Source organism: Urocitellus parryii, chromosome 2 (genome assembly GCF_045843805.1).
Source record: "Urocitellus parryii isolate mUroPar1 chromosome 2, mUroPar1.hap1, whole genome shotgun sequence".
NCBI classification, from domain to species: domain Eukaryota; kingdom Metazoa; phylum Chordata; class Mammalia; order Rodentia; family Sciuridae; genus Urocitellus; species Urocitellus parryii.
Genome location: NC_135532.1, coordinates 223,025,550 through 223,164,683, shown reverse-complemented (window position 1 = coordinate 223,164,683; position 139,134 = coordinate 223,025,550). Strand labels below are relative to the sequence as shown.

Here is a 139,134-nt window from a genome sequence, read left to right as displayed (position 1 = left end):
GAAGATTCTCAGCTGAACGTGGTGGCGAGCTGCCTGACTGCAGGAGCATTCAAACAGGCCTGAAGCCGCTGCAGCAACAGCTGGGTTTGGAGCATCAGGAAGGCTGGCGCCTCATCAACTGAGGTTTTGGAGGGCAGCAGAATGGACCCTGAAAATGGGAGAAATCCCAGAAAGGAAGAGGAAATTGACCACAGGGGACAAGGAAGCCTCAGGCACGGGGACAGCAGCAGACACTCTGCACCTGCGTCCTTCAGAACACAACACCCAAGCTGTGCTCACGCGGCACTCCCCCTGAAGGAGAGGCCAGGGGACATCACACACCCTACTTCTGCTAGGATGGGTGCCCCCAGCCCATTGATCTGGAAGCCTTTGGTCCAGGGCCATAAAGAAGGTGAGAGGGGCCCAGGAGCCAGCCCCCGGCACAAGTTCTCTGTGTGCACTCCGGGGGTTGCTGCCTGGCTGCCGTGGCGCCATTCCAACTGTGGACATGGCTTAGAGGCTGCTTGAGACAGAGGCCAGAAGTGTTCCTTGAAGTTAGCCTGGGGCTGACTTCCAGTGGGCCCCAGGGGCTCACAGGAGCCGTCTCCGAATCCTGGGGGCTCACACCTGGGCTACAGAGAGGATCAACTCTGTGACCTCAGGCAACAAAAGCTCTTTGGCCTCAGGTTTTTTGTTTTTTTTTTTTAATCTGTTGATAGAAAATTGGTGAACTAGGGAGTGATGTTGGCCAAATCATATTGTTAAATTGTGAGCAGGTACTAATATGTACAACAAATCCCACCACCTTAGGTACAGCTAAGATGCACCAATAAAAAACATGGAGGAAAATCAGTGAACTAGAGAAAGTGAGGAAATTGACAGGGCAAAGCACATTAGTTCTTGTTCACATTTTCCCAGGGCAAGAGTTCCCCCTAAGAGAAGCGAGCCCGCCCCAAGCTCCTTCGTGGCAACACGTGAACAGCTGACCCCTGAGAGGCAAACAGGTCTGGAGGCCAAGGGCAGCAGGACCAGCAGTGGCCAAGATTGATCTAGAAGCAGCACAAGCTTTGGAGCACTGGCTCCTGATGTGGAACAAGCCTTAACAAGGCCCCTAAGGATGATGGAAACGTCCACCTTTGGTTTCCTGAAGGTGTTGAGCTGCGTCCAGGAGGGCTACACCTAAAGCACAACACTAGGCTGACCCAGAGCAGCTGCAGCCCACAGACAGCTCTGGTGGCAATGAATGACGGTACTGCCATTAGTGGTAGAATCACGGTGACCCCTGTGCTGGGGACCTCTGAAGTGACAGCCTCCAGCTATGACCTCAGGGCAACCTCTGGACAGCCTAGCTCTGCTGTGTCACTGACACCACTGTGCACTAAAGCCTCCTCTTCTGCAGGTGAAGGCAAGTGTCCCCGATTGTCATTACACCATCACTATCAGTGCATTCAGGCAGGCAACACCTCCCCCAGTGTCCCATGGAAAATCACATGAGTGACCCAGGCCACGTGTAGTTCCTTAAGGGTGTCCTACCTACCTGTAAAGCATGCTGAACATTTTGCTCTTGGTAAAAGATGTAATGCACTTAGTAAGCTTTTTGAAACGACTCCTTTTTCTCTTGCTTCTTTTTTTGTTTGTTTGTTTGTTTTTTAACACAAAAGGCAGGCTAAAACGACCTTACCTTTGCTAGTAGTCCCCAGCTCACGGCCGAGGTGGGCTGCAGGAGATTGCCTGAGAGCTAGGTCTGCGGCCTAGACCTGCACCTGGCTCAGAGCCTGCAGAGTGTGGCCAGGAGCCAGCACATTCTCACCTCTCATCCTATCTGCACCACACAGGCCTTCAGAGAGCCAAAGGCACGTCACCAAAGGATGTTAAGGGAGTGACCAACACCACTCTGGGACAAAGAATTACTATTCAGTATGCAAGGACAGAAAAATCAAGTCAAAACCTGGGAATTCACAGCTTTAACCTAGCTGGCAAGTTTTCATTTCTTCAGAGTTAGAACAAAATTTGTAATTACACCTCTGACATCTGCCCTTCAACCCAGAAGCAGCGCTAAAGGCAGGCTCAAGAGCAGAGAGCCAGGGGCCGCCTTCTTGTAATCCAAACGCGGAACAGGCTGTGCAGGATGCCGTGGCCCCGTGGCCCCGTGGCCTACACCCCAAAAGCAGGTCACTGCGGCCACTTGCCCTAGAGGCAGACGTGTGAGGAGGTCAGCCAGGGAGGTGCCTTGTCTCACAGATTCTGCCTGCTGATGAAGGGGAAGGATTTGTGGATTCTTAGCCTCTGAATAAAAGTCACCTTTATGCCATTGGCTCTGGTTTTACACTTTACTAAAAAAAAATTTTTTTAAAAAAAGGTAAAAATGATCCTTCCCCTTGATATCATCGTGTGAAGACAGCCAAATGCACTGGTGTGTCCAGGGGAAGGTCCTGGCAGGATAAAAGGTGTCATAAAGGGCATTGTATTGGATACAGCAGTGGATTGGCCTGGGATGTGGCCATGCTAGTGAATATCAGCGTTCTTGGATATATATATGTGCCAAAAGTATGGAGGGGGGTGGTGGTCTGGATCTCAAATGTCTCCCAAAGGCTTGTGTTTTGAAGGCTGGTTCCCAGGGTGGCAGTATTCAGAGGTAGGTTTAGGAAGTGAGTGGACCATGAGGGCTCTGATCTCACTGGTGGATTAATCCACTAATGGGTTCATAGATGATGGCAGTATTGAGAGGGGCTAGACACTTCAGGAGGTGGGGCCTAGTTCAGAGAATAAGGTCACCAGGATATGCCCTTGAAAGACATCTGGTCCTTGGTCTCCCTCTGTCTCTGCGCTCGCTCTCGCTCTCTCTCTCTCTCTCTCTCTCTCTCTCTCTCTCTCTCTCTCTCTTGGTCACCATGAGTTGGGCAGCTTTGCTCCACCAAGATGATCTGCCTCACCTCCAGAGCAATGGAGCCAACTGACCGTGCACTCAGAGCTCTGGGGCCAGGAGCCAGGCCCATCCTCCCTCCCTGAGTCTATTTCCCCCAGAGCTCTGTCATAGCAACAGAAAGCCAACAGCAGATAAGAGCCAGATGTCTGCAACCTCTTCCCAAATTGTTCTTTCCCCAAAATTCAGGCACAGACACACATACTGTTTGGGTCAGCTTTCCGCTGCTGTGACCAAAAGACCTGTCAAGAACAATTACAGGAGGAAGATTTTATTTGGGAGCTCATGGTGTTAGAGGTCTCAGTCCCTAGATGGCTGACTCCATTCTGTGGGACTGAAATGAAGTAGAACTTCATGGTAACAGAGTGTGGCAGAAAAAAGTGGCCCAGGACATGGCCACCAAGAAGCAGAGAGAAAGCGCCCCACTCTCCAGGGACAAAATATACTCCCCAAAGGCACACCTCATGGGCCCGCCTCCTCCAGCCACACCCTACTGTTACCACCAGCTAATCCCCATCAGGGATTACTGCACTGATGAGGTTAAAAGTATCACAACCTTGGGTTTTTTTTTTCCCCTTTCCCCTCACCATCTCTTATATGTAATTTTGTGTAACAATGAGGGTCTCCTTCCATTTCCATACAGTTTCCCTTCTCTCTCCCTTTCCCTCCCACCACTCGTCTCTGTATAATGTTAATCTTCTTCTCATGCTCTTCCTCCCTGCTCTGTTCTTAGTTACTCTCCTTATATCAAAGAAGATGGGAGTTCATAACGCACTTGAATCAAATGTATGAAAGATGATATGCCATGAGCTATGTAATGTTTTGAACAACCAATAAAAAAAAGAAATGAAAGATAAATAAATAAATAAAATGAATTTTAAACTACATTTAATATTAAAAAGAAAAAGTATCACAACCTGATCATTTCACCTCTAAACTTTCTTGCATTGTCTCACACATGAGTTTTGGGGGAACGCCTCTTATCTAAACACCACACATACCCATACATGGGCGCACACACACGTGTGAAGAGATGTGAACATGGACAGAGGTGGTACTACATATGTAAGAAGAAATATGCTTAGAGATTATATTAGAGAGAAGATGTGAGCAAATGGAGCGAAATGCTAGCACCTGGTAAATCTGCTGAAGGTAAAGGAATTTCTTTGTATTATTCTTGCAACAATTTTCTAAGACACAATTTTATGCCACAATAAAAAATCTGCAGCATTTCAATGGTAACACCATGTACCTGGTCTCATCGGAGCTGGCCCAAGGGGACTGTCATGCGGCAGGAAGGAATGTGCTCAGGGCCAGGTGCATGGACTTGTGTACCCAGACTGGTGGTCACCTGGTTCTGGGCCGGGTGCAGCCTGGCCCCTCAATCCCAGGACCATTCCCCTGAGTCGTGCAGTGGTAGCCAGAGCCAGCACCAAGCCCCACGACACCCAGACTCAGAGGGTGTCTTCCCCCTCATTGTCCCCACCAGAAGGCCCACAGCTACCCCACTCGGAAGCAGGACCAGAGATGAGGAAGCAGACACCAGCCACTGTCACCACAGGTACTTCCCCTGATATGGTGGCTCACCTGGCGTCACGCACCTGCAGGCCCCACAGTGCTTGATTCCACCAGATTTCCACCCCCTTCACTCCAGGTGGGTTGAGCTGCACACCAGTGCCGTCCTGGACCCACAGTAGAGTGGCCGCCATTCATTCAGGGCTCCTTGGGCTCCAGGAAGCAGGTGGGCAGGGTGAACAGTCCACTCACAGGGACACATGAGGGCCCTGCCCCAACCTTGGCTGTTCTCTTTTGAATCAGACCCTGGTACCCTGACAGCCCCGCTCTGCACCCCACTCTCTGTGCCCTCTCTGCAGCCTGACGGCCTCCTAGCCACCCCTTCCTAGATGATGGGTAAGCCGGTCTTAGCCTCTCACAGATGTCTTCCCCTGTACCCTCACTCCTGGCCCTTGCCAGACCAGACAGGTTGTGGCTCCATGCTGATCCGTAATGACTGTGTCCAGAGCCCTGTGGGTACAGCTCGAGGCAGAGCCGAGAAGCTACTCCTGGAGTCAAGGAGAATGAGGGCCAGGCTCCTCCAGGAGTGTACCAGGTCACAACTTGAGCATCCCCCGGAGCTTGTGCACCGTGCTGCTGAGTCAGAATCCATAGTGTCACAGGCCTCTAGGGGACTCCCATGTCCACTGATGTTTAAGAAATATTGGTTTAGCATAATGTTTGCTATGGGGGAAAAGAGGAGGGGGAAGAAAGGGGCAAAAGTTTTTATCAACGTGTTAAGCCCAGGGAGCAATTACTAAAAGCTCAGACACAGGTTCTCAACACACACCCATAGCACGTCCCACGCCATCTGTCCCTGGGCTGTGGCATAGAAAGGTGATCGCCCTCAGGCAATCGTGGAAGGGAGCAAGCACTGCACCGAGTGATCCCGGAGCCCGCACAGGAAGCAGCAGCCCTGTCTCCTGAGCATGCCTCCTGTCACCCTGCCTGTGTCCCCCAGACAGTCCAGCACTGGCAGGCCACACGGAATCAGCACGGAGCAGTCCAAGAGCAATTGCCCCGCCAGGGGTGGGGACCTGCCACTGAGTGGTCCTTTGCCTGGTTGTAAATCTGCCCTGGCAGAGCCAGCCAGTGACCTCACACCTGGCCTGCATCTGGGCTTTGTGGTAAAGACCTAAATAAAGTGAGGTGAGGCATTTCCTCCCGAGCATCACTGAGACAGCGCAGTACTCAGGAAATGCAGCGCAGCGGTGATGACTTCAGAATCTTAAAATGAAATCCAGTCAGCCAAACCGAACTCCCCAGGTCTCTTCTCAGAGCTCAACTCTGCTTCACTGAGCCCGACAGTCTGTGGACAGGTCTGTCCGCAGGTGAGGGACGGCAAGAGCCCTCGGAGCGCCAGCCGGCCTGCAGTGCGCTCATCTGGAGTGAGCCCCGGAAGCCCCACAGTGCCCCAGCAGATGTGGGAGCCAGCGGCTCCTCTGCTGTTTGGACTGGAGGCATTTAGCCCCAATTCTGGTTTCCCAGAATTCTTCCTCCCAGCACGGCCTCTGGGAAACCAAACATTGTCCCCACTGACACAGGCTCTGAGTAAACAGTGCCATTCAAGGTCCCCACGGACTTCAAGTAAACACGGATGAGCAGTTGCCAGTTTCCAACTCCTGACCTTTGCTTTAAGGACAAATTTTGAGACCATGACCCCCACCCAGCCTTGACCCAAATCTGCCGAAATGGCTGGTCTTTTGCATCTGCATTTAGGAACGACGAAGGACGACAGTCAGGTGGAGGCTGAGCAGAGACGCTGTGTGAATACCTGGGCTGCTGCACTTGGGGCTGGGGGATGCTCAGCCAAAGGCACCTGCCGTGCCACCTCAGGCTTACAGGGAGGGGACATCGTGTGGCTTAAGCAAAGGTGGGCTTGAAGATTGCCACGGTGTATCTGTAAAAAGGCTCCCAACGCTATCTCAAGTCACACGCAGTGGTGAATCTGGGTCCTTTGGGAAGTCAGGACAAGGATGAGGGATATTTCCTAACAAGATGAAGCGCTGTGTAGAAGGCAAATGCTTCTAATTCTACTTGGTCTTCTTTAGCTTACATATCAATTAATGTGCCAGTCAGCTTTTCATGACTGTAAAACAATACCTGAGACAAATATACTTAAAAAGGAGAAAGGTTGATTTTGGCTGGCAGTTCTGGAGGCTTCAGTTCACAATTAACAGGCCCTATTACTTTGGGAACTGAGGTGGCAGAGTATACCACCAATGGGAGCAGAGGAGCCCTGTTCATCTCACAGCCAGGTGCAAAAGGAAGGAAGTAGAAGAGGCCAGGGCCCCCCAATCCCTTGCAGAGGACACCCCATGACCTATTGACTATGCCCCTGCTCCCGAAGCTCCCAGCACCACCCACAGCACCACACTGGGCACTAAGCATTTAACACTTGGGCCTTGGGGGGCATTCTAGATCCAAGCCACAGCAATCAGCTTCCACTCCACAGTGGTCTCTGAGGACATCAAGGGCCATGGAGCTGTTTGAGGTGACTGTCCTCTACTTCCTAATGAGCTCAAGCTGCCTTGTCCCTCTTTGCTGCTGGCTGAGCAGCAAGCCTCCTGCCTCCTGCATGCTCCCATGGGACGTGTCCTGGGGAGGACAACAGGGGTCATGCGAGGCTGAGTCAGACCTGACCACATGCAGAGCTCGTAGGGGTACAGGCACGCACACGTCCCCACTTCAGCCGCTCTGTGCTCTGCACCCCCATCCCGGCCTAGCTGTCCGGGTCCTGGAGCACAGTGGTGGTCAGCCCTGAGGGTCTGCTCTGGGACATTTCCTTTACTCTGTCCTGCCACCTCCCACTGCCCCACCCCAGCCAGTCTCTAAGAGGCCTCTGCACCCACAAATCCTCCCACAGGCAGGGCCAGGCCCTCAGAGGCCCAGGGCAGCGTGGAGAGGAGAGGGGTCCATGTGGCTGGGTTCCCTCTCCCTAATGGGAGGAACTATATTTTATGTGTGTGTGTGTGTGTGTGTGTGTGTGTGTGTGTGTGTGTGTGGAGCTGGGGATTGAACCCAGGACCTTGTGCTCGTGAGGCAAGCACTCTACCAACTGAGCTATGTTCCCAGCCCCCTGATGGCAGGCACTAAACAGAACCAGAGGAGGACGTGGAGCAGGACTGGGCAGAAAGACAGCCGAGCCTGAGACAGGTTGAGCCTGGACCTCCTAGTGAACATCCCAGGGTTCTAAAGTCTAGAGGGGCACAAGGAAACAGCACCTCGTCATGCACTGGGTTATCAACACCTGAAACCAACTTCTTCCTCCTCCCTCCTGCCAAGCTCAGGCAGCAGCTGCCAGGCTGGAGTGCGACCAGGTGGTAGAACCCAGGGTGACAGCAGGAATGGGCACATCCAGTGCTGTCGCCTCTGGCTCCCAGGGAGGCCTGTTCTGGGGACTGGAGCAGGGACTTCAGAAGACACCCCAGCTGAGCAGGCAGGTGGTGAGAATGGGACCACACAGGCCCAGGGTCCTCAAAGGGTGCCACGTGTGGGGTGTAAGGTAGAGACCTAGGGGTGGGTCCGAGGTCACACATGGAGCTTGGTTGGTCATCTGACAAGGGCTTAGGACCTCAGGGACCAGGAATAACCTGGGTGGGAGCGGCTGCAGCCTGGCTGCCTCCTGAGCTCCCAAGATGCAGAGAAGCCCCACCCTCGGCAGCGGCCACAGGCCTCCAGGCTCCCCAGTCCCAGGCCTGGTTCTTCACTAGCTGGCTGACCGCGCCCAGCGCTCTGCGCCTCAGCTTCCTGTGGCTGCAGGGAGGCTGAAGAACAAAATGTCGTCACCAGCTACGGCCAGGACCAAGGGAAGCCACGACGTAAAAGTACTTTGTAAAAAGCCTTCTTTGCTGTCATGATTGTCAATCTTGTCGGAAGCACCCATCAACGGCACTGAGGTAGGGGCATGGAGAAACCCGGCGAGAGCGATGTCCACGGGCCTCACCCTCAATGTGGTGGGCGTCCTTCTCTCCCCAGCTGCAGTTGTCAAGGGGTGTCATGAGCACCCTGGTGGTCTGGCCTTAGGCCAAAATGAGAGAGGGGTCTGTCTTCGAGGGGACATGGTCAGGAAGGTCAGTCGATCACAGAAGGTAAACAGAGGCTCAAATACAATGGCCCTGTTGAGAATCTGGAGTCCTCTGGCCTCCCCTGCACCTACCTCAACACAGCCTGTCTCCCTCCTAGGGTGAGGGTTCCGGCCTTGTTACCAGGGACCAGTAGGGACTGACCTGCGGCCCACCTGAGCCTGCTGGACAGCCCCCACCAACGAGTGGCCATGACAGGCAGAGTGAACGTGGTTACACCATGTTGAGCAATTCAGGCCCCATTCTGCTGTGGGCTACAGTTACGTGGCAAGCCGGGAGCTTTAGATGAAGGTTGACTGAGCAGAGTCCCCTCCTGCCCCTGGCTCTGGACTGAGTCATGGCACAGTGTCTGCCTTCATGACTCAGCCCTGCCGTCAGTGAAGCAATCTGAGGCCATCACACAGGCATTCCCTGTCACAGGCCCAAGAGCACAGGACCCCTGAAGGCACCTGCTTCCCCCCTCCAGCTCAATGTACCTCTGTCTATTTCAGATCTCACCCTGCGGGGAGACCCGACGGGTGTCATGGAGAGGTCTTCTCAGGACACAGCTGGGGATCGACCTCAGGTGCAGGCATAGCCCGTGGGCCTCCACAGCGTGCTCCAAGGTGCATGAGAAGGCCACCCCATCCAACGTCCATCCCGACTGGCCTGCCTCTCCTCCTCTCAGGCTGAGGGCCATGGCAAGGTGAACTTCCAGCTGATTTTGTAGGGCAAATTAATTTAGACACAAGTTTTAACATGTCAGAAAAATGCAGCTCCAAAGGTTTTGTCATTACCCAAAGACAACAATAAATTCATTGGTCTATTTACCCAAAAGGGACTTACCACAGGGCGTTACAGCCGGGATAAAGCGTTTTCACTTATAAAATGGAGGCACGTACCCATGTTTTCATCTAAATGAGCCCATGGACCACAGCACACAAGGACAACTCTCATCCATGCCTCTGCTTCATTTCCCTCCCTCTCAAACCCCAAGACAAGGATTCGGGTAGAAAAGTGGATTAGGGTGACGCAGGTAGCACAGGCGAGGCAGGAGAAGCACCTCACTATGGGCAACCGCAGCTCATGCACGGGGCTGGCTGAGAGGTCCAGCAGAGGGCATCCAGGGCTCTGACTAGTGCCACTGTGTGGGAGGAGGGGCTGCAGCGTCACCTTCAGCTCCTGACACTGCAGGTCTCACCTGCGCTCCCTCAGCTCACCCACCAGCAGAACCAGAGGACGTTCTCCAGACCCAGGCAGAACCCCAGGGGTGCCCTGCAGTTCCCACTGAGCGGCAAGGATCTCCAGGGAGGGCTGAGGCTGGCACTCACAGCTCCACGGGGTGGGCGCTATTTGGTGTCATCCCTGCAAACCGTGAGCTTTCATTGAGCTCTCATTGTGCGTGGGTTTGAAGTACCTGCCGCATTCAGGTTCCCAGGAAAGGCTCTCTCCCCTCTGCTGAGCTCCATCTCCGCCCCCCTTCCTCACAAGCCCAGATGCAGGGGGCACCTGCAGGAGGAACTGACAGTCCCTCCCCCCCACGCTCTCTTCCCCACTCCTACCCGTCTCCTTAGGGGACTGTGCAATTCTCTGGTGGTTCATGCTGGACACAGGGCACCTTCAATGTCCCCATGTTCCATCAGTCTGCATCCTAGGGATTCGGCCTCTGAGCCCTTCTCCATCCAGCCCTCGCTCTGGCCCAGGCTACTCCCTTACCTCTGCCCTGACGTGAGCAGCCACCTCCTCATCGTGTTTACGTCTCCACCCAGACCACACTGTGCACACTGCCCCACGCACCAGGCAGTCTGTGCCAAGCCTGGCCTGAGCCGGGGAGGCCCTGCTCTGAGCCCTGGTCCTCCTCACACACCCATCGCTGCAGCATTGAGCAGGTTTGGAATTTTGCATTTGGTCATTGCCTGTCTTCCCCACGAGGTCGCACACTCTTTAAAGGCCAGAATGACCCCAGAACCCCCGACCCTGGCGCCAAGCTGACACTCAGCACTCACCTGGTGAGTGCCTGGAGGAGTCCCATGGAACTGAGGAGGTGGATGAGCCGGGCCTCAGAAGGAAGGGCTGCACAGGGCACCATCAGAGCTGGGCCTCCAGGTGAGCCAGAGCTCAAAGCAGCTGCCAAGCAGGAAGCAAGGCCTTGCCTGCTGGCTTTGAAGTGTGAAGGGGCAGACGCCTGCTGGGCCTGAATGGAGGAAGGCACGGCTGGGCCCAGGGAGGTTCCGGCTCTGCCCCATTGCCGAGCAGCAACTCAGCCAAAACATCAGCCCAGAGCCCAGATGGCAAAGCCGTGCCTCAGTGAGGCGATGGCCAGCTCCTTATCCACTGGAGGACCAAGGCGAACCCCACAGACAGAGGGGCTCCCTCAGGGGTCAGAGCCACAGGAAGCAGCAAATGCCCACCTTCTGCCCCGCCTCTGACCTCCGCTTCTGTGTCTCCTTCCCTGCTCCTCCTGGCTCTCTCTCTCCCTCATCGGGACCCTGCAGTGGCCCTTCACTTGGTCACATCTGCAAAGTCCCTTTTGCCACATAAGGTCTCCTACTCCTGGGTCTGGGGAGGGGTGTCCACATCCCTGGGAGGGGGTCATTCTCTGCCACAGCATTGGTGAATGAAAAGCATTTGTGTCCTTGTGCTCCAGACAGCAGGGGACAGAGCACAGCAGGGCGCTCGCTGGGCCCCAAGGCTGGGGCTGCAGGAGTGTAGGGAAGCAAGTCCTCAGGAAGGGGAGCCCAGACAGTGGGCGTGGGAACGTGGGAACGCCAGGCGGGGACTGCAGGCAATGGGAGGTGTCCAACCCTCCCCAGCAAGGACAGGGCTTTGCAGCTCAGCAGAGGCAGGATTCCTGGCACGCTCTGGAGGGGCATCTCCACCTGCAGGGCCATCTTCCTCACCGTGGACGACTCCCCTCTGCCCTGGCGTGAGCAGCCACCAGCCTCATCACCTCATCACCGTGAACCTGGCAGGACTCCAGGACCTGAGGGCAGCAGGAGCTGTTAGGCTTTTCCACCCTCCAGGATCCCAAGACGGGGGCTCCAAGCAGAAGGACCGAGAGCCAGGGCGGACTGGGCTGGATGTCAGGTCGGGAGCACGAAGCTCATTGGCAAGTGGAGTCCTCTCCCATGCCACCAGCTGTGATGTGGTGTGTTGCACATCTACGCTTCTGTCACATGTGTTCTCCCATGCACTGCACGGCTCACGGCCCTGAGATCTGCTGCGGGGCTCGGGCCTCTCTTTCTACTTGTCCAGGGAGAACCAGCAATGGGCCTTGGGCTGAGCCCTGGGGCCAAGGGACGGCCCGGGAGTTTACAGGCAGATCCATGAGGCGGGTATGGGGGCCCTGGTGACCCTGTCACCCCCAGCCGCCTTCTGGGCAGGGCACCTGCACCGACCTCCCCCTGTTTGCCCTTGGCTTCGAGTTGTCCCGGCTCTGCCAGGGTGTAGCTCACCCCAGGCGACTGCTCTATGCAGAGGGTAAGTTTGGCCCCCTCTTGGCACAGGTGTGGAACTCCCCGTTTTAAAACGAACTTTCAGCCAAAAGCCAAGTCTAAGCAGAGCAGTAAAACCCAGGTCCAGGAAGGGGCCGGGATGAGGAGGCTCCCCTAGACCCCCTCCTTTGAGATGGAAGGGGGTTCTGGCAGGTCGACTCCGAGGGAGGCCTGGCAACACCTAGCAGGATACAGAGAGTCAGAGAGTGTCCCAGCAGAGCTCCTCCATGGAGCAGCCCTGGGACAAGCCACAGGTCCTAGTGTGTCATGGGCTGGCTAGGAGAGGAGCTCTGGGCAGCCAGAGATGGGGTCGAGCCCCACTGTGGACCTCACCTGGGGGGGACCCCGAGAGAAGAGGCTGCAAGCCTGCAACCACATCTCTTTTGTGGACCCGACCAGAGGAGCTTCTGGAAGCCACTAGATTACCTCATCAAGTGGCTTGATCCCTAAGACTGGAGACAGGAGACCATCTTAGAATGAAAAGCCCAGGCACACAGCATCAGGCGGCTGCTTTGAGATGGGTCTTCCAGCTTGGCCACAGACTCTCGGGTCCCCCAACCTCATCACCTCAGCCTGCCCACTGGGCCCCAGTGCTGACCGCACCACCCTTCCTGTGTCCCAGGATCCTGCTGCAGCCTCTGCCTTGTGGCCAAGGGAGCTGGGCTGCTGCTGCCTCTCCAGGGTGCCTTCAGACCCCCTGGCCCACGGCCCAGCCTGCGCCTTGGACCACTGCCCCACCTGGTCTCGCAGTACCCAGCTCTCCTTCACCCCTCTTACTGTTCCAACTCGTAAAGCTCCAACGGACGTCCTAAGTCACTTGCTTCAAAGACAAAACCCCCGTAGATGCTCACATAGATTGAGATCCGGTTAAGCCCAAAACAAAACCACAGAGAAGAGGAGAAAGCTACTCACCGCGTCCCCTCTTTCCTGTTCCTGAGGTCTGAGGCTGTCTGGCTGAAGAAGCGCTTCCTCTGCCTGGCTGGGGGCTGCGGAGCAGCCAGAAGAGCAGTGCTCAGGGCTCTCATCTCCATCGTGGGCTGAGGAAGGACAGCCACAAATTTGGGAACAGAAAGGACACTTCACTTATCTGAGTTCACCAGACCCATAAACCCAACTGTTCTCACACCCTGCAAGGCCAGAAAGGAGGGAGGCGTTTCTAGGTGTCAAAACAGGCGCACACGCTGTTATCATGATCTCTTAGGATGGAGAAGCCTTCCTTGCTGAAACCACAGAAAATGTTGTAATTTGGTTCAGTTGAGTACAACTGGCAGCGCAGACACAGGAGGGTCCGCTCTCACAGCACGCCAGGTCTGAAGCAGGCCTGGCGGGCCAGTGTGGCAGCTGAGTGGAATCACCACACACCACTGCTCCTGCTGCTCCTGCTTTTCTGTTCTGTCACGTGGGCTCCTCTTCTCAAAGTCAACCCACAGAACAAGAGAGCTGCTGAGGCTCCAGCCTGGCATTCACAGTCCAGGAAATGGAAAGAAAGAAGCAGCTGCCTGCAAGAGAAGTGTGCCATCCATTTGAAGACCTCAGAATTCCCCAAGTACATTTCCGTGAACATTTGTTTGACAGAGTATCAACCGGGGGACAAGCAGGCCAGGAGGCTGGGAAATGTGGTCTTTTAGCCAGGCATATTACCACTCCAAATAAAACTGAGTTCTGTTACTAAGAAGGAAGTGGGAGCGGAGGTGGATGCTGGGGTGGGCACAAGTAATCTGACACAGGAACTTATCCTGTTCAAAGGAAAGTCTTCATCATCGATGTTCCCTTTCTTTGTTTCCATAGTTACTGTGTGATGAGTCCGAGCTGTAGCTGGTGCTGAGAGCGCTGTTTCCCAGGGTGTGAGCTGTGGACAGAGCACTTACCAGCATACCTGAGGCCTGGGCTCTGTCCCCAGCCCCCCGACACACACACACAGACCCAGGGCAGTTCCCACATCCACACCCAGCTCCTGAGCTGCCCACGGTGGCCAGGGATTGATGAGCACTTGCTGAACAACAGCCCACCTTGACCTGCCTCGGAGCTCGCCGTGGACTGAAGGTGGGGGTGCTTCTGACCACTCCACCGTGTTTATCTCTAGGGTTTCCATAACCAGAAGCGACCGCTGAGGCTTAAAACCCGACGTGTCTCACGTTCTGTAGGTTGAAGGTCCCAGCTCAAGGTGCCGCAGGGCTGCTTCCTCCCGAGGCCTCCCTCCTGGGCTCTCGGGCAGCGTCATCTCTCTGTGTCCCCAGGTCACCTTCTGTTCCTGTCTGTCCTAGTCATCTTTTCCTGTAAGGACATGAGTCAGATGGGACTAGGGCTACCTTAGTGACCTCGTTTAACACTAATCACCTTTTGAAAGACCCTATCTCCCCAGAGTGAGGACTTCGACGTGTGACCTGGGGGCACCACTCAGCCTGAGGTGCCCCTTGAAGCCGGCAATGGCCACGTGCTGTTGGAACAGGTGCTCCTGACTTGCGGGGCCACGAGTCAGGGTCTTGGCAGCGTCTCCTCCCCTCGGCGGCTGCTCTGAAGAGGGGCCTCTAGAGGCCGTCTTAAATGGAGTGTTCCCCCACCAAGCTCTGGTGTTTCCTAAAAGGCTGATTTTAGGGAATCTGTCTTCCTGAGAGCAGCGCAGAGCTCCACTGGGACCACCTCTTCTAGAACACTCTGGTAGTCCGCCTCCTGGCTGGGGAAGGAGCTGCCGGCTGTGCAGTTTCACTCCTTTCTGGGTTTCCCTGAGCCGAGGCCACCAGGATGTAGCCTCCCATTGACACAAACGGGATGACAACCGACGGGGGCAGTCCCAGAGACTGCCACCTAAGGCTGGCAGCATGGGGTCTCAGACCCCTGTGTGAATACCACCAGGACAGGAAACAGACGGGACATCGTAGGACAGTGGAGGGTGCTGGGAACCCCCCGTGACCTCGGCGACAGGTGGCCCCAGGACCAGTGGCTGCAGAGAGGTAGAGATTGGGGAAAACTCAAGGCCACAGTCCTTACGCTGGTGGGCCCTGGCTGAGCACTGTCCTGCAGGACAGAGAGGAACCGACACCTGGACCGGCTCTGGCCCTGCTCCCCTCTAGCCGCTGGCTTTTCAAAACTCACCAGCTTTGGAAGTCACATGGTGAGGCAACCTGTCACCAGTGTCCCACAGGCTTTGCTGCAGAGGACCCTTCTGTCCTGTGGGTCATGATGGTAACGGTCACCAGGGCTACTCTCCAGGGAATCCAGGGCCGATTTTGATAAAACCATGACTCTCTGCTGGGGCCTGTTCAGTGTCTGATAGGCGACTCTTTGACACTCAGGTCACGCTGATGCCGCCATTTTGACAGTGGGTGCAGGCCACCGGCCACTCCACCTTTCCCCGCCTCAGGCTCCTGCCTCCTTACCCCACAAACATCCCGAACCCTCACCCCCACTCCAGGGAGGCTAATCCGACACTGGGGTCCTGCTTTAGTCAGCTTTTTTGCTGCTGAGACCCAAAGGCCTGACAAGTACAATTTGAAGGAGGAAAGGCTTACTTGGGGGCTCATGGTTCAAAAGTCTCGGTCCATAAACAGCTGGCTCCCCTCTCGGGACTCGAGGTGGCAGAGGGAAGCGCTGGAAACACGGCACCAGGAAGCAGAGAGAGTCCCCTCACCACTGACAAAATACAGACCCCAAAACACACCTCAAGGACCCATGTTCTCCTGCCGCACCCCACCTACCTACAGGTGCCACCCAGTGAGCCCCTCTCAGGGGTTTATGCACTGAGTAGGTCAACATGCTCACACCCCAGTCATTTCACGCCACACCTTCTCCTGCTGTCTCATCCATGAGCTTCTGGGGACACCTCCCATCCAGACACTAACAGGAGGGGCAGAGCCACACAGGAGCCAGGCTTGTGGCAGCCAGCACCGTCGAGATACAGGCTGCTCCCCCACCCGGGCCCTTTGGCCTCTGCTGCCCACAGCTCCCTCCCTCGGCAGCCCTGGTGCACGTCCCTGAGGCGTGCCTTTCCAGAATGCCCTCGGGTCCGAGGTGCGTGCCATCTGCCCAGGCCGCTTGCAGCTCTGAAGGTGGCCACATCCTGTGTTGGCAATTCTTCACCAGGCAGTAGTCCACCACATGGAGAGGGCCTGTCTCCTTACCCAAGAGAGCTGGAAAGGACCTCTGGGCTGTTTCCAATTTGGAAGTTAAAGCTGTTCCTGGATTAACACCTGGAAGTGACCTGCTGGGTCCCGGCAGCTTTTATGCAGAACGTCCAGCTGGCCAGAATCCGCCCAGTTGTTTTCCAAAACACTTGCCCCACTGGACCTTCCCACTAGCACCACATGAGAGCCCAGCCGCTCCACATCCTGCCAACGTTTGGCCCTGGGTTGCCAAACCTGGATCCGCCAGTCTTACAGGTGTGCAGGGGGTCTCCTTGTTGCTTTAGTGTGCGTTTCCCCAGTGATGTCAGCCTCTTCTGTGCTCACTGCCATCGTGTCTCGAATTGGCAGCTGTGACTGTGCAGCCTGTTCTCACAGGTATTCCCCCCGCGCCAGCTGCTCACAGGAGATGTCCTCTCTACTGCTGCCCTGGAGGAGCTGAGCTCGGTAGAACACGTTGGATGACAGCCACCCTATGGAGGCCTCTTGGGGACAGTTCACAGCACTCTTGGGGATCACACTCGGGTTTGCTGTGAAGGGTGTAAAAGCCCCCGTTGATGTGGCAGGCAGGACTGTGTAAGTCACCTGCATTCCGCAGGCGGTCCCTAGTAGGGGACACGTAAGTCACCTGCGTTCTGCACCACAGGCTGTCCTGAGTGGAGGAGAGCCTGGTGCCACACAATTGCACGTTAGAGTCCTCAGAGCCTGCAGCTGGGCTAGGTGTGGCCTCATTTAGCTGACTTTACCAAGTCTGATGGCAGCAGACGCCACCCACGGGACTGGGCGAAGAGCAGGGCTGGACCCCAGCAGATGGCAGCAGCCTCACTCAGGCCCACCACGGAGGCCTTGCTGCCCTGGGCTCATGCCTTGCCCCCCAACGCCCTCTGATGCCCCCTGACGCCCTCTGATGCCCCCTGACGCCCCCTGACACCCTCTGACGCCCTCTGCCAAGCTCTCTGTGCAGCTGGTGTAGCCACCTAGCTTGAGCCTGGTGTGACCTCCACCCGGGCTACTTCACAGCCTCTCCGGCTGCCCTTCCAGATGCTCCAGGCCAGTGCTTCTCAGCTGGGGGGATACTGCACCCCGTGGGGTCGCTGGACTATGTCTAGAGGTAGGTAGCTCTGGTTGTTGTGACTGGGAGGGGCGCTATTAGTATCTTGTGGCCAAGACCCTCTCACATGCACCCGCTGGGCACACAGCTCAGGGCACAGCAGGGCACAGTCAAGTGTCACCGAGAAAAGGACTTGTGAGGAGCAGGGGGAGCTCGGGCACTGGCTCCATGCCCCACGTGCCTAGGGGCCAGTCATTACTATTGTGGCCTGGTGTTACCGTCACCTCCTTCTCCTCCTTATCTTCATCAGGGAGAAAGCAAAGGAAAGAGCCAAAGTGAGGAGGCAGGGGCACACTAGTGGCCACTGGGTGTGGGCACATGGCACGGACCATCAGGGGCCCAATCAGTACCTGTGCCAGATTAACTGTATGCGATGGTTAGTTTTATGTGTTGACTTGATGGGACCACGGTACCTAGATATTTGGTCAATCATGATTCTGGATGTTTGTGGAGAGGTGGGTTTTAAAGAGATCTGTGTAGCATCAGCAGACTTTTGAGTAAAAGAGATGACCTGCCACTGTGTGGGTGGGCCTCATCAAATCAGTTGAGGGCTTTAACAGAAAGATCGGGGTTCTCTGAGAAAGAAGAATTCATACCAAACTTCAACACTTGCCTGGGTCTCCAGCTGCCAGGCCTCCTGTAGACTTTCCAAGTTCCATATCTCATAAGCAAATTCCTTAAAATAAATCAGTCTCTCTCTCCATGCACACATATAAAGATACACCATGTGTATTATTTTTCTTATAAAATGGCTTGGCAATTTTAAGTGACTGATGCTTCATTATTCACATGACACTGGCTACTTCCCCCTGGTGATGTTTTTTTAATTTCTTTGAAACAGAATTGCCTTGTGGGCATGGGTAACTGGAGCAACTGCCATAAGGGACTACAGTTGTTAGCTTTTTTGCTGCTGTGACCAAAAGACCTGACAAGATCAATTACAGGAGAAAAAGTTTATTTGAAGAGGGCTCATGGCTTCAGAACTCAGTCCATAGATGGCCACTCCATTCCCTGGGGCTGCGGTGAGGCAGAACATCATGGCAGAAGTGTGGGGAGGAGGAAAGCAGCTCAGGACATGGCACCAGGAAGCAGAGAGAGCTCTGCTGACCAGGGACAAAATAGACACTCCTGGAATCTCAGCAGCTTGGGAGGCTGAGGCAGGAGGATTGCAAGTTCAAAGGCAGCCTCAGCAACTCAGTGAGGCCCTAAGCAATTCGGTCTCTAAATAAAATACAAAAAAAGGGCTGGGGATGTGGCTCAGTGGTAAGTGCCCCTGAGTTCTATCCCTGGTACCAACAACAGCAACAAAACAAAAACCATACACACACACACACACACACCCCAAAGGCATGCCCCAATGTGCCCCCTTCTCCAGCCAGATACCACCTGCCTACAGTTAACACCCAAACTTCAACACTTGCCTGGGTCTCCGCTGATTAACCCTATCAGGGGATTTATGCACTAACAGGTGAATTGAATTGTCTCACATGTAAGCTTTTGGGGGACACCTTACATCTAAACCATAACAACAATCATCCCTCAATCTCTATGTGGGACGGGTTCCAGGACCCTCTTGGATACCAAATTCCACAGAGCTCAGGATGCTTGAGTAAAATGCATGAGGTTTGCATGTAACTTATACTCATCCTCCCGTGTGCTTCAGACCACCTCTGGGGTTCTTATAACACCTAATACAATGTGAATACTATGTCACTAGTTGCCACACCGTATCATTTAGGGAATAATGATCAAAGAATCTGTTCAGTACAGATTTTTCTTCAAATATTTTCAATGTGCAGTTGATTGAATGTGAGGATATGGAACCCACGGACAGAGGGCCACCTGCATGTCTAAAGAAGAACCCCACTGAGAATGGCTGTCCCATATGCCCAGAGTTGGGGTGTGTAGCTACAGGGTGGGGAGCCAGAACACAAGTGAAAGCTCATGTGTGCATGCACCTGCCTCCTGGGAGGAGGACCACACTGGCAGGGTCGGGGGAAAGGGTACAGGAAGCCCCTTGGTTTGGAGCAGAGCATGGGAGAAGTAGGGAGAAGGCAGCTGGGCAGGGCTTCAGGTCAGAGCTAAAACTGGAAGACAGAGTCCCAGAGGAGAACCAGCACCCAGGCAGGAGATGACAGCAAGACCAGGACATGTTCTCGTCCCTGTCCAGCTTCCATAGATCCTGGAATTCAAATGACTGAGATGAATATTTGTCAAATGAACAAATGAATGAAAGAACCCTGAACCATCAGACCATAAAGAAGTGTCCAAGTGCTCACAACTTACTTCCTCTGCTCTGGTCACTAGCTCAAGCTCTTGCAGTGGATCCCTAGAGAGACCACGATGACTTGGTTTGGTGCACAACCTCTCCATTAAACACCAAGAGATGTTGCTTGTATTCGTTTCCTGAGAGAAAAGGGTTTCCAGACAGGGTAAAACAACAGGGCAGGAGATGTGCCAGTCACCTGAACTGCAGTTATCCCTGCCCTGTGAGCCATGGCGGTCAAAGAGCCTGAAGTGAGTTGGATCAGCCCCATCCTGCATCCCTTGGCTAATGCAAGAGAGACAGGAGGACACTCCTGCTTCACTGTTGAAATTCCACCTGCCCTCCAGGTTTTATTCTGAGTCTCCTGCTTCCTGATTCTCCAGCCATTTCCCCACCTCCTCCAAACCCAGAGCCAAAAGCTTGGTGCTTCCTGCTGGGGATCAACTCCCAAGTTCTGGAGTCTCTGTGAGTTGGACTGGTGATACAGGCCCCCACCTTGAAGCCCAATGTGGTTGTACGAGTAAACATGGGCCAGTGTGGGAGAACACCAGCGTGGGTGCGGGGACAGAAAGCTGTCGTAACTTAAGTGTATGCACAAGCTCATAACAAACCTCTACATAGTGAGCCTGTGAGAGGCCTGTCCTGGACCCAGGAGCTGCTGGGTGCTGCTCTGGTTGGAGGGTTGAAGAAGAAACTGCAAAGCAGCACACATGCTGACCAGAGGCCTCTGAAGGTGGACCAGAGGTTTTTCAATCACCTGCCCTGCAGACAGGACAATGCTACACTCAGGGATCATGTGCCCAAACAAAGAACAACCGTAAGGTCTATTAGCAACTCGAAATTCTTCTACAGAGTTCCAGTTTTCCTGTGGAAGGTTGTCTGAGTAGTTAGTGCCAAGCTCTGAAAGGTAATTTAGTCCTGATGATCAATGATTCTACATTTGCCCCATTATTACACTCTGTGGTCAATTTGGGGGTCCTTCTGTCAAAGGATAAAATCACTAGTGTAATGATCCTGGAATTGGGCAACACTTTATTCCATATGAGAGAAGTAGTGGTCGGCGGGACCAGGCGAGGAGGCTGGTTTTACAGACAGGGAGGGCTTGAGGAGAAGCAAAGAGCAAAAGCAGATTGGTCATTGCAAAGTCACTTTCCCTGAAGGCGGGGGCAGGGAGCAGGTCATCTCAGGTCACCTTTTTTTGAGTAATGATCAAGGCAGAGGGATCTTCATCATCACACCAGTTGAAACTGGCCTGTTTGGGAAACTTGGTGGTTTTCCCTCTGACCCTTATTCCCAGTTTCAGCTGGTGATTTGGAACTTTAGCATAAATGCCCCCATTTTCATTTTTAGTCTGGCCTGTAGGGCCTAGTGCAGGAGCCCAATCCAAAACAATGGCCTTCTGTAATTTTTATTTAAGATTTCCAACCTGCCCAAATTTAAAACCACTTCAGCAAGCAGCCTCTACAAACATCTTACCTTTGGATAGAATTCTTTGAATCTTTCTATAAGTACTAATTTTCACTTTCCTTAGCTTTTATAAATGTGAAAATATGATATTTTGAGCAAATTCTATCAGTTGGTCATCATACAAGTCAAGCAGGTTGTCTTCGTCTCACAGCCTCTTTGTGGGTCTGGATGTGGTTTTCTGTCTCCCCAGACTTGGAGCACGGCTAACTCAGCTCCACTTTGCCCCTGGCTCCTCACTCTTCATGCCCAGACACGTCCACTTTGTGGTGTGCTCTCCACATCAGGTGGCTTTCCTTTGACATGGTTTCAGTCCCGAGGCCGTTGTCTAGCCATTAGAAGAAACACTAGTCTCTCTAACTCTTGTTCAGAGCCTCCTTGTGCCAGGGACTGTGTTAGCTCCTTAGCTTTATCATCTCAGTCCTCACACACAGCCCCCAGAGGTGGACTGCAGTGTCCACACTTCACCAATGAGGACCAGCAGGTACAGAGACCTGCAGAGACCTCCGGGAGCTGGCCTTTCCCGAGGACTCACCACCCCACATCATGCTCTGAATATGGCACATCTGCCTCTAGGTGCCCCCTTTATGGCTGTGTCCCACACACACTAGCTGTGCCTAGAAAAGTCCCTATGCTACAGCTCACGTTCTCCATTGACTCTAACCAAGGACACTTTCTTGGTTCCTCCTTCTTCATTTCAGAAGTAAATGGTGCTTCTCAGGCTCCGGGTGCACCTTCTTTACTGCACAAGTTCCAGGCCTGGGGTTAGAAGGCTCTTCCACAGAAGGCAGTGTGTCCCCGCGGTGCAGCCAGACCTGCACCAGTCTGCTGTTCACGCTTACTCTTGCTGACAAATCACTGGCATAATGTCTGCTTCTGTGTGTTCTCTGTATTTTAGTGTGTCTTTGGTCCCATTTGAAGGTCAGTGGCATGCTGATACAATGCCTGCTGGGCCGGGCATAGCCCAGTGGCAGAGCATGTGCCTAGCTGGTATGAAGTCCTGGGTTTAATCCCCACAGCCCAAAACAAAAACAACTAATGTCTCTACTGTGGCTGAGTTGTCTTGTGGCCACTTGATTTTTCTTGGCACCTCAACCCCTAGTGGGCCACCACTGTGCTGGCCGGTATGAGACCGTGAAAGTGGCGAGGCCTCTCCCTTGCAGCACTGGGAGGAGGGTCTGCTCTAGCATCCAATTCTGATGACTGACCTCAAACACCTGGGAGAGAACACAGGGCCTAATTTTAGATTATTATGCTGCTGATAAGACAGTACAATAGTATCTCGATATCCATACCATGGTATTGTGAAGTGACCTTCCTCCCCATTTGTTGGTGCATAGCTCCTAAAATGCTTGGAATCTGAAAAGTGGTAAGTGAAATCTTTTTTTTTTTTTAAGAGAGAGAGAGAGAGAGAGAGAGAGAGAGAGAGAGAATTTTAATATTTATTTTTAATTATCGGCGGACACAACATCTTTGTTTGTATGTGGTGCTGAGGATCGAACCCGGGCTGCATGCATGCCAGGCAAGCGCGCTACCGCTTGAGCCACATCCCCAGCCTGGTAAGTGAAATCTTTCTGTGTACTAGTGAGCTAACTGCTGGCTGGCAGCCCCCAAGGGCTTCAGGATGGGGGTGGGCATGGGGAAGATGAAGGTAGGATTGCAGAAACTTTCAGCCCCAACACTAGGGAGGGGTTGGGCAGAAGGTTAAATTGATCACCAATAGCCAATGATTTATCAGTCATGCCTGTGTAATGAAGCCTCCATGAAAACCCAAAGGACAGGGTTTGGAGAGCTGTTGGAGATGAACACAGGCAGGCTCCTGGGGGCAGCACCTCAGGAGTGATGGAAGTGCTACACCCCTCCCTGCACCTCGTCCTCCACAGTTATTCATCTGGTCCTTCAGAATATCCTTTCCAATAAACTGAAAGTAACTTCCTTGAGTTCTGTGAGCCTGTCTACCAGATCAGTCCAACGCAAGCAGAGGTTGTGAGAACCCCGGGATTTGCATCTAGAACCCTCAACCTGTGGGACTACCGCCACTTCCAGGTAGCTGGTGTCAGAACTGAATTAGAGGACATGCAGCTGTGCCCACTGCTGCAGCTCTGATTGCTTGGTGTGTGGAAAACCCCCGCACATCTGGCACCAAGAGCATTCACTACCATAGAGTGGGAAGAGAGCAAAATCTGACTTTCCTGCAGACACGCCATCATGATGGCACCAAATAATCACTCCAGTGCACTGATCACAAGGGAGCGCTAGATCTGAGAGGGAAGTCAGGCGTCACAGGGCTGCCTAGCGGGGCCACCCCACTGTCCTGGCACATGCTGCTATTACCTCATTTCTAAAATGTAGTTGATTTTTACGAGGTAAAGTATTGGGCATACTTCCAAGTGTTATTTGGAAACTCTAGACTTGCTACAACCAACCGCATGTAAAATGAATTCCACAGGAGACTAAAACCACAGGGGACGACTGGGTGGTTCTCCATCACTGGCCATTCTCACCCAAGAACTTTCCAAGTGCTGGAATTTAACCATCATTAGCTACCTTGAGAAGAAAGCACAGTGGGGGCAGAGCACCTATCTTTAGAAGTGGTGACTGCACAGGTATGGGAGACAGCACACCAAATCCACTGAGTCACCTCCCCCCCCCCCGGGAGTGGGGCACAAGGGCGGCTGCTCTGAGAAAGCCAATGAGATCTCTGGGCCCAGTTTTTAGGAAAGTGCTCGTTAGCACTCTTCAGGTGGAAGTTCTGCAATATCTTATAAAGTCTTGTTCCAAAACGGATGTTTTAAGAAAAATTTGAGGGTAAACACGGATTGAATTTATAAGTACAGTAAACTAAAAACAGTTCTGGCGATGGTGAAGCGCAGTAGACACCTCAGAAGTGTGCGCCACATTTCTCTTCTCAGTGAGGGACGGACACGGAACCAGAGCCACGCTGACTCTCACCAGCGCAGGGGTAAACTCTAAAGTCTCCATGACCCAAGAGCAAAAACAGAAAACCAAACCAAAGGCCACTTCCATCTCTGGTGGTTTCAGAAAAGCCTGGGGTCAGTCACTCAGTCAGCATTTTGGCCAGCCACTGGTTATGTGTGCAGCACCACATGAAGCTCGGGGTCCAAACCCAACAGACACACTCGGCTGCTCTGAAATGCCACAGTGGAGGAACAGTGACATTTCCCCTGTAGACATGTAGCAAGAGCTGCCTGGATGAACGTTCTCTGGTGAGTTCATTGTCTTCTCCACAGCCTAGGATCTCAGCCTCAAATCCGGAGCAGCGACTGCCGGCTCCCCACCTGCCCAGGAGTCAGCGGGTCCTTTGTCAGGGAGAAAGCTGGACCCTGGGAGCTGTTGCCATTGCACAGAAAGGGGTGGCTGATGACCCCATCTCCATCAGGCCCTGGCCAGGGCACTCCATGCACTGCAAGGACAAGTCCTGGTATTGCCATTGTTGGCCACAGTCCTGCCCTGGGAGAGGCGGGCATCCCCCGCCCCCCGCCCCTGAACCCTCAGTACAAGAGGCTCACGGTACTCACCACTTGTATCAACAGTTCCCATTTGTTTCCCTGGAGAGGATGCCCATTCCTTGAGGGGAGAGATCATCTCTCCCAAAACCTGCTGGGGGTGTTGGAGGGACAAAGGAGGCAAGGCACCGAAGACGGCAGGAAACAAGTTTTATTTGGCTGCATCCAGGTTCAGAGGGCACAGCTTTTGCTGTAATCAATTAATCCCCTGAACCCCGAGTTCAGGGAGTTTCAGAGTTTTATACCCGGCATGTAAGGGGAGTGGCTCAGAAGTTCACAGTCTGCAGAAGTTCACATAAAAGCAGCTTTTTCTCTCACTGTTCTGGGCAAGTTAACCCTTCAAGGACCACACCTGAGAAGGGGAGAGCTTCTTCTCCCCTCTTTCCTCCCCCTGCCAGCTATTACCATGGAGCCCAATTGTAACTTATCTTACAAATGTTGACATCTCTGTGAAGCCCAGCTCAAGGCCAGAGGCCTTGTTTGCACATTTCTACAAACTACTATATTGGATACATGTTTGTAAAAAGCTAGTAAGGGGTGTCCAGCACCTGGAGTGCTGGTATCTCCCAGGCCAGTGGCCAAGTAAACAGGGCAACATGAAAATAGGAAGTTTATCTACATTGGACTCTTTTGCTGACAGTCCTAAAATCAGCCATGGTGAAGAGGGCTTTTCTGTGGAGAAAGGGGGTGCCACTTCAGGGGAACAACCACAGCAAAGGCACAAGAGAGAACCTGTTCCCTCTCTCCACACTGTCCTCTTTGCAGAATAACTAGTTCATCAATGGCTTCCCTGATCACACACAGGCCTTGCAGCGGGAGCCCTTTGCTTCCCAATTGCTCCAGGTTATACACACATTTCTCCATTTCCAACTCATGTCATCAAAGTGCTGTGCTCTGGATTCCCCCCTTCCCATTAAGAAGAAAATAAGATCAAGTTAATGAACTCAACCAACTATATCTTAAGTATTTCAGAGCAGCTTGACATATTGACGGTCACAGGCATTGCTGTTGGAAGGTTCCGACTTCAATTCTTCCTCTTTCTGGTCTTTATGAACCTCACTTTCTCAGCATGTAAAGTGGGAATCATTATTCCTAAGGAACAAAGTGGTTGGGAGGATGGGTTCACAGTTAGGGGCACACAGCAGACACTTGTTAAACAGTAGCTGTCATTCTTCACCCCAGTCCAAACACTGGAGACAAGAGCACCCATCTTTCTTTACCAAAGAAATCCCGTGGTGCAAATTTTAAAGGAATTATATTCCTCACTTCCTTTCATGATAGAAACTTATAGAACAGCACAGAAGAAAGAACATCTAAATCCATGTTCTTACTGTGCACAAAGTTTGTAATCAAATAGAATCACTATTGCCATTACACACACTCACACACACCCAAGTCCTCTCACCATCTTCCTGCTGTGGAGTTGTTGGTGCTATTTGGTTATCATCAGCTAGGTGCTGAGCTGGGGACTCCAAGGTCCACATGTAAGGCTATGAGGACTGGTGGTGAGAGGTGGGAAGCGAGGCTCTTTAGAGAACACCAGCTGGGGGCGGTCCTCAGCTTAATAGTCTCCCCTACCTTTTTTTTTTTTTTTCTGGGTGTTTTGTTTTGTGTTGTTTCAAGCGTGTTCAGAAGTGCTTTTTTGAAACATTCCTATTATGTATGTTTTAATATTAGATAATTCCAACATTTGTATCCCCTACCTTTTTTATGGTAATCTTTAAAGACAGGGCTTCCCGGTTGTGAGATCAACACTTGACCCAACCCAACTTCACACATGCTGAGAGTACCATGGCCAGAGCCTTCCATTCGGGGCCTACTTATGTCTGAAGTGGTGGCCACACGGAAGAGGCCATTTTCACAGCATTTTATCACTTACCACCTTCCTTAATTTCCCCACTTTCCATTCCCTTTTCTGTCATTTACTTTGCATAAGTCACCCCCAGTTATTTACATATTCGAACAGTGTTTTCATCTGCAGCAGTCTGAAGAATGACCCTGTGAATACCAGGTCCTGGTCCCTGAAACCCGGGGATCTTTGCAGATGTGGTTAAATTCAAAATCTGGAGCTGAGGAGAGTATCTGCATGGGCTCAGAATGCCTTCTCAGCTTTCCATGAGAGGCCGACAGAAGGAGGCAACAGTCCCCATGGACATGGGAACGCAGTGACACCACCACAGCCCAGGAATGCCAGCTGCTCCGAGAGCTGGAAGAGATGGCAATGGACTCTCCCCACCAGGTCCCCCGACACCTTGACCTCAGCCTGGTGATACGACTTCAACGCCCATCTCCAGAAGAACAGACTTGTGTTGCTCTAAGTCACCACATTTGGGGTAATTTGTTGCAGCAGTCATAGGAAACTGATCCCTACCCTCTACTCCAGCCTAGATTTTTTAAGGGACAACTACCCAAACCACAGGTTGGGCAAATTTGGATCTCCATATTTGAAAGCTCTGCATTTGAAATGAAATGATAATCACAGCTGAGTAAAACTTCCCACTTCCAAATATGGAGAGGCTTGTTTTAAATCCCATGCAGACTTCCCTCCCACAACTTATGAAAGGCTGTGTTTGTTTGGCACAAGAAATGCAGACAAACTGAATTTTATAGTATTACTAACACCACAGTGTTGGACACCACTGTAAACCAGTTTCTAAGGAAAAACACCAACCAGCCAGATCAGCTGGCTCGAAAGCAACAGCCCTAGCAACGGCCCAAAGCTCTGGGACACCACACCACAGGAGCACACAGACCTTTGAGCTGCCAAGAAGAGATGGGTAAATGCTGTGGTGATGTCAAGCCCGACAGGAGATGGCTTTGGTCTAACGCTTATAAGAGAAATCAGATGTCTCATTCACATTGAATCCAGGGAGCTCGGAGAGGAGGAGGGAGTGAAGTGGCCTGGGTCAGGCAGAGAGAAAGCCACCTGGCAGCACTGGACAGGCCGTGGCCAGTGCTGAAGCTTCAGATCACTGAAAGCCATGGAAGGGTGGTAGCAACTAGAAAGCAGGTTGATCATCTTGGTGCTTAGGAAGAGGAATCTAACTGAAAATGGGTTAAGTGAGTGGGAAGAGAAGGAAGCAAAATCGAAGCTGGAACTGGGTGGAGCAGCTAGATTGGCCAGAGGGGCTGGGAGCCTGGAACAGCCTAAGCAGCACTGTTGAAGATGGATCCAAGGGACGTTTAAGAGGTAGACTGTTAAGACTAGTGCCAGTCAAATGCAGAAATTGAGAGAAATAACTATGTTTCTAGATTGGTTAACAGGGCTGACAGTCCCTTTAAGTAAGGTAGAGAAGGAAAGAATAAGCAGATTATCAAGTGCGGCTCTGAGCCTGCCGGTACATGGCTATGGGCCATCCAGATGGCAATGTCTACCAAGATGGCTAAATGATGTGTGTTCTTTATAACTGAATATGCGTATGGGGCTAGAGATTCTGCTCGGGGTGCTTCAGGGCATGGCTGTCACTCCATATAAATACAAAAACTTCTACCACAAGCTAAGCCCATGCTGGCCATGCAGCAGACAGAGGAGGACACACAGTCCAGGGGAATGAGAGGTCCTGGCAGGCAGATCCAACAGCAGCTGCACAAGTGGCACTAGCGAAACCTATACAAGGTGCTTTCACAAGTGTTAAAAGGAGGCTAAAAAGGAACTGCAGGGGTGGGGTAAAGAGGTGACAGAATCCTGGAGCAAAATGAAACTGTCCTGGATGGTGAGAGGGGAGAGATTACTCAGGTGGAGGGCATCACACTTGAGCCAGAAGCAGGAGGCACAGCAAGATGGGTTGGGGGTGGGAGCAAGCTGTGAGGCTGGTGTAGGTTGGAGTCTGAACTTTATGCCAAGAACAATGCAGAACCCTGAACACTTGAGTGAGGAGTGCCACCATGCCTCTCGCTTCTTAAAAAGACACTTTGGCTATAAAGTGAGTGAAGAAAAGGGAAAACTGGAGGCTCGGAGAGCAATTAGGACACCAGGTAAGCTGGAATGAATGGCTGCATTGCTAGAGAAACATTTAGGAGGCAGGATGGACAGGACTCAGTGACAGGCCCAATCCGGAGGTGAAGGGTGAGCCCAAGGGTGGTGTCCAAGTTCCAGCTCAGGTAACCAGTGATTGTCCTGGGATGGATGAGACCCCCCAAGAGCAAGCATAAAAGAAGAACCAAGGTCATAGTCCTTAGGAAACTGGAGGCGAGCATGGGAAAGGGCCGAAGAGCCAACACAGGAGGGTGAGGAGCAGAAGAGAGGCAGGAAATACAGGACACTGAGCTGTTAACTGCAGCCCTGGAGTTTGAGGAAGGAATTGGTAAAATATCACAAGTCAGAGGTCAACTGGAAGGTCAAAGGTTCAGCCAACTGGTGATCTGTGGCTTCAAGCAGATACACCAGTGTGCATCATGTTGAGGTCGCTTAGAAACCAGCAGGCGAACAGGTAGCCAGCTAGGGAAACACCATGGGGCAGCCACTTTTGGCACCAGGTATAACAGAAAACCTGGTTTCCAGCTCAGGCTCAGGTCCTGCAGCTCCATATTGGTTTTCCTGCCTATAAAACAGGGATAACATAAGGCTCACTCAGCCTTGTTACAGGGGACCCTTAACCTCAAGGCCCTTCGTAGCACATAATCACTGCTGCCTTCTAAATACAAGGCCACAGTTTGCTTTACCACCCCACAGTTCAATATAGAAAAACATTCTTTAAAGTTCTTAAGTAGGTGTAGGAGAAAACTTAGGCTGCCAGATTCTTAATACTAACAGTCGTCTCAACATTAGTGAAACTAAACAAACAAAAGATCTATTAATTTGGAGATAAGGTTCACCTGTACAAACCCAATGCAAAATTATTTCTCCCATATACTCCTCACTTAATACATTATTTTAATCTAGGATCATGTGCACAAACTCAAACTTCAAAAATTAGTTAAGGGGGCTGAGATTGTAGCTCAGTTGTATAACACTTGCCTCACATGTGTGAGGCACTGGGTTCAATTCCCAGCACCACATAAAAATAAATGAATAAAATAAAGGTCCATCAACAATTTTAAAAATATTTACAATAAATATTTTAAAAAGTTAATTTTGAAAATTAACATATACCGGAAAAGTATTAATTAAAGCTGACTTAAAATCCAGAAAATTGAAGGGTTCTAGAATCTCCTCTTCATAACAAGGACTCCTGGTCGGTTCTAAGCTTTGGAGAAAACGTCAAGCTGTTCTATGTAGCTTGTCTAAACTAAAGAAGCTTTCTTTAAAGCTGGCATTTACAGTCTGGCATTGCTATCTAGTTTGGTTGCAATTGAAAGTGAAGTGAGTCTTCTAACAAATGGAGCTGTGATGTTCACCAGAAAACCCATGCTACATGAGAACTGGGGTTGCAGAGAGTAAGCTGTTTCCTCCTGATCACTTAATTCAATACTTGCTTTTAAAAAAGAGGCTCCTGTCTGTAAAAGCGTGTTGGACACGCCTGACATGCGGGAGCGGACACTGCTGCGGGGTCAATCTGAAGCCCTAACTAGTTTCCTCCAGTTCTCTCCCCAGCCGTCCTCTGGCATCTGGTCATTTCAGGAGGAGAAAATGGATGGAAACAGGGAGTGCAGTTCTCCACCAGCTCCGCGTCCTGGGGCTTCCCACGCAGGCCTCGAGGCGTCCGCTACAGCCAGAGGGCCACCTGGGCACGGCCTCCGCCGGCGCGTCGCAACCGCCCGCAAGCTGAGCGACACTCGCGGCGCCCGACGTCAAGGTCCCCGTGCTCGGAGGGCTGCTGGACCCCGACAGGCTCAGCGCTGCAGGTCCGAGGGCTGCCCGGACTCCTAGGGGTCCCGCGGGTGCGCCGCTCCCGGAAGCCAAGACTCCGAGGCGGCCCCGCCGGCACAAGTACGGCAAAATGTCCGCAGCGACCACGCCGGCAGCCTCCGTCCCCCACCGGGGACCCGTGCGCCTCCTCGCCGCGGCCCCTCACCCCTGCCCAGCCGCCTGCCCTCGGGGACCGAGAAAGTAGGGTCCGGGCCGCGGCGGCAGGCGCTGGCCCACGCGGGGAGCAGGGTCGCCACAGCTCAGGGCGCGGGGCACCCGCACGGCTCCCCAGCCCCGCCCTCCGGCCCCGCGCCGCGCACCTCCCTCGCCCCGCCCCCCGGCGCCCGGTGGCCAATCCCAGCGCCGCGCACGTGACGAGCGCTGCCTGCGATGACCTCATCCCTGGTGTGGGATGACGTCAAATTCAAGATGGATGGAATCACAGCGGCAGCGGCGGCTGCGGCGCGCGCGAGCCGAGTGTGAGCGGAAGGGGGCCTGGCGTCTGCCTCGGGGTTGAAGAGCGGTGAGTAACGGTCACGCCCCTCGCCCCGGAGAATCGCGGGGCCCCGTGGGGGGCTACTGCCTCCCCGCAAAGCGCGGCCTTTCCTGACGTAACTCTGAGGTGATTTCTCTCCCCTTTTTCCTCCGCCAGCGGGTTGCGGGCTTCGGGCGCTTCTGCGCGTGCGCTGGGCCGCGGCGCTCACTGAGCATGCCCGGGCTCCCACGTAGCCGATTGTGTCTTCACACCGCGCATGCTCCATGCCCGCACCTGGCCTCGCCCTCGCCACCGCGCATGCGCGGCCCCTCGCCGGCCGCCCCCTTGGTCCCGGCTGGGCTGTCTGTGGCCGCGGGGCCGCGGTGGCGGAGCGCGCGCCCCTTACGCGGAGCCGTTGGGACACCCTAGGGGCTGGGCGTGCGCCCCGGTTCTGAGCAGCTCAGGCTTGGCGGGGCGGTGGGAGTGGGGGCAGTGGTGGGACCCGGCACCTGCCACGCCGGGAGCGTGACAGCCCCGGGGCCAGGTCGACCCTTTAGCCCTGCGCCCCCAGCGGACCCCGGCGCCTCGCGACGCCGTCCTGCTGGTCCAGAGACCCCAGGACCTGGTCCGGGGCTTTCCGCGGCTCCCGGGACCCCCGCCTGGCCTTGCTCGGCACCCAGGCAGCGTCCTCCGGAGACGTTCCGTGCCGGTCTCAGGGTCCGCCCTGGGGCCGCGCACTGCCAGTCCCCAGGTCCCTGGCTGCCGAGCGGCGCTGGAGCGGGCAGACTGGTTGGCGGCTGGCTTGCCGCTGGCAGAGACCTCGTGCTCGAGCTCCCCAGCTCTGCACCTCTGCATCCGAGGGCATCTGTTAAAGCATAGTCCAGTGATTGTTCACCAGCATGACCCTGAGTCACGAGTTACCGAGTTTGTGTCATGTTCCTGGCACCTTGAGGGTTAATCCATTTTAGGAAGATTTATCATTGAAAATTATTTTTAAAAAACGATTCCCCCGGAAGGAGTAAATCCCACCTCCACCTTTGATGACTAGTAGTCATTAAGTTTGACTTTGCCCCTAAATATTGCTGTTAAAGAGAAAGTTGAAATTTGAGGCATTGGTTTACTTAAAAGTAAGTTTGTGTTTAATTAATTATTCCTTTTGACACCATTTATTGAAAGTATAGAGTACTTTATTCTGTGGAAATAAAAGCTGAAGAAAGTATAAGCCTTCCCCTGAGAAATTTACAGGATTAGATAGCAGGGACTATTACACAGATACACTGCTAAGGGAAAACTAAAAATAAGGAATGAGGGACTAAGTTGTTACAGAAGCCCCTGGACTAGAAGGAAGTAACTGAGGGGTTGAAGGGCTAGGTTCACAGGTGTCAAGTGATTGGCCAAAGGGTAAAGGAAGGAGAAGAGGACCCTGGCAGAGGACAGCTCCTGGCCAGCAACGACCAAGCTCAGCAGGGAATGTGTGGGGGACAAGCAGGTGTGAGGGTTACAGGTGCTGAGCTGGATCTGTTGGGTTGGTACCAACAGGCTGGAGTGCAAAAAGTCTGAGCAGACATAAAGATGTGGGAGTCACTGTCCACACGATCTCAGAGAAAGCACAGAAAATGTCTGGTACTGGGCTCTGTAACAAAGGTTGGAGAAGTAGAGGACAGCAAGTCTGGGTCTCGAGCCTTGAGTCCAGTGAGTTCTGTTTCTGTACAGTACACAGATGAAAACAAGAGCTCTTCCTTTCAGAAGTTTCCTGAGGAAATAGATACAAGCAGATCCTCTGAAATAGTTGGGAATTATTGCAGAGGGATCTAATATTGTGGTAGTTGAAATGACTGATCTGCTGGCTGGGGCAAATTGTGGAAGCTTTATAGAGATAGTAACATTTCAGCTGAATCTTTCTGTAGACAGTAGCCAGGTACAAGAGAGGCAGGAAAGCTCTTTTTAGGAGCCAGAAACTGGGTATGCAGGTTTGTAGGGTAGATGGTGTGGAGAGTCCAGTAAGGATGCAGATGTGAGTTGAGAGTGTGAAGAATTTGCATGCCAGTCTATAGTTTTGATTTTTCTGCAGAAAGTAACAGAAAATAATATTCCAAAGCAGCTTTACTTAAGAAAAATAAAAAGTATTATTACCTCTCCTGTATTTCATTGGAGTAGAGTTCACAAGAATCAATATATAGTTATTGCTGAGCAGGATAGCATGTCTGGCATTATCAGTTCTATGTTGGAAATTGGCAAGGCAAGTCCATGAGTAAGCACTACACAAATGATCTCCACCATGTAAATGATGAAGGCATTGAAAGGAGGAGTTTGCTTATTGTAAGCCAGAGTTGTCGATGAAAGTGTATTAGTTTGCTTGAGCTGCTGTAATAAAGACTGCAGACCATGCAGCTTAAACACAGTTAAAATTTTCTCAAAATTACAGAGGTTGGATGACTGAGATCAAGGTGTGTATAGGGCTGGTTTCTCTCTGGGCTTGCAGACAGCCTCTAATGCCTGAATCCTTACAGGTTCATTCCTCCATGTGTGTCTGTGTCCTGATCTCTTTAAAGGACACCAATTATAGTGGATTAGGGCATATTGTAACTTATTTACTTCTGTAAAGACCTCATCTTCAAATATGATTGCTTTCTGAGGTGCTAGGGGTTAGGATTTTAACGTGTGAGGGCCTGGCCACAATTCAGTTCTAACCGAAGGCTTCCTAGAGGACTTGGAACTTGACCTGAGTTGGGGAGGGGCTAAACACCACCTGGGAAGCTTCAGATTGGGTAAAAGAAGCAATACAATGTACAGGTTGTGTCTTGAGAGTATTGGAAGCAGAAAGTTATGATGAGATAGCTAAGGGGAAGAATTTTAAAAATAGTTTGAAAGCAGATTTTTATAGTGCCTTGGGATCCATGTTTTATAAAATCTTCATTTTTTTTTTTTAAAGAGAGAGGTAGAGAGAGAATTTTTTTTTAATATTTATTATTTAGTTATTGGCGGGTACAACATCTTTGTTTGTATGTGGTGCTGAGGATCGAACCCGGGCCGCACGCTTGCCAGGTGATCGCGCTACCGCTTGAGCCACATCCCCAGCCCAAAATCTTCATTTTAATCTAATGAGGAAACATTGCTTTTATTATTTGTTTCTAACCAGGACAGAGGCTACCTGTGTTCACAGTGGTCCTAGGTCTCAACTAAATTGTTGTGTGGCACTTCCTGAGGGTCTGCTGCGCCCCTAGGCATTGCACTCATATCACACTGTGTTTTTTCATCAGGGCACTTAGCACATCAGAAGTTTGTCTTATTTGTTTGTTTCCTTATTTATCATCTAATTTACCTCCCTGGATCGAGGGGGCTCTTGTTTATTTTGAGAACCCCTGTATTTCAGATACATGCAACCATGCCTTGCACATAAAAGAAGTTTAGTAATAATCTCAGTTAATAATAGTGATACCTAGTGTATATGTTGTGTGACAGATCAATGCTTGTTTTAAGAAGCTCCGTCTAGCAGCAGCATTATAAAGCATGGGTTTGGAAGGCATGACAGGAAAAGTGAGTACCACGTGGAAATACATTAGTTAGGGTTCTTTAATAACCAGAACAGAAACTAACTGGCTGACTTGAATTGAAAAAGGAATTTATTGTAAAGATACAAAGTTGCTCTTGGGGTTGAAGGAAAAGCTAAAAAAAAAAAAAAAAAAAAAAACCCAAAAAACAAAACAAAAAAAAACCCAAAACCTTGGGCCAGGAAGGTCAAAGCAAACTAATTCCAGGAATTCTGAATCAGGCACTAGTGGGTTGCATTTTCAGGCTCCTGCTGAGATAAATCAGCTTCATTCATCTGTAGGCTTGTCATTCTTCTCAGGACCCATGTTCTAGGGAGAAAGTTTCTAATTGGCCTTGGCTTTGGGGTGTGTGTCTGCAACCATCAGACTGTGCTCATGGGACAAGTGTTCTTCCAAAGCAGAAATTAAGGGACTGTTCACAGGAGGAGGAGGAATGGCTGCTGGATGGTCAGAACAGACCAACTAACTGCCTGTGACCAGAGGCCACCCTGGTGTGGTGCAGTTAAGACCTGAACTGCACTGGGAAATCATTCTGCTGGTGGTGACGGAGAGTATGTATCTTGAATCAGATTCAAACCCGAGAGAAGAGACAGACATTCTGAAAATGTGATGGAGTGGAGTACAAGGTAGTAACCTGACCCTCTGGAAGGATCGGGTAAGCTAGTCTAGCATTGAAATCTGAGGAGCTTTAGGTGTTTTCTGGATGTTTGCATTGTCAACAAGTGAGTGATAATGAGAATGAACTTCAGTGCCAGCTTCCTGTTACCATAGAATAGTAAAATCAAATGAAGAGAGTTAGGCTAAATCCAGCAGTGAGGGTTTGCACGTGAACTGTGTGTTTTATTCCAAAGTCAGTAGGTGCACTGAGTGTTTGCCTGAGCTACATGCATTTCCTCTCTCTCTAGTATCATAATTAGGATTATTTAAGCAATCTCCAACATTCCAAAGGATCATGGTTCCCAGAATTCCATTTTAAGTCAATGTTTGTGGTGTTAAAAGACATTTTCCTTTAGAACCGTTAGTAAGAGTTCTGGGCCGCCAGGATAATTTATAATGCTCCTTAGCTGTGATACCAGCCTGAATTTTAGTCTCTGAAACTTGAAAAAAGGTGGGATTATTTTGATTCTTTTTGATTTCCCTCGCTCGCCCCTCACTTAACCTCCTAGTTTTGTACTTGGTGCCTGGCTGTGCTTCACTTTCTTCTGCTTTGTCCCCAGAATGCTCTGCCTACCTTACCTTTGTCCCCTCAAAACTCTTCATTCCTTGCAGCTGTTCTGACATTGGTATAAGGAAGAAAATGATTGCATTAAATTAATTTACTTTGGGGCCGGGGATGTGGCTCAAGCGGCAGCGCGCTGGCCTGGCATGCGTGCGGCCCGGGTTCGATCCTCAGCACCACATACCAACAAAGATGTTGTGTCTGCCGAGAACTAAAAAATAAATATTAAAAATTCTCTCTCTCTCTCTCTCTCTCTCTCTCTCTCTCTCTCCCTTTAAAAAAAAAATTAATTTACTTTAAGATATGGGTCCCCAGACTTCCTTAGCATTTAGTATACTGAAGGACTTGGGGATCCAGCAATGAAGGGCTTTGTGGCCATTCTAGGGAACCGGAACTTGAGGCCAGGCAAGCTTTTGAGATCCCTATGTTTTTGGTGTTTGTGGTAGAAATGTGGAGAATAGAACCTTTGGTGTTACTGTAACTGGCAAGGGACTATGGGTCCTAGTCCTTCCCTGATGTTTCTGCTAATGACTCATCCACTGTCTTGCCCCCTAGCCACAATAATAGCTTCCTGAAATCCCATTGCTATTATACTCTTGGAATTCTTTATCACACTGTTGTCTGTTTAATCACAGGAATGTGAGCACCTGGAGAGCCAGAAGCTGGCCAGTTTGCTCACCTCCCATTACCAGCACCTCTGTGAAATGCAGTGTGGAGCAGACCCTCAAAACATAGGGGGGAGAGGGGAGAAAGATGTGTACTTGTAGATGGGACATGTTCTACAGACCAGGGCTTCATACATGTGTTGCTTTGTTTGTACCTTGCAGAAGTTCCATGTGGTGAAGGTAGTGCTCACCCTGTTTAATAGGAAACTAGATCTCAAAGAGATCCAAATGGTCTTTAGAAGGTCATCCACCTAATAAGTGGTGAGTAACTATGGGAAAGGCTTTTCCATAGAACTGTCATGCCTCCCATGAACTGTTGACCATAAAGATGCTCTCATCTTGGACTTTCTAGAAAAAAACATAAAATAGAAGTGGTTTAGGGGCTGGGGATATAGCTCAGTTGGTAGAGTGCTTGCCTTGCATGCACAAGGCCCTGGGTTCAATCCCCAGTATCCCCCCCCACCCACCCAAAATAGAAGTGGTTCAGGCAGAGTTTGGGAAAATATTTGTGGGTGAGGATCCCAAATGGTCAGTGAATCTGGTTTTCTGGGAGGGTTCCTTGCAGCTTTTTTGCTGCTTACAAGCAGGCCTTTTCTTCCACCTATCACCCCCTTTTAAGAGCTCCCAGGCTTTCTAGCATGGCTGAAGTGATGGAGCCTACATGTTGAGTTAGTAGAGATGAGCAGTGGAGAGGGAGTGGGCTGTGGACACCAGAGGCATCCTGCATTTTTATGTGAGATACATGGTCTTTGGTAGGTCAGATTTCCTGTTCATTCATAATTAAAACATTCAGGAGAACTGGAGTCTGGTGTGCCAGCATATTTACTGTTTCTGGATCAGAAAAGTGCATCAAGGAAGAAGTATCCTCAACAACAAAGCTGGCCTCTTCTGAGGGCCAAATAGGAGAGAAATGAGTTTTGAGAATTCAGTCTGCACTTCCACCAGCCACAGAGAAGTTTGTTAGATCATCTCATGATGCTCAACGATTATAGTTTCCCTTTTTGCCTACGTTCTCAATGAAGCTTTTTATATTTCACTTAAGTTGTTAAACTCAATAAATAGATAACACCTACTGTGGTTAAAACACAAAAATCCAGAATGTTAATTGTCTAAAAGCAAGGGCCTTAAATTAAGGCGAGGAAGCACCATAAGCTCCCCTGCCCCCCCCTCCGACCCCCCCCCCCCGAAGCTTCGGTCTTCTTTTCCAGCCTCATAATCTCCTGCCCCACATGTATCCTTCACTCTAGCCAAAAGAATCCATTGCAGCTCCAGGGCTCTGTCTTGTCTCTTGATGTTGCACATGTCTCTTAAAATGCCCTTCACCTTTCCTGCTGTCTCCTCACCATGTTCCCTGATTCCTTTCCTGACGGTCCTCTCACCTGTTTCCGGTGGCCACAGCCTGTACTGGGTCCCTTCCTCTGCCACCTGCATACTGGACTGCGTTGATCAGTTGCCTTGTCCTATTGCTATGCAAGACTTAAAGTTCCAGAAGGCAAGCTGTGTATGATAGGTTGACAACCTCCATGTTTAATAGGATTCTAGCATATTCTGGGTGGATGCCCAGCCACCAGAAACATATACTGTAATGATTAGAACCCATACTCTGGAACCAGACTCCCAGCTCCACTACTGGTAACCATAGGCAAATTTTTGACTTCCAGTGTCTCAGTTTCCCCACTTGCAAATAGGGCCGTGACCATCTAGCTCAGAAGATGATGAGAGAATTAAAAGGAAACTATAGAGACAGTATGGTAGAGTGTTAAGAACTCAGCCTCTGAAGCCTGCTCTGCTGCTGCTTATTTGTGTGGTATTGAGTAAGTTACTTGACCTTATATGCCTCAGTTTCCTTATCTGTAAAATGGGAATATTAGTAGTACTTATCTCCTAGAGTTACATAAACAGTGAATTATTGTATGAAAGATGTTTACTTTCATGTATGTGGAAGAGTAAGCATACACAAGTATTAGCTATTTTTAAGCATGTAGTGAGGGTTTGAGTGAGTATAATGGAAAATAAATATTGTGATGTTACTCAGTGTGTCAAGAACTTGGACATCCGTAGCTCCTTCGTTAGCAGACAGTCTCATTGATGACTCTAAATGGAGGTTACAGTCAAGTGAATACTTTCACACCCCAAATAATTTTCAGGACAGAGAATATTTATTTTATAGCTTAATTCTTACTTTATTATTGTTCCCTAATTCCAAGATGTTTTTGTTCAAAGAAGATAGAAGCCTTTGGTTCAAGAGATTGGAAGTAGTTACTTAGAGCAAAAACAGGGACTATGAAGAAAGGATAAAGAAAGAAATCTTTCTAAACTGAACAGCAAGAAGAATATTGCTGTCTGGCAGTAGAGTGCATGTGATACATGGAATAGCATCGTTTGACTTCCAAGACACAACAGTTTCTGCTGAGTTTACATACCTCCTTAACCTGTGCCTGTGGATGCAAGTTCTCTTGGCGTCTTGGTTTGGATTCACCCAAAAGCAAACCTTGATATAAAGGTTTAACATAGAAGTTTATATGGGAAATTATTCCAGAAAGCATAAGAAAGGGTTAGAGCCAGCTGTGGTGGCATACACCTGTAATCCCAGCTGCTCAGGAGGCTGAGGCAGAAGGATCATGAGTTCAAAGCCAGCCTAGCCTCAGTGATTTAGTGAGGCCCTGTCTCAAAAAGGGGCTGGGAATGTGTCTCAGTGACTCAGTGGTTAAGCACCCCTGGGTTAAACCTTTGTCCCAAAAATGAGGTTGGGGGTTAGAGAAGGATCTTCAGAAGAGATGTATGGGGGCTGGGTTATAGTTCAGCGGTAGAATGCTTGCCTCACACTTGTGAGGTACTGGGTTTGATCCTCAGCACCACATAAAAAGATAAATAAAGATATTGTATCCATCTTTTACCTTGTCAACTAAGGACATCCTGCCGGCTGTTGTGGCAGAATTCTTAGACACATCCTAACTCCTTCCCTTCTGCATTCCTACAGTCATTCTGTTAGCAATCCTAATGGCTTTGCCTTAACCTCCACTGCCAATACCTGGTCCAGGCCACCTGGATCATGGCAGCAGACTCCTCATCAGCTCCAGTTTCCACTAGTGTCCTGTGCTCTGTGGTTTATTCTCCATGCCATAGCCAGGGCTATTATTTTTTGGTTTTTTGGTAGAGAATAAAAAGTTTGAGAGCTCACTATTTCAGAGGTCTTAGTCCATAGAAAGCCAGCTTCATTCCTCTGGGTTTCATGTAAGGCAGAATATCATGGCGGAAGAGTGTAGTGGAGGGAAGCAGCTCACATGAAGATCAAGAAGCAGAGGGAAAGACTTTACTCACCATATACAAAATATATACACCAAAGCCATGCCCCAAATGCCCACCTGCTGCAGCCACACCCTACCACCTTCAGCTACCACTCAGTTGATTTCTGTCAGGGGATTAATTCACTGATTGGGTTAAGACTCTCCACCCAATCATTTCTCCTCTGAACCTTCTTGCATTGTCTCACATATCAGCTTTTGGAGACACCTCACATCCAAACCATAACATGGCCCCCAAAAGCTCACAATCATCTCACAATGCAAAATACATTTTGTCCATTTCCAAGAGTCACCACAGTCTCTCAGACTCAGGGCAAGCTTGCCCCATGAGCTCCTGTAAAAATCAAAAGCAATTTACAAGTATCCAATATATAAAGGTACAGAGTAAACATTTCCATTCACAAAATTTGGGGCCAAGAAAGGGATAGGACCAAAGCCAGACTGAAATGCAGCTGGGCAAACAAGTCCTATAGCGCCACATCCAGCATCTGGGGCATATGGCATTGTGATGTTCTCTCCAAAGGGCTTGTGTAGCTCTGCCAGTGTGACCATGTTGGTTGCAGCCCAAGTGGCCTTTCTGTTGGCTTGTCTCTTCAATACCTGCAGCTTTCCTACAACGATGTCCCTCATTACTGGTATTCTTAATCTAGGGGGTCTCCACTGCAACTTTGGCTTCCTCCTCAAATCTCCACACATCACTCTCAGAGGCTGCCTGCAGGGACTCAAACCCTGCTGCACTTTTCCAGGCCTCAAAGCCTAACTGAAATTTTGGTGGAAGCTTCCATGACCCCCTAATTCCAGCACCCTGCAATCCTGCAAATCCAGTACCACGTGGTTGATGCCATGGTCTTCTGCCATCTTGAGCAGTAGCCAAGCCTCCAGGGACTCTGGCTGCAGCAGTCTTCTTGTACAAGAATAGAGTAAGTAAGCTACCCAGGCCCTCTTACAGTAAGAGGGCCTGGGTAGCTGAGCATGTTGAAAAATCTTCCTAGGCCCCCTTGTACAAGAAAGATATTCCACTGGTCTCAAGAGAATTTTTGCTTTTGCTTCCTTGAGTCTGAGATGGATATATCTTGCCAATTCTTGAGCCATCTTTCTTATCGTTTCTGGGCAAAGCCTTTAGCATTTTAGTGGTGGTAATGTCCTTAACAACTGCAGCTTTCTTGGCACCAGTTTTACTCCCACCTTTCAAGTCCAGGTTTTTCAAGTCTTTCTGCTCCACTTTCTGCTATTGATTATCACAGTAAATTTGGCTAAAAGCCACCAGCAATATCCATGCCACCACCTAAATGTTATGCAGCCTAGAAATTTCTTTTGCCAGATTAAGAAGTCTGTGGCTTTTAAAATCAGCCTCACAGAAAGTCTCAGGACACAGGTAAAATGCAGACAACTTCTCAGCCAGAACATAATATGAAGGGCCTCTAGTCCATTTACCAACAGTGTCCTCCTTTTCCTCTTAAACCCTCTTGAGCCCTGTCTTCACTGTCCATGGTCCTATTAGCATTCTGGTCTTCTGAGCTCCCACCAGAATCAGCCAGTAAGCTTAAACAACCTAAAGCATTTCCAGCTTGCACTACTAAACATCTCAAATTCCTCCTACCAATTCCAAAAAAGCTTAAAAAAATTCTGAACTACATGTTCAGGTTAGACACAGCAACAACCCCATTCCGGGTACCAATTTGTGTTGTTGTTTTTTTTTTTTTTTTTTTTTTGCTGCTATGACTAAAATTGTAGAGGGTAAAAGTTTATTTGAGGCCTCATAGTTTCAGAGGTCTCAGTCCATAGAAGGCCGTCTTCATTTCTCAGGGCTTGAGGTGTGATAGAACATCATGGCAGAAGAGTATGGTGGAGGGAAGTGACTCGAAGGATGATCAGAAAGCAGAGAGCAGCTATTACATTTCTGATTAAAACAATTCAAGCTTTGTCATTTATTTGCTTAGTCTTCCAATGGGTGTGTGTTTCTCATTGTGAAGTTTCCCCAGCAGCCCACTCAGTCCTATGCAGTCGGTCTGTCTCCTTCTTGCTTCTGGGATGTCCCCATCCTTGGCTCTCTGGCTCTTTTGCTCCAGCCCTCCCTTATGTTGCTTCCCTCTGCTGTGATGGCTTCCTTCCATGTATATTCAGGCTTATCCCTCATTCCTCAAGTTTTCTCAGGTGCCATTTTGTTGAATGAGTGAGTGGCATGAGAGGTTTCTGGTACCATTTGTAGTGTGTTGTAGGTGCTAAATAAGTGATAGCAATTCCTTGACTCTCAAAATAGCATTGTGCAAGCCGGGCACTGTATCCCTGCGGCTCAGGAGACTGAGACAGGAGGATCGCGAGTTCAAAGCCAGCCTCCGCAATGGCAAGGGTCTTAGGAACTCAGTGAGACCCTGTCTCTAAATAAAATACAAAATAGGGCTGGGGATGTGGCTCAGTGGTTGAGTGCCCCAGAGTTCAATCCCTGGTACAAAAAAAAACCAAAAAAAAACATTGTGCAGAAGTAGCTAATTATTGTCCCTATTTTATAGTGGCAAAAACTGAGAAGTTAGCTAGCTCAAAACAGTGTCGAGCTTTCTTGATTGTCATCCAAGGGAAGGAATGTATTTCACATTTCAGCCTAACACAGGGTTACTACAAATTGCCAGTATAAAGCTGAGTCGATACCTGTGACATTATAAGCTTCTTTTTCTTCTGACCTTTGTAAAAGATGAGGTTTCTTTATACAAATAGTTGTGTGGTTCTTAAAGTGAGGCAGAAAATTAAAATGTCTGAAAAGGAAGGGAAGGTACCTGTCAAACAGTCACAAGTAGAAGAATGAAGTTTTACCATTGACTACGAAATGACAGCAGCATGGAGGGAAGGGAAATCTGGTACTCTGCCCCAGGACTGGTTTGTGGCCCAGCTGAAGTCATCCATCCTGGAAGCACAGCCTTACCTCTGAGTCAGCATTGTGCCAAGGAGTGAAAGTAGGAGTGAGAGGTTGTGTGTGGCAACTCGCAGACTGCTCTCTGCTGGCACTGCAGAACCTGGGCCTGGGTTGACCAGCCAAGGCTGGCCCCCTGGAGCCAGGAGAGAACCTGTAGAGGTGCTGGGGCTGAGTGCGGTTCATCTGCAGAGTGCTCTCTCCAGAATGATGAGACTGTCACAAAGTTCTTAATTACTTTGGATCCATTCTGATAGTAAAAGTAAATGTCATGAGTGTGTGTGTGTGTGTGTGTGTGTGTGTGTGTGTGTGTGTTTATACTTATTTTATTTTTGGTGGTGCTGGGGATCAAGCCCAAAGCCTTGTGCATGCTGAACAGACACTCTGCCACTGAGCTATATCTCAGTCTCATAACAATATCTCAAAGAGAAAATGACATTATAAAACCAAAGAGATGAAGTGTTATGAAATTCACATGAAGACTCGTGGGGAGCCCAGCATTGCTTCTGTAAGAATGCCTCTGTCTGCGTTGAGAGCACGAGAGAGTTAATCTGGACCCTTTTCTTTTATACTGCATTAAGTACCTATTTATCCTGCAATTCTTGAAAGTGAAGTGCGTTAGTTGAGTACTTATTATGTTTTAGATGCTGGCTCCTGTCGTCTTTGCCACATCCTTCAAGAGGAGGCAGCTTGACTCCTACTTCACCCAAGGCATCCAGCAGATATGCCTGAGGACATTGGCTCACAGGGAGGAGCTGGCACCCAGAGCTCACACTCACCCACCACACTCATCCACTTTTAGATTTGAAGAGAAATCCAGTGTGAAACCTCAGTTCAAATCCCTTAATTAAGTTTAGAGTCAGACTAAAGTTTTCTTTTTTCCTTTTAAGATATTTTTTTTTTAGTTTAGATGGACACAATAAATCTTAAATCTTAAATCTTATTTATTTATTTATTTTTATGTGGTGCTGAGGATTGAACCCAGTGCCTCATAAATGTGAGGCAAGCGCTCAATCACTGAGCCACAATCCCAGCCCCAGGCTGAAGTTTTCTTGGTGGTACTGTTGAAAATGCCATTTGGTTAGAATAGTATTCAAGAGATTTCAAGGTAATTTGTGTTTAAAAAAAAAAAAAAAAAGTTCCTAATCTTTAATGCTTCTAACCTTTGTTAAACACTTTGGTTTACTGCTAATTAGCCAAGATTTTTCTCTTTCCAAATCCTTACCCTTTTAAAAGTCTGACAACACCTGTACTTTGCAACCCATTGGTACTATTCCCATTACATACAATATACAATAATAAAATTGATTTAAAATTATAGACTTCAGAGGTTTTAGTCATTCATCCTTATTCTCCAAATTAATGAATAAAACCAAGCATCAGCTGAATGAGGATCCTGAGTAATAAACTTTAATTTTCAAGTATCACTTCCATATATACCTACCAAGTTTTAGCAGTCTTTGTCTAAAGTATAGTCTTGAGTTCCTAAAATTCTCCAGTTGTAATGACTGATGATCTTTCTCGACCAGGAAACAGTGTTTTATATTTTTACTGTTATTTAAGTAAAGTTATTCAGAAAGCTTCTGTCAGCCCACTCTGCTGAACACTGGTGCCTGCGGAAAGACAGCTGGCTCTACCTGCCCTGGTGAGTCTTTAACCCCAGTTTTGGAGATAATTCTACTTTCTGTTTTTCAGAGAAGCCCGAGCGATGGAGGGGTTGCTGCACTACATTAACCCAGCGCATGCCATCTCTCTGCTCAGCGCTCTCAACGAAGAGCGCCTCAAGGGGCAGCTGTGTGATGTGCTCCTGATTGTCGGAGACCAGAAGTTCCGAGCTCATAAGAATGTCTTGGCTGCCAGCAGTGAGTACTTTCAGAGTTTATTCACAAATAAGGAAAATGAGTCGCAGACTGTCTTTCAGCTGGACTTCTGCGAACCAGACGCCTTTGACAATGTGCTGAACTACATCTATTCCTCGTCCCTGTTTGTGGAAAAGAGCAGCCTTGCCGCTGTGCAGGAGCTGGGCTACAGCCTGGGGATCTCCTTCCTGACCAACATTGTCTCCAAAGCCCCACAGGCCCCCTTCCCAGCCTGTCCCACTAGAAAAAGAGTGTCCATAGAGGATGAAGAGACCAGTTCTCAAAAGAGAAGTGTCATCGTGTGTCAGAGTAGAAGTGAAACACAAGGGAAAGCTGCTGGTCAGAATCCACCTGATCTGAGCCATGCTTCCCGGCCCTCACCAAGTATTGCAGCCAAGACCAGTACCAATAAACCGGCTCCTAAGCCAACAGAACCACTTCACAATCTGTCATTAACTGAAAAGAGCTGGCCAAAAGAGAGTAATGCGGGGTTTGCAAAGTCTCTTGAGCATTCTGGGTCTTTGGATGACCCCAGTAAAAGCACCTTGGTGAAGAGGAATGCAGTGCTGCCCTCGAAGCCTCTGCAGGACAGAGACACCGTGGACGATAAGCCAGGGGTGAGTGGTCAGCTTCCCAAGGGAAGAGCTATAGAGCTGGCCTTGACAAGACCACGGCCGCCTGTTTTGTCTCTCCGCAGCTCATCAGAGTCTCCCTATCTCTTAAAAGAAAGTAACAAAGGAAGTGGTCAAGGTGAAGATAGGAACTTGTTGTACTACTCCAAGTTAGGCTTAGTAGTCCCGTCCAGTGGGTCTGGTTCTGGAAACCAAAGCATTGACAGAAGTGGCCCACTTGTTAAGAGCCTCCTCAGACGGTCATTGTCAATGGATAGCCAGGTTCCTGTCTACTCACCCTCCATAGATTTGAAATCTTCCCAGGGATCATCTGCAGTGTCCAGTGATGCACCAGGAAATGTGTTTTGTGCTTTATCGCAAAAATCATCTTTAAAAGATTGTAGTGAAAAAACAACCCTGGATGACAGGCCTCAAGTGCTACAACCACATCGCCTCAGGTCCTTCAGTGCTTCTCAGTCCACAGACAGGGAAGGGGCTTCCCCGGTGACTGAGGTGCGCATTAAGACTGAGCCCAGCAGCCCACTGTCAGACCCTTCAGACATCATCCGCGTTACAGTGGGAGATGCAGCAGCAGCAGCCACGAGAGACCTGCCTCTGAAAACAGAAGATGACCACAAGGACATGAGCAGGCTTCCAGCAAAGAGGAGGTTCCAGGCAGACAGAAGGTCACCCTTCAAGAAGGCAAAGGCAGATGAGCAGGGGCCTCTTACATCAGAAGATAACTGTGAGGACAGCACAAACCCTCCCCTGGACAGAGATTTCCCAGATTCTGACTTGAACAAAGACGAATTTGGTGAGTTGGAGGGGACAAGACCAAACAAAAAATTTAAATGCAAACATTGCCTTAAGATCTTTAGATCAACAGCAGGTCTTCACCGCCATGTTAACATGTACCATAACCCAGAGAAGCCCTACGCTTGTGACATCTGTCACAAGAGGTTTCACACCAACTTCAAAGTGTGGACACACTGTCAGACCCAACACGGCATAGTGAAGAACCCATCACCAGCCTCTAGTTCCCACGCAGTTTTGGATGAGAAATTCCAAAGAAAGCTGATTGACATAGTGAGAGAGAGGGAGATTAAGAAGGCCCTGATCATTAAGCTGAGGCGCAGCAAGCCTGGCTTTCAGGGACAGAGTAGCTCCCCAGCACAGCAAGTCATCAAGAGGAACTTGCGCTCTCGAGCCAAAGGAGCTTACATTTGTACTTACTGTGGAAAGGCGTACCGTTTTCTCTCTCAGTTTAAGCAGCACATAAAAATGCACCCCGGAGAAAGACCCCTCGGAGTAAATAAAGTTGCTAAGCCAAAAGAGCATGCTCCTCTAGCAAGCGCAGTAGAGAGCAAAGAGGTTTACCCGTGCCGCCTCTGTAATGCTAAGCTCTCTTCTCTTCTAGAGCAAGGCAACCACGAGCGCCTATGCCGGAACGCCACCGTTTGCCCTTACTGCAGCCTCAGGTTCTTCTCGCCCGCGCTGAAGCAGGAGCATGAGGACAGGTGTGAGTATAAGAAGCTGACCTGCCTCGAGTGCATGCGCACCTTCAAGTCCTCCTTCAGCATCTGGCGGCACCAGGTGGAAGTGCACAACCAGAACAGCATGGCCCCCACTGAGAATGTCTCCCCGCCAGCTCTGGAGCACAATGGTGAAGTAACAGCTGCTTCTAGGCCCCAGCCCCAGCCGGAGCCTAATAAGGTAAATCACATCACTACACCAAAAGACGATAATGCATTCAGTGACTCTTCAGAGCAAGTGAACTTTGACTCAGAGGATTCCTCCTGTCTCCCTGAAGACCTTAGTCTTTCCAAACAACTGAAAATCCAGGTCAAAGAGGAGCCTGTGGAGGAGGCTGAGGAGGAGGTGCCCGAGGCCAGCGCAGCCCCTAAGGAAGCAGGCCCCAGCAAGGAGGCCAGCGTGTGGCCCTGTGAGAAGTGTGGGAAGGTGTTCCCAGCCCACAAGCAGCTGGAGCGGCACCAGGAGCTGCTGTGCTCAGTGAAGCCCTTTATCTGCCACGTGTGCCACAAAGCCTTTCGCACCAATTTCCGGCTCTGGAGTCACTTCCAGTCCCACATGTCTCAGGCCACAGAAGAGACGGCACATAAAGAGGCAGAGGTATGCCCCGTCCCCACAAACTCCCCCTCGCCACCGCCTCTGCCACCACCGCCACCCCTGCCGAAGATCCAGCCTCTGGAACCTGACAGCCCCACTGGCCTGCCTGAAAACCCCACCCTGGCCACAGAGAAACTGTTTGCACCCCAGGAGTCGGACACTCTTTTCTACCATGCCCCGCCCCTTTCAGCAATCACATTTAAAAGGCAGTTTATGTGTAAGCTCTGCCACAGGACATTCAAAACAGCCTTCAGTCTCTGGAGTCACGAACAGACACACAATTGAGAGACCCACTTACCCGATATGAAATGGGAGCCCCTCAATTGTGAACTGTCCTAAGAAACAAAATATTTTTTAAAAAAATAATAATAAAGGTTGGAAATTGTTATGCTTGAATTTAAGTTTGGGATAAATTGACATTATTTAGAAATGTCCTAACTCAACTTCAGAAATAAACTCTAAAATATTGTGGTTCCAGACCTCACAGCAACAGTGGGGTTTGATTTCGTTACTGCTGAAATTGGATTAATCTTGATGGATTGCACAATCCTCATTCCAAGGTGTCAGTATCATCATTTAATTGAGGTTTTTGGTTTTTTACTGATTTGTGATTAGTGGAATGCTGTCAGAGTATTCCTTCTTCTGATTATTTTAGACACCTGAGTTCTAGTTAAATCTTAGCCATGTTCTTAAGGCCAAAATGTATCAGGAAGAAGTGGAGTTGTTGGCAGTATTGGTTTAGATCTTAGACACCTTAGCAATAAAAAATGATAAACCTCAACTTTAACAAGTTATCCTGGCACTTGATAAAAACAAATATCTGGTATTTTGTGGTCATGTAAGAACTTTCTTTTTCTATGAAAATTGTGAGAAATTTAAATCAGCAATAGTCACACTTAGATTTTTACAGAATAATGAAAACTTGCTCTCTGTCACTTAGTATATCAAATAACGGTCATGCTCCAAGGAAGACACAGAAATGAAAATGCAATTTACAGGAGTCCACGCTTTCCAGGAGCTTCAGCTGCAACAGGCGTGTCATAGAGACCTCTGTATCACAGTCTAAATCAGACCTGCGTTGAAAGGACTGTGCATGTTTGGTTTCCTCCAATTTATGTTGTCACAGATTGAAAGTCTGGGTATAATTGGAACAAAATGCAAAGCTGACATGGTACTCATTCTGAATTCAACATTAGTGTGACAGGTAGGTGGGGACAAGTATGTAGACAGATCCCACCACTAGGAACCAGTACAGCCACTCTACTATGTTCTGAACCACCACTTCCTTCTAGAGACCTCAGCAGAGGAGGAAGCCCCACCTTGTACTTCCGACGTACTTCCCAGGAACAATGTGTATGATACACACCTTTCTCCTGCCTCTCTGTCTCTTATGAAGACTTCTGTTAGGATGAGTTGGAGTTTATAGTGGTTAAAATATCAGTAACAGAACCATCTGCTCTAGGCCACTACTTAATAATCAAACATATGTGTCAAAGCACTTATAAAGGGTCCAAAACTGATTTTTTGCTACTTATTTTGGTAATAGGGTTTGGGCTTTTGTTGTTGTTGTTGTTGTTCTTTTCCTATTTTGTGACAGTTGTAATTAAAAGCCTTTTAGTAAGTGTTACCCAAAGTTCATTCAGGTGTTTCAGAAGGGAAAATTTTTATTTCACTTTTATGGGGAGGGTTACATATATAAAAGAAATATTACTGAAACCACGAAATCCTTTGTAGGTAGTGACACGGATTAAGACTCCAAGTTTATACCTTTTTTAACTAGGTATTCTTTTAAATTAGAAAAGTCAACTATGATGACTGAGAAATAGTTTTCAATTTGTGTTCTAATAGAAGAGAACTCCACCTATCAGTCTCATCATCAACATTCCATATCAATAGTGGGGGAGATATTCTTTTTATTGAAACAGTCATTTTTATAAAATACTAATTGACTTTGTATATTATAGAAATTATATATGAAAATTTGCCTTTTATCCTTACACTTGAAAAAGCTATTAAAAATCCCCAAATATTTTAGTAGTCATTTCTATTTTGTTTTCAAATTTGATGAAGAAAGGAAAATAAAATTAGGTTGCAGTTACTGATTCTGGCCATCTTTATATTTTCTTGAAGAAATCTATGCATTTTACAGATGAAACTAAAGCATATGACCTTTAATGAAAGAGACATCATGGTGGATTATCGCATATGGAATTCATTCCCTGTTAATGTGGTCATTCTTACTCTGAGCACTAGCTGCCAATTCAGAAGAAGACAGTTGCCTACATGACTGTTGGCATATCTGTGATAACTCCACGATACAGAATAATCTTGGCATTGCAGATTCAGTGTCCCAGGACTTGAACCTTTATGCTACATTTTTGAAGATTTTTTAAATAATACTGTTAATCAGTAAAAAAGTATTTTTGGTCTCAATATAGGCTCTGCATATCTGGTTAGATTTTAAAAATTAACCAGTGTTTTGTCTTGGTCACATTTTTTGTCTAGGCAAGAAGTATAAGATTTCAAATAAAAATTTGAACCAAAAACCATTTATAATGCAGTTCTGGATTTTCTATTACTTTTTATAATGTACCTTAAAAGCATTAGGCTGAAAGAGTTTATTTTGGTGGTCAGAAACAACAACAAAAAAAAATGCTTCCACTCATGTAACTATTTTAAATGTTAAGAAGTAAAATAATGAAAGACACATTGATTTATTCAGTAAACAGTTTTTTAAAGAATGTTTATCTCAGCCAGTAGGCAAATATTTGGTGTAATAAATTGGTCTTTCATCGTTGCAACTCCTTTAGATGGTAAAGATATTCTTGTAAATGTTTTTTCTGATTGTAATTAATTTTTGAAAATGTAGAAAACTCATTTATTCCTTGTAAGTATTCAGGATGCCTGCTTTTTTACGCAGTGTGGAAAGAATGTAAAATGTTTTAATATATTCTTTGTTAATCTGAGAACTTGTTATTGAATCCTTTTATGTGAGGTAAGGAGGGAGTAACATAAAAGTGTTTTTATCAGAGTAAGCAATGGAGGTAACAAATATTGTGCATTTTATAGTAATATTTCAAGATTAATAGAATATTCATGCTTAAGACTAGTTAGTATGCATTTATGATTTTACCAAAATATTCAACTAGCAGTTCAGTAATGGATGTTTTTGGCATTTGTGGGGAGATGTATGTGTTCCTGTTTCTGTTTGGAATGGGTCATATAGCCTTCTCTCTGTAAAAATGTGTCCAACACTTAATTGGTTATCACCTAAATCCACACAAAGCCCCTATTGGTGCTAATGAGAGTAGCAGCTCTGGGGCAAGAATGGAATGTGCCCTTCCCTGGAGTCCTGGGTGGCTGTGTCTCCTGCCTGGCTGAATAGTCAGGGTGTGGAAGAGACAGAACAGACTTGAAGTTGGCCTTTGTTCCCTCAGATTGGGTTCTTGGGTGCATACACACCTGTGCAACTATAATTCAGAACTACAAAAAGAAAACAATTTTAATTTTCTTATATATAAATAATTAGGTGTCACTCCTAACAGATTTCTTGATAAATTTCATTCAATTAACTATTGGAATATTACAAGTCAGTTTGTCGGTTTCTGATATCTCATTGGTGTTTTTTTTTTATAAACATTGATTTAAATAATGATAATACACATTCTTTAATAAGTTCAAACACTGGCTACTAAGCTTTTTAAAGTTTTAGAAATACATTTTCCTCTTGTGGCTCTAGCACTTTAAGAAGTTTGATGTTTGCGTGATTTCGAATGGGCTCTTTCAGTGTTTACCAGGGAGTGCTGCAACCTAGGGCATTTCCATACGACAGGAGGAAACTCAGTGTTTAGATTCTGGAGGAGAAAGAGTGAACATCAGGTATTTCAAAAATTCCTTTCAGAGACAGGCTTTGGGGAACCAAAGCATTTTACTGTAAATCTTTACAATAATTGAATCAGAATTCTTTAGTCATTTGTTTGTACTATCTGAACTTCCATAGTTATTCTTGGTTAATACTAATTCTCAAAAGGTGGATAATTTGTTACTGAAAAATACAAAACTGTCTCACAGTTTGCATTGAATATATGCTTATTGTTTAAAGAAAAATGAATGAGTGGTTTTGTAATATGTTTTTGTCGTTAGGCTTTGGAGTAAATCACTTTTTTTAGGAATAAGCTTTTTTGGACTGAAAATTCATAGTAAAATAGAATATCTAATGTTAATCCATTGCTTACTTGTACCTAATTCTATTGTCTGTTCACTTTGCTTAAATCTTAACTAAGAATGATTGGAGTCAATAAATTTGTACTGTATTTTGCTTTGAGTCATGATTTCGTTACGTTTTGCACTTTGATGATAACGATCAGTAGCATTTGCATTTATGGAAGGAAGGAGAAAGGCCTCCTGTTGGGGTAATATGGATGTCCACTTAAGACTTATGGGAGATATTTGGTTTTCCCCAGTTCATGGTTTCTTGTTGTGGAATCAAGTTTGTATTAAATATATGGTAATTAAAACTAGATAAGCAGCTACCTTGCTTGTCCACCTTTTTCATTTCTATTCAAAGTAGTAGCTTTTAATTCACCTTTTCCTTTACTTTGAAAGTAGTATTATTAAGGTGAATGTGAGGGGATATGAATACCTAAAAAGAAAGTGCCGTGCACTTTGCATTGGTGCTTCAGCACGGCAATTGATAGGCTGGCTCTCTTTCCTAACCTAAGGCTTCCAGCATTGTATTTTTCATTCTAGCAAGGCTTTTTGGGAACATGGGATGCGGCCTCTCTTTTTATTTTTATATTAGTTTTCCCGTAACAGGAGAGTGGAGCTGTAGGTATTTCACCAGGCTGACTTGAAGACAAGGCACTAGAGCCAAGGGAAGAGGTGCTCATGGGCTAATGGATGCAAGCCCCTGTGCCATGGCTCTCACCTCCTTGTTTTCCTTTGTTGATATCCAAATTGGCCTATTTGGGAACAGCTGCCTAAAAGTGTCTTGAACACACTACAGGGACAACGATTTTTAATTTTCACCCTTTACCCTGCTGTTCAATTAGCCACTGAATGGATATCATTTTGTTTTAAAAAGTTTCCTTTCCTCTTAGAAATAATATCTTTGGGGGGTTTGAGTTTGTCGCACTCCTGTCTCATCTTCCTAGGTCATCAGCACACCCTCATGACAGTAAATGCCGTAGTGACAAAACCACAAGCCCAATGTTTGGGACTTTATCCTGCCCGAGGCTGAATCTTGGCTCAGTTCTTGATGAACTAAGAAAGGTGGGTGGCAGGTCTTGCTCAGGCATGGCAGATGCTGGAGAGGAGGATTCTTGTGTGATACAAACACCGTAGCATGAATTCAAGTGTCAGTTGGCTATGGCCCACATCTTCCACCAGGAGGACCCCTTGATTGGCCATCTGCCTTGAGATAACACAAACCTGCATTTTGCCCAGCAGAGTATCTTCAGCCCTACTTCCTGTGGCTGGCATAATTTCCTCCAGGAAATGCTTCCTGGCCCTTTCCATTCACTCCTCTTCCTAGCCCAGAGTAGTGCTTCCTGATGGCCCATCAGTGCACTTGCTGCTTTCTCTTTCATCCAGGTCCTTCCACCAGACAAGGAGGTACCTGAGAGTAGAGTTCATTATTCATATGTTTCCAGGCCAGAAAAAAAGAAGGGGCCTATTAAGCATTTGAAAAACAATTACCACAAAGAAATCTTGGAGGTGGGGGACCACCAACCTAGTTGTTTTTAGCTGGTGATAGTAGGAAACAGTAAATATGTCTGCATATATTCCCCAGATTTCAGTGCAGCTATTTAGTTAGAGATGCACAGTATATTTTAACTTTTGCATGGGTCTCAGCAAGCTCAAGGAGAATAGAAATGTGCCAGTGGCCAGCTTTAGATTGACAAGTCCCTTTATAAGTGACAAGCACTCATGTACCGCCATCATCGTTTTGACATGGTGTGTGTGTCACTGGTGCTGCTGAAGTGCCCATTGGGTCACCTCAGTGTATGTAGTTGCCTGATGAGGGCATCAGCTGGCACTGAGTGCTCATTGTAGGTGCAGCTTGGCACGCTGCCCGTGGTGATGTTGTAGGACGATAACAGACTTGTCCCCCATGCTGTTGTTCACTTTTACTCCTGCCCCATTCTCAGGCAACCCAGTATCCTCTTGTCTCCTTCAATTTGGAATACTCCTCAGTCTCTGACTTTCATGGCCTTGATCATTTGGACAACTATGAACAGATCCTTTGTTGGCGTGTCCCTTAATTGGAGTTTCCTCAAGAGTAGGCATTGCGCTTGGGGCCAGAATGCCACGAAGCTGTGTTCCCTTCAGGTCACCCAGTGAGTGGTGGCCTGGGTGCCCATCTGCCCTGTTACTGGTGTGATAATTTCAGTCATTTCACCAAGCTTTTCCCTCTTCATAGAAATTTTGGGAGGAGTTATTTTGGGAGTACCCACTAATTTGGGCATCTGTTGATGTTTCTTGCCTGCAGCGTTTTTATGGTCATTGCCAAACAGAGATTTCCTTATCCCATCATTCCTTTATTTGTGGGCTTTCTACTACAAGAAAAGAATGTTCTGTTATTCCCATTAGTTTCCTTGACCCCATGTGTATGTGATGTGGATTCATGGATTCCTGTATCTTTCAAAGGGTTATAATCAGTTGCCATCATTTTTTTTTAAATTTGATGCTCAAATTAGTCTAAATTTAGCAGTGCTGAGTTCAGAACAGTTTCCCTGTCCTTTTATATGTGTCTTTATTCTTCCTGTGTTCTTACTTTGGGGCACAGGATGTTACAGGAATCCTCTCTCATTCTTTCCCTGCCATAGCTCTGAAACCAGCCTTGTCCCTAGGGAATCAGATTCCTTTTGGTGGAGAACGGTGTGGGAACTTCCACCTGGACTTAATACATGCTCATTGGAAACACACGTGAATGGCCCAGCCTGTCAGCAGTCAGACATGAAGGGAAAAATACACATGCATTCACATCTGGATTTAATTCTGAATCTTCTGTCTACATGTTGAATTTCTTGATCTGACATTGATAGCTTAGACTCCAGTCCAGCACCATAGGGCTGTCCATGGCTCTCTGCTCCTGTAGGAGTTCCTCCCCTCAAGACCCTGGTTTCCCATATTCCTTGCACTAACCCATCTCCAGGTGCCTGGGCCCACCTTCCACACAAGCTGACCATCCGCCTCACAGGAATCCATCTGGTGGCTTTTTGACAAAAGAGGAAAGGTAGAGGCGAGAGGAAGGACTATAATGGCTTCTTTGTCTTATTCACCTTACAGTTCTATCAATTTTGGTTTCTCTTTGGGTAAATAAATGTAGAGGATTGATTTGCTTACCCCCCCCTATCATTTTTAAATGATCCTCTTTGTGTACTATAAAACCTACTTCATTTATATTAATGTAATAATCGCTTCTTTCTTGTGATCAGTTTAGTATTGTGTTTATTAGCTTTCTTTTATTGTAACAAAATACCTGAGACAACTTACTTAAGGAAAGATTTATTTTGGCTTATGGTTTCAGAGGTTTCAGTCCTTGATTGATTGGCCCTATTTCTTTGGGCCTGTGAGGCAACATCATGGTAAGAGGACATAGCAAAACCATTTGCTTCATGGATTGGAAGTAAAAGAAAAGAGGAAGAGGAAGGCCTGAGGTCCATCCCCTTCAAGGGCATACCCCCACTGACCTAAAATCTTCCACCAGTCCCCCTTTTACAGGTTTCCCCCACCTTCCAGTAGCACCGAGCTGAGGACCAAGCCTTTGCAGGACATTGCAGATCCAAAGCAAGCAATAATGGCTTTCACTTCTACCTATTTGTGTTACCATATGTAGTGTGTTTCCTGTAGTTGACATATATCTGAGTATAGATTTTTTTCCCCAATCTGATATTCTCTGCCTTTTAATCAAGGTATTTAAATCATTTACATTTAATATGATTGCTTATATGGTTGGATTAAATCTCTTATTTATTTCTCACTTCATCTGCTCTTTGCTCTCCATTTTATCTTTTTCTTCCTTCTTGCTGATTAGCTGGACATTTTCTATGATTTTGTTCTCCTTTGCTGGGTCATTAGCTGTAACTTTGTCTTATTATTTAGTGGGCACTGCAGGGCTCAGGGCCTATGTCTTTCTCCATAATAACCAAGTGATATTCTGCCTCTTCCCGTAGAAGATTTCCCAACCTGCTTCTTCCCTACCTCCCAGTCTTTGTGCTTTGTCATCATGTGATTCGCTTCTAGGGATGTTCCAAACCCCAAATGCATTGTGACTGTCTTCACATTAGTCAGTGGTATTTAAAGAGGTTTAATCAATAAGCAAAGTCTGTACGTTTCTCCATCTAGATTGCTTCTCTGGTGCCACTGCAGAGGGAAGCATTCCGCACGTCAGTGTTTCTGTGGTGCAGCTGCTGGTGCTGAAGGTGTTCAGCTTATGTGACTGAACGTCATTCATTTTTTTCAACCTTGAAAGATGTTTTTGCTGGACATAGAGTTCTAAATTGATAGTTTTTTCCTTTGTCTCACTGTTTTGTCTCACTGTACTGTTCACAGTATTGTCTCACTGTTTCTTAGCCCAACCATTTTCAGGGAGGAATTTGTTGTCCTTACCTGTTGTCCCTCTACATGTCTTTGACTGTGGCTTCTTTTAAGCTTTTTTTCCTTATTACCAGATTTGTGCCATTTGATTGTGATGTACTGTAGTGTAGTTTTTGTGTTGTGTGTGCACACATGCACACTTTGGTTCTTTTAATTTCTTAGATTTTTGAGTTCATGATCTTTTAAAACCAGAATCACGATTTTTTCAGCCATTTTGTCTTCTAGCAATTTTTCTTTCCTTTCTTTCTTCCTTCAAAGACTCCAATTATACATATTTGACCATTTCAAATTGTCCCATAGTCGCCGTTGCTCTGATAAGTCTCTCTTTCTCGAGTTTCATTGGGTGGCCCCTCTTATTGTGTCTCCTGGCTCACGGTCCTTTTCCCTATCCTCCGTGACCGCCTGCTGATCTCTCAGCTCACACAGGGTTTTCATTTCTGAAAGTCGGACTTGGAGCTTCCCGTTTGTGCTCAGCATGTTCCGTCTCTGCTCTGACTCCTTGAGCAGGTGACAGCGTCGAGGGTCCTTTCCCATCTCCTACCACCTGCTCCATTTCTGGGTCGGCTTCCTTTTCTCCTGTTGCCTCTTGTTGTGTCTGTTGTTTTATTGGATGGAAGACGTGTGCAGCTGACTTGTGCTGAGTGCTGGTCATTTTTGCACTCCTGTAAATATTATGGAGCTTTGTTGGGGACATGATTAACTTACCTTGAAGCAGTTCTGTTCCTTTAGGATTTTCCTTCCAACTGCATTCAGAGGATGAGAGCAGCAGTTAACCCAGGGTCCATTTTGCTTTTACTGAGGCAGAGACATCCCCGCCACGTATTATTTTGGTAAAGGTGCACACTTTGGGTATTTTTCCCTCTGATCCTTCCAGGCAGTTCTTCTGCCAGGCTCAGGAAGTTTCCTCACATCCGAAGACCCCAGGGGCCGCTCAGTGACCTCAAAGTTTGTTCTCTCCTGCCTTCCCCCTCCCTTCTTCCCAGCCCTCTGCAGACCTCAGTCAGAACCCGCCATCTCTTCTTCCCAAGCTCCACCGCTCAGTTCTCTTCCTCCTCTCCCAGTGCCCACCGTCCTTTGTCCCTGATGTCTAGTTTGTTTTAAAGATTATTCTTTCACTTATTTTGTCTGGAGTTGTTTCTTACAGGATGGGAAATCCAATCTCTGTATTCTCTTTTGGCTAAATGTGGGACTGAAGCTTTATTTTCTTACTGATAGATTAACTAAAATGCCCCTGAACACCTGGCTACTGGACATTTGTGGATGCTGTGCCAAAGATCACTATGGAAAATCCCCGAATTCCAAGCAGCTTATGTATGGTATGAGAAAATTCAGTAGAAATTTTCTCAAACTTGATGAAACGTCACATATATCCATCACTCAATCTTCAATAAACTTCTCCCCTCCTCGATCCGCCATGGCCTGGTTCAGACAGCCTGTGGCCACTTCAGCACCCACTACCATGAAAGAAGATGGAGGGAGGTCAGAATGGAAAGAGACAGGTATTTCATTTCCAATAAGTACATGATCGTGGATTTAGAGAATTTGCAGGAATGAGAGATTTGTAACTTGGAAGTGGCCTGTCCTTGTGGGAGGCCTGGAGCTTAAGCGTCATTAGCTTCACAGTACATCTGACTGGTTTTGTTGTTGCTGTTGTTGTTTGTTTGTGTTTTGTTTTTTGTTTTTTCATTTACAGAATGAAACCTCAGGCACAGCCCTTTACATGGTTGTCATAATCTGACGTGGGTCCCAGCCTACCACTAGACACCCTCTACTTCGACTCAATGTCTGGATGACCTGGGGCAAGGGTAGACTCCACAGTGGGAGGCTAGAGTGGCATCTGGCTTACTAGAAGAGGGAAGAATGTTCCTTTGCGTTCTCCCCATTTTGGTGACAGAGGTGGCATATAGACTCTGGCCCCTCTCTCTCTCTCTCTCATGATGAGCACATCAGGAGTCACCTGTCCCCCTCAAACAGACTTTTCATGTGTAAGGAAGCGAAAGGAAGCAAGGTGTTGTTCTAAGTGTTACCAGGATGATTTAAAAGTAGGTTTTCACAGCATTGAAGTTGTATCTTCGCGTTGATTTCATACAGTTTACCAAAAAACACTCTGTTCAGCAGATCAAAGACGGATTATTGAACAGTGTGTAAAGTTGGATGTTATTATCTCTCTTGCGTTATAGATTCTAAAGGCAATATCTGCCAGTTGGGAAGGATTCATCCCTATAGCTCCTTCACATTTTTGAAGTTTTTTTGAATAGTGGGGGAATTTTGCCCTAAAGATCGTGTTGACCATCCTCCTGTTCTCTGGGTCTTCTAGTTGAGCGTTCCTGTACTTTCAGTATGCCTAATAAATTGTTTCTAAAAATCCAGAGGGACCCTCACTTGCCTTGATGAGTCCCTTGTTCTATGTTCCCACTTCTCAGCACCAGCACACTGTCTTTGATCCAGCCAGGGGTCAGGCAGCCCCTCATGGCTTCAAGTTTGGATTCCAGTCAGGTCCCACCAATGGGAAGCTCCCGCAGCGGCATCGAGTTTGCAGGATCTTCTTGGTGGAGATGCTGGCCTCCCGTGGGCTGAGTCAGTAGCCTTCTCTCATCTGCAGCCCACAGAGGGTAGGTAAAAGAGCTTGGGCCAGGCCTGGTGGCACACGCCTGCAATCCCAGCAACTCAGGAGGCTGACACAGGAGGACTGCAGGTTCGAGGCCAGCCGCAGCAACTTAGTGAGACCCCGTCTCAAAAAAGGACTGAGGGTATAGCTCCATGGTAGAGCGTCCCTGGGTTCAATCCCCAGAACTTAAACACACACACACACACAAACAAAAAGCTTGGTGTCTGTCCAGGTAGGACAGTGAGGAACAAAAATAGAGGCAGATCATTCTGTGGCTGTTCTCAAAACGTGGGTCAGAGCTTTTCCATTCGGCATATGTGAAGTTGAGGCTGGACTGTCCGTCCGTAAATCTCTTGGCTGACATCCTGACCTAACCCTCCAGTCGGATACTGTTGGATATTGTCCTGCTCTGAACGGGAAGCTCCCTGGCCATGCTGAGTGCCCTGCTGCCCCTGAGAGAGGACGGGGCTCCTGCCTCACTTCCCTGTGGTGAGGGAGTCGCAGCTCTAACGGCCCCTTGACCTGCAGCAGTGGTGCTGTGGCCTCTGCACTGGCCGGGGGTGGGTTTAGGACATTCAAAGACTCATCTCTTTATTTTCCCTTTCCTCCCGAGTGTTACTGTCCAAGAGGGGAATGAACTCTTTCCTTCCTCTCTGAACCATCAATTTAGTTCCCTCTTTCTTAGGTGTCTATTATGCAATAGCGAGAAAGCTTAGATGTGAAGGATTTCGTCCCACATACCTGACCTGTGACCAAATGCTTTCAATCACAGACTAATACTAGTGTCATACGACTTAAAGAACCTCTAGGGGCCGTCTCTCACCAGAATTTAATACCTGCATAGTCCATGTCATGTTAGACTAATATATAAATTCTTTTTTAGTCATAGCCATAAGTTGTCCAGTTAGTGTGTGGCACAGAGGACCCTGAGGTGGTATCAAAATGCAGCCACTTAACCTAGAAATAAAGCAGTAATAAAAAAAAAAAAAAAGGAAAAAAAATCCAGAACAAACAAATGAGTCGTCTCCAGATAGACTCTGATTCTTACCCCACACAGACTGTGTATTAATCTGCTTTTAGTGGCTATGACCAAAATACCTGACAAGAACCATTTAGAGGAAGAAGTTGATTTTGGACTCCGTTTCAGAGGCTGAGTCCTGGTTGGCTGGGTCCGTTGCTCTGGGCCTGAAGTGAGGCAGAACCTCACGGCGGAAAGGCCTGGGGAGGAGTTCTGCTCTGTTCATGACGGCTGAGAAGCAGAGAGAGGAAGAGGCCACAAGGAAGAAGCACCCTACCAGGGCAGCCCCCAGGGACGCCCCCTCCTCCAGCTAGGCTCCACCTGCCCACAGTTACCACCGGTCGGTCCATTCAAACTAGGACGGCCTGATGAGGTCACAGCTCCCAGGGTCCCATCATTTCACCTCCCAACACTCCTGCATTAACACAGGAGCTTTGGGAGACACCTGATATCAAAACCAAGAAAGTTCAAATGGCTTTTTCAAGACCAAAATGGTGGAGGAGAGTGCTTACTTCACAGCACCTAGAACCACAAAATGACCCACTAAATAAAGTCCAAAAGGCTCTATTTTAATCTCCACCAGCAGAGTTATGATGTCCAGTGTGCACCCACACAGCACGAGTACCCAAGCGGGAACCCCTTGGCTGCCGTGCGCCCTCTTAGTGTCCATGGGCAGATGAAGTGGCAGCAGGAAGAAAGGAGAAATACCTGGGAGGCAGAATGTCCCTGCGCAGCTGCCGGTGTTGGGGAACAGACAGATGTGAGTGGTGGGATCATGGGGGACAGTTCTGCCAACGGGCCCACCCTGCTGATCCCCAAATGCTTTCTTTTAAAAAGCAATTTACCTGCAGCCCTGCCAGGCTGAAGTCAAAGGCTCTGCTGCATTCCTCAGCAAACCACCTGTCATCCGCAGGAGAAATGCAGGCCCCACTGCCCATAAGAAGGGCATAGGTTACCCTGGGCGGAAGGCAGGTTGCTGTGACCCTGACACAGACCCGATTCCAGAACTCGGGGAGATCAAGACTCCAGCCATAAACTCCGTAAGAACAGGTTCCAATTAGAAGTGGTCAGCATGGACCCAGTGACTCCGAGCTGCCCTGGCCCTTTACCTTGTGCAGTGGGGACTTGGAAGTCTGATGTCATCCTGCTATCAGTCAGAGAGGTGGACCTGGGCGGGACTCTCTGGAAACGTCCCAGGACCCAAAACAAAACTGGAGGGCAGGAGGGGCACGCCATCCTCTCTGAGAGATCCACTCTCTCCCCTGAGAGTGCCCCTTGTCCCCTTTTCTGATCCTTTAAAACCCCCGAGTTTGGAGATGAAACTCGATTCCCTGCTTCTGCTGGCAAATGGGGTGGCCAGGGCTCAGGCCTCGCCAGTTTCCTCCTAGGTCCCTTCCTCACAGATCTGAAGGTCAGAATCCACAGGTGAGAATGAAAGGGAAGAGTGAGAAGAGTAGGGTTCATGTAAGTGAGAAGAGCTGGACCCCCAGGAGGGGACTGAGAGGGTCACAGGCCAGTGTCTTCCGGGAACCTGAGCCATCAGGAAGAAACCCCACCCCTAGCCCTCAAACCCCAATTCTTGTGATCAAGTCACAAGATCACAGAAGGTTTCCAGACATGTCACTCGGAGCAACAGGCATGAGATCATGAAGGGGTAGGAAAAGGGAACAGGGGCACTCTCCAGGGAACGAGCAGGTCCTCTCAGAGGAGAGGACAGCATGACCCCGACACTCCAGCTTTATAGGGATCCCAGAAGGCTCCAGAGAGTCCCCAAGGTCCACTTTTGACGGACAGGATGACATCCGACTTTCAAGTCCCCACTGCCATGACATCTCTAGGTCACTTTGTCCCATGCTGACCTGTTTTTACAGATTTTGTGGTTAGGAGGATTTATCTTTCTCTCCCTTGGGTCTCTCTTATTATGATTTTGGGCCACATTTCTCCTGCAGATAACAGGGGGTTTTCTGAGGAATGTCATCCATCCTGTCCACTTAGAGCCAAGCATGACTGCAGGTAAATTGCTTCTTGGAGAGGCATGCGGCGTCGGCACAGTGGCCACCGTATAGAACTCTTCTCTTAGCCTCGTGTTCCCACCACGCACATCCGTCTGCCCCTGTCCCTTCACTAAATGTTGCTATTCTTTGACTGTCTTGTGTCTTTCCTGGAATGCTCTCGAGCAAGACCACAAGAACATGAGGGGAGGGGATGGGGACCGCGGGCCAGTCTCCTCTGCAACCCTGGGGTTTCCCTGAGATTCCACAAGCAGTGCGACAGAAGAAGGGCTGTTCTGCTCTGAGCAGTCTCTGCTCCCCTGGCCAGAGACTGCTCAGAGGGGCTCTCTTTCTCCCGGTTGGCTATGGCCAAAGACATGTATAGGAAATGAAGGTTCTGTCTGCTTGAAGCTCAGGAGCCCGAGGCTGACAAAGGAAAACAGTGTTATTCAAAGCTCCTGGATGCCACGGCTTCCATGAGAGGGGACAGGGGGACAGAAAACACAGAAGATCTGGGGCTCACCCTCTTTCCACAGCACCCCTCCCAGGCCTGAGCCTCTGCAGCCTGCTCATCACATCAAAGGGAACTGTGACCTCCTGCGCCCCACCCGGCGTCTGCACTGTCTTTTCAGGTAGACCTGACACCCACTGAGGAGAGGGGAGGCCCTGCTGAGGGCTGTCTTTGGAATTTGGAATACCTTGTTAACCATGGGGGGGGGGGTGCTGGGGGAAAGGTTGGAGGAGAGGAGGGGGACGTAACTTTCATTAAAATTTGTTCCTGAGGGCCTGGAGGAAATCATCTTGTTAAAGAAACGCCTCCCAGAATTGCTGTATTACAGATTAATTATTAGTCCTCATTTTCCATTATGAGGTCAGAGCCCTTATAATCCTGTCTCCTCTCAAAGGCCTCACCTCCGGACACCTGTATCGGGGACCAACCCTCCAGCACATGTGGGAGGACATTTGAAATCCCAGCCCTAACAGTCCACCTCTGGCCCCCAAAGGCTTGTGTTCACCTCACAGTGCAAATGCATGAGTCCACCCCAGAGTCAGTAGCTCCTGGGCTGCTCCAAAATCTAAGACTGAATTTGCCTCTGAAACCAAGACAAACTCAGCTGTGAGCTCCTGTGAAAACAAAATAAAATAAGCCAGGCATGGTGGCACACCCCTGTAAGGCCAACTAACCAGGCATGTGAGGCAGGAGGATGATATTTGAGGCCAGCCTTGGCAACTTAGTGAGACCCCGGCTCAAAATAAAAAATAATTTTAAAAACGGGCTGAGGATGAATCTCAGTGGTATAACACCCCTAGGCTCAATCCCCAGTGAAACCCACCCTACCCCCCAAAACACCAAGTTACACACTACCAAGATGCGATGGCACAGGATTAACACTTCTGTTCCCAAAGGAAGGAGTGGACTAGAGGGAAGAACTGGTTCCAGCAGGACCAGAACCTCAGAGGGCAAGCATCAGCTCCTGGTGCTCCACGTTTGGCCTCTGGGTCTCAATTAGCATTATGTGACCTTACTGCCTTGACGCCTCCTGGCCTAGCTCTGCCCGCCGCCTCCCTCTGTCTTTGGCATAGTTCTTGGCTTCTGACTTCCTGGGGGCTCCTCACAGCTTTGGCTGCACGCCCATATCTTCATGTGTCTCCCCACAGGGGCTGCCATGCACTCCCTGGCCTCCTGTCTTCCCTCTGAATCTTGGGGACAGACGCCATGGTCCTTCGTTCTGCATGCCTTCAGAACCATGTGGCAACGCCAAGATGGCCACCAGGGGAGCAGTAGCCAGGCCCACTTGGAACCTGGCTGCAGTGCCCTCTGAGTGCCTGAACAGCTCAGCCAGGGGGAACAAATCCACAGGAAGTAACTCTAAGTGTCCTTGTGCTAACAGGGTGCTCCAGGGGTCTCTTCTCAAAACAAAGCCTTTCAAGTGAGTTTAAATGTTTTTTACCCCTGGAGTCTGGGGAGTCTGGCCATTTCTTGAGATGTCCTCAAGATGTCCTATGGTCCCATTACAGAGCACTTGGTGGCAGCTTCTCCTCCTCCTCCTCCTCCTCCTCCTCCTCCTCCTCCTCCTCCTCCTCGCATCCTCCTTCTCCTCCTCCTCCTCTCCTCCTTCTCTTCCTTCTCTTCCTCCCCTCCTCCTACGCTCCTCCTCCCCTCCTCCTCCTCCTCCTCCTCCTTCTCCTCCTCCTCCTCCCCTCCTCCTTCTCCTCCTCCTCCTCCCCTCCTCCTTCTCCTCCTCCTCCTCCCCTTCTCCTTCTCCTCCTCCTCCCCTCCTCCTTCTCCTCCTTCTCCTCCTTCTCCTCCTCCTCCCCTCCTCCTTCTCCTCCTCCCCCTGCCCTCCTCCTTCTCCTCCTCCTCCTCCTCCTCCCCTCCTCCTCCTCCTCCTCCTCCCCTCCTCCTTCTCCTCCTCCCCCTGCCCTCCTCCTTCTCCTCCTTCTCCTCCTCCTCCCCTCCTCCTTCTCCTCCTCCCCCTGCCCTCCTCCTTCTCCTCCTTCTCCTCCTCCCCCTGCCCTCCTCCTTCTCCTCCTCCTCCTCCTCCTCCCCTCCTCCTCCTCCTCCTCCTCCTCCTCCTCCTCCTCCCCTCCTCCTTCTCCTGCTCCTCCTCCTCCCCTCCTTCTTCTCCTTCTTCTCCTCCTCCTCCCCTCCTCCTTTTCCTCCTCCTCCTCCTCCCCTCCTCCTCCTCCTCCTTCCCTCCTCCTCCTCCTCCTCCTTCTTTTGTACTAGGGATTGAATCCAGAGGGGCTTTACCACTGAGCCACATCCCTAGCCCTTTTTAATTTTGAGTCAGGGTCTCACTACGCTGCTTAGAGTCTTGCTAAGTGGCTGAGGCTGGCTTTGAACTCATGGCCCTCCTGCCTCAGCCTCCCTAGCACCTGGAATCACAGGGAGGCACCCCTTTGTCCGGTCACTTGGCTTCTTTTTAATGGTGTTAGTCTTTTCAGAAACCAACTTAACCTGAACTTTAAGAGGCTCATTTTCTGGTCAAAATTGCAGGTTTTTCGCATCATTCTGCTTTGCATTTTGTCTGAATTCTCACCATAAACCTGGACAAAAGCTATTTTCAATAATCAGACCAGAGCCTGACTGTTGTACTGCCTTGGAATGTCCTCCACTCAATCAGTCAGTCCATCACCTTTACACTCAGTCACATGTTACTCAGTTACACTTAGGGCATGGACAAAATATGAACATATTCTTTGCCAGAATGTAACATGAATGGTGTTTAGTCCAATTCCCAATGGAGTCTTGTTCCCACCAAGAACCTAATCAGCACACTTTCCTATCAACATTCTGGTCTTCTGAGCTACCACTAGAATTGCCTATTGAGCTCCACTTACAGTATTGTAAGCTTTGTCTAGGCTACTTCTCCTAACTTTTCTAAATTCTTCCTGCAAACCAGTTCCAAAGGCTTCAGAACCACAGGGGCAAGTGTAGACACTGCACTGACCTCAGTTTTAACAAGAGACATACAGACGTTGCTTTGCACTGTGCAATCTGTGCAGGTACTGAAGCCAAACAGTTCTGACTCAGATCCATGCTCCTCTTACCTTCCAGTTCGCTGTGGACTGACCCTGAACTTTGCAAGCCTCAGAGTTCATGCTCTTTCAACAGTCTTTGCTGAGCACCTACTGTCTGTGTGTCTTTGTGATAACTACTAAGGGCACACAAACCACTGAGATACAGTGAATCTCTGCTCCATGATGTCATGCGAGCGAAGATTGCAGCCTCAAGACCAGGGGATCAATTAAGTAAGGCAGAAGTTGGGACAGTAGGTGACGTGGAGTAGCATTCAGTTTGCATCCTTTTCCTTTCATTTCTTCACCCCAGCCTCAGTCTCTGGAGACTGGCCCTCTCGATTGCCGAGGAAGGGTCTGAGGAGAGCCATGCTGGCTTGAGAAGTGCTAGTCCTGGATTGGGGGGGTGCTCCATTTGGGCCCCACCCCATGCTTCCTTCTCTCCCCCTCGGATTCCGACTGGTTTCTAGGGCACCCTTAGCCTTCAGGAAATGAGGGGCAAAATAAAAATTGATGCTTCTGGGATCTGAAAGAGGAGGAGAAGGGAGAAGGAAGAAGAAAGAAGAAGAATTGCATGTACCTCCTCCATCTCTGCAGTGGGGTGGAGACCTCGTTGTTCAGGGAAAGCAGCTGACCTGAACAGCAAGAGCTTGCTGCCTAGAAGGTCATCTGGGAAGAGGCACCAGGGCCCAGAGGAGACCCCGAGAGTCCCAGCAGGGAAGCATGGACAGCTGAGCAAGGCGATCTGCACACTGGCCCTGCTGTGGTGGCCCTCTGAGGTCCTTGGAAAGCGCCTCTGAGAGGCGAGCACTGGCCTTGCGTCTCCTGTAACTCACTGGTCTAGGTCTGCCCCAGGAGGTAACATCTGTCATTTTAAGACCTCTGTGTGCTCCTCAAGGGTGGGGCCCGCCCTGCGTGGAGGTGGAGAAACCAGGGCAGGAAACAGAGATGCCTGCAGCAACTGAGGCAGAGTGACGCCAGCGTCCACCTGTGTACAGCTGGGGCCAGAACAAGGCTGAGGCCACAGTGTAGGTCAGAAATATACCAGGTGCGGCCTCAGGCACTGACATTGGGCAGGACTGCAGCTTTCCCCAGGTGTGACCCAGAACAGGGACCGCGGCACCTGGCACATTGCTGGCTGTGACTTAGGGAATGCTGAGTGATCAGATGGATGGACGGATGGATGGACAGGTAAACAGATGAGAACAAAGAGCCTCCTTTTCTTTGTAGCTGAGTACTAAATGGAGGAGTCAGGAAGGAAGTGTCCTGGGGTCTCCAAATCGTGATATCCTTAGACCAGGAGGAGCAACGGCACAAAGCAGAGCCCTGCATTCATGCCCTTCAGAGGGGCCGGCTCAGCAGTGAGGCCCAGGACCTGTGTCACCCTCAGCCCGCTCTCTCTCCGTTGTTCCACGCTCCTCAGTGCTGACGTCCATTTCTTGCTGCAGACTTTGAAGTCACACTGAAGTTGACCAAATTTGCAAATAAAAGCTGAGAGAATATCAAGGATCACAGAGGCAAAACAACCCGAGAAGATCAAACTTGGGGGCAGGAAAAGCAAGATCACAAAATCCTTCAGACGTGGGTAGGAAGTGGGGTGGGTCGGCCCAGATCCCAGAGCACGTGTGGCCCATGGCCTGGGCCAGGACAGACCTGTGAAGGTGAGCAAGAAGCACCTTGCAGAGGTTCAGGGCCAGATGCCTGGGACGCACTGACCTGGGTGAGGCAAGAACGGGACACAGAGCTGTGGTGGCCACCAGACGCTGACCATAAAAGCAGGAAGGGATTTAAAAAGATGGAGACATGAGTGTATAAAGTGAAAAACAAATTTAAACACGACTTACACACACACACACACACACACACACACACACACACCTGATTCTGAGGAGCATTGTGTAGCTCCACCCTCAGCCCTGACCAGCCCTCGTCCCCTTCCTCTCCCAGGATGGCAGGTGGCTGTCAGCACCCAGGGGCCAGCCTCTGCCCTGGGACAGGGTACCTGGGAGCCGAGGGCCTGCACCTTCTCCATCTGCAGACACTGCCTCTGGCCCAGGCTTATTTTTATAATAACCCGGATACTTTAGCAGAAGGTTTGCTTCTTTTTCTACACCTACTTGAGTGGTTCCCTTCTGATAAGGTAAAAAGTGTTAAAGTACTAAACTTTAATATTTAGTTTAGTTTTAAAGTACTAAACCAGGTACCAACTAGAATGATTAAAAACCCAGGGACTGATGCAAGACATTTAGGAATGTCCCTGACAGGGTACAGCTGCTGAGTCAGGAGCATCAGGGAAGTGGCCTTGTGGTTGCCTGGCCAGTGACGTCTTGGGTTAAGCTGGGGACACAAACTTGGGCTGACGATGGAGGAGTTTAAGACACACTTCTAACCAAGAGGCCTTGGTAAAGTAACCATCTCCTGTGTTTCCCAAAAGGCCAGAAATAGTCTTCAAACGTGTCATCTTCACATTGGCCTGGCTGGTGTTTGCGTATATCTCCCAAGTCCAAGGGGCAGAAACTTCATCTTAACTCAGTAGTGCCCAGAGGCAGGACCTTTAAGGAGCAGTGAGCCTGTGGGGCTTTGGAGTCGATTGCTGCTGCTGTTGCTGCTGCAGGGGAGTGGACTGGTCATCCTGAGAGGGGGTCAGTTATAAAGGGGTCAGGCCTTCTCTTGCCCTCTGCCCTCCACCACAGCATGCCAGCCCCATGCTCTTGGGTTTCCAGCCTCCTGAGCTGTGAGCAGCAGCAATGGCTACTGGGTGGCTTAACAGTGTGAAACACATGATCTTATTAACCCAGCTTGTCCCCTGGCCCTGTATGTGGACACCAGTAGGAACACCAGCCAACCAACAGATACACCACCTGCTGTCTCTTTGAAAAAGTTGTTATGTTTTTAGAGGTCTATTCTTTTGAAAAAAGTAATGGATGAATGCTTAGATCGTCTGAAAGTATTTGTAAATTAATTGTGAAAATGTCATAAACTTTTCTACACAAGTTATTTCTATTAAATGTTCAACTGAACAGGATATTATGTTCACAACTGGTATGTATTAGAAGAAATGCAATCACAGAAGTATCTTCTAGAGCTAGCTGGTCATTTTGAAGAATGCACTCTAGTGAGGGTCAGCAGTGGTGGCAATAGCTGCCCCAAAGGATAAAAGTCACTTCTTTGTATATTGTGTAATATATAAAAGGATATTACATTTGCCCAGTGCCCTACGTACAGAACTGCTTATCTATACGTAAAAATTACCATACTGTCCAATAGCCTATTTATAAGACCATCTGTATTTTCATTCTTGGTGATGATAAAGGATGTGTGAGATCTAGACTGCGATTTCCATTATGTTAATGCACCTTGTCAATTTGGTTGAAATACTTGAACACTTGAGACGTAATGGGTAAGAGCTGAAGGTAGTAACTGTGAGGAATTCTTCCTGGGTGGAGCTGAAGTGAGGTACAGGTGAGTGTATTTTTTTATTGTTTCTAATAATCAAACTTAATTCAAGAGTGTTTTCAAATCTAAAAGGGAAGACTGCTCCAAGTGTCCGTGAATGCCAGCGTCTCTCTGTGACAGTTCATGTTGTGGGTGCTCTGTGTACCTGAGGGTCTCGTCTCCTGTCCCCAGGGCCTCACCTACTGCCCTTGCAGGTCTCACCTCTGCATGTGAGGCTCTCACAGCAGTCCTGATGCAGCAGTGCATCGAGTGGTGCCTGAGGACTTACCTTCTGTGGAACATTTTCCACCAACCTTTCACTGTGGCAGGTTCTCACGCAGGAAGAAGCCCACCTAAAGCCCCAAAGGGCAGCAATAACACCGGCAAGTTTGTTTCTGACCATCTACAGTTTCCGACAGGGGTGGACGTGCAGCCTGGCTCCAGGGTGTGGCGGTGGGCAGTGCCCCTGGTCTGGGGAATATGTGTTCCATACATTGCCGGGGACGAGCAGGTGACCACGGAGGGAACACTGCTGCTGAAGAAGCCTGAGGGTGAGCCCGCCACAGCCCTGGGGGGAAGAGAAGGCTGGGTGACAGCACAGTTCCGGGATGGCCTGGGACCCAGAGAGAGGACAAGGACCCTGGACTCCCAACCCACACGTGCACTCTGCCTCACAGCAGGGGATGCCTCTCCATGTCCCTGTGTGAGATGTGGCCAGATCCCCGGCCGCTCACGGTCACCTTGCATGCCCACAAGGACCTGGAAGCCTCAGCGAAGCTTCCAGGGAGAGCTCCGGGGAGCCTGGCTTCCAGGTGGACACAGAGTGGGGCTCCCAGGCTCGCGGCTTCCCTCAGTACTGTGGTCCAGGCGGGAGCCCTCGGCATCAGGAAGCACTGGTCCCAGCCTGGGCCTCTGCCTGTTCCTGTTGGTGACATCTTCCCGTCCCACTGCCCAGGATCTCTCGCATTTGCCCTAGAGTGAAATAGAGCAGCTTCCCCAACTGCTTTTATCTTTAAAATAGTAACACAGTTTCCTTGGAGCCTCCCACTGGACACTCTGCCGAGAGCAGCTTTGAGGGACGTGAGCAAGCACAGCATGCCGATTCCCAAGTGTGCACTGGTGGAACCTGGGGCTGGAAAATGTCCTCAAGACCAAGGTTTAGTGCTCTGCAGCCAGTTTTCTGTGCAAAGGTGCAGTCACAGCCAATCAGGGGACTGTGTGGGCAGCCGGAGCTCTGGATACATCTGGCTCAAGGTTGAGCTGTGTCCACGAGAGGCCTGGAGCCCTAAGTCCAGAACTCTGGATCCAGTTCCTCACCTGCAAAAGGGCGACAATGACATCTGCCTTACCCACCCCATAGCATGGCCATGACAGCTAGCATCAAATGTGCCCGTCTTGACTCCTTTTCAGCATGAACTCCCTGAGGTCTCTGGTCACTTCTACTCATTGGCTGCTGGCTCAACCTGCTCTTCACTGCGTGCCTCCCTCTCCCTGCAAGCTGTCTCTTGAAGCTGGGTTCTGTGAAGCCAGGAGTCTCCAAGGTGAAGGAGTCGCCCAGTGTCCTGAGTCTTCATTCTAATCCCCTCTGCAGTAGAGGGCACATTTGTGTCCCCCCAAAATTCATGTGGAAACTCTAACCCCAACAAAATGTGGGGATCTGTGGGAGGTAATTAAGTCACGAGAGCAGAGCCCTCATCAAAGGGGACCCCAGAGGACTGGAGGCAGTTCTGTGGGGGAGCCACCCACCCTGCCCAAGGCCTTGATCCCACCCCCGCAGACCAAACAGGAAGACCGGAGACCTCTCTTGCCCTCTTCTTGTCACGGAAGGACACGTGAGGAGGGGACTCTCTGCAGCCTGGAGGAGGAGCCTATCAGAACCCAATCACGCTAGCACCTGACCTCAGACTTCATTCACAGACTGTGACATAACTCTTGTCCCTCAGCCTCCCGGGCCACAGCAGTTTGTCACAGCCGCTGGAACAGACCAAGTCGCCGCTTTCTCGGGACCGTGTGCCTGACGGCTGAGCAGGCGCGCCTGGTGTAGGTGTCCTGGAGCAGCTGTCCTGGCCCCTTCACTCCCAGAGCACCCCTTTCCCGGTCCCCTGAGGGGTCTCTTCCCGGTGGAGTGCCGTTTTCACCTGCTCAGGGCTCATCTGCCTTGAACGTCCTGCCTCTCGGCCCCAGGGGACTGCCAGGCCTGCCCTGCCTTGCCCAGAGCAGCCCGGACACAGCATCCGTAGTTCACCCTGACTTCTCCTGTTCCTTCAGGGAAGCCTGGAGATGCCCCCTTTTCCATGGAGCTCAGCAATACATTAGGAAGGCTGCTGGCCAGGTCCCATGCAGCTCCCCAGATGGGTGGGGAGGATGGGTCCAGGTTATTTTGTCCAGCATCCTGCTGGACACTGAGATATCAAGTTTAACGACGACGACGACAACGGCAGAGCAGAGGGCAGGGGACCACTGTGTGATGCCCAGCGGGGGCCCTTCTCCCCACCCACCCCCGACATGAGTCACATTCCTCCTACCACCTGGGGCCTCCGTGACCTAGAGGAAGAGCCGGGAGGGAGAAGCTGGAGCCACTTTCTTCCCGAGAACCTCGGCTTTGGCTTTGTTGCTCCTGAGATTGGACAGGGGAGAGGAGCTGGGATCACAGGTGACTCGATGCTGTCCCTCCCCAGGGCCAGACTCCTGAGGGCAACTCTGTGGGGAGATGATGCTCCAAGAGAATGCGGTGGCCGGCCTCAGGCACTCACGGACACAGTCACCCCTGCCCACTCCTCAGCATTGGGGAAAGCGAGACAGTGCCGTAAATCTGTGTGAGCGCACGTAGAACCCTCTCCTCTAGTTGCACAAGCGTCACGCAGACTGCTGCAGGCGTGGCATGAAGGACCATGCAGGGGACACCTGGATTCCAGGCCCAGCTCTGCCCCAAGCCACATTCCTCGATGATTTGCTCAGCGTCTCCAAGCTTCCACACCACCGTCCCTCAGCGGGGTGGGAATTCCAGCCTCTTTCTGGGTATTGGGATTAGTGCAAGTGCTAGGCAAACAGAAGCATTCGAATTATCTGGTGCTGCAGGCTTTCCGCCCCGGGCCGAGCGGGCTGGCTGAGCCCCGCTCCTGCCGCTGCTATCACCGAGCACTGCCTGCCGCACCCCTGCTGAGCGCTTCCCTGCTGGGCTGTCAGTGCACGCCGGATTGCAATCTTGCAACCCGGTTGGGCACAAAAACACAAGCCAGTCAAACTGAGACAAAGTTTTATTTTGTGAGAGGCCGTGTGCGTCCCCTAACAAGTGGGTCCACCACGTGTGTTCTACCTGAGCCGGGGGGCCTCCACTTCCCCCGGAACACCCTCCTACCATCCTTTCCCAACCAATGGGAACTCTCCCATTACAAGAGTGACATGAGTAACCTGAGTCCTGAAACGGGCCCAGGTAAACAGCATGAGTCCAATTACCATATGAATGTGAATTGCTGGCTGGCAGTCACTAAACCCAAAGGTGCCTGTATCAATATTTTTGCTGTGGCTCCTAACAATCTGGCCCAGACGAATTGTTCACTCTGTCTTACTGGACTACTTGGACCATGGAATAGATAGGCTTTGTCCCCAGCAAGGGAGGCCCTGCCTCAGTAGTCCCTGACTGGACCTCTGCACAGACCATCCCACCACAGAGAGCAATGCAGAGCTTGTCTCTCTCTTCCTGTATGCCCTCCTGCCAGGTCCCACTGTCACCTGATAAATCCTGATAAATCCCTACTTGCTCCATTTCCAAATAGACACCTCAGTTCCCCCAGGCTGAGTCCTCAACAGAGGGATTCCAGTGTCGGTAAAGGGAGGGGCCAGGAAAAATGCAGAGGAGAGGTGATGTACCTTGGAAAAACATTTTTAAATCTGGTTAAATATTTCCCCTCATAAGGATGCTCCTGGCCAACTGTGCAAGCAATCGCTCTCGGTCAGTGAGTGCCACAAGAAACTCACCTGAGCCTCCGGCAGAGACAGCTGCACCAGCTCTCGTGGCTTCACGCTTCCCCGCTGGGGTAGTCGCAGGCCAGCGGGCTGAGTCCCTGGGCCTGGCTGAGTCCCTGGGCAGCAAACCTCAGGTCCCACTCGGATGCTGCCAGGACACTCCCTGGCCCCCTGAGTGACTTGGGCTCCCCGAGGTCCTTGCTGGGCTTGGATCTCTGAGGCACATCTTGGTTACTGTTTCCTGGCTGCTGACCACTACAGGATGGTCATCTGATCTTCTGCTCCTCCTTCCCCTCTGATTGAGAGTGTCCATGTTGCCTTGACTCCAGAACAGAAAAGGAGATTTGTCTCCTTTAGGCAAAACTCTGCCAATCGTTGTGAGAAATGGGACCTCTTCACTTGTTTGATTCTACCTTTACAAAAGGAAATGGGAAGAACGTGGCTTTGGGTAGGTGCTCACACAGGTCCAACCTGGCTCAGCCACTTTCTTACTTGAAATTAGCTTCCTCGGTTTTAAAATGGAATGATGTCAACCTTCCAGTGTTGGCATGAAATTTGAGTCCTCTAAGTCTAGCGCCTCATCCTGTCTGACAGTAGTCGATGATCAATCAGTGTACACACTCAGACTTTTGTATACTGGTGCTTCTGTGGGGATAGTGTGGGTGGAGAATGACATCCCTGGCTGGTGGTGCTACAATTTCTGTTGCAAAGACCACTGCAAAGGGCTGTGGTGTGGAGTGTGGTCTCTGCCCTCACTGTGGGCACAGCCTCTTGGTGTGCCGCCCCATTCCTGAACTGCTGGACCACTGCTCTCCTCCCAGGGGAGGTGCTGTGAACGAGGACCCTCTGAGTCGTGCTAATGACTGGTAGAAGAAACCCAGGGATGCCATGGTGGAGGGGAGGCCTGGTTTGGCCCAGGGTGGCTCTGACTGGCTCTGACTCCATGCAGGGACCCTGTAGAAGAGTGGTCAGATGGCACATTCCTGGCACCTCCCCATGTCACAGCCTACGGCACCTAGCCAGGTGTGAAAAGCTGTTGCTAAGAGGGAATTCTCAGCAGGTCAGGTGCCAAGCAGGGTAGCCCGTGCTCACAGCTGGCCCCTCGGGAGCCTGCGAAGAGGCCATCACCAGCCTCTTGGGTCTGTCAGAGTACTGGGACTCAACTTGATACCTGAAGCAGTATAATACCGTGAGCCCTGCAGGGGCAGGAGGAAACTTCCCACCATACTGGAGACACCTGTGACCTCTGGACCCCACCTTTCCTTTCTCCCTCTAGCAATTTAAGATATTGGAAATTTAACCAAAAATCCTGTTTTTTTGGAAGTACTTTTAAAACCCTACAAGAATGTCTGACTTGAAAATATATGTGAATAATTTCTCATATGAATAACTGTGATTTGGGTCCAGAGAGGTGAAACACATCACGCTAGACATATTTACTAATTCTGAATATACCACATGATCACAGGTCCTGGGCTTGCTGGGGAGACCATGAAACACATCAACCTTGATGCACAGATATGGAAACTGCCCCTAGACGGGAGACTCGGCAAAGCATCCAGCACGCAGACAGCCGAGGCAGCTCCTGCTGGAAAAGCGAAAAACACAACAATGAAGCCTTTGCTCCCGCCCTGGGAACCAGGTACGGGGAAGCTGAGGGGGATTCAGAGTCTGGTTTCTGCTGTTTCTCCCGGGTCACCTGGAGACCCAGCACATGGAGTCTCTGGGTCCAAGACCAGAGCGCTGCCCTCCCGAGTACTCTGGGTAACTGCTCCTGGGGCTCCTGCAGGCTGAACAGCTGGGAGCTGTTCCTTCAGTGGAGCTGGGCTTGGGGGCACCAGGCAGCACCACGGGCTCCGACTCTTCTCCCATGCTCCTGCACCACCTGCTTACAAAAGCTCAGGTGAACACAGAAGCTCAAGCTCAAGCAGAGTGCACTGCTGCCACAGTTTCTGTTTAAGAGTGATTAAAAGTAATACATCACAATGCAGAACGTGACAGAGAATCCCGGTCATTGGAGGGTTGGTAAGGAGCCTCTCCTGGACAGAGCTGCAGTCTCACTTTTTGGGTTGAAGTGGGATGGGTGTAGGAGAGGACAGGTGCAGTGGACAAGTGGGATGGGGTGCCACTAGAGTCGTTAGACTAGGATGGAAACAAACAGAGCCTGGTCTTTGTCCTAGATCCTGGAGAGGTGTCAGTGCTTGTTACATGTCTGGGCCACCCGCATTGTCCTCTGTAAGCTACATCATTCCTTGTTTTCCTGTGGTTCACTCCTGGAAGCAATGCATGTCTGCATGTTGACACCCTCTTTGTAGAAGCAAATGGAAGCGTGACAAATTCCAGACTAGGGATGGTGGTTAGTTTGCAGTTTGTTACAAGCCTCTAAATATGCCAGTGGGGTGAGCAGTCTCCAAGGCATCTGGATGGAGGAAGGAGACCGGTCCCACCAGTCGCACAGGATGGGCACCTAGGCTCCGCCCACAGAGCTGCAGCCAGGCACATGCATGCACATGGACTCACGTGGGAACAGATGGGCAGGACTAGACTTCTGGCTACCTGAGTTATTCTGGCAGGAGTTCTTCGGGACTTGAATTGTTCAACTGTATAAATCCGGCTGCAGATCAGCAAATAGTTAGATTTTTTTTCCAAATAAGAAGAAATTTCCTTTGTTTCCATTTAAGATAGCAGATGTAATTAAGAGAAAAGAGAAGTATTTCCCACCTATAAGAACCTGAGGGCTGAGGAGAGAGCCCACCTTTGATAGTATAGTAACTTGCAGGAAATTGCTGGGACCATTCTTATCTCCACTTTCTGATCACAAACCTGATGTGGAAGGGCTCACCTGGGCCACCCCAGTCGGAGTTCACCTGCCTGCTTTCTGTTCTCTTTCCATAAGGGCCCTCTGTCCAGCACTTCCTTCTTTCCTGCTGAATCCCGACCGATGTGACCTGTCACTGGCCCCCACCAGACCCCTGCTAGGCAAGAGAAGGCTTCAAGGTCAAATCCCATCAATACAGCTACAGAAAATATAACCGAAGTCACTATCTCAAGGTTTAGGCCTGTATCAGGCGGTAGAGAATCTCCAGCTCCTGCGTTTCTATGTCATTCCAAAAGATGGGTGTTGTCTCTGCAAGGTGAACATGAAGAAGGGTGACACAGGCATGCATCACACCACAACCATACCACTCCCATCGCACATCAAACACACTCACCCAGGTACACACCTCACACACGCATCACACAATAAATAGCATCCACAACAAGAGTCCAGGGCCTGGGGTCACCCTCCTGGGATCTGAGCAGCCTATTCCACTAGTCCAGACCCTGCGCCCGCCCTCTACTTCAGGGTGTGGATCATGGGCTTCTAGGGACTTTCAAGGACTTGTAACCAGACACTGTCTTGCCCGTGGGAAACAATCCTTGAAATCACTCTTCTACAGTGCATCGTTCACACACGTGCTCACGCACGCGCGCACACTTGCACGCATATGGGACAATCCAGGACGCCCCACGGTAGCCTCTGGGTCGCGCTGATTAATCACAAAGTCCCGCGGCGCACCACGCTGCCCTGTAGCCAGCTGGGCCTGTCTGGGTGGAGGGAGGCGCGCACAGCGGGGTCACCTCTCCGCCGCGGCGGGGGAAGTCGCTGGAGGGGCGGGGACGCGCGCGCGTGGCGGGGCCCATGCGGGGTGGGGCCGCAGGGGCGCGGGCCCGCGGGGCCTTTAAGGGGGCGTAGGGACGGCCCCTGCCCGCGCCGGTCCCGCCCCCGGCCCGCCTCCGGCCGGGCCTCCTCCCGCCACTGCCGGGCCGCGGGCGGGACGCCCGGGGCGGTGCGCTGGGAGGAAGCCCGCCCGGCCGCGGCCCGGGAACTTCCCAGACGCGAGTCGGGCGCACCGGCCGCCGGGTCTGCTCCCGCGTTCCCTTTTCCCAGGTGTGCGGGCTGGGGGCGCAATCCCGGGCCGTGGCCGCCGGGCGCCAGCCCGGCATTCCCTTCCTGCTCGCCCCGCCCGGCTTCGGGCCTCCGGGCTCCCCGCCTAGCCCGGCTCCGGCCCGCCGCGCCCCCTCCAGCCCCCGGCCGGCCGCCAGCGGATGTCCTGAGCTCGCCGCCAGCGGGCTCTGCGTCCCGGCCCGGGGGCTGCTCGGGGAAGTTGGGCGAGGCGGGCCGGGTATGCGCCATCACCATGGCCCGGCTGGGCTGGTGGCTCGGTGAGGTCCAGTGGTTCGTGTTGGTGTCGCTCTTCGTCGCGGCCCTGGTCACGGTGGGCCTGTACCTGACGCAGTGGGCGCTGGCCAGGGCGCGACCCCCGCCGCGGCGGCGGGCGGAGCCCGAAGCAGAGCAGCGCCCTGAGTCAGACGCGCTTCTTTCTTGGATCCTGACGCTGAACAGCTGGAGGAGCCAGTGGCAGACAGCCTGGGTGATCGCCCTGAACCAGGAGGCCAAAAAGAGAGGGGTGAGTGTCCAGGAGAGCCAGTTGGGGTCGGGGGACAGCGGTTGACTGGTGCAGGCGGCGAGGGGAGAGCCCTCCTTCCTGGAGGCGTTGCCACAGCCTCTGGCTGACCCTGAGTGAGCCTTCCCCACCCCCAGCCTGGCAGACCTCCGAGAAAGTTAGGAGAAGGGCCAGGAGAATCGAGGACCCTCGGTGGAGGGTCCATTAAATACCCCGAACCCCAAAAGCGCTGGGCCTGGGCTGTGCGGGGATAGAAGCTGCTGGAGGAACGCACCAGAGGGCCCGTCCCTTTCCAGCTGAACCTCCCTGTCTGGATTCCCTGGTGGATTCCAGCGTCCAGTGGGACATGCACTGATCTTGCGCCTGATAAACGAGTATCTGTGATCTAAATGTGCTTCCCTGTCTAATCGCACTGAACTCCACCTGGAATTTCTTTGTTTTTTAAAAGGCTTTCATTTCTGGGTGTATGAAACTAGTGTCCAGTTTGGACCAGGTGTTATACTGGGGGCTTCGGGTACACACATCATCTCCAAGTCAGCACACGCCTAGGGCACAGGTGCCCTCACCATTTTACAGGTGTGGAAACTGAGGCGGGGAGAGGATCAGGTCATGCACCCTGTGGTGGCACAGGCAGGACATGAACCTAGCTTATTCCGAGCTCAGGCTGTGGGCTTGCTACTTAACTGCCACCTCACACTCCTGTTGTTGTTTCTTTCTTGTTAATTATTTGGTGACTTATTTTACTTTTAAGACATCTTAGTTTGCTGACACTCTGGGGCATGGCGTCTGCTATTTGGAGGCCTTCCACAGCGGGTGAGGCCCCTGGGGTGGGGGAAGCACTTCTGGCAGACCTGGCTGCTTCTTGCCTTCAGGGGTGTGTGCCTCTGCTTGTGCAACCTCATCGTGCAGACAGTGGCCGCTGGCCTTGGAAAAAGGGAATGCTGGTTTCTGGACCCATCAACCTTCAAGATGCTCCACAACCACCCTGAGCCTAGTGTCTGTGTCATGCCTTGGCACATGTGGCCATGAAATTACAAAGCAAAAAGGGTCAGAGTATAAATTAGCCTGAGCCCAACAACTCAAGAGACTTTGTTCTGAATGCTTGAATAACATAACCATACCTTTTGGATGATAAATAAAAGGTCTACAGGTCAGTTGACAGAGGTCTGTCTTGGTGACTAGAATTGGTGCCCCAGCTGTCCAGAACTGGACATCCACCTGCTTCAGCCCATGAGACCTGTGTCCTCATGCCTGGAAGTAAACATGGGTCACAGAACTTTGACTGACCTGGTCACAGGCCTGTTCTGGTGCTGAGTCCTCTTCAGGTTGGTGGCCTGGGCCTGTGCACATCATGTTCCTGTTCTCTGGAGCTCAGGGGTTGTTGGGTGAGTGATCTGTAGGATCCAGACCCTGGGACTCCTGGCAGAGTTTCAGGCCCAGAGCCAGTGGCCCTGCCTTCTGCAAGTTGGGGATGTCTGCTTTATTTCCTGTCATTTCTTGATTGGATTCCAGAAATATGCTCCCTTAGGTGCAAAGCTTCCAGGTGGCCCTGTGCTGTCGTGTCAACAGAGACAGGAGGAAGTCCCTGACTGGCCTTGGTCTTGGGTTGGTCAAACAAGTCTGAGGCTCCCCAGGGAAAGATTTGAGGGGGTTGGATGAAAACCTTTCACCTGAATCACTGGAGCCTTCATGTGGGAGCTGGGGCGTTGTGTTCAGGGAGGAAGGAGGTGGGGCTGTTTGCATTTCTCTGTTCTCTCTGCTATTGGCCACACACTGCAGCCTTGTGCACCAGCAATCATGTACTTACTGGGTTTGAGCTCAAAGCAGCCCAGAGTTTCCTGTAGCATTTTGCATGGACCAATCTGTAGTGTCACTGCCTGAGCCGGTGCCTGGGAGTGTTGCTTGATTTGAATTCAAATACAGGGTTTATAGGCAGATAGGATCCTAGCAACTGTCTCCCTGCTACTGATGTGCCACCCTCCCAATGTCCTGGGCCATCACTGTTGTGACAGTAATGACACTGTGGGCGAGCAGGTGCTGGTGTCAGTGCTGGTGGTGTCAGTGCCCTGACCCCAATGGCCATGCCTGTAGGAGTTCCCTCCCCCACCTGGACTCCCACTAATCCCCGATTAGGGCTGGCACTCCCAGCCTGCTGGCCAGAGGGCCAAAGCTTAGCTCCCCCTCCCAGTCCTGCTATCACTCTATCCCAGCCAGGGGAGAGACCAACTCTTGGTCTGTCACTTGCAGGATGGGGAGATGCTGGTAATAACCTGGTGATATCCAGCGTGTTCCATGAACAGTAGAATTTTCTATCCAAGGGCAACAGTAACCCTCCCATTCCAGGTTTCACCCCAGCTTTGTATCTCAAGATGGAAAGGAACCAAGCTTTTCTGGTTGAGCCTCTTTCTTCCCCCTCTGGAATCTATGCCGACCTTGTTAGCTGGAGGGAGCCGCCGAGGGCCGCCTGGAGCCTGGGCTGGCCTCTCCACTACATTCTCCACTGCAGTCATGTTCCCCCGTGGGAACCAAATTCAACTTGAGACCCTAATGTTTTCTTTGAATGAGGTCCAGTAAGAAGGGCTAAAGGGTAGGGTTGTTTAATGTCTCATCCTGAAACATGGGGCCAGTGTCTCCTGGGATCCAAGGGTTGAGCAATGGCTCGTGGAGTCTGCTTTGTGCTTTGATGACCAGTGGCCAAAGTAGGGCAGGTTCCCTGTATCAGAGGGGACCCTGGATTTTGACCCTCATTCCAGAAGTAGTTGTCATTATATGTGGTAGAGAGTTGGACACACAGGAGAAGAAACAACCCCTGGTTTGCCAGCTCGTCATTGCTGTGTATGGACACAGGAGAGTCACCCAGAGAACTTAGAAATACCTGTTCTCCCCACTCAGCTCACACTCTTAGGGCAGGAATGTGGGAAGCACAGTGTATTTTTCACAAGATCCTCCAGGGGCTTCCTATGGGCTGAGATTCATCAGTAGAAGCTGTTGTATACACACCTGTCCCTAAGCCGGACATCAGTCTGTCCCCCTTCACCCTCCAGGTGGTGGTCGCAATGTTGCTTCTCCTGTCTCTCCGTCTAGCATAGCAAAACAATGCCCACTGACCTGAGCACACTTCTTCAGGAAGAACCCATCTCAGAGGCGGCACTGTCTCCGCTCAGGACGCCCAGGACTGAGGACTAGTATTGTATCATCCAAAGGCAACCCTGCAGGATTCCTCTGGTGCTCACCTGCCTCCACACAAACACTTCAGATGATTCATGATAATAAGCAGCTACAACAGTGCACTCCATGCCCGGCCCCCATGAACCCTGGCATCGCTGCGTCCAGCCTCCCTGGCTCTGGAAGACAGCCTGCTTGTCACAGGTGGCCCCATGGTGTCTGCTAGAGCTTCCTCCTGAGGCGGATGCTCCTGGGTCCGTGTGTCAGTGGCAGCCCAGTCCCAGAGCAAGAGTCGTGTTCTGTTGCTGGTGCCATGGGCCTGCCTAGTTGTACTGCCTGTCCTTAACTGGCAGTGCCCTGTATCAGGACAGTTTCTTTAGTCCTTCAGCCCAGGATTTCTTCAGAGAAATGCTCTAAATGAGACGAACAAGAAGCTGGGTGGTTTGCGGTCTCTGTGAGAAACGGATGCTGTGTGAACTCAGAACATGCTATGAATAGTGCTCATGTCCATGTGAGCTTCTGAAGCCTAGTAAACAAAGTGGCCACAGCCCGCAGAGCCTTCCCATCACACCATGACCTTCCAGTTGTCCTTACAAAAACCCAAACTCCTTGACCAACAATGGCGGCCACAGTGTGGCAGTCCTTTGGGAAGAGTGTGCTGGCCACTCAGGGTGAGGGCCCTGGGCCTGCCCTTCCCTCAGCCAACAGCCGACTGTGCCCTCCCCAGTGACTCCTGCCATGCCCTCCTCTCTGTGGCTCAGACGTCCAGCAGTCGTTCCGTAATTCCTCGGGATGCTCACCTCCTTCCCCTCACTTGCCTTTTCTAAATCTTTCAGATCTCAGCTCAGAGGTGCTGGAATCCGATTCTGCAAAGATGCCACCCCGTCCCCATCTGGGCAACCTGTGACTGCCCCCTGGTTGTACCTGGTGGCACTTGTGCCCTCTTCAGCTCCCTGCATGATGAGCTGGGGTAGAGACGGGTCTGTCCTGGCAGAGCTGGGCCTGGTGCCCTGCTCAACTCTGGCTCTGAGCAGACCCTCGTCAGCAGTGGGCTGAATGGCAAGCGTGGCGGAGGGGAGACACAGTGGCCATGCACACCATGCACGTCTGGACATGGGCCTCTGGCTTGGGAGCTGGCCAGCCCCGTCAGAATATGCTGTTTAATGGACTTTGTTTTCCACTCCTGAAGAATCAACATTAAAGGAAGCTGCGGTGACTTTGCAGATCATGGGGGCCAGGAACAGGCGCCAGTTCTGTGGCTCTATATGTCCTCACCCATTTTCCCAATAAGGCAGGAGGCCAGGAGAGCAGGCGTAGTGCCAGCGCTAACCCAGTCCAGCCAAAGCTGACTTGCACTGCCATGGGCAGGGCCCACCACTGGCTACCTGGAGGACCTGTGTGGCAGTGCTGGGGTGGGCCATCAGGCTCTGAGCCGCAGCTCTGCATGCAGCAGTTGGATGATCCTGGGCAAGCTCTGACCTCTCTGTGCATCATCCTTACAAGGGAATGATTTATCCAGAAAACAGTCTACTCTGTAGAGATGAGGTGGGCTCTGGGAGGCACTTAGCAAAATGCCTGGTATGTAATGAGCTGATGAAGGTGGACTGCTGTTTTGTAAAGCCTCCTTTTTTTAGTCTTTATTTTGAAATGCTTTTAGATTTGCAGAAAAGTTGAAAAAAAAATTATTCAGAGAGAGTCCATCTATTCCTTCCCCAGCCTTCCATAATAGCAACACAATGTTCCCAGCCAAGAATTAACTTAGGTACAAAGTTGCCGTAGTTTGTAACAGAGAAGTTAACATTGTAGTAGTACCAGAAGTTAGCCTCCCTCGCTGTGACTGTAATTAATAACAGTGAACTTATGTAACAGCACCCAAGTGAACATCCCCAGCATGTCTAATAACTGGAACTGAAAACTGTATTTGAATTTCACAGGTTTTCTTTCCTCTTACTGTTCCAAGGTCTCTCAGGCCCAAGTGACATTCAGTTGCTGCTCCTGAATCTCCTGCAGCCTACAAGGTGCTTCTGTCTTTCCTTGTTTTTCTCGACCTTGGTGACACTGAAGGACATGGATCATTACTTTGCTGAACGTGCCTCGGTTTGTCTGGTGTTTTCCCATGTGCACCATGGTTACAACAGACTTAGAACAGTATCCCCTGTTAGTCACTGTATCAGGGGGCCCTGATGCTGGTGTGACCTGTCACTGGGAATATCAGACTCGGTCTCTCTGGTTAGGTGGCTTCTGGCAGGGTTCTCCTCCAGCAGCTGATGAGCCTCTGTCTCCCCTGTGTTGACACACTTCTTGGGGAGATACTTTGAGACTATAAAATCCCACTGCTCCTCCCGCGTCTCCCCTCTGGGTTCAGCCTCGCTCTGTGCACCTTCTCTGCCACACATGCTTAGCGGGAGTTCACTTAGCGGAGATTTTCTGCTTCCTTCTTTCCTCCTGCCCTTGCAACTGCCCAGTACCACAGGGGAGCCCTGCCTTTCCCTCTGCTCTGAGCTGGCTCTGCACATCACTTGTGGGTGTGTGTTTGTTCTGCAGGTTGAGACCCAATGCTGTGCTATGACGGTGCCACTTAGATGGCTCTCGTCTGGGCTGTTGGGAGTTTCTCGAGCCCCTGTGTTCTTCCACTAAGCTCACTTTCTTTCTCCTTCCCCATTTCCTTGCTTTGTGGTTCCACGGGGTTTTTTTCTATTCTGAAGGCTCCCCTTGTGTTGTCCTCTCCTCGGGTCCTGGACCCACGCACTTCTTCAGCGCCTTGAGGTCCCATTTGTTGTATAGTGTTTAGAATCTAAGTTCTGGCGCTGGGTGTGCTGGCCACTGTGTGGCTCCCACTGCTTCCAGGCCCTTCCAGGGGGCAGAGCGGGGCACAGCACGGGTGTGCCACACACATGCGCACATGTCACATTCTTGTGTCTTTCTACCTGTATTTCTTCCAAGCCTGAATGTATACTGATCCGTTGGCCTCAGTTCCTCTTTCCTTCTCCTTTTCTCATCTTTAATTCCTTCCCCAGGATTAAGGCACCTGTGCTTACAGCCTCTGACGTGTTTTCCTTCTTACCCCGGTGCACACATGAGGCAATCTCTGAATTGCTATCCCACATCCAGATTTTTAAAAAATCCACCTTTACCCCATGGTGTGGGATGCCACTTTTTCCATTTACAGGTAAATATGCCTTATTTGACATGCTTGGGACCAGAAGTATTTTGGATTTTGGATATTTTCAGATTTTGAAATATTTGCATAAACATACGGTATCTTGGGGATGGGACCTAAATCTTCAAAGTTGGTATCTTGGGGATGGGACCTAAGTCTTCAAAGTTCATTTGTTTCATGTACACCTGATATAAATAGAGGACTAAAGGTAACTTATACTGCATTTTGAATAATTTCTTGCAACAAAGTTTCATGGAATGGAATTTTCTACCTGTGGTGTCAGGTCAGCATCAAATGTTTCAAATTTTGGAGAGTTTCAGATTTGGGGACTTTAGGATGAGGAAGGCTGTGCCTGTACTAAGTTTCCACATGCACTTGGTCTATGCTGGGGGTTCTCTTCCAGTCTCCTGGTCCATTTGTTTGCTCTCTGTCCCAGAAGTGCGGTTTTAATTCAGGGGTTCTGGGTGTGTTTTAACGTCTGTGGGGTGAGGGGAGTGCCCTGCTCATCTCCCTCAGTGTTTTCCTGGCCGCTCTTGGGTGCGTCTTTTCCCATGGGGATGTGAAGCCCTCCTTCAGTGCAGGCAGAGTGGAGGAGTGTGCAGTGGACGCATCTCCACCTGGGCAGGACAGCAGCAGGGTGCAGGCTGGCTCTGCTCCTGCCCTGCCATGGGTAGGACGACTAGAAAAGAAAAGGCAAAGGCAATCTCCCTGTCCTGAGTGTAGGTTAATAATTTATTTCCTTTGTGAGAATGTCGCTTGATATCAAGTTTCCCAGAAAAATCTTCTCAAGGTTTTAACCCCTGAAGTTACAACAGGTAGGAAGGGCACTACCTGCCCTGTGTGCCGGATCCTGAGTCCGCACTAGGCAGTGAGTGGGGCTGTGACTTCAGGCTGCTGCAGAAGGTGCACTGTATTGCTTGCTGAGTTCAGCAGCTGGACGTCTCCTGCTAACTGCCCTGGCCGGCATGGGCCTCTGTGCCAGGTGCTGCTCACTCAGCCGGGCAGGGAGCTCACAGAGCAGTGTCACGATCAAGTTCATGGTGCCCCTGGCCAGCAGCTGCCACCCAAACAAGCCCCAGCCAGCAGAGCAGCCTAAAAGAATGATTTCATCCCTCTCGAGAAGATTTAATTATCCCCTGGCGATTTTGGGGGGTGAGGTAGATGTGGAACAGGGTGAGGTTAGAAATTAAATTGAATGTAAATTGAAATGATCTGTGCCTGTAGGTTTGTTCTTGATCACGGGGAATTCTTAAGAAATAACAACAGGCTCACTTCATGGCTGGCTTATCTGCACTGCGCTTGCTGGGGTGGCTGGGACTCGCCCTTGGCTGAGCCTCACAGCTGGAGCTGATTCAGCGTGATGGAGTCTCTGAAGTGGATGCAGGAGGAAGCTGTGGGCTGGGTCTTTAACCTCCCAGTCTGGACTTAGTTAAGTGCGACGTGCTTTCTGCAGCATGTCAGAAAGAGTTAAAGAAGACTCAGTCCCTGTCCTACTGCTGGCCTGCATGGCCTCTCAAGAGCCCGTTTTTAAAGGGACAAGACTTGGTTGGCTTTCGAGTCGTGAACTACTCCTAGGTAAAGCATCAATCTTGTTGCTTTGTGATCATATTAATTTAATTGTACCTCTCTCATTTGGGGCATTTTATATTGCAAAAACCAAAGTGGACTCGAGCTCACTTAAGTAAGCTCTGGATAAGTTTACTGCGAGGACACGGGAGAACGCATGGAGCCAAAGGCAGAGTGGAATTGTGAGGTCAGAGGGGCAGGAGCCTGGCAGCTCTGGAGGGCTGTGAAGCAGGGACTGAGGACAGCCACTGGGCTGGCTCCTTCTAGTGCAGGGGTCTTGTGTGCCCTCCCTGATTCCACAGGGAGGTTGGCCCTGGGATGCCTCCCACCTGCTGCCTAGCAGTGGGAGAGGAGCGTGGGGTGGTACCTGTGCAGCAGGACCCGTGGCTCCCTCAGCCTGTGGCCGGGCCAGCGGCCTGTCAGACCTGTGGGGTGCTCAAGGAGCCCTGTGGGGCCTGTGGTCCTTCCCTTCCACCGCGAGCCTTCGCATCCACAGACCTGTGCTGTCTCCACTGCACCAGCCTCTGGTGTGTTCTGTGTGTTCTGTGCCGTCCTTCCCTCCCTGGGATCCTGCCTGCAGAGGGCTGAGTGCTGCCCCGCGGCAGACCCGTGCGTGGGGTATGAGCCACTGAACCATCGCTGTTATGTCTGGGTGTATTTCCCTAAATTTGTAGAACTTCACAGCAAATGTAACTTCTAAGAGGCCAGTCCCTCCTGCACATGCTCCTCCTCACGCTGCTTCTGTCTTGCAGGGCCCTCTGCAGCTCTCCTTCCAGCAGGACGCGCGGCCACAGCTCCAGGAGCTGGCCGTCGGAGAAGTCTCCAGCATGGTCCAGTCGGCCCAGGAGAAGGTGAGCTGGGTGCAGTCACTGCCGGCCTTTCCCTACAGGAGGAGGGAAAGTGAAAGTGGGGGCCGGGAGGGTGCACATTTTGTTTGAGAATCATTGAAAATGCAGAACTCTTGTGCTGGGCGGAGGCTGGGTGGAGGCTGCGGTCTGGGCCATCCGTGAATGAACGGATAAGCACATGTGGTCTGTCTGTTTAAGGGAATATGTTTTAACCTTAAAAGGGAAGGACTTACTGACAGGCTGTGGATGAACCTTGGAAATAGGAGTACAAGAAGCCACACAATATGTGTCAGTGAATCCCACCATTATGCGTGATCATAAACACCAATAAAAAGCAAACAACAAAATGTATTTATTGGAAAAATAAGCCAAACATGAAAGGCCACATGTCGTATGATTCTGTTTGTGTGAAATGTCCGGAATAGATAAATCCACTGAGACAGAAAGGGAGTTGCTGGGCGCTGGGTGGGTCCTCCAGTGGGGAGTGACCACTGGAAGGTGCAGAGCTTCTTGTTGGGGTGATGATGCCCTCGGATGGTGGCAGTGGTAGCTGCTCCGCTGTGGGCACGTTGGAAGCCATGCACCCTGCAGCTTAGACAGGTAGGTTGTGTTTTATCTCAATAAAGCCAATATACATACTTAATATAGTGATTAAACTGATCAGATAACACAGATTCCAAGAACGCCTCTGGAACAAGTCCTAGACACTTTCTCTTCACTGTAGGACATAGCCTGTGTCTGTTCTATCATCACTATGATTATTAATTATATCATTATATATATTTCTGACCCCTGGGCTCAGAATTATTCCCCCCAGAGGGAGAAAGGTGGTGTCCCCATTGCTACTATTGCAGATTCTGGTGTCACTGCACCTAGACAGGAGGGTCTGGTCTCGCTCTGGGAGGGCAGGGAATTGCTCTGTGCGTCTCACTGTGACCCTCACCTGCATTTCCCGTCAGTGTGCAGAGAGAATGTGGCTTATTCTTCCTCTTATTATTATTAGTTACACATGACAGTAGAATGTATTTTGGCAGAATATACATACATAAAGTGTGACTTATTAGGTTCCATCTTGCTGTGCGTGATGTGGAGCAACCCTGGTGGGTGTACAGTACGGGGAGGGAGAATAGAAACAGGTGGACTAGACAAAGGAAAACAGGGCAGGGAGGGGGGGATAGCAAAGACAGTAGAATCGGTTGGTCATAACCTTCCTAGCCTCGTATTTGTATATGAGTGAGTTGTGTTTTTAAGTGATTAACTAGCGCACAGTCCCCCCTCTGTCCCTGGCCTTGCTGCCCAGCCATGCCTGTTCCTCTGAAGCCGGCTGCTCTTCTCCTCGGCCTTGGTCTGTGCCTTGCCTGTGTGTGCTCTTCAGATGCTGAGGAATGTCTTTGGATGTGTCTGCATTTTGCTGTCTTGTTAGACACACATGAGCCACTTAGCAGGTAGGAAAGAAGGGACCCCTGGGTAACCCCAGGTGGAGGAGAGCACTGCTGGCCTCGAACCCCACCTGCCGTGTCCCCATCACAGTGGAGGATTGTTTGCTTCATGTCTATCACTTTGTATGCCCCAAGCTTGTTCTTTAGGTAACACTGTAGTTCTGCAGCTCATCCAGCTGATTTATGTAGCTCTGGTTTGGCTTTAACTAGCTTAGGGTTCTGGTGACTTCAGCTTGCTTACCCACTGTAGGCTGTCTTCCCTGCCATGTGCACAAGTAAGGGATGCTATAGTGAGTGCTCCTGTTTACTCCCCGGCTCAAGGTGCCCCAGGACTGTGCGTGGCCCTGCTGGGCCAGGGTGAGTGTGCTGAAGCTTGACCAAACACTCCTGAATTGATGGCAAGGTGCTGTCCCAGCTCCCTCCACTCCATGTAGAGAGTTCTCTTTCCTGCAGACTTTGCCAATACTGGAGTCATGCAGCTATGAATCCTCTCAATGAGTATTGGAAGTTTCTGGAACATGGAGGAGAAAGCCCATGGCAGTAATGCAGGATGCTGAGGCTGGCATAGCCCATAGGGCTAGCAGGGACCTGGCAGCAGATGGCCCCGGGTCCATTTTATAGCGGGGGAAGCTGAGACCAAGGAGCCGAGGGCCTGACCCTGCTGGGGCCCTGCCCGAGAAGCATCCTCTCTGCTGTGGCAGATGCCCACTGAATAGCTGTAGCAAGGCTGTTTCTATTTGGTAAGAGAGGAACAGCATGCAGGGCTGGCCTGGGGGGGTGGAGGAGGGCAGAGGTGTGAACGTCTCCATACACTGGTTTTAAAGGTCTTCATATTGGGCTGGGGATGTGGCTCAAGTGGTAGCGCGCTCGTCTGGCATGCGTGCGGCCCGGGTTCGATCCTCAGCACCACATACAAACAACGATGCTGTGTCCGCCGATAACTTAAAAAAAAAAAAAAAAAAAAAAAAAAAGTAAATAAAGGTCTTCATATTGCCAGAAAAATAGCCTTAGAGAGTAGGTGATACATGTGTTCCTTTTAATACGGCCGCAGACATGTACATGCAAATTTAAAGCTAAACACATGCAGTATTGGTACACCTGTGTTCAGAAGAGCGTTATTCATAATAGCTAAAAGCAGAGGCAGCCCAAGTTGGATGAATGTGGATAAAATGTCATGTGTGTGGACAAAGAAATGTTCAACCTTGGAAAGGAAGGGCCTTCTGGCACATGCCACAACACGGATGTGCTTCAAAGACATCATGCTGGTGAAGCCTGCCGGATATCCAGGGACCAATGCCGTGGTTTGGCTCAGAGTCCCAGGGTCAAGTGTGTAGAGACAGAGAAGGGAGGGCCCTGTGCAGGCTGGACGGGGCCAGCAGGTTCCTGTCTGATAATGGGGACAGTTTCGGTTGGGGAAGATGGAAAGTTCTGGGGGTGGATCATGAGGATGGTTGGGCAACCAGGTGACTGTATTTAACACTGTTGAACTGGGTACTTCGAAAAAGAGGGAACATTTTTGTTATATGTCATTTACCACGTTGAAAAAATCTAACATAGAAGTGCATACACTTTTTTTTCAAGGTTTAACGCTTTCATATGTGCTTTTTTGAAAGTTGTTGACCTTTCCTTAACTGAGCTGTGGTTTATAGAGCCTGTCCAGTGTCCTCCATTCCATGGTGGAGGTGGCCAGGCTTCCACAGGCATGGACAAGCATGCATAGGGTGCAGGTGCCCGTGGGCTCTGGCATATGTTGGTGTACATTTCTCATCTTTTTGTTTTATATTTATTCGTTTTTCCTACAATTTGCTGCATTTGTTCTGTTTTCCCGTGTTTTAAAGTTCTTCCCAATCTTCTTAGTGAAGGCAGGTACATGCTCTTCCAACCCGGCCTGTTAAGCAGGGGCTGTGCTGTAAGGGGTGGGAGCAGGGCCCCGAGGACCTGGTCTGGTGCTGAGCTGTGTTCTCCTGCTGTCCACTCCACAGCCCCCATCTATAGACAGCCTTCCCATAGAAGTGGGGAAGAAGGGAGTTAATCGGAATCGAGCACTTGGAACAGTGTGGAGCGAGGGAGTGCTCGGCCCATCCAGGTGTCTTCACCTCCCCGCAGGATGTTACTCCTGTGTTCGTTTCCTCCCCATTCCTAGAAGCACCTGGGAAACACTGTAAGCATTTTTCAGGGTCTTGATACCTTGCCAGGAGTGCTGCCTTAGAGAGTGGATGGTTGAACTGTGTTTTAGTGTAATTAAGGAAATCGCACATGCCCACAGAAAGGTCAAAAGCAGCATCAAAGTGTGGGGACTCGGGCTCTCTGGCGCCTCCCCTGTGCTTGCTCACCCTTGTTCTGCCCCTGCCCAGAGCATGGTGCTGTCCACAGGGTTCCTGGAAGCCCATCACCTGCCAGAGACACATGGAAAAGGCACATCCGTGAAAAATGGAAACATTATTTTAAAACAATTTTCTCCAAAGTTCTTGACTTAAGTTTTCTCAGCCAAATGAGGAAATGACCCGTGTTTGTCTCTTTATGGCTGTGGCCAGGCTGCCCTCCAAGGTGCAGTGGCCAGCCAGCCAGCTCATCGACCCTCCCGTCCCCTGCACCCTTTGGGGGCTTCGGTTCCTCCAGGGATCTTCTCCCTTCCTGGACAAGCTAGCCAAACATGATACTCCCATTTTTGGAAATTGAACAGCTTAGGACTTCTCTTGCAATGTGACCCAGGTGGGCATGACTCAGGAAGATGGTAAGATGCTGAGCCCTCTTTCTGATATTGTTCCGAGACTGGTGGTCTAGCAGGCGAGCCTGCAGTGGGCAGCAGGGGGGGTCCTGCTGTTGTAGCATCTGAACTGCACCCACGGGCTCCAAGTTTACATCAAAGTCAGTGTCATCATGTCACACGTTTCCCCTGCCGTGCATGATTCTTGAGAAGGAAAACAGTGTTCAGAACTCAAGGACCACAAACAGAAGGTCTGAAAGAGCGCAGACTTCATTCCAAGGGCACTTGTCACCCCTGCCCTCCCCTCTGCCTCCCACCATAGCCAGAGCTGCCTCTCACCCAGCCTTCATGGGGCACTGGGGCAAGCATTGAGCCAGGAGTCTGTGATGATATCTTTGATTGGTTGGATAAGAATGAGGACTGGCCGCCTGAGCTTCTGGTCCAGTGTGGCCTGGGCCTGACTGTGACTCTCAGAAGTCCCTACTGGCCTCAGAGACCAGGCCTGGCCCTGGACAGAGTTCTCCTGAAGTCCTTGAAGTCCCCTTTACAGATACCTGGCTTATCCCCACAGAGTTGGGTCTGCCCACCGTGGAGCAGGCCAGGCCTTCCCAGAGGACCAGTCACGGGGCGCAATTCAGGCCCTGCCTCACCTGTACTTTTGACATCAAATGTGATTTTTTTTTTTCCTCACACCAACCGATTCTCCAAACCTCTAGCACCACCTGGAAGTCCTGCAATGACGGGTATCCTGACTTACAGGTGGTAGGCTCAGGCCTGGTGTCAAGTTCTGGGTTGCCAGCCGTACTTCTGACTGACCCACAGCAAACCTGGGGTTTCTGCACCCGCTCCTCAGCTTGCCACCTTGTTACAAGGGCCCAGAACTCACAACTTGCTTTCCGCTGTCAGCTATGCTAAGTGCAGCAGAGGAGCATCCGGTCCCCTGGCTCCCTCCAGCACTCCATGTTCACACCTTGGCGGCACTGTTAGATCATTCCGGTGGCTTTACAGCAGCTTCATAGCACTGGCATGATCAATTATGGTCACTTGGCCATCAATCTAAATCTCCAGCCCTCTCCCCTCCAGGATGTGGGGACCAGGCCTTTGTCTCTGTGTTGACCAGTTCTCACCCTGAAGAGGCCCAGGGGTCTCAGCTACCACTTGCTCATTAGCATACAATAGACACTCTTATTACTCCTGAGATTCAAAAGGCTTCAAGCGCTTTAGGGGCTCTGTGCCAGGGCCCAGGGACAAAGATCAAACCCTGTTTCACTGCAGCAGGTCCTACCAGGTTGTGGGGCCTTGCTCACAGGATGAGGCCTGTCCTCCTGTGTGCAGGCATGAGCCAAGATAGGCCGCAGGAGGCCTGTAGCAGGAAAGGCTTCCTAGGTAGGCCGCAGGAGGCCTGCTAGCAGGAGACCTTCCTGGGCAGCCCACAGGAGGCCTGCTAGCAGGAGACCTTCCTGGGCAGCCCACAGGAGGCCTGCTAGCAGGAGACCTTCCTGGGCAGCCCACAGGAGGCCTGCTAGCAGGAGACCTTCCTGGGCAGCCCACAGGAGGCCTGCTAGCAGGAGACCTTCCTGGGCAGCCCACAGGAGGCCTGCTAGCAGGAGACCTTCCTGGTGGAGCAAGTCCACCACGGGCAGGCTCTGTGCTTCTTGCCAGGGTGCTCACCTCTCACTGCCTCTGCCTGTTTTAACCCGTGCTGAGTGCATATCTCCCAGATTTTAATTACACTCTTGCTCAAGAAGAAGTTCCTCCCTACAGTCTCTTTCCTCACGTCCTGGGAAAGACCCGCTCTAGAATGTTCCACCCAGAAGATGGAAGCCTCCATTTCCTTATCTCTAATGGCCTAGAGCCACCTCTTCCTCCGCAGGGTGTGCCTCAGGCCTTGCCATGTGGGTTCGAAGCTTCCTGCTGGGTTCTGTGAGGAAGCCCACTGTGACAGTGACAGGGAACATGGCCCAGGGGGTGGAGGTGGTGCTGGTGTGGCTGCTCACCACAGTCACTCTTCCTTAGAAGAACGGCGAGGGTGTCGGAATGCCCTGTGTTGGGAAACTTGCCAGTACAAGTTGGGGCTGTGCCGTGAGCCTCTCAGGAGGTGGCACGTGCTGTTGCCTTTTTCCATGAGAAGCTTTAATTGTCTCTGATTTGGTGCCATTTCTAAGTAAACAGAGGCTCCTAAGGGCACCAGGGTCAATTCAGGTTCAAGTTCTAAACCAAAGTTACAACCCATCCAGCCTGCAGAAAGGGCCAGGTGGAAAGCCAGGGGACACCGACGAGTCTGGCTTGAGGGGGTGCCCACTTCTGGCTCTGGGCTGCAGGGTCTGTGTCGACGTCGACCTGTGTGAATCCTCCTGGCAGGACTGTGCAGCTCAGAAGCCCGTGTGATGCAGCGCCCCACCATCCTGCCGCATCTCTCCTTGTGCTGGCTTTGGGGTGAGCAGAGCCTGGGCAAGGCCAGGGAGTGCTCTACCCCAGGCTCACGGTGCTCCTTTACCAGAAGAGGAAACCTGCCCTCTCGCACCAGGGAAGCCGAGGTACGAGCTGCCGAGTAGCAGAGGCTGGAGTTGGGCCTCCGGTGGCCTCTGTGAGCTGCAGGCAGCATTTCCACTACTGTGGGTTCCCTTGTGCTGGCTCCCACACCTCGTCCACCATGACAGAAAGGACCTCGCCAGCTTTGCTTATGTGAAACCCTGGCAATGAACAGACAGGTTCAAGTGCACGGAATTTCCCCCAGAATCCTGCCCGCCTTGTAGGCTGGGGAAACCCAGGCGGTGCTGGGTGAGTGTGGCGTATTGTGTGGGCCCTGTGCTACTGAGCATCGTGTGTGAACCCGCCCGGTCTCCTGCTCGTCCATCTCTTGTGGGTTCACCAGGGCAGCACAACTGGAATTGCCTCTGCTTGTCTCCCTGTGTGCAGACAGGAAGCTCAGTCGGCCCTGTCTCTGTTTTGCTTTGTGTGACGTGGAAAGTCCAGGTGCTCCAGTTACCTGGCACTCGGGCCCAGATGCCAAGAGGTGGTGGAATTATTTTGAACTTGGGTCTTTCTAAAGGTAGGTGACTAGGTTCCTCTTGGGAAGCCTGCCCTGGAGCTGCAGCATAGATGCCACCCTGAGTGGGAGAATCGCCTGCCCCCAGGCCACCTGCTCTCTGAGTGGCTGTGTACGGAACTCCAAGCCAAGTCAGCCCTCTTGACTTTGGAGGAGATGGGGTGAGAGGACCCTTGTGGACACTGAGGGTCAGTGTGCGTTGGGGGTCGATGTGACGAAGCAAACTGGCCCCAAACAGGAAGCACTAATTGCCAGCCCCCCACCGTGAGTTCTCTCCTGCCCTTCCTTTGAAGGAGATCTCCTTTCATATACAGTCAATGGGGGAGAGCAGACTTGTAAGCCATGGATCACCTGCGTTGAGCCACGGTGCGTGTCTCCGGTACCTCCCTGTAGCACAGCGCTGCTGAACAGCCTCCATGCTCATTGAAAGTGTCCAACACAGGAGGGGAGGAGAGCAGTGCTGAAGCAGGTACCCTGTGTGGCCCGGGCCTGCCTGTCCACCCAGCACGCGCCCAAGTCACCTGCCATCTTGGTGCCCGCACTTTTCATATCCACCTTCTGGGAAAGTTCCTTACAAAATACATCTTCAGGTGAACATTGCGACCTAGTGGGCAAACAGGGTTAACTTAGTAGGGTTCTAATAATATTTAGTTCTAATGGACTTTATTTTTTAAATTGAGGAGCCTCTGTTCCAGAGTAGAATATTATTTTTTTAATCTAACTCATACTGTCTTTGAGAGTATTTACAGAGGTGAGACTAGATTGCAGAGCTGCTTAGCAGCCATGAATGATCGGTGAATCATTTTATTCGGGGATTCTTTCCTTGTGTCGTATGATTCAAGTGAAAAATATTCAGCCAGGCATGGTGACACATACCTGTAATCCCTGGGGTTCTGGAGGCTGAGGCAGGAGGATGGCAAGTTGAGAGCCAACCTCAGCAATTTAGTAAGGCCCTGAGCAACTCAGCAAGACCCTGTCTCAAATTAAAACAAAAGGGGCTAAGAATGTAGTTCAGTGGTAAAGTGCCCCTGGGTTCAATCCCTGGTACCAAACAAACAAACAAAGATGAAAACTATTCAATAACATAAACCTTTAAGATGCACTGTGTGTGCGGCATTGGTAGTTTCTTTGGAGACAAAAGTAATTAAACTATCTCCAGTTCCCTAGAGTGTTCCAAGGGAAGGAGCTGAGGCCACTGTGAAGCTGAATTGAAAAGGAAAGTGAAAGAACGGTGGGATCTGGTGGGATCTGGAGATGTGGGGAGCTTCCCGTTGGCAAACAATTGCAAAACCTGGGAGCATCTCAGCCTGGAGCTTTCTGGCTCCAGTCTAAACAAAGGAGGCCAGTTTCCAGATCAGAGCCCTTGGCACAGGCATGTCACTCTCCGAGTTCAAGGTCTTGCTGTTGGAGAAAGATCAGAAAGGTGCATGAAAGCCTCTGCCAGCCCAGGTCACTGAGGACCTGGAGCCAGTGGCCCTTCCTGTCTGACGGTGCTCCCACCAGCTGCCCCCTCTCTATCCCTGGGGTGCATCAGCCCTCCGCTGACCCAGGCCTCCCCTGCCGCCACTCAGGACCCTGGAGCCTCTCCACCTTGCTGCCCTCACCAGGTGCAGCCTGCGCTTCCTACCTGAGTGGAGAGGTGTTCACTTAGAACACACAGGTCCGCCTCCTGTTGATTTCGAAGCAGTGTAAATAACCAAGAACTTCTTTGCTTGCTTTGGAAAAATGATCTCAAGAGTTAAGCAGGTCTACTGGTGACTGTTTCCAAGGAGCGTGTTCCCTGGAAGGCACATCTCGGCTTTGTGGAGCTCTGCCATGGGCAGGTGGGATTCACTGCCGTCCGTGGAACAGCCCTCTGTCGCCACTGCAGATACCAGACATGACTTCTGTTTAACTTTTTAAAAATCCAATACTAATCTCAGACTCTTTCCAAGGGAGATATGTAAAACCCAAGTGAGGACTTGAAAGCAGTTTTTAAATAGTGGCACATAATTGGGACTCCCTCAGGAGCTGACCGGAAGATTACGAAGCAATTCTCAGGATCGTTGCTGTGTTGGGGGAGGGAGCTGTGGGATCAAGATGTCTCTGTGCATAGGCATCGAAGCAGATGTCAGCCCTGGACACTCTGGCCACCAGGAAGGCCAACCGTTGGAGGATCCACTGAACTTGCACGTGGCCATCTGCCTTCCACAGTTCCCGGGCCCCTCTCCAACAGAGAAGGCGCACCCTGTTTGTACGGGTTGGGAGACTTTAATCCTCATTGTGGATAACACCTTAATACTCTAAAAGAAGATTACTTATTTTTAAAACCTCCTTTCCATTTTGTTCTTGTCCATTTGACAAATGGGGCATTATTATTCTCAGGCCGCAGAGGTGGAGGCTGGTCCAGGAGAGGATTTGGCCCTAATAGCTGTCCCTCCCAGCAGCCCCTGGGGCAGCGTGGCAGTATTCTGTGTGGGCGTATCAAAATGTCACAGCAGGTTCAGTGGCTTCTTAATGAGCTTTCTAGCTGAATGCCAAGTGGAAGCCCAGAAATTTGGTCCGACTGGCTAGTTTTTTTTTAGGGGGAGGGAAGCCATAGCCACAGGACTGAGGGAGGACGCTCTGGGGGCTGTGAAGAGTGTCCTGCCCAGCGAGGTCCCCATGGGTGCCTGGGGTGGTCAGTCCCGAGCTTTCCAGTTATGCCTTCTAGAAGTTTTAAAGTCCTTTTTTTTTATTTGTTTTTGGTCCGGGGGTTGAACCCAGGGGCACTTTGTCACTGAGCTGAATCCACAGTCCGTATTAAAACTTTTTAAATTTTTGAGACAGGGTCTCACAAAGCTGCTTAGGGCCTAGCTGAGTTCCCCAGGCTGGCCTGGCCCTTGTGATCCTCCCGCCTCCACCTCCAAGTTGTTGGGCTCACAGGCGCGTGCCACCGAGCCCGGCTTCAAGTCCTTCTTCTTACTGATGCGCCTAGTCCTTAGACACTTGCTTAGAGCTCCGTGTTTCCAGAAATGTGGGAGGGGGGCTTCCTGCCGGCTGGACTGCATGTGTGCTTGTGTCAAGGCACTGAGGAAGCGTTTCCAGAGTAAGAGTCTGACTTGCTGAGTGCAGAGGGCTCCCGAGAAGGCAGCAGAAGCACCACGTGCCCTTGCGTGTCCTGCTGTTTGGTGTTCATGCAGAACGAGCCAGGTCCGTGGAGACCAAGCAGAGCCGGTTTCCTCCATGTGATGAGCGGGTAGCTCACCTGCCATCAAAATATGCGTCTCCAGAAAGGATTGTTTAGGGCTGACACATATTCAATAAACAAGTGACGGTTCTATCCAACCGTTAGTTGTCCCAGGCCTTTGGAAGACCTAACTGATCCCTGTGGTCGGTCTCTGGAGGATGTTACAAACACAGAGGGACACAAAGAGTCTGGCCTTTCTGCCAGGGCTGGTGGGAAGCAAGGATCTTCTGCTGGATCCATGGGACCCCTGCCTCTCGTCCTGGATGCTGGGAGCAGCCGTGCCAGGCTCCACATGGTGTGTGCGGGGGGCACTGAGGTGGACATGGTGGATGCAGGATGGCCGGGGCTGGGAAGCCAGGCGACAAGAGGGAAGAGGGGATGGCCCCGGCCTGAACTCTGGAGTAGCAGGCCCTGGCAAAATCATTATTTTGATAATCTCTCTACTTGGTATTTTAGATTCTGATAAATCCACCAGAGTGGGGTCAGCCATTCCCCTGGGAAGGTGAGATCCATTTTGCTTACCCTGAGCCTCCTGATGACTAGGCTTTGGCCAAACACGGGCCACTGCTGGAGCCTCTTCATCCACCCTGTTGGTTATCCAGTGCCCATTGGGCCCCGCTGCCCTCAGCCCACGCAGCGGGCACTGGGCCTCATCACCGGCCAGCGCTGTGCCTGCGTGGCATGAGGCGTCCTCTACCGCTCTGCTCGGAAGGGACTGGAGACTAGCCATCTCCGTCTGGGCTGTGACGTCAACACCCTCTAACGTGCTTCCAGACACAGGAGGAGTTGAGTTTGGTTTACTCCCTTTTGTGGTTGCTTGTCTTGTCCTTTAAATTCTTATTCTATAAAATAAGTTCATTTTGTAACGATTTTGCTCAGGGTGTGTCACTTTGTAGTCATTTGGTATTTCATACGTTCTTTCAATTATTTCCGCGTCTTTGAAGAACCATATGTGAAGATTATTTAGATATAAACAATTTCTTGTGTTCCAGGTGAATTTTAAAATTTTACTTAAAATTTACATCTGTAACATCATTTTAAGGCTCATTTTTAGTGAGAGAAGATGGCTAATGGCTTTTGCTCTTTATGAACATGGACATGTCTAGGGAGTTTAAAATCTGTCATTGTGGGAAAATACAACAAAGCAAAAAAGAAAACTCGTTATGTGTGTAAAGAAACAATTAGAGCCACCCATCAAGAAGCAAGAATTTGATATATCTTTTCTAGTTTTCAAATTACTACATATTAAGGAAGAGGTAGATCCGGATATTTATCCAAGTTTATGGAAGTTCTGCCCTCACTAAGGAAGGAAGTCTGGATTGCTGCATTCTGACATAAAGATGCCTGTGGTGCCACTTGCTCTCCTGTACAGTTCTTCCTGTAACCTGTCCCTCCTGCAGGTGGTGGCCTGTCACGTGATGAGCAAGACCCTTCAGTTCCTGGTCAGCGCAGCGCCCTCAGTGACCGGCTCGGGACACCAGCTGTATGACGTACAGCTCTCCCCAGTTCATCTGCAGGTGAGGCTGGGCAGATTCTGCAAGTCCCAAGAAGACAGTTCTCATAGACTCATCCCCTGCACTGAAGGCCCGAGACAGTCCCTGCCCATTAGGCCCACATCTGGGGTGGGGTTGGGCACACGTCGCTCTCAGTGTGGCCTGAGTTACAGGGCTGTGAATGTCCACGTTCTTGTTGCCACTGGTGTATCTTAGACTGTAAGCTTCCATGTTGCACCGTATGTATGGGACGTAAAACATGCACACGCACACACACGTACACACACGCATGATGAATCCAGAGACTGCCCCTGTCAGGCCTCCATGCTGGTCAGGACTGTTGCCGACCAGTGGGACAAGGCCCGTGGCACCTGCCGGGAGTCAGGTGCTGGACCACAGGTGTCTACACAGCTCAGAAAGACAGCCAGGCAGAGCTGGGGGAGGTGCTAGCTTAGGTTTTGAAAAAAGTCGACTTTAAAACAATCCATTATTGTTGTAAGTTAAAAAAAAATCAGCACTATCATTATTCTGTGATAACAGATTTGTAATAATAAGACCTATTTTACATGTAATTACAAAAAGTGTGTAATGCAGCACAGAGGGACGTGTTGCTAATGATGGTGACAAGAGGCCCAGTACAGCTCTGGATGCCAGCGCCAGGAAACTGCACGTCCCTCATTGTGCACGTACACAGGTTGCCAGGGTCTGGTGGAAAGAGCAGCCATCCGACACACTTGTTTATTCTTTCTTTCTTTCTAATAGCTGGAGCTCCACATGAAAGAAAAGAGAGAAGACATCCAGATTCGGTGGTCCTACATCCACGTGCCAGAAGTGACCATCAAGATCCAGCCCCGGGCACCAGGGGAGGTCAGTCCCTCCGTGTCTGATCCTCCGTGGTTGAGAAGGCAGGCGTGATGAGACAGCCATGGAAAGCTGAGGCTCAGACCCGCAGATACCCAACTGTTGGGCACCTGCTTCCCCGTCCCCCTGCCCTCCCAGGCTGCCTGGACACCAAGACGGGGCACTGCGAGAGGCAGCCCAGAGGGCTCTGGGGCCACTGGAATCTCTGGCTGCTTTTAAAGTTCCTGAGGCCCAGCCCCACCCAGGTGTGGGCCTAGTGGGCAGGGACTGTCTTGGGCCTTCAGTGCCGTGGAAGGCACCAGCCGCTGTGGCCATGCAGCGGTGGGTCCCCGACACTCCCTGGCTGAGTGCTCCTGTGCAGAAGCCTGCCTCCCCAGCCTGGGGCCTCCTCCTTCCCCTGTTTCCGCCAGGAAGCCTCTAAAACCTCAGGGTAAATTCCTTCCAGCTTCCCAGTCTCCGGGGTTGAAGAAGTGAACTGGGAAATGGGGAGTGGGTAGGCCGTCTCTTGCTGGAGAGGTGACACAGAGCCAAAGCTGGGGTGGTCAGGGACCTCCTTTCTGGTGGCTCACGACACCACCTTGTCGGTTCCCCTAGTTCAGTGCCTGAGGCGTCAGCACAGCTGAGAGGGCAGGCTTAGTTTCCAGTAGATACTCGAGCCTCCTGTCTGATGGAGTGGGAGGCGGTGTTCTGCTGTTTGCTAGTAGACTTGAGTGCATGGTCGGACGGCACCTGTCACTGGCCCGTCCCTCACCCAGGCTGTCCCTCAGTTCCCCTTCCTCCTCCCCCTCACTCCCATCCCCTTTCTCAAACACGGGTGTGGCTTGTCCAGGCCACACGGCTGCTTCCTCCCTCCCTGACACCCTCAGCACCCGCGTTCAGGAGTGCCCTCTGACCCTGGCATCAGAAGGCGTCCTGCTGAGGATACCTTCCTCTGTCCAAAAATCATTTGAATTGCTTTTTCCCTGGATGGTCATGTTATCAGTTTGATGTTGGTCAGTCCGTCTATGTTGGTATCCGTTTGTGGGTTTTCTCTCCATCTGTGTTGATTTACATGTTTCTTGAACGTAAAATATCAGTGTGATTCAAAAGTCAAAGCCATCTGGAAAGCTGGACTCCAAGGTCCCATGCTGCTCCTCCCTCCGCCCCTGGCCACCTCCTGCACGTGGTGATTTGGGTCATTGGTGTTTGTCACCTTCTTGTATTTCCTTTTCAAATATCATCCTGTGCCCCTTTCTTGCCACTGTAGCATGATGCCTGGGCTGTGGGTGTCTGTTCCCCACCTCCAGCACCCCCTCTGCCAGGTGGAGTGTGTCTCCCAGAGCTGGCCTGCCGGGCTCAGTGACCTGCCCACAGGCCTGCTAGGGAAGGATGGCCCTGGGGGCGGCTGGGCAGGGAAGGACTGGGTGGGGGCAGCTGCTCTGGAATCTGGGGTGTGGTCACAACTGGCATCTGGGCCCGGGCCCGCCTCCCACCCGGGACTGCCCACTCTGCTGGGTGAGGAGAAATGGGCAGGTCAGAAACCCAAGGTGGGGCACACCCATCCGCAGGATGTCATCAGCCTGGAAGGAATGGAGCTCTGGTGTGCTGCCACCTGGGCGGCCTTGAAAGCTATGCCAAGCTCTGGTGTGCTGCCACCTGGGCGGCCTTGAAAGCCATGGGGCCACATGTCGTTGGGTCCATCATGTGGAGCCCTGGGGTTGGGGGAGGGGCGCTGAGGGGGTGGGGCACGGGTTTGCTCTGGGGGATGGTGACGGTATTGGAATAGGAGGGGGGTGGTGGGCACATGACAGGGTGAAGGTACTGAACAGCAATGAAATGTCCACTTTAAAATGGTTTATTTTATGCCACACGAATTTCATCTCCATTTAGAATAAGGAATAAGTTGTCAAGCTCTATTCATGAGGGGTTGATGGGTACATTCAAAGCCCAGATCACCACAGCCCCGACCTCCCTGGATTTGGCTCCTGGCTCTGCTAATTTGGGGCTGTGTGACCCCACCACCTTTATTGACTTCCCTGTGTTTCCTCCGCTGTGAGATGGAGACAGTGATGCTCAGGGCAGTTGTGGGGAGTAAGCCGGTTAAGACACCCAGGTGTGTGAGTGAGCCTGGCACATGGTGGGAGCCATAGTGTCAGCGATTTCCATTCTTATTATTTCAGAGATCCTGGCAGAGAGTCAATTTTCAGTAAATGGTAGATTTTTACCAAGCTCCCTGTAAGAAGTCCTGGCAGAGGAGGGGACAGGCCAGCTGGTTGTCCTTGGGACCACACAGACCAGCTCCAGGCTGCTTTCTGAAGTCTCTTCCTGCCCCACAGTGCTCCTGGACACGTCCACCAGCCTGTAGCCCTGGTGAGGCTGGTCCGGAGCAGGCTGGCTGGGCTGGGGCTGAGGGTTGGGATTGGAGGTGACCGAGGGCTCCAGCCACCAGCAGCAGAGCCAGCACTGGGACAAGGCACAGAATCATGGCGGACCCTTGTTCCGCGCAGCTGCTCTCCCCGAGACCTGGGAAGGTTGCAGTGACTCAGGCAGCCCCAGGGTGTGCTGCGGCTTCAGCAAACACCCATCGGGCCCTGGAGTCAGGGTTAAAACAAAAGCTGATATTTAAATAAGTCTTTTTTGGAAAAACTACACCAAAAGCACCTTTAGGTTAGTTGGGGTTTTAAAAAATAGGCCCTGCTTGCTAAAAAGTCGATTGTGACGTGCTTACGGAACAGTGCACAAGCCTCAAATGGAATTGACTCCAAGGAAGCTCCCCAGGGCCACATGTGCTGCCCAGCCCCTCGGGGTCAGCCAGGGCCTTCTGGGCTCGGCCCCTTTCCCCCTGAGGTTCACCCACACCTCCCATGTGGGCGCATTTTACTCATTGCTATGCTGTTCCGTCCTGAGACTGCTACAGTCCCTGAGTCTATGTAGCCACCAACGGGCACTCTGTGGCTGAGTCCAGGCTGCTGTGACCGCTACCACAGGCCTGGAGACTTACAAACAACAGAACTTCATCTTTAGAATGGAAGTCCCCAGCTGCCCCATGAGGGCCCGCCCCAGATTGCAGAGAGCTGCCTTATGCTGGTCCTCAGGGGGCGAAGGAGGGCGGGCGCTCTCTCGGGCCCTCCCATGAGGCACCGATCCTATCAGGAAAGTGCCACCTCCTGCCTTCCACCTCCCAATGGCCCACGTCCTGTTCTGTCACCCTGGGGGGAGGGTCTCAGCATTGGGACTTCAGAGGGAGTTGGTCCACTCCACTTCGATGGCCTCCAGCTTGAGGTGCCCATGAAGAGTGATGCCAAGAACATTCTAGAACATATGAACGCATTCTGCTGGGTACTAATTATTGTAACCTCCTATGTCCTGCCGTCTGGTAACGGGAGTCCTCTGCTTGGTTCTTCGTTCTTCTTGGTTCTTTTCATGTCCTTCAATACTTTGTGATTTTCAAAAGAAATCAAACTTATATAAGAAAGGAAAAACCGTGTGTGCGTAAGTTGAGGGGCAACATGGGAAGGAAGGGTGTGCAGGAACATTGACATTCCTACGCTGCATGTCTGTCTGCATGTTTAGGAATCTGCTGTGAGAGGTGTGAATTACCTCTGAAGCCAGCAAAATGACCCTGTCTCCAGGTGAGAGCGGGAATGCTTACCTGTCTGTCCTGGAGTCCCAGGGACAAGGGCCAGCGCAGCCCCCACCTCTAGTCTGCTGTGAGCTTGCCTGCCAGATGCCCGGTTGTGAAATGACTCCATGACCATTCCTCTCCATAGGGCCAGGTGGGAGAAACAAATGCCATATCTGAAACCCTCAAGGACATTTTGAAGCACCTGGTGAGTTCCACCTCTCCATCGGTGGTTCTGAGCACCAAGCCCACGGATATAAAGGAAGCTCAGGTAAGTCCATTCACTGCAGGGTGCCGTGTTTCTGAGTGCTGCTGGGCATCTGGCTGCCGCTCTTGGGGAACGTGCATTTCTGTGTCTCTCCCCCCCTCTGTGGAGCCGAGCTTGCGTGAGCACTGCCCGATGGATATCCCTGTGGCCTTGGGATGGAGCCCTGGGCCGAGCACAGGGTGGCATGCTCCGTGAGGCCCAGTTGAGGCCAGGCCTCTGCTTTGCATGAGCTCCAGCTTGACTTCTTACTGCCTAGTCCAAGCCTACTCCCCGGCCTCCATCCTTCCAAGAATGAGTGTTTCTCCCAGCTTTGGTTGCTGTGACCAAAATACCCGAGAGAGCAAGTTAGAGGAGGAAAAGTTTATTTGGGCTCATGATTTCAGAGGTTCAGGACAAGGTCAGCCAGCTTCATTGCCCTGGGCCTGAGGTGAGGCAGAAGAGCATCGTGGCGAAAGGTGTGGAGAGGGAAGCTGCCCGCTCTTGGCAGCCAGGAAGCAGAGAGAGAGAGAGAGAGAGAGAGAGAGGGAGGGAGGGCCCAGGAGCAGGTATAGACTAAAGCCACACCCTCAGTGACCTAATTCCTCCAGCCACACCCCACCTGCCTACAGCTGGCACTCACTAGTCCATTCAAAGTCTTAGTCATCAAATGGAGTCATCCCCTGTGAGGCCACAGCTCTCACGATCCACCTCTAAGCATTGCTGAGTTGCCTGACACAAGAGCTCCTTGGGGGCATTACAAATCCAGACCCTGACCCTGAGGGACCTGGGAAGCCAGATTGGTGATGAGAACTCTACCCCAGAAGCAAGCAGCGCAAAGTGCGCTGGGTGGACTGAGACTGCTGGGCCTGGACCAGGGCCAGGCTGGTGACGCAGCCCACCAGCGGAGCCTCTGGGCGGTGCAGGATGGTGGAGGCCAGGCTCATCTGTCAGGCCTTCTCCAAGAGAGGGTGGGCCGTGCCTCCCAGAGGGTGAGCAGAGGCCAGCCACCCACCGTGAGTAGTTCCATCACAGTGGATTCCTGCAGATCAGAGAGGACTGACTGGTGACCAAGGTTACCATCAAAATGGAGGAAGTTCACAAAATAGTAGCATGTTGTTAGAATCCATGGAGTCAGGAAATAAAAAGTTCAACACTATCATAAATTCAAAAATATTTTAAAATAAATGTGTAGTTTTCTCAAATAGGATAAGCACTGGTCATTGTCCTCCAGAGAGACAGGACCCATGGGAGATAAAGAGGATAGGTATTGGCTCGCATGGTCACAGGGGCTGATGTGCCTGGGGTATAGTTCTAGACCAAGGGTTGGGCACCAAGACCAGCTGCAGTCCCAAGCTGGCAGGCTCGAGGACAGAAACCACCAAGGTTTCGATGTTCCCACTGGAGCTGAGCAGAAGAACACCCACGTCCCAGCTCCAGGGGGTCAGGAGGAGGAGTCTCTCTGATATGAGATCAGATCGGGCCTCCAGCTGACTGGGTGGTGCCCATCCTCATTATGGAGGGCCGGTGTTTCACTCAGTCTGTTAATTTAAATATTAAATTTGAAGCCAGAAACACACCTAGAATGTTGTGTGACCAAATAGGACCCAGTGAAGTTGACACAAGATTGACCACCACACATGTACAGTTGAGAAAACACCTCGTCTCCATCCTGTCCCCTCGTGTGGGCTGTTCTGTCATGCACCTGGACTTTAGGGACTTTTGCCGTCACTTGGTGGCCTCACGTACCCTCAGCTCACGGTCGGGAGGACCTGGTCCAACAGCATCTTCTAGATGGTGTCCTGAAGGACGGTGGTGGCGCTGTGGATGTTGGCGCGCATCCCCCTAGGGGTGTTCTGCGCCAGAGCCACGTCTGGGTCTCTGCCAGCACAGCTCTCACTGAGCAAAAGGTCCTCCCCGGTCCCCTCGCGCCTGCTTGGAGGCAGCAGCGAGTGCTGGCTGGCGGCTGGCGTGGGAAGTGCTGGCTAGCAAGGGGCCCTCCAGACTGGCAATGCGTGCTGCTAGACGCCCCTGATACCTTTGAGGATGAGACGAGGATGATCCTGTCCCCTTGCTTGTCCACGCCAGTCCATTCTCAGATACTTCCCACACAGATGGCTGAGGCCATTCACGCCTGGCCAATGTCCCATCAGTGAGATGGCAGTGGGTTCCTGCCACCTGGAGAGGACCATTTAAGGCACTGTCCTGGGCTGGACCGTGGCCCCACAGTGCTGCGGTCTCCACCATAGCGAGACCCAGGATCCTCTCTGGCTGGTCAGGCACTGGCTCTCTCTGGGACGGAGGAGGCCCCCAAGCAGGAGCAGTGCTGTGGCTCACTGGTGCCCTGTCCCCCCAGGAGCAGGGAGCGTTGTTACAGAGCCGAGCGGCCACCTCCTCGTCCACGTTCTCCCCGTGGTTGATGCTCTTTGCTTTGCTTTCCACAGAATCTACAGCGCACCTCCTCTCCTGCTCAGGAACCCTGTCCTCCCAAACCTCCCAGGGCTCATGAACTAAAACTGCTGGTGAAGAACATCCGGGTCTCGCTGCTCAACGATCCTGGTGCTTCAGGTGGGTGGGGTACGGCAGGGTCTTGTGGGGCTGTAGCTGTGCATGGAAGTGACAGCCTCTGCACCTGAGCCTGGTGGGCTCCAGGTGGCCTGGGACCCTGGTGGCACCCGGTTGTGTCTGCAGTGTTGCCCCCTGCCTTCTTTCAACATGAGCATCTGAAGGGCACAGTTCTGATGAAGGGAGGTGGAAACAGGGCACAGTTGGCCAGGCGCCATGGCTCCTGGTGTCCTCCAGCCCTATGGGGGACTGCAGTTGACAACAAAGCATGCACGCAGCTAGCAGGGCAGATTCTGAATGCTGGCGACTCCAAGAAGTGACCGGTGTTGGAGGCGATGGTCTGCCGGTTAATCTGAACTGGTCGTTGCACATTGCATACTTGTTTTGAAATGTCACACTCACCCCATAAATGTGTGAACGCATTGTGTGTCAGTTAAGAGTCGTGAGTTCTCTGTAAGGCATCTCCAAACTTAGGAGTCATCCCGAGTTTAAGTTTAGGCTTAAAACTGACTTCTTGGGGAAGTGGTCAGTCTCATCTGAAGTAGGACCATGTGGGCAGTCCCACCTGCAGCCAGGATTGACAAAGGCTGTGGGCTACTTGGGGTCAGTCTAGGGCTACGGACATCAAATACAGTTCAAAAAATTTTAACCCCAGTGAAATCCATGGCTTTGAGAGTGTAAATGGCAAATGAAAGCAAGAGTGGACTCTCACAGTGGGTGAGCTGAGGCCTCTCCCTTTAACTCAGGCCTTCTTGTACCTGCAAACAGTGTCCTGATGCGGTTCCCCCAATCCTGCTTCTCTCCTCCCCACATCCTGCTTAAGGTGGGCCAAAATGGGACAGTGGAGTGACCCAAGGGCCCAGGAGGCTTCAGTAACAGCCCCCTGTAGGGGAAACAGTTCCCTGCAGGCAGGTCTCCCTGAGGACAGGCTGCAGCAGGAGGAAGGGCTCAGGAGGGTCAGCATTTCATTTCCTCCTGGATCGGCCCCCATCTCTCTGCCCAATCACGTGTGACCTACACTGACTGTCTTGGTCCCTGGCCTCGGTAGGATCTCTCTTTCCTTCTTTTAGGCAGCGTTAGCCCCGTGTGCATTGCCCAGCTGAATGACCCTGTCCAGAGGTTCACCAGCACCCAAGCCAAGAGCACAACTCACCTCACCTGGGAGGAGGAGTTCACCTTGTGAGTACGGCCTGCATCCCAGGGCAGTGTCCACAGCCAGGTCTGCCCGGACCGCCGGAGCCCAAAGTCCTTGTCCAGCACCGTTTATGCCGGAAAGCTAAATTAAGTTAGAAAATAAAGCCATTCTAAGCACATAAAGGCAGCTCTAAATCAAACTCAGGTTTCTTTTGAAAGGTAGCTCTCAGGATTAATTTTCTCCTTGTCCCCTGTTGTGACAAGAGGGAACTGTTGTGGAACTCCCCCACGTCCCTTAGACACACGACCATCCTGAGCTGAAGGAGACTTCCCGTTGATGCCAAAGTGCGATAGAGCAGAAGGTAGAGGTGTAGGGCACTCACAAATAAAGACGTAAGAAATAATAAAATATTATCAGGTAGAATCTAGCAGCACAATTAAAAGAAAGCCACCTGAGTTCATACCAGGACTGTAAGGAAATCTAATAATGAATTTTATTGTATCTTAAATTGAAGGAGAAAATAAACTTATTATTTTTATATTTTTTTAAGTATTTATTTTTTAGTTGTATTTGGACATTTTAAACTTCTATTTATTTATTTTTATGTGGTGGTGAAGATCGAACCCAGGGCCCCGCACGGGTGAGGCGAGCGCTCTATCACTGAGCTACAACCCCAGCCCCTATTCCTAATTTTAAAACATTTAATTAGAATAAAATTTATGGCTACTTCCTTAATAAGACTTTAAAAAATACTATGAATGGCAAATCTCAAGAGCAGCACCACTGACATCAGGAGAAGATCCCACTGTTTTGTCCTAGAAGAACTGGTCACTGCAGTTAAGTGGGAACGAGAAGTGACGTGCGGAGACTGGGAAGGGAGGCAGACGGCTGGCCGCTTCTTGGAGCTGATCTTATCTCATTGCTGCACTGACCAAGGAAATCAGCCAACACTTGGAAATGATAATGGATGTAGGAAAGAAAGAATTAATATTAGAAGATCCAATAGAAAGTGACTCTTGAACTTGAGGACTGCGGTTCAAGGCCAGCCTGGGAAACTTAGAAAAACTCTGTCTCAAAAACAAAAAATCAATTAAAGGGACTTGGATGTAGCTCAGAGGTTGGGCATCCCTGGGTTCAATCCCCAGTGCCCCCCCCAAAAAAAAAGACACCTAAAATTGATAGAAATGATAACTCAGTTAAAAGCCTGGCTAAAAACAAGAACAATCTGTTTATACAACAAGTAGTTATAGAAAGTGGTGTAGGAAAGCATCCTCTGTATCTTTACAAAGTGCTGTGGTGAGTTGTTAATGAAATAGGAATACCCACTTAGAAAATGGCAAAATTTCCTAACTGGAGATAAAATGCAAATAGAGATGGACATACACTTCTAAAAAAAAAATGTTGAGTCTCAGAAATACGTGAAGTTATGCAGACTTAAATAAAAGATTGTTTTTCACTTTGGAGTTTGGTAAAGAATGAGAGAATAGTAATGTCCAGTGGAGTAAATGTTATGGACATCCCCAAAAGATATATTTTAAAAATATGTCTTAAATGTATTTACTTCTTGACAGGTATAGTTTTCTTAAGGGAATAATTACACTGTGTACAAAGATATATGGGTAAGGATATTTGTCGCAGCTGATTTATAATTATAAAATATTAGAAACAGCCAATTCATTCTTTTTTTTTAAGATTTTCTTTTAGTTATAGATGGACACAATATCTTTATTTATTCATTTATTTTCATGTGGTGCTGAGGATCGAACCCAGTGCCTCATACGTGTGAGGCAAGTGGTCTACCACTGAGCCCCAACCGCAGCCCCTCCATTCTTAATAGTTATTAAGTAAATTTTTCACAAGGCCAAATAGCATCACAATAGACACTTGTGAAAAATGCTGTTTCTCTGTAGTGACTGACATGGAAAGATGTCTGGGTAAGTGAAAGGAAATGTTCCAGGGGAGGAAGGAGGTTTTTGGTGTCTTTAGATAATTGTTCAGCTTTCAACAGGGTAAATTCCAGCCACAGGTGGCTTATGTATTAAGTTAATTAAAAATTAAAGTTAAGCCTGGCTCCTTGGTTTGCATTGACCATGGAATCACCACCACCAAAGTGAGCTGTCCTGGGCAGCTTTGAAAGGCAGGTGGCCAAGCATTAAGTGTAGCTGTGTACAAAGGAAGGGCTGCAGGTGACCTTTCCTGTTCTGATTACATGTCTCCACAGTTTCTTAACTATTGACAACATTGTGTTCTTTTTCATCATTGAAAAAAAATTACTGTACCTTGAGAAGGCCACAGAGCGTTGCTTTCTGAAGGCCTCATGCTATTTTCCCTGTCTCAGTGAGCTGAACGCCAAGTCCAAGGAGTTACACCTGCAGATTGCAGAGGACGGGCGGTCCTCCGAAGGTGGGTGAGCAGGTGAACCGGGCCCTGCTGCCTGGGGAGGTCACCCAGGGCCTGGGCGGGTGGGGTTAGCAAGGCCCAGCAGAGGAGGCTGGCCCTCTCCCCTGAGCCCTGGACTTTCCAAGGGCACATTGGGTTCCAACTCAGTTTAAATTATTGGCAAGTCACAGTTTTGGAAAATGTTCATCTGTTTTCTTTCTTTCTTTCTTTCTTTCTTTCTTTCTTTCTTTCTTTCTTTCTTTCTTTCTTTCTTTCTTTCTTTCTTTCTTTCTTTCTTTCTTTCTTTCTTTCTTCCTTCCTTCCTTCCTTCCTTCCCTCCCTCCCTCCCTCCCTCCCTCCCTCCCTCCCTCCCTCCCTCCCTTCCTTCCTTCCTTCCTTCCTTCCTTCCTTCCTTCCTTCCTTCCTTCTTTCCTTCTTTCTTTCTTTCTTTCATTCATTCTTTCTAACAATTCAGAATCTTTTATTCAACAATTCTTGGCTCAGAGAAGCAGTTCTGAACCCTCCTAGCCTCAACAAACTTCCTTTTTAATTTTTTTATTGGGTAAGGTATATAGAATATGAAATTTATTTACCATCTCCGCCTCATTGCTTGCTTTCTGTGTGTGTGTGGTTCTGGGGATTGACCCAAAGGGTGCTCTCCCACCGAGCTACACTGTAGCCCTTTTTGTTTTTTATTTTGAGATGAAGTGGCCCAGGCTGGCCTTGAGCTTGTGACCCTCCTGCCTCAGCCTCCTAGTCCTGGGGCATTGTGGCCCTTTATCCCAACAGTCTTTAGGATCTATTTCCTAAGAATAAGGATACTCTCTTTATGTCCTCTGTGCGGTCGGCAGCTTCTCGATTCACACTGACCTGATCTCTCGTCCACTGTCCCTGTGCCAGAGCTGTCAGTGGGCTTGTGGCCAGTCATCTCCACACCTGTTGTGGGGGTTGCCTCTGACCTATCCCAGAGCCGCCTCCTGGCTGGAACACCCCGCCGCCTGTCTCTGGTGACCCTGACACTTGACAGGATTTTGAAATGGGGCCCTTCCCAGCTCATGGGATCAGCTCATGGCCTGACAGACGTCAGCAGTGCTCCTCCTGGTCCTTCCCTAGGTTTGCTGGCCATGACCACCGTCCCTCTGGACCTGTTCAAGAAGCAGCCTTCTGGGCTGCAGAGTTTCACGCTGATCGGAGGGCCCACCCTCGGCAGCTCGGCGCTGGGCTCGGTCACTGCAGAGGTATGGTGGCCTTCTTGTCCACAGCCACATTGGGGCCTGACCTCCAGTTCTAGGGGCTTCCTGTTGCTGCCAGAGGCTCCCTCTGCCTCCAGTGCCTCACGAGGCTCACGCAGAAGACACGGTCTCACAGCATGCGTGTCTGGATTTGGATGGACCCGGCCCGCGGTGCTGGGGTTGTGTTGTCCAATATGTGAGATAATGTATCGGGACGGCCTCTTGGGGCCTAACCCTAAGGGCCTTTTAAAAAATCTTGGGTTCTCCGGCTTTTAATTCCACTGTTGTTTTGTGCAGGGTTAGCTGTGTTTGAGCTCAGCTGTCATGGTTCTCTGCTGGCTCTGGGGAAATCCAGGTCAACTGAAAAGATTAAGTGACACTGAGTAAAAAGAGTCTAGGTATTTCAGAGGAAGCAGTGTCCCTTTGCTAGTTAATCGGCCCTCATGCTAACAGTTGGCCTGCGGTGTCCACGGGTTCCTCATCTGCAGATTCCACCAATTGTGGATTGAAACCCCTGGGGAACCCCATCTACTGAGCATGCACAGGCCTTTTTTCTTGTCATTGTTCCCTGAACAACAGGTCTAGTAACTACTCACACTGCATTTCCACGGAAGGAGGGCTACAGGTCATCAAGGGACCACTCAAAGCACCTGGGAGTATAAGTAGGTTATACGCAGTACTGCACCATTTCATATAAGACTGAGTGGCTGAGGATTTTGGCATTCTGGGGGGTCCTGGAACCAAACCCCATGGGTGCTGTGGGGTACGTGTGCTACAAAACAAATAACCAGCCTTCTCTGCAGTTTTCTTACATAGAACCCGGTGAATTGAAATCCTGGCAAACCCCTCCCCCTGTTGCTGCTGCAAAGATAGAAAAGGACCGCACAGTGATGCCCTGTGGGACCGTGGTCACTACTGTCACTGCCGTGAAGACCAAGCCTCGCTACGATATGGGGAGGGCGTCCCCACTGAGCTCTGGTGAGACACTGGAGTACAGTCCCTCGCTGGCCTTGCGAAGGCAGAGGGCTCTGGGCTGCTGCCCTGGGCCTAGTAAGGTGACCTTGAGCCAGGAGGGGGGGCAGCTGGTAAGACCTGAGCTTGCTTTTGCATTGGACACTTACCTTTCTGTTCTATCAAAGAAATGCCTGGTAGGTGACACAAGGTTCAACCCTGTGGTCTGCTCCAAAGCCCAAGTCCACTGGGAATTATAAATAGTTGCCCTCCGAGGCCACTCCACCCAGGTTAACCAAGGACCGCATCACATTCACGCAGGGAGAGCACGCCATCTAGAAAGTTCCAAGCAGGTGGTCGGCATAGAATTTCTTAAGTTAAACGTCTTGCCTGAGAAGGCTTGGCGTGCCTTTCCTATTCAGATCTGGCTGGATTCTGGACCCGTCCCCACGACCACTACCTTGGAGACTCCTGCACAAGTGTGACGGATCATTACTTGTTTATCCGTGTCTCGACCCGAGGAAACAAAACCGTGATAATGCGTTATCACCCAGAACAGACCACTTGCTCCACTGGGGGATGTGCAGCACAAAGGGAAACTCTGCCTTCGTTAAAACATTTCTGAGATTTTACTGAAGTCTGAGCTCCCAGCACCACTTTGTCCTGGGTTTGGCTGAGGTCACTGCCAGGGCACCCTTTCCCTCCTTTCTGCACTTGGCCTGCCCTGGGTAACAGCCTCTCCCCCAGCAGAGTCTCCCGTGAAGACGCCCATTAAGGTGAAGGTCATCGAGAAGGACATCTCCATCCAGGCCATCTCGTGCCATGGCGCGCCCGTCAGCAAGACGTTCTCTTCTTCAGACACAGGTGAGCAGGCAGCGCTCCTCCCTCCTGGCTCTCGGGCTGCCCTCACAGGCCGCTCATCTGCCTAGAAGTCAAGATTCCTTTTCTGAGTTTTTTTTTTTCCCCTAATGATAAGTAGATCCTGAGAATGGGGAAATCACAGGAAGACCAGAGTCGCACCAAGTCCCTGCTAGGGTTGAGGGAACACTTCAACAGAATCAGTACAAAAACCCAAAGGAGGCCTTTCTGAACATAATTTTTCCTGCTCTTCAGTACATTGGTGACGTTGATGCTATTGGAGAAGCAGAACTGTGGGGACAGCCGCTCCCAGGGCTGGAGCGTGTCCCGCTGTCTGCCGAAGCCTGCTGGCTAGGAGTGGCTCCCAGCCCTCTGTGCACATCTCAGGTTTTGATGGTGGTTCTCGGGGAACGAGCGTCTTTGGAAAGATGTGTGTCTCTGGATCACAGCAACATCTGAATTTAGGGCTGGACTTTCTCCCTGGCCCTCCTGTGACCTCCCATCAGAGAAAGGACAGGTGGGCGCTTCTCTCGCTCACCCTCCTTTCTGTTTCCGGCCTTACTGAGATCAGAGGTGGGGCAAGGCCCGCCAGGAGCAGAAGGTCTCGCGCAACCACCCCAGTCTGGGACAGTTCTGTGTCCTGCAGTTGGCAACTGCCCTCCCCTGGCAGGCCCCCATGCCTCTATGGCTCCTGACCTGCTGGGCCACCTGCAGTGTCCAGGACATAGCCCAGGCCCCTCTCTTGGCCACCACTTCTGATGCCCTTCCTCAGGGCCCTGCCCCAGTGCGCTCCAGTCCTCATGCCATGGGGCCCTTCGTCTGGTTTAAAAGACCTGGGCAGATGTCCTCAGACTACCCCTGGCAGTGGGGCCACCCCAGGTCTCTGTCCACTGGGCAACCAGGGACAACTGTGGCTTTCTGGGCTGCACCTGCATGATGACCAGCTCCGAGGACTGCTCCCTCCAGCGCATAGGGCAGAGCTATCCTGGGGCAGCTGTGCTGCCTCCCTTTTCTTGGTGGCTTTTCCTTGGTGCAGATCCTTTCTCTTGACCCTTCTCTGTGAGCCAGAGGCTAAGGACAAAACTGGCCTCTACTCACAACACTGTGGCACCAAGTGTGTGGCAAAGCCAGGCAGTTCCCCTTCTCTGCAGACACCAGCAGCGTGCCCTGCAGTGTGACTCAGTTCTGACGCTGGCCTCGGGAGTTAGCTCAGACCCACAGGTTAAAGGCTCAGCCCCAAGACTATCGCCTCCCTGTGTCTGTGCCAGCCACAAGCCACAGTGCCCCAGGGACCCACACTCTGACGCTACCTATCGGGTCCCCCAGCCCGTGACCCTCCGTTACCAGTTTGGAGTCACGACTCACAGCACACAGGGAGATACGTCCCTAGATGTACCAGGCTGTGCTAAAGGGTGCAGATGCACAGCCAGGGAGCAGGTACCCAGGACCAGGGCAAGAAGGGTCCCGTGCTGGAGCTTCTGTCTGTGGAGCCCGGGATGTGCTCCCCCTGGCATTTAGTGGTGCTAGACCAGAAGCCCTCTGAGCCTGTCGTTCAGGGGTTTGTGGGGGCTCCACTCTACTGGCTTGGTGGAGTGCATGACTGGTCATTGATGTTGAACCAACTGGGGATCCCTGGTCCCTGCCTCTCCCCTGAGGCAAGGGGAGCCTCGTTAGCATAAACTGGATGCAGTTAAAAGAGGTTCATTATGAATGACCAAAGGCCCACTCCTTCCTGAGACACCCCAAGCTCTGGGCTGGGGACCCGGTACCACAGGGCCTGGGCCAGCAGTCCCCACCCACTCCCTTTGGAAACTGACCTCTCTGGCCCTCAGGCCATGGCTGAGGCTGCGGTAGGAAAAGCTCCTTTTAACATCTCCGCCATTCTTAACGTCTCCTCAGCAGAACAGTTAGGTTATAACCTTGTGCCTTGCGTCAGAGGCCGTCCTGGTCATCTCTCACCCAGCTATCCGTCATTTTCCCCGTTTGTCAAATGGAGGTTCGGAAAAAATCAAAAACAGAGTTGGCCTCATGGGGTCTGGGAGTGAGCAGATGAGGTCCGTGTACACGGCTCTTCCGAGAGCTCCTGTGGGGGGAGAGCACCGTGAAGCTGGTGGCCCTGCTGGTTAGCGTGGCCCTTCCTGAGCCCTGCCTTTCAAGGTTCAGTCTCCCCGGAGGGTAGAGGTGCTGGGTCTGCCTGCCACTTTCCTCACATTTCAACCCTACTGCTGAAGGTCATCCAAAGCCTCGGGGAGGGGCTGTTTTAGAGACATGGCTTGCAAAGCCTCCAGAGTTTATGCCCTGGCCCTGTATCAGAGATGTTTGCCAGTCATTTCCGTCACCCCTTGAAGTTCCCCGAAGCATTTGGTTTTGCTCATGATCTCGGCACTACCTTCCCTGCTGCAGAACTGCTGGTGTTGAATGGCTCCGATCCTGTGGCTGAGGTTGCCATCCGGCAGCTCAGCGAGTCTTCCAAGCTGAAACTCAAGTCACCCCGAAAGAAGAGCACTATCATCATTTCAGGGATCTCCAAGGTACCGTCAGGGCCAGGGGGGCGTGGGGGGTGTGTGTCCATCAGGGACCTCGGCTTCCGCCCTTGAAGGGTCAGTCCAGGCACAGGACAGTGTTGGGAAGTCCCCTTGGCAGGTGTGAGACTTCCCTGTCCCAGCAGGGAGCTGCGAGGCGGGGAGCTGGCACAGCTTGTGCTGTTCATTTCTGCCCAGCGATGCCTTGAGTGTTGAGGGGCTGGTGACACGTCCTCACTGGGAGGGAAGGCTGATGGATCACTCCCCTTGGTGCAGACCCCACCCTCGTCACCGTCCGGTTTCTGGAGAACTTGAACTTCTTCCACATTACACACTTCTAAAGCATTTTAATTTTCACAACATATATTGATTTATTTTGTTATCTGAGAGAAATTAAGACTTTTGTAAAAAAAATACCCCAATCCCTACTCTTTCCCAAATCCTGCCCTGGGGTGTCCGTGGGGAGCAAGAGGGGGCGGGACTGTCTCGCGGCAGCTTCGTGGCCCAAGCTACAGGGGGGCAGCTCCCCAGAGCTCAGGGCCTCAGGAGACCCTGACTCTGCTTTGACATTAACTGCTGGTGGGATGGTTGGAGAGTCTGATTTGCAGGAGGAGGAGGAAGTTTGAACGGGGCCCAGGGAGCGGGGTTGGACTCCCGAGGTAAAGGAGGGTGGGCTGGAGGGCAGAAGGTGAGTCACCACGTTTCCATTGTACCCAGAGTGTGAGTGACCTGGCCTCAGTCCCCAGGACACTGGCTCACAGGTGGCCCTGAGCATCACCCAGGCAGGTACCATTTCTTTTGGGTTCCTGGGTGCATTTCCAGTAGTAGCCAACAGGTGGCCCCCTCCAGAGCACCAGGCCCAATGGTGGTTCTTTTCAGACCTGGGTAAATGAATGAACAAAACCAAGGCAAGACCCGAGATCATCTGGCCTGTGCTTTCTCTACAGCTTTATTTTAGAATCACAAACTTACAAATCTTAAAATTTAATATCTGCAATCCACTGCGGTTATAATTTTTATTGATTCCCAAAGTGTCCCATTTGAGTCAGTAGGCACTTCTGCAAGCTAGTCCTTATGTTAGTAAAGTACACATGCCAGTTGTCACTGAGCAGCTCACCTGGGTAAGTGCCACCCAAGTGAGGACAGCATGGCAGCCTCCACGGACCCTGCAGCCCTCCCTGCCCAGTCATTTTCTCACTGAGCCACTGCTCGACCCCCACCCCAGAGGAGTTCAGAGACTACGTTTATTTTACATATAAATGCAGTTCTTATAAGGATACAAAGTGCCCTCCAATGAAGTTCTGCTTGTGAGTAACTTGAAAACACAGTAGGAACAAAGATTGAAAGACTAAATCTGAAACACCAAGCCCACTTCCTTTGTCCTCTTATATACTATCTCACCTCCAGGCTCTGGGCGCTGCGCCTGTCTGCGGGGAGGGACCCACTGCGTCCTGACTGCCCTCGGCTGTGAGTGCTAGGCCGCCCCTGGCTGCGGGCAGCCCTGCGCCTGGGTTGTGGAGGGGAGCAGCCCTGGCCTGACTCTTAGCAGCTCCGAGGCACAAGTGCCCTCTGAGGGGCCAGCCCGGCTGCTCCCATTATAAGACCCCAGAGAGAACATCAGCGCTCGTGCCAGGCCCCCTGACCTTCCACTGTCCCCTGACCTCTTGCCCTGCCCCGGCTGTGCATTCACCCTCGGCCTGATGGTGCATTTTCCCCACAGACCTCACTCTCTCAGGACCACGAGGCTGCCCTGATGCAGGACTATGCATCCTCCATGGACAACGCCCGCCAGGACGCCCCATCTGGCCCATGTCCCGCAGAGGCGGCCATGGCCTCTGCCCCACCAGTGGAAGATGAGCCAGCCCAGGACCCAAGTGCCCTAAAACCCCAGGAGAAGGAACTGGACTCCTGGGACTTGGAGAAGGAGCCCCTGGCGGCAGCGTGGGGAGGCCCAGCCCGGCTGGAGCCTGATGGGGACGAGCTGTCTGAGAGCTCCCTGAGCATCTCAGAGCCTGGCGCTGCCAAGAAGCCTAAAGGTACCTGCGCCCGAGCCCTGGGCCCCCTGCTTGGTGACTTCAGTCTCACGCTGGTGTCCACCCTACTTGGGTTCTTGCCATCAGCCTCCCTTCCTCTGTCCTCCGAGCTCCATCCCAGCCCGTCCCTCCCCTGGGCTAAATGCCCATGCCCACTGAGAGCCTGCGGGGCAGGCTGGGGACCTTAGGGTGAGTGGCTAGGCCAGCTCTGCATTTGGGGCAGTTTATGTTCATGCCTAGAGCTCCCCTTCCCCTCTGGGATGGATCCACCTGGGAGCAGGGTGGCCCCTGCTCTCGAAGTCACCAGGAGCCAAGTCCAAGGTGGGGCCAGAGACAGCAAAGCCTGGGGAGACCAGGTCTCTGGCCGTGGGATTGGCGCTCACCTCATCTGCCCCCAGACCCCCTCAAACTAAAACGAAACCCAGCCTCAGCCTCGTGCCTGAACCCGGCAGGGGCTACAGGAGGAAAGAAGCAATGTGACCCCTTTCTTAGAATAGCCATGGCTTTCTCTCAGCACTAAACTCTCGCTGTGGAGCCACACCTGCTTCTCAGGTGTGTAGAGTTTGGCCTGAGCCACGGCATCCCAGTCACCTGTGGGAACACTTGTGGGGCTCAGAGACCTCAAATGCACCCAGCCTCGGTGTCCTCCCTAGCGGGGACCGTGCCCACTGCGTGTGCCCCTCTCCTGCGCTCCTCCATTCAGGGGCAGGCTGAGCCTCTGGAGGAGCCGGGATAGGTGGGGCTGAGGGCAGCGTGTGGGTGCTGGGGCTCCAGCAGGCTTCTCAGTACTCCCAAGAAGGCCCACCGTGCACCCTGGAATTCTTGGTCATTCTAGGGGTCAGGAAACCTGGGGCTCTTCTGCTGCAGCCTGTCCCACCCTTTGTTCCCACTGCCACAGGCACCTGGTTCTCCTACTGGGGACTTTTGCCCTAGAGAACATGGGCAATGTCTGGAGGCAGATTGGGGATCACAGTAGGGAGTGGGGTTCTATTGGCATCTGGTGGGTAGAGGTGACAGGTGCTACTGAGCACTCTGCAGGGCACAGGGCAGTCCTCACTGAGCCCTCAGGGACGTCCCACTGTGCTGAGGGCGAGAGCCTTCGAGGGCCTGGGGACATCCCTCCTCCCCCGACTTTGACGGTCCACTTCCTCTTGCCGTCTTGGAACCCAGTTCGCCCCTCCCTGCGTCTTCCCAGATGGCTGATGTGCTCCTGCTGTCCATCCAGAGGCCAGTCCTCCTCCTCCGCCCCTTGCTCCCTGCCCTCTGGTTTCCCACAGTCCCCCGCGTCTCCACCCTCACTGTGCCCTGCCTTCCAGCCTCCCCTTCCCTGGCCAGGTGGATGATGCCTTCTGGGAATCTAGGTGTCAGGCAGGTTGGATGGGGGCTTGGGCTGCCTCCCACCCATGCTTCATCTGCCCCAGGCTCTGGGCATTTGGTTGGGGACCTGTCGAGGACACTTCAGCTAAGTAGCACACTTCACTCTGGGGGCACTGATGCATTGACCCCAGGTTTGTTTTTATTTTAAAGGAGGTATTTGGATGAATTGAAAAACAACATATTTTTTCCCATTCCAGTGTTTTCCAAGAGATTTGCGATAGCATCTCTGGGATGTTATTAGACTGTTGTGGTTGCCAGATCCTTCTCATTTTACACGGGAAAAAAATTCTGAAACATACAGGGGAATGATTCTGTGGAGTCTGTGGTTTACAGACCACTTGTATCCACTGGGTAGCTGGAGTCTGTGGGAGACTCCTGGGGATGCTGTCTTTGGAATTCTTCTGGAATGGAGCTGGTTGGGAACATTTGCACACTGCAGTGGTGCTTCCAAAACAGGAAACTGGCTCCCGGGACTTAGTTTATTTATAATCTAAGAAAGTATTGCCGGAGCATCCCGACAGTGTGAATGGGTGGAGACCACCAACCCGTGGAACCAGTCACAGGGATGTCTTTCGGGAGATCTTGGGGGGCGTGGGGGTGGAAACCTTGCCCGCTGTCCGCTCAGCGATGTGCAGCGGTCCTCTTCCTCGCGTTCTGATTTCGCTCTTGCGGCTTTTCTTTTCACCTCTCCGCTCTCTGCCTCCGTGCCCTTCCCCCTCACTTAAGAGGATCGCTCTGCCGACCAGAGTTAAGTGTCTGCACAGTAAGTCCTTTTTGTCTTCTATCTTTTAATTACATGTTGCCTTGCTCTGAGAAAAGCGCTGGGCCAGGGGAGGACCGCTGCGTCCTCTCCCGCCCGTCCTGCTTCCCCGACTTGCGCTCTGCCTGCAGGGACGCAGCCCCCAGTGAGCTGGGTGGACAGGGAGGGAGCCCAGGCTTCCCCTCCTGGGCGCTGGCTTCTGCCACCCGCCTGTCCACCCGCCTGTCCGCCCGCCTGTCCAGCGTGCGTTTGAGAGCTGTTCCCAGCCGCAGACCACAGTTACGCAGGTCTCTGTTTTGGCCACTTTTTCCTACCTGTAGGACTTTAAGATGATTCCTCCATGAGCTACTTATATCTGTTAGACTCCAAAGAGACAAATAGAAATGTTTTGGAAATATGTGAGACATTAGAGCTATAACTTAGAATAATTATTTTTGCTTCCTGTATGTGTATTTGTTTATACTTGAGCCTCCTTGTGATGTTTTTTCCTGAGAACCAGGGAAATACATTTTTTTTTCTGTCTCCTGTTTAAAAATCTCAATTATTTGCTTCAACTTTCAGATAACCTCCAAGTTGTACCTTTTTTGTTGTCATCTACATTTTGTTTTACTAATTGTTTTAATTGCACAAAGGCATGGCATGGTGTGTGATCTGGAGCATGCTCGGTGTGTGTGATGGAGCCAGGGCAGGTAGTGTTTCCATCTCCCTGAACAGCCTGGAGGATGTTGGATGAGCTCACGGCTGTACATATTTAGGGGATTTGTCGGGATGTGTCGTATATCTGGTCAAATCCGGGTGGTGGATGTCCCTACCTCACTGTGGCTAGTGTCGGGAGCCTTCAAGCTCCCAAATGTGCTGGTTCTTATGGAGGACAGCCAGATGTGTCCCTCTGCACCTGCCACAGCCTCCCCTGCTCCCTCCTGCTCTCCACCCTCTGGAAATCACCATCTGCTTCCCAGATTGCACCCTCAGTCCCTTGGAGGTTGTGGTTGGGGGTGAGGGCTCAGCCTTGCTCCCACGGCCTGGGGTACAGGTGAGGTAGCCTGAATGCAGCAGTCAGGTGTCCTGAAGTCACAGTGGCCACAGCTGCCCCTGCCCTGGAGCGAGGGTGGTGTGGTGGGAACTTCCCTGTCCAGAAAGGGTAGCAGATTGTGTGGCTCAGAGTAAGTGGGGCCTACCAAACCAGGAGCTGTAGTATCAGTTTCCCAGAGAAACAAACCAATAGGTTCTATAGTTTAAGGAACTGCCTCACACAATGGTGGGTCCTGCAAATCTGAAATATGCAGGGCAGGTGGCAGGCTGGCGGTGGGACTCCAGTGTTGAGACAGAATTTCTTCTCTAGATAAACCTTCTGTGTTCCCACTTAAATTCTTCAGCTGATTGGCTGAGGCCCACCCACATTATCCAGGGTAATTTCCTCAATGTCAGGAGTGTTAGCTTCATAAAATACCTCCTGAGTAACACCGAGACTTGTGTTCGGTTGAATCACTGGGCACTGTGGCCAAATTGACACAGAACACTGGCCATCATGGTCATTAGTCGAGAAGCAACAGGCAGGCTCCAGGTAGCGTTACTTCCCAGCAGCCAGGCAAGGGCACTCATCCCTCTGGGTCACCCTCACATTCACCGATGGAGTGGCCGAGTCCCTATCACCCAGCAAGCCTGTGGCCATAGTTCTTCCAACGTCCTTTGCCCCAAGGGTAATTGTGCATAGTAGCAGGTTTAAACAGACTTTGGCCATTGTTCAGAACGAGGACCGAATGTCCTCTCTCCACGCTGGGTGCCCCTTGAGGACTGTCTTCTCTGCTAGAAGCCCGTATTGTCCCCACAGAATCCGAGGGGTCAGGTTAGGGGAGCGCGTGTGAGTCCCACAGTCCTCTGCAGAGAGGGTGCCCGAGGGCACATGTGACGCTGCACAGGGACATGACAGAAGGCAGAGCTGCTGCACAGGCCCCACCAGAGGCCCCTCCACACGGTGTGCAGTGCCCACCACTAACACCCATCAGTAGAAACTCCAGCCAGCAGCACGCGTAAGACAAGGACCCTGTGATCCAGTCTGACGTGCAGGTTGGTCCTGCACTGCATTCAGGGTCCAAGGCACGGTGGACCAGAGGCTCGGCTGTCAGCCATGAAGGGCACCCAGCATGGAGACAGGGCATTCGGCCCTCATTCTGAACCTCCTACTATGCACAATTACCCTTGGGCAATGCAGCTGCCCTCAGCAGGTGGCTGCCCACCGGGAGGGGAGCACAGCCCCTTCCCAGTGTGTCTGTCCCCAGGTTCTGGCTTCCCTTGAACCCCTGGGGACCAGCGCTTGTCCCTTTGGAGCCAGGCACCTATGCCCTACAGATGGGCCACTGTGCCTTCTGTCCCCAGAGCCCTGTGTCTGCACAGCCCAGGGACAGAGGATGTGACACAGCAGAAGAGTAGCCAAAGGGAAGCGAAGGCCTTGCCTGAGCTGCCCTCTCTGGCTGATGCTGGCTGATGGCCACGTCCCAGGGCTGAGACTGCTGCCCTGTGGCCACCACTCTGCTGCCCCTCTTCTACTTGGCCACCAGGGTTCCAGGGCCCAGCAGGAGGCTGTGCAGGGTGTCTGGACTCCGTCTCAGGCCAGATGCTCCCCAGCCTCTCTGGCTGTGTTAGTTTTCTAGGCCAGGACAGAGTGTCACGCACTCGGTGGTTCAGACAACAGGGGTCCCTGTCTCTCCGTCTGGAGGCCAGAAGTCCCAGAGTGAAGCATCAGCAGGGCTGGCTCCCCCTGAGGCCCAGGGGAGAGCCTAGGCCGGCCTCTCCTGGCGACTGGGGTTTGCCGACACTCTTGGGCCTTCCTTGGCTTGTGGAAACATGACCAGCCTCTGTGTCCCCCGCATCTTCACGCGTCTTCCCTCTGTGTCCATCTTTGTGTCCAGGCTTCTCTGTTTTGAGGATGCCAGGCATATTGGATCAGTTCCACCTGATGACCTGACTTTAACTTGATTGCTTCTGTAAAGGGCTCCGTTTCCGAGGTCCTTGGGGTCAGAGTTCCATGTGGACTTTGGAAGGAGACAGTTAAGGCCCTGCACACACCTCAGGCCCTGGCTCTAGCCTGCAGGCCAAATTTCAGTGCAGGGACAGTTAGGCAGTGGGCTTTAGGACTGGCCCTCTCAGGACACACCCTCCCACAGGACACAGGTTGACACAGGATACAGACTGGTTTGTTCCCTTCCCCAGAATTCCATTGCCCCCCCACACACCGCTCAGACTCCCCTGCCCTGTCTCTATTCCAAGTGTGGGGTCCCATGCATTCGTGCTTTGCTTCGGGGACTTCCAGGTTAACCCAGAAACAGCCCCTGTAGGACAGAAGGACCCCCAGCCTGAGGTAACCTCAGGATGCAAGCCCCCTGTAGCTGGGGTCCCCTGCCTAGGAGCCCACCGCGCCCAGCACATGCCGTTTGGTACCCAGACACACCCAGAGCTGGGTCCCGCTGGAGGAGGTCACCGGCCGTCCTGATGCCCTCGAGGGTCTTTCATGACCCGTGGCATTTTCTGGGGATGTGTGTCGCACAGATCTGCTGCCATTTACACATCCTGCTGCCCTCCCGGAGCTTCAGGGTCAGGAGCGGGCAGCGGGGAGGTCCTACCTGATTCTTGTGTTCTTGCTTGAGAGCATTTCAGGCTAGTCACAGTCTTAGTAAAAAAGAATAGCAAAGTTTAGTGAAGGGATCAGAAAAGGGGACAAGGGGACACTCTCAAGGGACAGAGTGGATCTCTCAGAGAGGATGGCGTGCCCCTCCTGCCCTCCAGTTTTGTTTTGGGTCCTGGGAAGTTTCCAGAGAGTCCGTCCCGCCCAGGTCCACCTCTTTAATAGCAGGATGACATCAGACTTCCAAGTTCCCACTGCACAAGGTAAAGGGCCAGGGCAGCTCAGAGTCACTGGGTCCATGCTGACCACTTCTAATTGGAACCTGTTCTTACGGAGTTTATGGCTGGAGTCTTGATCTCCCCGAGTTCTGGAATCGGGTCTGTGTCAGGGTCACAGCAACCTGCCTTCCGCCCAGGGTAACCTGTGCCCTTCTTATGGGCAGTGGGGCCTGCATTTCTCCTGCGGATGACAGGTGGTTTGCTGAGGAATGCAGCAGAGCCTTTGACTTCAGCCTGGCAGGGCTGCAGGTAAATTGCTTTTTAAAAGAAAGCATTTGGGGATCAGCAGGGTGGGCCCGTTGGCAGAACTGTTCCCCATGTTCCCACCACTCACATCTGTTCCCTGACACCTTCCTATTCTATCCAGCACTCCTAAAACCCATGGGCTCCCAACTTCAGACACCTGTAAAAATATGCCACAGTGGTTCTTCAGAACAGTCGTATTCACAGAGCAGTGTTCTTAGGACGGTGTCTTCTGGCAGCTTTGACCAGGTTACATTCAGCCCACTCCTGGGGCACTCCAGCTTCTTTTCCAGGACAGGGAAGCTCAGCCCCAAAGCCAGCCCCAGAGTGGCTCCTTAGTCACTGCTAGTTGACACCAAGGTCTCCCTGGCCTCAGTGGCCCTCATGTGGGCCTGGGTCACACCAAGGTCTCCCTGGCCTCAGTGGCCCTCATGTGGGCCTGGGTCCCTTCATAGGAGTGGACAGCCTGATCCTCTCCTTCCAGTAACCTGGTGGCTACTGGCACACATCACAGTGACTGTGTCTGTGAGACTCCCAACTGAAGCTGAGTCTCCTCACCTCGGGATCAGGTTGGTCATCTTCTAGTCACTGACACCTCTGCAAGTGGTGATGGATTTCTCAGGCTGCCTTGAAATGCAGGACTTGCTGGGCCCTGCCTGCTAGGGGCCCAAGCGCATTATGGAAAGCAGCTGAGCCGCTGTCTGCACCTGACCTCAGGGAACCATTGCTGTTGAGGTGGCTACGGAGGCTACCATGGTATCTCCCACCTGAGACCCTGGGCAGGAAGTCAAGCCATACAAACTGAACCTTGCGCATGCTGGGCAAGTGTTCTACCACCGAGCTACACCCCCACCCCCAAACTGAGGTTCTGTAGATTAAAAAGATCAACTAACAGTTTTCATATGGCTTAGTCATATAAGCTGCGTGTACAAAAATATATATATATACACACACACAAGTTTTATATTATAATCATACATGTTAAAACATATAAATGTATATATTATTTGTATATAGTTGTATATACACAGTTGGATCAGGAACTACATAAAAATTAGTAAAAAAAAAAAAAAAAAAAAAAATCCCCAAAAGAACAAATATTTGAGTTTCCTGAGAAAGTAAGTACCACTGTTCTCAGGGTCCCTAATCTGGTCTTTTGTGGGTGACCATCCTTCCTGGGGTACACAGCACTGTGCTGCTCTTTACCCCTTCCTGGTGCTGGGGAGGGGCAGAGGGCCCTTGTGGCCAGGTGACAAGAACCTGCTGCCTTTGGCTTGGCTGTGGACGCTCCCCAGTGGTCCAGACGCATGGCCTCCGCTGTCAGGTCCTCTTTTCCCTCCATCGTTTTTGGTTTTTTAGTTGGACCTTTATTTATATGTAGTGCTGAGAGTCTAACTGGTGCCTCCCACGTGCCAGGCAAGCGCTGCTGCCCCGAGCCCAGCCCCTTTTCCTTCCCTCTGAAAGCGGCTGTGTGAGGACCAGGTCCGGGCCTCCCAGCCAGCAGCAGGGGCTCTGTGGACCCGGTGGGCCCTTCCTCAGAGGCGCCCAGCGTCTTCTCTCTCACTTTCAACTGGTCCTTGGGGTCTGCCGCAGCCCCTGATGGCCCTGTGCTTGCCTCTTACAGGAGGAGTTTTAAGGAGGGGTGCCAAGCTGTTTTTCCGCCGACGGCACCCACAGAAAGACCCCAGCATGAGCCAGTCACACAATGACCTCGTGTTCCTGCAGCAGCACGAGGGTGCCCGGAAGAAGGGGGCGACCCTCACTCGGCTGCTCAACAGGAAGCTGCTGTCCAAGCACCGGGGCAAGAGCGCCTTGAATGGGGCCCCCGTGGAGCCCTGCACGTAGGCCGCCTGCCTCTTTCCCTGCACCCCCGACGGTGCCCTCACCAGGACGGAGCAGGAGTGCCGGCCGCTGCCACATGCCCACTCCTCCAGCTTGGCTTTTCCGGCAATTCGGTCTTTTGAAGGGGAAGAACCATCTGTGTCTCCAGCCAGAGGCTTCCCCCAAAGAGAACTGACAAAGCCCAGTTTGCCACCAGAATCCTGGTGGGACCTGCAGCCCCCACCTAAGCATCGAGGTCACAGTTAGGAGACGAGCTCATTGCAAGAGAAACACCATGCTCAGGGGGTCCTGGGAGGGACCGCTGGGGATTTGATCTGACCCACGCAGCCCTCTAGCAGGGCGTGTTTGGGGCCCATGCCTGGGCCATGTCATGGGGAGGTGTGCCCTCTGGGTTGTCACTGTGAACAGAATGGATGGGTCACCTCTCCTAATTTGCTGCTTAGATAAAAGAGTACACCTGGCCCGGAGGGCAGGGCGGTGGAACATGGGCAGAATTTTTGCTGAAGAAATTATGATAGGAATTGATGAACTGCTTTGACAAATATAGGGAGGCCTTTGCCTTTGCTGTTAGCCATAGAACTTGAAACCTTATGCAAACACTAAGTATGTCCTATGCATATTATACTGAACCTTTCCCCACGGCCACTCCGAGTCTACTTGCCAGCGGAAATAATGGAAGTGCTGACGTGGTTCTCCCATCTTCCTCTGCCACGTCAGAAGCTCCGGATGCCGGGGAGCAGTCCACGTGCAGATTTCCTCACCGTCCGGTGCACTTACTAGACCAGGGCGAGGCGAGCCTGACCCAGGAAGTTGGGAGCAATAAGTGACACCTCATAGAACATGGTAACCCCCACACGTGCGCGGGTGCACGTGGACACGGTTTTTGCCAAATATTGCCTACAGCCAAAACCAAGTACTTGCAGGGCACTAGAAGAAATTATTTTGTATCTCAGGTGTCCGTCTTAGGAATGGGAATTGAATAACAAACAGCCAAACCTGGAGATTGATTTCATGGGCTCTTCAGATTTCTGCTGTGAATGGTGCTCCTGGCCACATTTTGGGGTGTCCTTGTTTTGGTTCCAGTGGGAAGAATGATAAGCTTGGCACCTACTTTTAAAACCCCTGTGTACCTAGCAAACAGCTCCCCTCATCAGTACGCCTGTGACTTGGGTCATTCACAGACGATGCTCCAACTCTTGAATGTGTAATGCCAGCGGACGTGCTTGTTAAAGAGTGATTGTCCCTGAGGTGGCACGTTTTGACCCTTTAATGAGACTGCTGTTCTTCCAGTAAGATGGAGAAGGCTGGTGTACCCTGACCTCCAGCAGATGGGCAAGTGGATGTGCGCCTTCCCACGGCCCGTTAACCCTTCACAGTGTGTTTCAGGGGAATAGAGCCATCCAGGAGCAAGGTCCCTGGTGAGAGTCAAAACTGAAGGACTTTTTTTCTTTCCTGTTTTTGAGGGAGAGATTCAAAAACTACACTGGGAATTTCACTTTCAAATGCACAAGTGACTTTAAAATGACTTTTTAACCATGCTTTTTAAAAAAGATTGCATTTGAAGGTTAACCATTGTAAAGTTCCAAAGTATATAGCAAGTTAGTCCCCAAAGTTAGTAATTGCCACTAGCTTTGGGGGATGGGAGGGGCCACCTCAATGGTTTGTTTTAGTTGAAGTATTACTGTCCTTTGTCTTGCAATGGGCAGGACCTGTGACATCAGAGAATCCAATCTAAGAGGGTGTTATGTGTCCGAATCCCAGAATCCCATCAGAAATATTTGTATAGGTTGGGCATCCCTTACCTGAAATTCTTACGCCAAAATTGTTGCAGAGTGCTTTTGGATTTTGAACGTGTGAACAGACTTTACCAATCAAATATCCCTAATCTAGAAATCCAAAATCTGAAATGCCTGGAAATTCAAAGCTCTTTGAGCTCCTCGATGCTTTAAAAGTTCCAGATTTGGGATTTTGGGGTTAGAGATGCTCAACCTATACAATATTAAAAAAAAATTTTTTTTTGGTCTGTTTGAAATTCAGGTAGGCTCAATTAAAAAAAAAAATAGAAGAAATGCTTTCACCATCTCATTCCCAGGTCCCCCCATGAACGTTCTGTTGCTGTTCAACACCCAGGTCTGGGGCTCACTCCTGGGGGTGCACCCTCGCCATCTCTGAGTGGCCTTTCTGAGTCATAGAGGAAACTGCTTCTGGGGTGCAGGGGGCATCCTGAGGAACAGGGTGCAATACTGTGAAATTCCCTCCCACGCTGTTTATCTAGGTCTGCCTTTTGTTTTTGTTTTTTTTAACAATGTGAGGTATTTATGTTAAAGTGAATGTCTTAAAGGTGATTAAGATCCTACACTGAATGCTGACCACACTTACGTGTCAATCTCCTTTATTCCCAGTTGAGGATTTATTTTTTTTGTCTTGATGGAATTTCTGCAGAGTGGCATTTTATAAGTACCACATGCTAACCGATGGTGCCACCCAGACTCCCAGAGTGGCATTTTAAAGGTGATTCCTCATGAACACTCATGCCAATGTGGGTCTGCCTGTCTTGAGCAGGTGCTCCTTCCTCTGCTTGAGGATGAGCCTTCGTCTATTGTGGAGGAATGCAGTGCACCTGTGTGTGTGTGTGTGTGTGTGTGTGTGTGTGTGTGTGTGTGTGAAAGTAGCAATAACAAAGTAGGGGTCTCTTTGTTCCAGCTGAAACCTGCTGTGACAAAGAGGATTAGACAGAGCACTTTATCAATCTAGTTTCAAATTTAAGTTCACAACCAGCCCTCGGTCCTCGCCATGGGTACTTGGCCAGGTGCTGCCAGCCAATGACAAATTAGGTGCCCGTCTGGACTTTTGCTTTGGTCTTACTGGCCACATCTACAGAGAGTTGCAATTTTTCTTGAGCAGAAAGGGAAAGATGAATTACATTGCTGTCACCCAAAGTGGGTATTTTCTGGGTAATAAACTTAAGGTTCTTGGCCTTGAACCCACAGACTACAAGTTGATGGACATTGGAAGTCAAACATGTGTCTCTTTGAGACAGAAACGGGCCTGGGTACTGAGCCTCACATCAGCCCCTCTCTCCACGGCCCCCAACTGGCCCAAAGTGATTACCAAAGCAACGCCTCACCCTGCACTACAAGCTCAGGTTATCTTTGGCTCACAGTCCCCTGCACTCCTGTCCCCCGTGCTGGAGGCACTGGACACTCGTCCACCCCCCGGCTCACCTGGGTCAGCGATGCTGCATCACCCCTTGGCTGGCAGCATGGTCTTCTCCACGCCACATCCAGCTGCATTTTAAAAAGAGAAGAAAGTTCTCCCAGGTGGAAAGGTCTGGCGTGGTTCTGAGCGCGGTGGCCGATGCCATGGCGATGGCTGTATTCCTTGGAAGCACTTTAAAAACAGGTGCCAGTCTCGTGAGCCCGTGCCCTTGGCTCCGGGCAGTTTCCTCTGAAGATCGTGTGGCTAGGACATGAATGACCTTTGAAAGAAATAAACGTGCACATGCAACACCATATGCTCAGCTATCTGTGTTTTGTGGAGCCCTGTGCTGTCTCAAGAGTCCGTGACCACCTCCAAGGGTCTCTCAATTGCGGCCTTTCTCGGTTCCTGCCTGTGACTAACCACCAGGCCAGCTGACCCAAGAGGAGGTAGCCACTGCCCTGTGTCTTCATCCTTAATTCTTGGCAAAGGACTTTCCTCTTTCTGATAGGATTTTGAAGCCAATGAGCATTTGTCTAGGCTTTGGGCTAAAATAACTTACCACAGAAAGCATTTCCAGTGCCCTTTTGGGCCATGGTACACCGTGGGCTCCGCAGGCCAGGGGCCCTGGTGGAGCCTGGCACGTCGGGGCAGGGAAGCCCTGGGCTGGGGTGCAGCTTTGGGAGCAAAGCAGGAGGATCAAGGCATCTCGAGGGCATGCCTCAGGCTGTTGTCCTCTGCGGTGGCTGCCACAGGCCCTGTGTTGACCTGGAAAGATCCAAGGCCCATGGCCACCTGGAGCTGAAGGCAGGACATGTCCGTCCGTCCTTGGACTCCTGCTGGCAATAGGTAGGTGCAGGGGGCAGGTGCCTTCTCAGCCACGGGTGCCAGGGTGTCTGCTGGCGTGGGGCTGGTGACGATTCTGTGGTGGGGCAATGGGGCCTGGCATGGTCGGAGACATGTCCTGCGCCACCCTGCAGGCCCCCAGCCCTCTACAGCCATCGTTCTACCATCTCCCCCAGTCTGTCCCCTCTGCAGGCCTAAACACCCCAGCATCTGCAGAGCAGGAGCCCTGAGGAGAGCGTGGAGTCCCCTCGGGGAAGTCTGGAAACCCTTTGGGAGAGTGCATGAGGCCCTGGCCCCCACCGCCCTTCCTCTCAGCTGTCCCTTCCCGCCTGCTTGTCTGCTAGGCATGTGTGGTTGGCTGCGGTCACTTGCTCTTCAGGTGTGGATTGGTCACTCAGGATCAAAGATTGAGGCTCGGCTTCCCATTGGAAAACTCGTTCCCAGGGGAAGAAGGCCTGGCCTCAGAGGATCCCGAGCGCCCAGCTGCCTCCAGACTGCAGCTTACTGCTCATGACAGCTGGCGCCCTCAGCCTGGGTTGGGACTTGGTGAGTTCCAGGGTCTGAGCGTTGTCTGCCCCGTGGGCCAGCTTTGTGCCCACTGTCCAGGAGGCTGCACGGAGCTGCCAGAAGCCAGATGTCCTAATATGTCTGCTTTCCAACCTCACCTGCTGGTCACTGCCAGGTGAACGCCTTCTGCCAGTCCATCTACACTGCCCAGAGCAATCCGTCGCAGCCACCCTGGGGCATTCCAGAATACACGCCCATGTCCCCAGCAGTCACCCTTCACTGTTCTAGTCTGACCAGGGTCAAGCTCTGCCTTCTCATGAAGTGTGTCAGCCACCAAGGATCCCCAGGGCACTGGCCTGCTGTGCTCAGTCCCCTCTCCTTGGGCTTCGTGCCATGCCGGCTCATCTTTTCCATTTGCTCACTAGTAAGAATGGCAGTTCCTGTGTCCCCTGGGCTTAGCATAGCCAGTGCCCCCTTGTGGAGACGGATGTCCACTGAGCTCCCAGACTCAGAAGCTTGGCATCCCCCCATCCTTCCCTGCTCACCAGCACCCAGTGTCCCAGGTGGAGCTGGATGCCAGAGGAGACCTTGACAACATGTTGCTTTGACCTCAGGTACCACAGGCCATGGGGTGCCATGCACCTGTCAGTGGGTACTTGATAATAAAACACAAGATGGATGGCACAGCACAGTGGCTTCCCTGAATGGAGAGTACCAAGGCCAGACCCTCCCTCCCAGGGGCAACCCAGAAGCATCTGCTGTCACTGTGACCACAGCCCACCCCACACCCAGCCACCATTTTCACAGTGGAAATGCCAGTTCACACCTGCATGCGACAGGTATTCAGATCTAGTGGCTCTATGCCCATGTATCTATACTGATGTCATCAATATGCCAATTCAAAGTTGGAGGTGTAGGCATACAGGGTGACCAGCTGATACTCATCACTGCTTCAGCATGGCACTGTGATAAGCCCACGGGATACAGGGGTTTATGTCCTAGCTGGGTAGTGAGCACAGCTACTAAAGAAAAGTAAAAGAAAGATTCAAGGCCACAAGAGTAGCTAATACTAATTGAACACCTTACTATATGCCAAGAATTTTTTTAGAGTGCTTTATATGTGGTAACTTACAGACTCTTTCAAATTACTCTGTGCATCCTGATCTACCTTGGCCTTACAGACCAGGAAACTGAGGCACAGTGTTAAATCACTTGCTCAAGCTCACGGAGTTGAAAGGTAGCAGCCTCAGTTAGAGCCAAGGCTGTCTGGTGGAAGAAGCCAGGCCCACAGCCTCCACCACCCAACTCTGCCCGCACCAGCTCCAGTGCAAGAGGAAAGTCAGTGGCCTTACCTGGTCTGTCTGCAATACAGTGCTGCCGGGCTGGGTGAGCGTAGCACAGGGTGCACACAGTAGGAATTCACTTATTGTGGATTAGACTCCCCTCTATCTGCATAAAAATTAGCCAGACTTAAAAAAAAAAAAAAGCTAGTGGTAGACGGAGAGGGGACTAGGGGTGTCTATGATGCTGGCACTGAAGGAGTTTTGCATCCAGATGAACAGGAAAACCAGAGCAGGTGAGGTGTGGGAGCTGGGAGAGCGTGGCTCTGGGCAGGCCACCACCAGGGCAGGGAGCCATCCCTCAGAGAACACATCCCTTAGGGACAGTGTTCCTAGGCTGATGGTAATGGAAGCACTTGTTTCTAAAGAATTCTCAACTCATTTTTTAAAAATTCAGACCTACTTGCCACTCACCCACCTCTCACCCATTGGCTACGCCTGCCCTGCCATCTCCCTGTGTCCATCACACATCCACTTGTCCTTCACTGTGTATCAGGTTGTGGGGGTGCGCTGTGACGTGTCACCCTCGGCCCTTCAGCAGGCTCTGAGAACCAAGGCACCCTACTGTCACGCACTCAGGGTCACCCTGGGAAATTCAACCCTGTGTGGTACTGTCACTCGGCACCACAGAGAGCATCTGAAGTTCTTACCCACAAGAACACACTTTATAGTGAGTTGGTTTTCCTTTTTTTTTTTTTTGCCCATGATTCGAACGAAGATTTGTTGTGTCAGGGTTCTTAATGAAACTGGACACTTTTTTTCTAACTTTGGAATTAAGGATATACATTTATTTGCCTTAGAATTTATTATTTCTAGCCTTTAGTGAAGAAATATCCTGAACACACAGAATTTTCTTGGCAACACAGTGACTGTTGTGAGTGTAAATTGAACGCCAGCCATATTGTGGGCATTGACGTGAGAAATGGCCGGGGACTGAGGTGTGTCATAGACAGCCTTTTTGTTACCATGAGCCAAAGACCTGACAAGCACAGTGTGGAGAAGGAAAAGTTCATGTGGGCCCAGTTTCAAGGGGTTAGTACATCCTTGGGCAACCCCACAGCTCCAGGCCTGAGGTGAGGCAGAACTTCCTGGCTGGGGGTGTGGTAGAGGAGGGCAGCTCAGGACAGGTAACTAGAGCAGGTAAGCAGGTAACAGGTAAGTAGAGCAAGACCTCCACTCACTAGGGACAAACTATAAACCCCAAAGTCACAACCCAGGGACCCACCTCCTCCAGCCACATTCCACCTGCCTGCAGTCCATCAGTAGATCAATCCACTGACAAGGTCACACCTCTGATGATCTCCCCGTCTTACCCCTGAAACGCTTGCCTTGTCTCACACATGAGCTTCTGGGAGGCACTTCATTCATATTTAAACCATAACTTTCTCTCCTTGGCCCCCAAAAGCTCACACCCATCTCACAATGCAAAATACATTGGTCCATTTCCAGGGGTCCCCATGGTCTCAGCAGTTCTACCACTGCCCCCGAGTCCAAGTCCAAGATCTCATCCAAGACTTCAGATGAATTCATGGATGTTGTCCCCTGTAAAGGTCAAAAGCAAGTCACATATACCCAATATGTAATGGCCCAGAGTAAACATTCCCATTCCACAAGGGAAAAACAGGGACGAGACCAAAGCAAGACCGAAACCCTGGGGGGCAAGCAAGTCCTGTAGCTCCATGTCCAGCACCTGGGCACTTGGCAGGGTGAGGGTCTCTCTGGGCTGTGGGCTGCGGCCCCCACAGCCTCTCTGCTGCTTGTCTCTGCCCGTACCTGCGGCTTTCCTCAGTGATGTCCTAGGTTACTGGCACCTTTGGGGTCTCCACTGAGGCTTCTGGCTTCCTTCTCACCTCTTCATGTATTGGCCTCTCAGGGGCGTCCCACAGGGACTCTGACCCTGCTGCACTCTGCCAGGCCTCCAGGCTTTCCTTTGCAATCTTGGTGGAAGCCTTCACGACCCCCAAACTCCAGCATCCTTCATTCCTGCAGCACCAGCACGACGTGATGGATGCCAAGGTCTGTCGCCATCTTGAGCTACTAGGAGCTAAGCCTGCTGGGACCACGGATGCAGCATCCTCTGCAGGCCTGGGTGGCCGAGCATGGTAAAAACAAACCCCAAAATTTACTAGCACCCCCTCCCCCAAGCTGGATGCCCCTTTGGTCTCTTCTCAAAAAAATGTCTTCTTTTACACCCTGGAGAGAGAGAGGTGTGGTCTTACCACTCCTGAGAGGCCCTCAAGCCGTCTTTCCTATTATTTCTTTAGTGGTTCTAATGTCTTTAACAGCCACACATTCCTTAGCCCCAGTTTTGCTCTCACTTTTCTGCCCAGAAGGTTTTCAAATCTTTCTGCTCTGCTTTCTGCTCCTGGTTATCATGGTAAGCTTGGCTAAAATCCACCAGCAACATTCATGCCCTGTCTGAATGCTGCGCTACCTCTAAATTCCCTCCACAGACCAATCACTACATCCCCTTTAAATTCAGCCTCCCAGTCTCAGGACACGGGCAAGATGCAGTTACCTTCTTTGCCAGAACATGATATGAATGGCCTCCAGTCCAACTTCGACCCCATCCTCTCCTCTGAAACCTCAGTGCCACTGCGTTCAGGTCTCCTGAACTCATGGCAGTCACCCATCAAGCTCTGCTTACAACTTTCGACAGCTTCGCTAAATTCTTCAAACACCCCTCCCCCCATGCCACACAAACCAGCTCCAAAAGCTTCTGAGCCCCATGGTCGCATCAGTCACAGCCAGCCACGTCCCACTCCTCAGTACCAATTTCTGTTTTAGTTAGCTCTTTCATTGCTGTGACAAAAACAACACAGAGGACAGGTTTATTTGGGCTCATGATTTCGGAAGTTCAGTCTATGACCACCTGACTCTGCAGCTCTGGGCCTAAGGTGAGGTGGGGCATCATGGCAGAAAAAGGCAGTTCAGGACCTGAAAACCAGGAAGTAGAGGGCTCTGCTCAACAGGGACAAAACAGCAACCCCCAAGGCACACCCCAGTGACAACTTTCCTCCAGCCACACTCTACCTGCCTATGGTTATCACCCAGTTAGCCCTTATCAGCAGAGTCACACAATCTCTTGTAAAATCTAATCATCTCATCTCTGATTGTCACACGTGGGTTTTGGGGGGAACGCCTCATATCTAAACCACAAGGTCTTTGTTACTCTCAGTCCTTCACTCTTGCTAGGACCTGCCACTTTCTGTCGGTACCTATTTAGTGTGCAGAGACCCAGAGAACTGGCCACCTGAGTGATGGCCAGAAGGGGTGCACGGGGGGTGCTGTGGTGTATGTCAGCTATAGGTGTGTGGAGGGGGCTGGAGAGCATTTGGGCAAAGACCTGGACGAAGGGATGGCGGTGGGAAACCTGGGAGAAGGAAGGCTGGCAGGAGGCGGGGTCTGAGCAGGAAGAGGGGAGGGTGGACAGCTGAGTGGTTCTGGAAAGGTGAGGGATGCTCTGGGTCAGCTTCCTGTACTGCAACTGGGAAGCCACTGTAGATGTTGGGGCAGGGAGCCCCCTGAACATCTTTCCTCTCTGCTACATGACCTGGCACCCCATGGGCTGCCCAGGAGCACCCAACACTTCCCTTTGAATGGCACTTAGTTATGACTAACCTTACACAGGTGCCCCTCTGCACAGTGCATCTCTGCAGGGTGAGCTACATGTGGAATTGGTGGGCCAAAGGCATCTGGAATCTCTACGGGTATGTACATTTACCTTCCCCCTAGCACAGGACCGCAGTGTTCCTCTAGAATCCCTCCAAAGTAATGCTATGAATCTTTTATTTTTTTGCTTATCTAATAAAAATCCCCTCACTGGAATCCTGTTTGTTCTCTTATTTCAGATAAGAGAGTTAAATGTCTTCTCACGTATGTAAGAGACACTGTATTTTCTTTTTGTGAGTGACTCCTAGGACCTCACATACACGGGAAAGGAGCTCTTTGTGGTCCCAGTTCAAATAAATCTCCCCAGTTCCTCCTCCTCCTCTCACAGGAAGTCTTGGCAGGCAGGAATGGGAGACAGTGTGCCCCTCTGAATGGGGACGCCAGACTAGATCAAGAGAGCCAAGTCCCTTCTATTTCCAGTGTTTTGTCATCACACACTTTTTATTTTAGAGCAGGCCTCATGAATGCCGGCCAGGCCCTTTAGCACTGAGACACATCCCCAGTCCTTGTAACTTTAAGGCAGGGCGTTGTTGACTGGCGCAGGCCTGCCTGTGCCTGGCCTGTGCCTCCTGATCTGAGTCTGGGGATTACTAGCACAGGGTACTGCACACACACTCCATGGCCGCGAGCTTCCACAAGCTTTTCACTTGGGCTGCTCCAAGGCAGCTGCTGGAGTGAAGCCCCTGGGAGGATTCCGACTCCTGGCTCTGCGGCTGCTAGGCCTGTGACTTCACGAAGTCCTTATATACCAAACAAAAAGCCAGCCCAGAATGCCAACACCGGCTAAACTCAGAAATTAGGACAATCTGGTAACCCCAGACCTGATCTGGAGAAAACTAGACCCCCTCCACCTTCCACCCTCGGAAACCACAGTACCTAGCAGCTGTAGGGAGAAAAGGGACCAGTGGGGCTGGACCTTGCGTGGTGGCAGAGCGCCCTCCGCCCCACGCTGGTGGCGTCCAAGCCCCCCGCTCCCGTCCTGCCTTTCCAGTCTGTCCTGAACACGGCCGACCACCCACTCCTCTAGGTGCCCCGTCCATGCTGCCTGCTCCCCCAGCTCCTGGGTCCACTCTGTGCGTCACGCGTTCCCCCAGCCCTCTATCCACACCGCTCCCCCACACTCCCCCAACCCCTAAGCACGCTGCCCGCTCCACTGGGTCCCCGTCGATGCCGCCCACCACACGCTCCCCGACTCCTAGTCCATGCCCCCCCCCCCGGTTCCCCAACACCCCGTCCACGCACTGCCGCCCGCTCCCCGACACCCCCTGCCCGCTCACCTACACCCCATCCGCTCACGGCGGCCTGCTCCCCGACGCCCTATCCACGCTGCCCGCTCCCCGACACCACGACACCCCGTCCACCCGGTCCGCTCCGGCCCCTCCATGCACCCTCGCCCGCTCCCCGACACCCCGTCCACTCACCGCCGCCCTCTCCCAGGGCATCCACGCACCCATGCCCGCTCCCTCACACCCCGTGTCCCCGCAGCCGGCTCCCCGACACCCCGTCCGCTCCCCGGCCCTCTACGCACCTCGCCCGCTCCCAGACACCCTGTCCACTCACCGCCACCCGCTCCCGGACACCTCGTCTGCTCCCCGGCCCTCCACGCACCTGGCCCACTCCCAGACACTCCGTCCACTCACTGCCACCCGCTCCCCGACACCCAGTCTGCTCCCAGCCTTCCACGCACCTCGCCAGCTCCCCGACACCCCGTCCACTCACCGCCGCCCGCTCCCCGACAGGCCATCCACTCCGCCCGCTCCCCGACACCCCTCCGCTCCCCGGACCCTCCACGCACCCTCGCCCGTTCCCCGACACCCCGTCCGCTCCCCGGCCGTCCACGCACCTCGCCCGCTCCCCAACACCCCGTCCACGCCGCCCGCACCGCCCCGCCCCGCCCCGCCCGCGCCCGGCCGCGCACTACAACTCCCACGATGCCGCGCCGCCGCCCCCCGGCTTCCGGTGCTGCGCAGTTTCCGGAGCGGATCGCAACCCGGAGTCCGGATCCGATCCTGCTCTGCACATTCCAAAGGCAGGTAAAGCCCCGGGCCCGGCCCGCCGCCCGCCCCGGCGCGCGCCCCCGGCCCGGCCCGCGCCGCCCGCCCGCCGCCGCCCGGCGCCCGCCCGCCCCGCCGCGCCCGCCCGCCCCGGTCCAGCCGCCATGCCGACTGTTCTTTGTTACATTCGCCGGCCGCGGGCGCCGTGGGCGATCGGAGTCAAAACCCGGCTGGATTTCCGGAGCCGCTCCGGGATCGCCCTGCGCGCCCGCCCGCCGCCGCCCGCCGGGTCCCGCCGCCGCGGGCGCTCCGGGCCGTCCGCGCCCGCCGCCCAGTACCGGGCCCGCGCCGCGCCCGCCGCCCACGGCCCGGCCCGCACCCTCCGCGCCGCCCGCCCGCGCCCACGCACGCGCCCCGCGCCCCCGGCCGCCCGCTCCCGCTGCGGGGCCGGCCCGGTGCCCACCGCCCTCCGCGCCGCCCTGGCGGGCCCGCTGCCCCCGCGCAGCCCAGTGAGGGCGCCAGGCCCCGGCCACGAAAACCGGCCCCCGCCGGCCCAGCGCGGGATTTCCGCGCCCTCCGCCCCGCGTGGCCTCCCTGACGTCGCTTCCCGCGTCCTCGGGAGAGGACGGAGAGGCCCCGGGCCCCAGCCCCTAGTGGGAGTAGACAAGCGGAGGGCTGGCGGTGACCTCCCCAGGGCCCCTTGACCTTACTTGGGTGAACCCTTTGGTGCCAGAGGGAAGGGCGTGAAAGCGGCGACAGGTGCCCAGGGAAGAAGTGGACAGGTGGGGCGAGGGCCACGTGCGGCCTCCTGTGTTTTTGAGCACACAGACCTGATCACTACTCCCTGGAGGCCAGTGCCATGCACCAAGCCTGGGTGTAGCCCATGAGAGCTATTTTCACACATGCTCAGAAATTGCCACCCCTCTCCCCCGTCAAAGGTGGTTTAAAATGGCAGGAACCAGTGTGCCATCCAGAAGCAGGAGGACCAGTGCCTCCACTAGTGGTCCACCAGTGCCAGCATTTGCAGAAGCCACACCTAATGCCGAGTGTGGGGACCCTGCTGGGGCCTGAGGCATTTTGAGGGTGAAGAGTGTGGGAGCACCTTGGCTGCACAGACCTCCTGAGGGCACAGGACAGTTCTCCCCAGGTAGTGCTGGGGTGAACGCTGGCCTGAGTGACACCCACGTACTCACCAAGCCTGGCCTTTTCTACCTCATTTTTATAGCTCCTCTCCACTTCCCTTGGGTTTCCTTGAAATCACAGCCTTACAGTGAATCCTTAAGAAATAGGACTGTTAGTCTGGATTTGAAAAGGGAAAAATACAAAATTTTCTCATTTCTTATATCTATGATTACTACTTTTGCAGCAAAGTTACCAAGAAAGAACATATAAATATGTTTAGTTTTGAAGACAGATGCAACAGTTATTTCTCCAGAAGACAAACTTTAGAAAGCAACCATGGTTGCAAGGCTAATAGCTTATCTTAGAATAATTATATTTGAAAAGGAACTCTGTCCACTGAGGATGTAGCTCTGATATTTTTTTCATTGTTATTGGTACAGAAGGCCTTGAAAGAAAAATCATACTTTACAGACTTGAGGGAGATTTGGAACAGCTTCTGTGATTGTGAGCAGTGACTTAAGTGCTTCTCAGGCTCAGTTTCTCGTTTGCAAAGCATGGCTCACTCTGGCTGGCTCACCGTGGTGTTCAGGTGCACAGATTAGGTGATTTGGCCAACTGTTCACTCGTAAATCTCTACAGAAGGACACTTTCATGTGCCCAGCACCGAGTAAGAGAAAGCCTGGGGGACCCCAGTTCAGGCAGGAAGGGGAGGCAGTGTAGACAAGAAGCAATAGGAATCCTGGGTAAGACAGTGGTGAGGGCATGAAGAAGAAAGGACAGGGGTGGGGCTGCCAGGCGGGCAGAATGGTACACCCAGGGAGCTGGGCCAGAAAGGTCACCTGAGGAGGGGCGTTTGAATGGAGACCAGTGCTATGAGGCAGCCTCTTGGAGAGCAGAGGGAATTCATCCCAGACACATGCCTGACAATGCAGAGGCCTTGGGGTGAGAATGAGCTTTGGGCTCAAGGATGGAGAGACCAGTGTGATGAAGAGGAGGGGAGGCAGCAGGACCGCAATTTTTATTCTGAGCACCACAGGTTCCCCTGGGGGCTTGGAGCAGGGCTGGAGCAGGGTCTGTGTTCTTAGATGACCCTATGGCTGCTGAGTGGGTGTGACAGGAATCCAGGCCCAACAGGACTTCATTCAAACAGGTGTCCACAGAGGAGCCAGGTGGGGACTGAGCTGTCCATGGGTGGGGCAGGCCCTGCCCTGGTGAGATGGGTACAGTGGACCATGGCACAGCGGCTCACTGAGGTGCAGAGTACTACTGGGCCCTCAGGGGTGGGTGGTAAGGGGACCTCAGGGCCCCAGCAGCCAGGCCACCTTCAGCCGTCCCTGTGGGTGGGACCCCAGTTCATGCAGGTAGGGGAGGCAGTATAGACTAGAAGCAATAGGAATCCTGGGTAAGACAGTGGTGAGGGCTGCCAGGTGGGCAGGGATGATGCACAGGGCTGGGTGCCATGGGCCTGTCCTCCAGGGACTCCTACTGAGGAAGGACCCCTCCTGTTGCAGAGCAGGAGACTCATGGTGAGGGCTGGGGCATGGGCCCTTGGTCCAGCTATGTGGCAGGGACAGACCCTCAGTGGCTTGCAGGGTCCTGCAGGCTGACTGCAGCTATGTGCTTGGCACTGTTGGGGGCAGCCCAAGGCCCGTGTGCAGACCTTCCACTCCGTCTCACCTGTTCCCAGGCCACAGGTGCTCGTGTGCTGGGGAGGAGAGCTGCAGAGGGGAACGTTTGTCCACCCGGGACTGGTGGGAAGAACGCCCGTCCACCTGCTTGAGCACAGCTTGCTGTGAGGTCGTGATGTTTGTTTGGTGCTGCGGGCAACACAGCAACAGCCGGAAGCAGCCAGCCAGCCTGCGGTCCTGCAGAATCAAGGCCAGTGTCCTGACACACTGTGTGTTGCAGAAAGTTGCAGTGAGGCATCAGTAGAGGAGACTCAAGCACAGCGTGTGGCACTGGGCTTGAGTTCTGCAGTGGCGGAAGCAGGAATGGATGGAGCAGAAGTGTGGTCAGCTTCCTGTGGCCACAGAAGGGTTTGTTCACATGTGCTGTAGATAGCAGGCCATCCCAGCGTAGGTGCAGATATCAGTAGATTTACAAGAGTGACAACGGTTTTATTTTAGAAAGTCAAGTTATGTCCCTTGTAGCTCTCGAAACTTGGTGTGAACAGGGCAAGCTGTCAGCTGAATGCAGGAAAGAGCAGGACCCTGGTGAAGAGAGGTGAAGAGATTCCCACACATCGTAGCAGGCATCAGGCTGCCACAGAGAGGGCCTGGGAAGGAGCAAGGGCTGTGCCAGGCACTGGCTTTGGTCAGAACTAGAGGGAGGGAGGACCAAGGAGCCGGCCTGGGTCGTCCCACTGTGGAGGCTTGGGATGCTAGATGGAGGGGCGGCCAGTAGAGGGGCCAAGGAAGGAGCGTCCAGCCAGAGGGAAAGTGACCAGGAGACTGTAGCTCAAGAAGGATGTCCAGGGGGGCCGGGGCCTCCCTGCCGGGAGTCACTGGAGGAGGGACCGACAGGGGCAGGGGTCTGGTGGAGCCAGAGGCAGCCCGCTCACATGCCAAAGAAGGGGTGAAGTGGGCCAGTCCTCTAGGAGGACTTCAGCAGTAGAAGGGACAGAGAAACGGAGATTCGAGTGGGGGAGGGAGCTGCAGGCACACAGTGTGTGCTAGTGCTGGGCTCTGAGTGTCTTGGGTGCTGTAGGGAGAGGTGTGGTGTGT

General features: G+C 51.5%; 2 protein-coding genes and 1 non-coding gene across 5 annotated transcripts; all 3 read left to right on the top strand.

Moving 5' to 3' along the window:
• The first annotated feature begins 30,679 nt into the window (after positions 1-30,679).
• On the top strand, positions 30,680-51,318 carry Zbtb21 (zinc finger and BTB domain containing 21). 3 transcript variants are annotated; one of them, XM_026379432.2, is made up of 3 exons: positions 30,680-30,811; positions 44,104-44,270; positions 46,296-51,318. In XM_026379432.2, exons 2-3 carry the CDS (start codon positions 44,117-44,119, stop codon positions 47,288-47,290), a joined length of 1,149 nt encoding a protein of 382 aa, XP_026235217.1. In that variant the 5' UTR covers positions 30,680-30,811; positions 44,104-44,116; the 3' UTR covers positions 47,291-51,318. The 3 variants fall into 3 exon arrangements, with proteins under 3 accessions (XP_026235217.1, XP_026235216.1, XP_026235215.1); XM_026379431.2 differs by having other exon boundaries at positions 44,104-45,692; XM_026379430.2 differs by having other exon boundaries at positions 44,104-51,318.
• On the top strand, positions 36,584-36,656 carry Trnaa-ugc (transfer RNA alanine (anticodon UGC)). Its single transcript has one exon. It is a non-coding gene; the product is annotated as a tRNA-Ala (tRNA).
• A 24,925-nt stretch (positions 51,319-76,243) lies between the features above and the next one.
• On the top strand, positions 76,244-127,236 carry C2cd2 (C2 calcium dependent domain containing 2). Its single transcript, XM_026379426.2, has 14 exons — positions 76,244-76,597; positions 85,238-85,336; positions 97,137-97,253; positions 97,992-98,096; positions 101,840-101,962; positions 104,380-104,503; positions 105,571-105,679; positions 107,974-108,038; positions 109,128-109,252; positions 110,050-110,224; positions 110,948-111,061; positions 113,459-113,586; positions 115,298-115,613; positions 123,515-127,236. The coding sequence occupies exons 1-14, from the start codon at positions 76,328-76,330 to the stop codon at positions 123,733-123,735; spliced, it is 2,091 nt and encodes a 696-aa protein (XP_026235211.2). The 5' UTR covers positions 76,244-76,327; the 3' UTR covers positions 123,736-127,236.
• Positions 127,237-139,134: the final 11,898 nt, after the last annotated feature.

Coding starts and splice junctions, on each gene's coding strand:
- Zbtb21 (XM_026379430.2), top strand. CDS start 44,117: ATGGAGGGGTTGCTGCACTACATTAACCCAGCGCATGCCATCTCTCTG.
- C2cd2 (XM_026379426.2), top strand. CDS start 76,328: ATGGCCCGGCTGGGCTGGTGGCTCGGTGAGGTCCAGTGGTTCGTGTTG. Junction 105,680..107,973: donor TGGGAGGAGGAGTTCACCTT/GTGAGTACGGCC, acceptor TCCCTGTCTCAG/TGAGCTGAACGCCAAGTCCA. Junction 113,587..115,297: donor TCATTTCAGGGATCTCCAAG/GTACCGTCAGGG, acceptor TTTTCCCCACAG/ACCTCACTCTCTCAGGACCA.